The sequence below is a fragment of the Equus asinus genome, chromosome 24, assembly GCF_041296235.1.
Source record: "Equus asinus isolate D_3611 breed Donkey chromosome 24, EquAss-T2T_v2, whole genome shotgun sequence".
NCBI lineage: Eukaryota > Metazoa > Chordata > Mammalia > Perissodactyla > Equidae > Equus > Equus asinus.
The window spans coordinates 5765396-5909574 of record NC_091813.1 but is presented as its reverse complement, the minus strand read 5'-3'; positions in this window follow the sequence as shown (position 1 = coordinate 5909574).

The following is a 144179-nucleotide window of genomic DNA, read 5'->3' as shown; positions in this document are numbered from 1 at the left end:
CTGGAGAGTGGAATTCATCCGATTTGTCTAAGTTGTCTTGGAAACATTGTGTCCGTGAAGGGGGTTGCCAGGACCACCTCGAATTTGGAGTTTCTGATCTCAGGATGTCAAACCAACCCACATGACCACGTGTTCTCAGTGCTTAGTTTGACCTAGGCTAGGGTAGCCAAGAGTCCTACAAGTGACCGGTGCAAATTCAAGGACAACAACCAAGAGTCACGAAAGCACTCACACCTCACCCTAGAGAACATACAGCGATTAACGAAATACAAACTAATCCCTTGGAATGAAGGAGAACGGACTGATAAGCATGTCTAAGGGAGATAGCTGAGAAAGACCATGACGAGTATACTATGGAAAAGAAAAAGAGGACCCAGAAAATGGAAGGTGAACAGAAATCACACCTGAATTATCCACAATGAAAGATGATGTCCGTCTTTAGACAGACTCTGCTGGAACGTTTGAAAGTCAGAGAAATTCACAAGCCAAAAAACGGCAGCGAAGGTCAAGCATGGGCTAACTGGGAAGGGTGAGTTATGAGACTGCTCCAAGCAGGCTCTGAAACCTGTATCCAGGAAGCATGCTGGACCTCAGAGACACAATTATGACAAATCCTCTGACATCACAATGGACCCGAAAAACAACCTAGCCTCATCTACACAGTGCTAGAGTTGGGCTCACTAGTATATTTAACTCCCGTTGCACTCAACTGCACGTTGCCACTGAACATGTAAGTGGCCGGCCGGTGGTGCAGTGGTGAGGTCCGCACCTTCTGGGTCTGTGGCCCAGTATGGGCTGGGTGGAATCCTCGGTTTGGGCCTCCTCACCACTGCTTCAGTTGTTCTGGTGCAGGCGTCCGAGGTAGAGTAGAGGCAGATGGGAAGGGACGTTGGACAGGGCCAGACTTCCACAGCAAATACAGGAGCATTGCCAGCAGATGTGAGCACAGCAAGGCACTTGTGCCAAAACAAAACCAATTAAAAGTTGCAAAGAATAGAAAAACTGAAGCTAAGGAAAAAAAAAACAAAAAAAACAGGAGCTTGCCATTACGAAGAATAGGATCTCTGTGAATAACCTTAGCAAAACAGGTGAATTCTATGTTAATTCAAAAACTAGCAAACCTTTGGGGAAAGAAACTCAAGAAGACACAAGAAAAAAAAAGATATCGAGGGATCTAGGAATGGAAGGATTAACACACTTGAAAGGTTCATACCGCAGTAAGGGATCTCTGGATTCCATGCAATCCCAGTCAAAGTTGCAGCAGTATTTGCCACAGAGAAGAAGAGAGAATCCTAAAGTTTCTAGCCAGCAACACGAGACCCTGACTAGGCAAAGGAATCCTCAGGAAAACGAACAAAGCAGCACGTGTCACAATTTCTGATTTCAACATAGAGGACGAAGCGCGAGGTACCGAAACGGCACAGTCTGGGCCCCAAAACAGGCATGAAGACCCATGCAAAACAATTGAGAGCCCAGAGCCCAACTCAAACTTACATGGACAGCCCATTTTGGACCAGGGAGCCAAGTGGAGACAGCGGAGAAAGGAGAGTCTCTACAATAAACGGTGCTGGGAAGCCTGCACAGCCACATGGAACACAACGAGAGTACACCATGATGTTACACCTGGCACACACACCACCTGAAATGGATTAAAGCCTTGAATGGCAGACTTGAAACCGTGAACCTTGTAGGAGAAGACCTAGGCAGAGTGCTCTTTGCCATCTGTCTGAGCCGCCTATTTGGAAGAAGCATGTCTGACTGGGCAAGGGCAACAAAGGAAACAAGAAACAAACGGGACCACATCAAATGCACACACTTCTGCCCACTCAAGGAAACCATCAACTGAATACTAAGACACCACAACAATTGGGAGAGGATGTTTGCAAACCACACATCGGACAAGGGGTGAAAAGCCCAAAGATACACTCAACTCTCACGTCTCCACAAGAAAAAAAACAAGCCAATGAAAACCTGGTCAAAAGATGGAAGCAGAGATTTCTCCGAAGAAGACAGAAAGAGGGCCAGTAGGTGCATGAAAACTTGTTCACCATCATGAAGTCTCAGGAAAATGCAAATCCAAACTGCAAGGCCATGGCAGCTCACTGTGGTCAGCATGGCTAGAAGGAAGCAGACAGGAAATAACAAGTGTCAGAGAGGAGGTGGAGAGAAGGGAAGCCTCCTGCACTGCTGGTGGGAGTGTAACCCGGTGCAGCCACGATGCCAAAGGTGTGGAACTGCCTCAGAAGTTTAAGTATCCATGTCCCGTATGACCCAGCTATTAATCTGCCGCTTGCTTATCCAAAACAGTCAGAAAGACTACCGCATAAAGACATGTGCATGGCTGTGTTCACCACAGTCTTACTCCTGATATCCAAGACTTGGAAAGCACCCTGGTGTCCAGCAAGGGATGATTGGAGAAGGAAGATGGGCTATAGCCACACAATGGTATACCACTCAGCCGGAACAAATGATGCAATCCAGCCGTTTGTGACCACCAGAATGGCTGTGAGGGTTTTAGGGGAAGTGTAACAAGCCCCAGTGAGAAATTCAAATACCATAGAATCTCACTTACAAGGAGAAGAAAAAGCAAGCACTAACCAACAGGTGGCACTGAACATTTGTATGCGGGCTCCCAGAGGCAAAGAGGGGCGGTGACGGAGGGTGAAAGAGAAGATTAGGCACAAGTGTGTGGTGAGGGCCTGTGATTAGTCTTACACTGGTGAAGATGATGTAAGCTACACAGAAGTCTAAAGCAATGAGGACGTGAATCTGGAAGTTATAGTACGTTCTAATGCAGGGTCATGGCTATAAATTCACCTCAAATCAAAAATCCAAAAAGGGGTCCAGAATGATGTCATAAAGCTTTGGGGGCGGAAAGAGTTTACAGAAGGTGAACTTCCAAGGATGGAAAATCACCTCCAAATGCTTACAGATGCTACAGAAAGGCAGACCATTCCAAATAGGTGAAGAGGAATACTACGAAGAGAACATGATCAGTCCTAAACCCATGAACGAACGGAAAATGTTACCGTCCATGATGTTATTACTAATCACCTTCACGAATAATCCAAACAGGCCCACGTCTTCCCAAGTTCAGGCAAAAGGTTGGTCCAAAAGTACAATTCAGGGCCGGCCCTGTGGTGGAGCAGGTAAGTGCCCACATTCCGCTTGGGCGGCCCGGGCCTCACTGTTTCACATTACGAGTGCATATCACATTAGTAGTGTTAGGAAATATAGATTTCATGGTATGGTGCGGGCAGAGATCATAAATAAGCAGCAATTGTGAGGATACGTTATCAATACGCACAAGAAAAGGAACCATAAGAATATTACAATCTATGGAAGTATCTGGTACACTTCCCAAAGGCAGAAGGAAGGAAAACTTGTGACCTGCCAAGGTGGAATTGGCAGAGTGCCACGAGATGACACCATCATTGTGCATCAGAACATTCCCTGGGCAACTTCAACTTGTGAGGGAGTCCAGGACTTTTTCTGGGTAAGGTCCACCCATTTTGCCATCTACCCAAGATATAAGAGATAAAACCCAGGATAATCTTACAGGAGTGACACCAGTGTCTAGAGAGAATGTAGGAGCCCTTTCGAAGTTCAAGGAGAAAGATAGAAACTGACAACAATTGCAGAAAAAGGAAAACTATCCTACCTAGACAGGGTGAGGAGTCAGACTGGTCTGAGATGGCTGTGAAACTCTGTGTGCACGGAGGTTGTCAGGACAACTTCGAATTTTGAGGTCGCTTATGACATCACGGTGAACATGTCCCCCAGGGTGGCCGCATGGTTACAGTCTGAGGATTGGCCTAGGCTAGGCTATTAAAGGGACAGATACCCAGAAACAGGTTTGGCAAACAGAAAGCAGGCACAGAAACTAGAAGAGATAAAACAGAGTCTGATGCAAGGGATAAGAAAGGAACCCTAGGCCACAAGTGAGAATAGAGGGACAGGCACGGAGAGGAGAACATTGTCATCTATTCAAGTCTATGGGGAGGTCATGCTGATTCAAGCTTGCAACTTCATTGGAAACAAATGGCCGGACTTGGCGTTCATCACACCTACAGTGCCCTTGTGCCTTAAGCATAATGCAAAGTCAAGAAAGATGTCTTGAGGACATTGAAGAGAAGAATCGATGCCTCCTTTCCAAGGCCCATAGCATTCTTTGAAGGTCAGTCTCTTTTTCCGAAGCTCTGGTGTCACGTGGGCCCACTGGGCACATGGTAATGTGTCCCAAGAGATGTCTTGGAAGCCTTGAAGGAATGGAGCCCTGTCAAGCTTGGGGTATGTCTCTTTGTTTGGAAGTGCTCTACAAGGGTGCTGAAAAGCACCCTCTTCCACAGGGCTTCGTTCCTTCGTGAAGGCTGCCCTCCCAGGCTAGTGTGCTCTGTTTGCCTCCATCGAAATTCTCTCCCCCTACCTCTTGCCGTAGAAGGATTATTGATTATGTGTTTTGACACCATATGTAAGGAAGTTGCACGAAAATTAGAACTTTACAGTTGTGTTTCAAGAAAAATAAACAGGCCAGGGTAGAGGATGTAGGGCAAACAAATGGCACACCCTATAAAAATTAAGTAAGCCCGTATCTGGACGGAATCTAGGGGAACGTTCAAGGATCAGGGGTCAAGTTCGAAACTTCCCAAATCCGGAAAAGAGACAGAAAAATATCTTTCCTGGAGAGTGGAATTCATCCGATTTGTCTAAGTTGTCTTGGAAACATTGTGTCCGTGAAGGGGGTTGCCAGGACCACCTCGAATTTGGAGTTTCTGATCTCAGGATGTCAAACCAACCCACATGACCACGTGTTCTCAGTGCTTAGTTTGACCTTGGCTAGGGTAGCCAAGAGTCCTACAAGTGACCGGTGCAAATTCAAGGACAACAACCAAGAGTCACGAAAGCACTCACACCTCACCCTAGAGAACATACAGCGATTAAAGAAATACAAACTAATCCCTTGGAATGAAGGAGAACGGACTGATAAGCATGTCTAAGGGAGATAGCTGAGAAAGACCATGACGAGTATACTATGGAAAAGAAAAAGAGGACCCAGAAAATGGAAGGTGAACAGAAATCACACCTGAATTATCCACAATGAAAGATGATGTCCGTCTTTAGACAGACTCTGCTGGAACGTTTGAAAGTCAGAGAAATTCACAAGCCAAAAAACGGCAGCGAAGGTCAAGCATGGGCTAACTGGGAAGGGTGAGTTATGAGACTGCTCCAAGCAGGCTCTGAAACCTGTATCCAGGAAGCATGCTGGACCTCAGAGACACAATTATGACAAATCCTCTGACATCACAATGGACCCGAAAAACAACCTAGCCTCATCTACACAGTGCTAGAGTTGGGCTCACTAGTATATTTAACTCCCATTGCACTCAACTGCACGTTGCCACTGAACATGTAAGTGGCCGGCCGGTGGTGCAGTGGTGAGGTCCGCACCTTCTGGGTCTGTGGCCCAGTATGGGCTGGGTGGAATCCTCGGTTTGGGCCTCCTCACCACTGCTTCAGTTGTTCTGGTGCAGGCGTCCGAGGTAGAGTAGAGGCAGATGGGAAGGGACGTTGGACAGGGCCAGACTTCCACAGCAAATACAGGAGCATTGCCAGCAGATGTGAGCACAGCAATGCACTTGTGCCAAAACAAAACCAATTAAAAGTTGCAAAGAATAGAAAAACTGAAGCTAAGGAAAAAAAAAACAAAAAAACAGGAGCTTGCCATTACGAAGAATAGGATCTCTGTGAATAACCTTAGCAAAACAGGTGAATTCTATGTTAATTCAAAAACTAGCAAACCTTTGGGGAAAGAAACTCAAGAAGACACAAGAAAAAAAAAGATATCGAGGGATCTAGGAATGGAAGGATTAACACACTTGAAAGGTTCATACCGCAGTAAGGGATCTCTGGATTCCATGCAATCCCAGTCAAAGTTGCAGCAGTATTTGCCACAGAGAAGAAGAGAGAATCCTAAAGTTTCTAGCCAGCAACACGAGACCCTGACTAGGCAAAGGAATCCTCAGGAAAACGAACAAAGCAGCACGTGTCACAATTTCTGATTTCAACATAGAGGACGAAGCGCTAGGTACCGAAACGGCACAGTCTGGGCCCCAAAACAGGCATGAAGACCCATGCAAAACAATTGAGAGCCCAGAGCCCAACTCAAACTTACATGGACAGCCCATTTTGGACCAGGGAGCCAAGTGGAGACAGCGGAGAAAGGAGAGTCTCTACAATAAACGGTGCTGGGAAGCCTGCACAGCCACATGGAACACAACGAGAGTACGCCATGATGTTACACCTGGCACACACACCACCTGAAATGGATTAAAGCCTTGAATGGCAGACTTGAAACCGTGAACCTTGTAGGAGAAGACCTAGGCAGAGTGCTCTTTGCCATCTGTCTGAGCCGCCTATTTGGAAGAAGCATGTCTGACTGGGCAAGGGCAACAAAGGAAACAAGAAACAAACGGGACCACATCAAATGCACACACTTCTGCCCACTCAAGGAAACCATCAACTGAATACTAAGACACCACAACAATTGGGAGAGGATGTTTGCAAACCACACATCGGACAAGGGGTGAAAATCCCAAAGATACAATCAACTCGCACGTCTCCACAAGAAAAAAAACAAGCCAATGAAAACCTGGTCAAAAGATGGAAGCAGAGATTTCTCCGAAGAAGACAGAAAGAGGGCGAGTAGGTGCATGAAAACTTGTTCACCATCATGAAGTCTCAGGAAAATGCAAATCCAAACTGCAAGGCCATGGCAGCTCACTGTGGTCAGCATGGCTAGAAGGAAGCAGACAGGAAATAACAAGTGTCAGAGAGGAGGTGGAGAGAAGGGAAGCCTCCTGCACTGCTGGTGGGAGTGTAACCCGGTGCAGCCACGATGCCAAAGGTGTGGAACTGCCTCAGAAGTTTAAGTATCCATGTCCCGTATGACCCAGCTATTAATCTGCCGCTTGCTTATCCAAAACAGTCAGAAAGACTACCGCATAAAGACATGTGCATGGCTGTGTTCACCACAGTCTTACTCCTGATATCCAAGACTTGGAAAGCACCCTGGTGTCCAGCAAGGGATGATTGGAGAAGGAAGATGGGCTATAGCCACACAATGGTATACCACTCAGCCGGAACAAATGATGCAATCCAGCCATTTGTGACCACCAGAATGGCTGTGAGGGTTTTAGGGGAAGTGTAACAAGCCCCAGTGAGAAATTCAAATACCATAGAATCTCACTTACAAGGAGAAGAAAAAGCAAGCACTAACCAACAGGTGGCACTGAACATTTGTATGCGGGCTCCCAGAGGCAAAGAGGGGCGGTGACGGAGGGTGAAAGAGAAGATTAGGCACAAGTGTGTGGTGAGGGCCTGTGATTAGTCTTACACTGGTGAAGATGATGTAAGCTACACAGAAGTCTAAAGCAATGAGGACGTGAATCTGGAAGTTATAGTACGTTCTAATGCAGGGTCATGGCTATAAATTCACCTCAAATCAAAAATCCAAAAAGGGGTCCAGAATGATGTCATAAAGCTTTGGGGGCGGAAAGAGTTTACAGAAGGTGAACTTCCAAGGATGGAAAATCACCTCCAAATGCTTACAGATGCTACAGAAAGGCAGACCATTCCAAATAGGTGAAGAGGAATACTACGAAGAGAACATGATCAGTCCTAAACCCATGAACGAACGGAAAATGTTACCGTCCATGATGTTATTACTAATCACCTTCACGAATAATCCAAACAGGCCCACGTCTTCCCAAGTTCAGGCAAAAGGTTGGTCCAAAAGTACAATTCAGGGCCGGCCCTGTGGTGGAGCAGGTAAGTGCCCACATTCCGCTTGGGCGGCCCGGGCCTCACTGTTTCACATTACGAGTGCATATCACATTAGTAGTGTTAGGAAATATAGATTTCATGGTATGGTGCGGGCAGAGATCATAAATAAGCAGCAATTGTGAGGATACGTTATCAATACGCACAAGAAAAGGAACCATAAGAATATTACAATCTATGGAAGTATCTGGTACACTTCCCAAAGGCAGAAGGAAGGAAAACTTGTGACCTGCCAAGGTGGAATTGGCAGAGTGCCACGAGATGACACCATCATTGTGCATCAGAACATTCCCTGGGCAACTTCAACTTGTGAGGGAGTCCAGGACTTTTTCTGGGTAAGGTCCACCCATTTTGCCATCTACCCAAGATATAAGAGATAAAACCCAGGATAATCTTACAGGAGTGAAACCAGTGTCTAGAGAGAATGTAGGAGCCCTTTCGAAGTTCAAGGAGAAAGATAGAAACTGACAACAATTGCAGAAAAAGGAAAACTATCCTACCTAGACAGGGTGAGGAGTCAGACTGGTCTGAGATGGCTGTGAAACTCTGTGTGCACGGAGGTTGTCAGGACAACTTCGAATTTTGAGGTCGCTTATGACATCACGGTGAACATGTCCCCCAGGGTGGCCGCATGGTTACAGTCTGAGGATTGGCCTAGGCTAGGCTATTAAAGGGACAGATACCCAGAAACAGGTTTGGCAAACAGAAAGCAGGCACAGAAACTAGAAGAGATAAAACAGAGTCTGATGCAAGGGATAAGAAAGGAACCCTAGGCCACAAGTGAGAATAGAGGGACAGGCACGGAGAGGAGAACATTGTCATCTATTCAAGTCTATGGGGAGGTCATGCTGATTCAAGCTTGCAACTTCATTGGAAACAAATGGCCGGACTTGGCGTTCATCACACCTACAGTGCCCTTGTGCCTTAAGCATAATGCAAAGTCAAGAAAGATGTCTTGAGGACATTGAAGAGAAGAATCGATGCCTCCTTTCCAAGGCCCATAGCATTCTTTGAAGGTCAGTCTCTTTTTCCGAAGCTCTGGTGTCACGTGGGCCCACTGGGCACATGGTAATGTGTCCCAAGAGATGTCTTGGAAGCCTTGAAGGAATGGAGCCCTGTCAAGCTTGGGGTATGTCTCTTTGTTTGGAAGTGCTCTACAAGGGTGCTGAAAAGCACCCTCTTCCACAGGGCTTCGTTCCTTCGTGAAGGCTGCCCTCCCAGGCTAGTGTGCTCTGTTTGCCTCCATCGAAATTCTCTCCCCCTACCTCTTGCCGTAGAAGGATTATTGATTATGTGTTTTGACACCATATGTAAGGAAGTTGCACGAAAATTAGAACTTTACAGTTGTGTTTCAAGAAAAATAAACAGGCCAGGGTAGAGGATGTAGGGCAAACAAATGGCACACCCTATAAAAATTAAGTAAGCCCGTATCTGGACGGAATCTAGGGGAACGTTCAAGGATCAGGGGTCAAGTTCGAAACTTCCCAAATCCGGAAAAGAGACAGAAAAATATCTTTCCTGGAGAGTGGAATTCATCCGATTTGTCTAAGTTGTCTTGGAAACATTGTGTCCGTGAAGGGGGTTGCCAGGACCACCTCGAATTTGGAGTTTCTGATCTCAGGATGTCAAACCAACCCACATGACCACGTGTTCTCAGTGCTTAGTTTGACCTAGGCTAGGGTAGCCAAGAGTCCTACAAGTGACCGGTGCAAATTCAAGGACAACAACCAAGAGTCACGAAAGCACTCACACCTCACCCTAGAGAACATACAGCGATTAAAGAAATACAAACTAATCCCTTGGAATGAAGGAGAACGGACTGATAAGCATGTCTAAGGGAGATAGCTGAGAAAGACCATGACGAGTATACTATGGAAAAGAAAAAGAGGACCCAGAAAATGGAAGGTGAACAGAAATCACACCTGAATTATCCACAATGAAAGATGATGTCCGTCTTTAGACAGACTCTGCTGGAACGTTTGAAAGTCAGAGAAATTCACAAGCCAAAAAACGGCAGCGAAGGTCAAGCATGGGCTAACTGGGAAGGGTGAGTTATGAGACTGCTCCAAGCAGGCTCTGAAACCTGTATCCAGGAAGCATGCTGGACCTCAGAGACACAATTATGACAAATCCTCTGACATCACAATGGACCCGAAAAACAACCTAGCCTCATCTACACAGTGCTAGAGTTGGGCTCACTAGTATATTTAACTCCCATTGCACTCAACTGCACGTTGCCACTGAACATGTAAGTGGCCGGCCGGTGGTGCAGTGGTGAGGTCCGCACCTTCTGGGTCTGTGGCCCAGTATGGGCTGGGTGGAATCCTCGGTTTGGGCCTCCTCACCACTGCTTCAGTTGTTCTGGTGCAGGCGTCCGAGGTAGAGTAGAGGCAGATGGGAAGGGACGTTGGACAGGGCCAGACTTCCACAGCAAATACAGGAGCATTGCCAGCAGATGTGAGCACAGCAATGCACTTGTGCCAAAACAAAACCAATTAAAAGTTGCAAAGAATAGAAAAACTGAAGCTAAGGAAAAAAAAAACAAAAAAACAGGAGCTTGCCATTACGAAGAATAGGATCTCTGTGAATAACCTTAGCAAAACAGGTGAATTCTATGTTAATTCAAAAACTAGCAAACCTTTGGGGAAAGAAACTCAAGAAGACACAAGAAAAAAAAAGATATCGAGGGATCTAGGAATGGAAGGATTAACACACTTGAAAGGTTCATACCGCAGTAAGGAATCTCTGGATTCCATGCAATCCCAGTCAAAGTTGCAGCAGTATTTGCCACAGAGAAGAAGAGAGAATCCTAAAGTTTCTAGCCAGCAACACGAGACCCTGACTAGGCAAAGGAATCCTCAGGAAAACGAACAAAGCAGCACGTGTCACAATTTCTGATTTCAACATAGAGGACGAAGCGCGAGGTACCGAAACGGCACAGTCTGGGCCCCAAAACAGGCATGAAGACCCATGCAAAACAATTGAGAGCCCAGAGCCCAACTCAAACTTACATGGACAGCCCATTTTGGACCAGGGAGCCAAGTGGAGACAGCGGAGAAAGGAGAGTCTCTACAATAAACGGTGCTGGGAAGCCTGCACAGCCACATGGAACACAACGAGAGTACGCCATGATGTTACACCTGGCACACACACCACCTGAAATGGATTAAAGCCTTGAATGGCAGACTTGAAACCGTGAACCTTGTAGGAGAAGACCTAGGCAGAGTGCTCTTTGCCATCTGTCTGAGCCGCCTATTTGGAAGAAGCATGTCTGACTGGGCAAGGGCAACAAAGGAAACAAGAAACAAACGGGACCACATCAAATGCACACACTTCTGCCCACTCAAGGAAACCATCAACTGAATACTAAGACACCACAACAATTGGGAGAGGATGTTTGCAAACCACACATCGGACAAGGGGTGAAAAGCCCAAAGATACAATCAACTCGCACGTCTCCACAAGAAAAAAAACAAGCCAATGAAAACCTGGTCAAAAGATGGAAGCAGAGATTTCTCCGAAGAAGACAGAAAGAGGGCGAGTAGGTGCATGAAAACTTGTTCACCATCATGAAGTCTCAGGAAAATGCAAATCCAAACTGCAAGGCCATGGCAGCTCACTGTGGTCAGCATGGCTAGAAGGAAGCAGACAGGAAATAACAAGTGTCAGAGAGGAGGTGGAGAGAAGGGAAGCCTCCTGCACTGCTGGTGGGAGTGTAACCCGGTGCAGCCACGATGCCAAAGGTGTGGAACTGCCTCAGAAGTTTAAGTATCCATGTCCCGTATGACCCAGCTATTAATCTGCCGCTTGCTTATCCAAAACAGTCAGAAAGACTACCGCATAAAGACATGTGCATGGCTGTGTTCACCACAGTCTTACTCCGGATATCCAAGACTTGGAAAGCACCCTGGTGTCCAGCAAGGGATGATTGGAGAAGGAAGATGGGCTATAGCCACACAATGGTATACCACTCAGCCGGAACAAATGATGCAATCCAGCCATTTGTGACCACCAGAATGGCTGTGAGGGTTTTAGGGGAAGTGTAACAAGCCCCAGTGAGAAATTCAAATACCATAGAATCTCACTTACAAGGCGAAGAAAAAGCAAGCACTAACCAACAGGTGGCACTGAACATTTGTATGCGGGCTCCCAGAGGCAAAGAGGGGCGGTGACGGAGGGTGAAAGAGAAGATTAGGCACAAGTGTGTGGTGAGGGCCTGTGATTAGTCTTACACTGGTGAAGATGATGTAAGCTACACAGAAGTCTAAAGCAATGAGGACGTGAATCTGGAAGTTATAGTACGTTCTAATGCAGGGTCATGGCTATAAATTCACCTCAAATCAAAAATCCAAAAAGGGGTCCAGAATGATGTCATAAAGCTTTGGGGGCGGAAAGAGTTTACAGAAGGTGAACTTCCAAGGATGGAAAATCACCTCCAAATGCTTACAGATGCTACAGAAAGGCAGACCATTCCAAATAGGTGAAGAGGAATACTACGAAGAGAACATGATCAGTCCTAAACCCATGAACGAACGGAAAATGTTACCGTCCATGATGTTATTACTAATCACCTTCACGAATAATCCAAACAGGCCCACGTCTTCCCAAGTTCAGGCAAAAGGTTGGTCCAAAAGTACAATTCAGGGCCGGCCCTGTGGTGGAGCAGGTAAGTGCCCACATTCCGCTTGGGCGGCCCGGGCCTCACTGTTTCACATTACGACTGCATATCACATTAGTAGTGTTAGGAAATATAGATTTCATGGTATGGTGCGGGCAGAGATCATAAATAAGCAGCAATTGTGAGGATACGTTATCAATACGCACAAGAAAAGGAACCATAAGAATATTACAATCTATGGAAGTATCTGGTACACTTCCCAAAGGCAGAAGGAAGGAAAACTTGTGACCTGCCAAGGTGGAATTGGCAGAGTGCCACGAGATGACACCATCATTGTGCATCAGAACATTCCCTGGGCAACTTCAACTTGTGAGGGAGTCCAGGACTTTTTCTGGGTAAGGTCCACCCATTTTGCCATCTACCCAAGATATAAGAGATAAAACCCAGGATAATCTTACAGGAGTGAAACCAGTGTCTAGAGAGAATGTAGGAGCCCTTTCGAAGTTCAAGGAGAAAGATAGAAACTGACAACAATTGCAGAAAAAGGAAAACTATCCTACCTAGACAGGGTGAGGAGTCAGACTGGTCTGAGATGGCTGTGAAACTCTGTGTGCACGGAGGTTGTCAGGACAACTTCGAATTTTGAGGTCGCTTATGACATCACGGTGAACATGTCCCCCAGGGTGGCCGCATGGTTACAGTCTGAGGATTGGCCTAGGCTAGGCTATTAAAGGGACAGATACCCAGAAACAGGTTTGGCAAACAGAAAGCAGGCACAGAAACTAGAAGAGATAAAACAGAGTCTGATGCAAGGGATAAGAAAGGAACCCTAGGCCACAAGTGAGAATAGAGGGACAGGCACGGAGAGGAGAACATTGTCATCTATTCAAGTCTATGGGGAGGTCATGCTGATTCAAGCTTGCAACTTCATTGGAAACAAGTGGCCGGACTTGGCGTTCATCACACCTACAGTGCCCTTGTGCCTTAAGCATAATGCAAAGTCAAGAAAGATGTCTTGAGGACATTGAAGAGAAGAATCGATGCCTCCTTTCCAAGGCCCATAGCATTCTTTGCAGGTCAGTCTCTTTTTCCGAAGCTCTGGTGTCACGTGGGCCCACTGGGCACATGGTAATGTGTCCCAAGAGATGTCTTGGAAGCCTTGAAGGAATGGAGCCCTGTCACGCTTGGGGTATGTCTCTTTGTTTGGAAGTGCTCTACAAGGGTGCTGAAAAGCACCCTCTTCCACAGGGCTTCGTTCCTTCGTGAAGGCTGCCCTCCCAGGCTAGTGTGCTCTGTTTGCCTCCATCGAAATTCTCTCCCCCTACCTCTTGCCGTAGAAGGATTATTGATTATGTGTTTTGACACCATATGTAAGGAAGTTGCACGAAAATTAGAACTTTACAGTTGTGTTTCAAGAAAAATAAACAGGCCAGGGTAGAGGATGTAGGGCAAACAAATGGCACACCCTATAAAAATTAAGTAAGCCCGTATCTGGACGGAATCTAGGGGAACGTTCAAGGATCAGGGGTCAAGTTCGAAACTTCCCAAATCCGGAAAAGAGACAGAAAAATATCTTTCCTGGAGAGTGGAATTCATCCGATTTGTCTAAGTTGTCTTGGAAACATTGTGTCCGTGAAGGGGGTTGCCAGGACCACCTCGAATTTGGAGTTTCTGATCTCAGGATGTCAAACCAACCCACATGACCACGTGTTCTCAGTGCTAAGTTTGACCTAGGCTAGGGTAGCCAAGAGTCCTACAAGTGACCGGTGCAAATTCAAGGACAACAACCAAGAGTCACGAAAGCACTCACACCTCACCCTAGAGAACATACAGCGATTAAAGAAATACAAACTAATCCCTCGGAATGAAGGAGAACGGACTGATAAGCATGTCTAAGGGAGATAGCTGAGAAAGACCATGACGAGTATACTATGGAAAAGAAAAAGAGGACCCAGAAAATGGAAGGTGAACAGAAATCACACCTGAATTATCCACAATGAAAGATGATGTCCGTCTTTAGACAGACTCTGCTGGAACGTTTGAAAGTCAGAGAAATTCACAAGGCAAAAAACGGCAGCGAAGGTCAAGCATGGGCTAACTGGGAAGGGTGAGTTATGAGACTGCTCCAAGCAGGCTCTGAAACCTGTATCCAGGAAGCATGCTGGACCTCAGAGACACAATTATGACAAATCCTCTGACATCACAATGGACCCGAAAAACAACCTAGCCTCATCTACACAGTGCTAGAGTTGGGCTCACTAGTATATTTAACTCCCATTGCACTCAACTGCACGTTGCCACTGAACATGTAAGTGGCCGGCCGGTGGTGCAGTGGTGAGGTCCGCACCTTCTGGGTCTGTGGCCCAGTATGGGCTGGGTGGAATCCTCGGTTTGGGCCTCCTCACCACTGCTTCAGTTGTTCTGGTGCAGGCGTCCGAGGTAGAGTAGAGGCAGATGGGAAGGGACGTTGGACAGGGCCAGACTTCCACAGCAAATACAGGAGCATTGCCAGCAGATGTGAGCACAGCAATGCACTTGTGCCAAAACAAAACCAATTAAAAGTTGCAAAGAATAGAAAAACTGAAGCTAAGGAAAAAAAAAACAAAAAAACAGGAGCTTGCCATTACGAAGAATAGGATCTCTGTGAATAACCTTAGCAAAACAGGTGAATTCTATGTTAATTCTAAAACTAGCAAACCTTTGGGGAAAGAAACTCAAGAAGACACAAGAAAAAAAAAGATATCGAGGGATCTAGGAATGGAAGGATTAACACACTTGAAAGGTTCATACCGCAGTAAGGGATCTCTGGATTCCATGCAATCCCAGTCAAAGTTGCAGCAGTATTTGCCACAGAGAAGAAGAGAGAATCCTAAAGTTTCTAGCCAGCAACGCGAGAGCCTGACTAGGCAAAGGAATCCTCAGGAAAACGAACAAAGCAGCACGTGTCACAATTTCTGATTTCAACATAGAGGACGAAGCGCTAGGTACCGAAACGGCACAGTCTGGGCCCCAAAACAGGCATGAAGACCCATGCAAAACAATTGAGAGCCCAGAGCCCAACTCAAACTTGCATGGACAGCCCATTTTGGACCAGGGAGCCAAGTGGAGACAGCGGAGAAAGGAGAGTCTCTACAATAAACGGTGCTGGGAAGCCTGCACAGCCACATGGAACAAAACGAGAGTACGCCATGATGTTACACCTGGCACACACACCACCTGAAGTGGATTAAAGCCTTGAATGGCAGACTTGAAACCGTGAACCTTGTAGGAGAAGACCTAGGCAGAGTGCTCTTTGCCATCTGTCTGAGCCGCCTATTTGGAAGAAGCATGTCTGACTGGGCAAGGGCAACAAAGGAAACAAGAAACAAACGGGACCACATCAAATGCACACACTTCTGCCCACTCAAGGAAACCATCAACTGAATACTAAGACACCACAACAATTGGGAGAGGATGTTTGCAAACCACACATCGGACAAGGGGTGAAAAGCCCAAAGATACAATCAACTCGCACGTCTCCACAAGAAAAGAAACAAGCCAATGAAAACCTGGTCAAAAGATGGAAGCAGAGATTTCTCCGAAGAAGACAGAAAGAGGGCCAGTAGGTGCATGAAAACTTGTTCACCATCATGAAGTCTCAGGAAAATGCAAATCCAAACTGCAAGGCCATGGCAGCTCACTGTGGTCAGCATGGCTAGAAGGAAGCAGACAGGAAATAACAAGTGTCAGAGAGGAGGTGGAGAGAAGGGAAGCCTCCTGCACTGCTGGTGGGAGTGTAACCCGGTGCAGCCACGATGCCAAAGGTGTGGAACTGCCTCAGAAGTTTAAGTATCCATGTCCCGTATGACCCAGCTATTAATCTGCCGCTTGCTTATCCAAAAAAGTCAGAAAGACTACCGCATAAAGACATGTGCATGGCTGTGTTCACCACAGTCTTACTCCTGATATCCAAGACTTGGAAAGCACCCTGGTGTCCAGCAAGGGATGATTGGAGAAGGAAGATGGGCTATAGCCACACAATGGTATACCACTCAGCCGGAACAAATGATGCAATCCAGCCGTTTGTGACCACCAGAATGGCTGTGAGGGTTTTAGGGGAAGTGTAACAAGCCCCAGTGAGAAATTCAAATACCATAGAATCTCACTTACAAGGCGAAGAAAAAGCAAGCACTAACCAACAGGTGGCACTGAACATTTGTATGCGGGCTCCCAGAGGCAAAGAGGGGCGGTGACGGAGGGTGAAAGAGAAGATTAGGCACAAGTGTGTGGTGAGGGCCTGTGATTAGTCTTACACTGGTGAAGATGATGTAAGCTACACAGAAGTCTAAAGCAATGAGGACGTGAATCTGGAAGTTATAGTACGTTCTAATGCAGGGTCATGGCTATAAATTCACCTCAAATCAAAAATCCAAAAAGGGGTCCAGAATGATGTCATAAAGCTTTGGGGGCGGAAAGAGTTTACAGAAGGTGAACTTCCAAGGATGGAAAATCACCTCCAAATGCTTACAGATGCTACAGAAAGGCAGACCATTCCAAATAGGTGAAGAGGAATACTACGAAGAGAACATGATCAGTCCTAAACCCATGAACGAACGGAAAATGTTACCGTCCATGATGTTATTACTAATCACCTTCACGAATAATCCAAACAGGCCCACGTCTTCCCAAGTTCAGGCAAAAGGTTGGTCCAAAAGTACAATTCAGGGCCGGCCCTGTGGTGGAGCAGGTAAGTGCCCACATTCCGCTTGGGCGGCCCGGGCCTCACTGTTTCACATTACGAGTGCATATCACATTAGTAGTGTTAGGAAATATAGATTTCATGGTATGGTGCGGGCAGAGATCATAAATAAGCAGCAATTGTGAGGATACGTTATCAATACGCACAAGAAAAGGAACCATAAGAATATTACAATCTATGGAAGTATCTGGTACACTTCCCAAAGGCAGAAGGAAGGAAAACTTGTGACCTGCCAAGGTGGAATTGGCAGAGTGCCACGAGATGACACCATCATTGTGCATCAGAACATTCCCTGGGCAACTTCAACTTGTGAGGGAGTCCAGGACTTTTTCTGGGTAAGGTCCACCCATTTTGCCATCTACCCAAGATATAAGAGATAAAACCCAGGATAATCTTACAGGAGTGAAACCAGTGTCTAGAGAGAATGTAGGAGCCCTTTCGAAGTTCAAGGAGAAAGATAGAAACTGACAACAATTGCAGAAAAAGGAAAACTATCCTACCTAGACAGGGTGAGGAGTCAGACTGGTCTGAGATGGCTGTGAAACTCTGTGTGCACGGAGGTTGTCAGGACAACTTCGAATTTTGAGGTCGCTTATGACATCACGGTGAACATGTCCCCCAGGGTGGCCGCATGGTTACAGTCTGAGGATTGGCCTAGGCTAGGCTATTAAAGGGACAGATACCCAGAAACAGGTTTGGCAAACAGAAAGCAGGCACAGAAACTAGAAGAGATAAAACAGAGTCTGATGCAAGGGATAAGAAAGGAACCCTAGGCCACAAGTGAGAATAGAGGGACAGGCACGGAGAGGAGAACATTGTCATCTATTCAAGTCTATGGGGAGGTCATGCTGATTCAAGCTTGCAACTTCATTGGAAACAAATGGCCGGACTTGGCGTTCATCACACCTACAGTGCCCTTGTGCCTTAAGCATAATGCAAAGTCAAGAAAGATGTCTTGAGGACATTGAAGAGAAGAATCGATGCCTCCTTTCCAAGGCCCATAGCATTCTTTGAAGGTCAGTCTCTTTTTCCGAAGCTCTGGTGTCACGTGGGCCCACTGGGCACATGGTAATGTGTCCCAAGAGATGTCTTGGAAGCCTTGAAGGAATGGAGCCCTGTCAAGCTTGGGGTATGTCTCTTTGTTTGGAAGTGCTCTACAAGGGTGCTGAAAAGCACCCTCTTCCACAGGGCTTCGTTCCTTCGTGAAGGCTGCCCTCCCAGGCTAGTGTGCTCTGTTTGCCTCCATCGAAATTCTCTCCCCCTACCTCTTGCCGTAGAAGGATTATTGATTATGTGTTTTGACACCATATGTAAGGAAGTTGCACGAAAATTAGAACTTTACAGTTGTGTTTCAAGAAAAATAAACAGGCCAGGGTAGAGGATGTAGGGCAAACAAATGGCACACCCTATAAAAATTAAGTAAGCCCGTATCTGGACGGAATCTAGGGGAACGTTCAAGGATCAGGGGTCAAGTTCGAAACTTCCCAAATCCGGAAAAGAGACAGAAAAATATCTTTCCTGGAGAGTGGAATTCATCCGATTTGTCTAAGTTGTCTTGGAAACATTGTGTCCGTGAAGGGGGTTGCCAGGACCACCTCGAATTTGGAGTTTCTGATCTCAGGATGTCAAACCAACCCACATGACCACGTGTTCTCAGTGCTTAGTTTGACCTTGGCTAGGGTAGCCAAGAGTCCTACAAGTGACCGGTGCAAATTCAAGGACAACAACCAAGAGTCACGAAAGCACTCACACCTCACCCTAGAGAACATACAGCGATTAAAGAAATACAAACTAATCCCTTGGAATGAAGGAGAACGGACTGATAAGCATGTCTAAGGGAGATAGCTGAGAAAGACCATGACGAGTATACTATGGAAAAGAAAAAGAGGACCCAGAAAATGGAAGGTGAACAGAAATCACACCTGAATTATCCACAATGAAAGATGATGTCCGTCTTTAGACAGACTCTGCTGGAACGTTTGAAAGTCAGAGAAATTCACAAGCCAAAAAACGGCAGCGAAGGTCAAGCATGGGCTAACTGGGAAGGGTGAGTTATGAGACTGCTCCAAGCAGGCTCTGAAACCTGTATCCAGGAAGCATGCTGGACCTCAGAGACACAATTATGACAAATCCTCTGACATCACAATGGACCCGAAAAACAACCTAGCCTCATCTACACAGTGCTAGAGTTGGGCTCACTAGTATATTTAACTCCCATTGCACTCAACTGCACGTTGCCACTGAACATGTAAGTGGCCGGCCGGTGGTGCAGTGGTGAGGTCCGCACCTTCTGGGTCTGTGGCCCAGTATGGGCTGGGTGGAATCCTCGGTTTGGGCCTCCTCACCACTGCTTCAGTTGTTCTGGTGCAGGCGTCCGAGGTAGAGTAGAGGCAGATGGGAAGGGACGTTGGACAGGGCCAGACTTCCACAGCAAATACAGGAGCATTGCCAGCAGATGTGAGCACAGCAATGCACTTGTGCCAAAACAAAACCAATTAAAAGTTGCAAAGAATAGAAAAACTGAAGCTAAGGAAAAAAAAAACAAAAAAAACAGGAGCTTGCCATTACGAAGAATAGGATCTCTGTGAATAACCTTAGCAAAACAGGTGAATTCTATGTTAATTCAAAAACTAGCAAACCTTTGGGGAAAGAAACTCAAGAAGACACAAGAAAAAAAAAGATATCGAGGGATCTAGGAATGGAAGGATTAACACACTTGAAAGGTTCATACCGCAGTAAGGGATCTCTGGATTCCATGCAATCCCAGTCAAAGTTGCAGCAGTATTTGCCACAGAGAAGAAGAGAGAATCCTAAAGTTTCTAGCCAGCAACACGAGACCCTGACTAGGCAAAGGAATCCTCAGGAAAACGAACAAAGCAGCACGTGTCACAATTTCTGATTTCAACATAGAGGACGAAGCGCGAGGTACCGAAACGGCACAGTCTGGGCCCCAAAACAGGCATGAAGACCCATGCAAAACAATTGAGAGCCCAGAGCCCAACTCAAACTTACATGGACAGCCCATTTTGGACCAGGGAGCCAAGTGGAGACAGCGGAGAAAGGAGAGTCTCTACAATAAACGGTGCTGGGAAGCCTGCACAGCCACATGGAACACAACGAGAGTACGCCATGATGTTACACCTGGCACACACACCACCTGAAATGGATTAAAGCCTTGAATGGCAGACTTGAAACCGTGAACCTTGTAGGAGAAGACCTAGGCAGAGTGCTCTTTGCCATCTGTCTGAGCCGCCTATTTGGAAGAAGCATGTCTGACTGGGCAAGGGCAACAAAGGAAACAAGAAACAAACGGGACCACATCAAATGCACACACTTCTGCCCACTCAAGGAAACCATCAACTGAATACTAAGACACCACAACAATTGGGAGAGGATGTTTGCAAACCACACATCGGACAAGGGGTGAAAAGCCCAAAGATACAATCAACTCGCACGTCTCCACAAGAAAAAAGACAAGCCAATGAAAACCTGGTCAAAAGATGGAAGCAGAGATTTCTCCGAAGAAGACAGAAAGAGGGCGAGTAGGTGCATGAAAACTTGTTCACCATCATGAAGTCTCAGGAAAATGCAAATCCAAACTGCAAGGCCATGGCAGCTCACTGTGGTCAGCATGGCTAGAAGGAAGCAGACAGGAAATAACAAGTGTCAGAGAGGAGGTGGAGAGAAGGGAAGCCTCCTGCACTGCTGGTGGGAGTGTAACCCGGTGCAGCCACGATGCCAAAGGTGTGGAACTGCCTCAGAAGTTTAAGTATCCATGTCCCGTATGACCCAGCTATTAATCTGCCGCTTGCTTATCCAAAACAGTCAGAAAGACTACCGCATAAAGACATGTGCATGGCTGTGTTCACCACAGTCTTACTCCTGATATCCAAGACTTGGAAAGCACCCTGGTGTCCAGCAAGGGATGATTGGAGAAGGAAGATGGGCTATAGCCACACAATGGTATACCACTCAGCCGGAACAAATGATGCAATGCAGCCATTTGTGACCACCAGAATGGCTGTGAGGGTTTTAGGGGAAGTGTAACAAGCCCCAGTGAGAAATTCAAATACCATAGAATCTCACTTACAAGGAGAAGAAAAAGCAAGCACTAACCAACAGGTGGCACTGAACATTTGTATGCGGGCTCCCAGAGGCAAAGAGGGGCGGTGACGGAGGGTGAAAGAGAAGATTAGGCACAAGTGTGTGGTGAGGGCCTGTGATTAGTCTTACACTGGTGAAGATGATGTAAGCTACACAGAAGTCTAAAGCAATGAGGACGTGAATCTGGAAGTTATAGTACGTTCTAATGCAGGGTCATGGCTATAAATTCACCTCAAATCAAAAATCCAAAAAGGGGTCCAGAATGATGTCATAAAGCTTTGGGGGCGGAAAGAGTTTACAGAAGGTGAACTTCCAAGGATGGAAAATCACCTCCAAATGCTTACAGATGCTACAGAAAGGCAGACCATTCCAAATAGGTGAAGAGGAATACTACGAAGAGAACATGATCAGTCCTAAACCCATGAACGAACGGAAAATGTTACCGTCCATGATGTTATTACTAATCACCTTCACGAATAATCCAAACAGGCCCACGTCTTCCCAAGTTCAGGCAAAAGGTTGGTCCAAAAGTACAATTCAGGGCCGGCCCTGTGGTGGAGCAGGTAAGTGCCCACATTCCGCTTGGGCGGCCCGGGCCTCACTGTTTCACATTACGAGTGCATATCACATTAGTAGTGTTAGGAAATATAGATTTCATGGTATGGTGCGGGCAGAGATCATAAATAAGCAGCAATTGTGAGGATACGTTATCAATACGCACAAGAAAAGGAACCATAAGAATATTACAATCTATGGAAGTATCTGGTACACTTCCCAAAGGCAGAAGGAAGGAAAACTTGTGACCTGCCAAGGTGGAATTGGCAGAGTGCCACGAGATGACACCATCATTGTGCATCAGAACATTCCCTGGGCAACTTCAACTTGTGAGGGAGTCCAGGACTTTTTCTGGGTAAGGTCCACCCATTTTGCCATCTACCCAAGATATAAGAGATAAAACCCAGGATAATCTTACAGGAGTGAAACCAGTGTCTAGAGAGAATGTAGGAGCCCTTTCGAAGTTCAAGGAGAAAGATAGAAACTGACAACAATTGCAGAAAAAGGAAAACTATCCTACCTAGACAGGGTGAGGAGTCAGACTGGTCTGAGATGGCTGTGAAACTCTGTGTGCACGGAGGTTGTCAGGACAACTTCGAATTTTGAGGTCGCTTATGACATCACGGTGAACATGTCCCCCAGGGTGGCCGCATGGTTACAGTCTGAGGATTGGCCTAGGCTAGGCTATTAAAGGGACAGATACCCAGAAACAGGTTTGGCAAACAGAAAGCAGGCACAGAAACTAGAAGAGATAAAACAGAGTCTGATGCAAGGGATAAGAAAGGAACCCTAGGCCACAAGTGAGAATAGAGGGACAGGCACGGAGAGGAGAACATTGTCATCTATTCAAGTCTATGGGGAGGTCATGCTGATTCAAGCTTGCAACTTCATTGGAAACAAATGGCCGGACTTGGCGTTCATCACACCTACAGTGCCCTTGTGCCTTAAGCATAATGCAAAGTCAAGAAAGATGTCTTGAGGACATTGAAGAGAAGAATCGATGCCTCCTTTCCAAGGCCCATAGCATTCTTTGCAGGTCAGTCTCTTTTTCCGAAGCTCTGGTGTCACGTGGGCCCACTGGGCACATGGTAATGTGTCCCAAGAGATGTCTTGGAAGCCTTGAAGGAATGGAGCCCTGTCAAGCTTGGGGTATGTCTCTTTGTTTGGAAGTGCTCTACAAGGGTGCTGAAAAGCACCCTCTTCCACAGGGCTTCGTTCCTTCGTGAAGGCTGCCCTCCCAGGCTAGTGTGCTCTGTTTGCCTCCATCGAAATTCTCTCCCCCTACCTCTTGCCGTAGAAGGATTATTGATTATGTGTTTTGACACCATATGTAAGGAAGTTGCACGAAAATTAGAACTTTACAGTTGTGTTTCAAGAAAAATAAACAGGCCAGGGTAGAGGATGTAGGGCAAACAAATGGCACACCCTATAAAAATTAAGTAAGCCCGTATCTGGACGGAATCTAGGGGAACGTTCAAGGATCAGGGGTCAAGTTCGAAACTTCCCAAATCCGGAAAAGAGACAGAAAAATATCTTTCCTGGAGAGTGGAATTCATCCGATTTGTCTAAGTTGTCTTGGAAACATTGTGTCCGTGAAGGGGGTTGCCAGGACCACCTCGAATTTGGAGTTTCTGATCTCAGGATGTCAAACCAACCCACATGACCACGTGTTCTCAGTGCTTAGTTTGACCTTGGCTAGGGTAGCCAAGAGTCCTACAAGTGACCGGTGCAAATTCAAGGACAACAACCAAGAGTCACGAAAGCACTCACACCTCACCCTAGAGAACATACAGCGATTAAAGAAATACAAACTAATCCCTTGGAATGAAGGAGAACGGACTGATAAGCATGTCTAAGGGAGATAGCTGAGAAAGACCATGACGAGTATACTATGGAAAAGAAAAAGAGGACCCAGAAAATGGAAGGTGAACAGAAATCACACCTGAATTATCCACAATGAAAGATGATGTCCGTCTTTAGACAGACTCTGCTGGAACGTTTGAAAGTCAGAGAAATTCACAAGCCAAAAAACGGCAGCGAAGGTCAAGCATGGGCTAACTGGGAAGGGTGAGTTATGAGACTGCTCCAAGCAGGCTCTGAAACCTGTATCCAGGAAGCATGCTGGACCTCAGAGACACAATTATGACAAATCCTCTGACATCACAATGGACCCGAAAAACAACCTAGCCTCATCTACACAGTGCTAGAGTTGGGCTCACTAGTATATTTAACTCCCATTGCACTCAACTGCACGTTGCCACTGAACATGTAAGTGGCCGGCCGGTGGTGCAGTGGTGAGGTCCGCACCTTCTGGGTCTGTGGCCCAGTATGGGCTGGGTGGAATCCTCGGTTTGGGCCTCCTCACCACTGCTTCAGTTGTTCTGGTGCAGGCGTCCGAGGTAGAGTAGAGGCAGATGGGAAGGGACGTTGGACAGGGCCAGACTTCCACAGCAAATACAGGAGCATTGCCAGCAGATGTGAGCACAGCAATGCACTTGTGCCAAAACAAAACCAATTAAAAGTTGCAAAGAATAGAAAAACTGAAGCTAAGGAAAAAAAAAAAAAAAACAGGAGCTTGCCATTACGAAGAATAGGATCTCTGTGAATAACCTTAGCAAAACAGGTGAATTCTATGTTAATTCAAAAACTAGCAAACCTTTGGGGAAAGAAACTCAAGAAGACACAAGAAAAAAAAAGATATCGAGGGATCTAGGAATGGAAGGATTAACACACTTGAAAGGTTCATACCGCAGTAAGGAATCTCTGGATTCCATGCAATCCCAGTCAAAGTTGCAGCAGTATTTGCCACAGAGAAGAAGAGAGAATCCTAAAGTTTCTAGCCAGCAACACGAGACCCTGACTAGGCAAAGGAATCCTCAGGAAAACGAACAAAGCAGCACGTGTCACAATTTCTGATTTCAACATAGAGGACGAAGCGCGAGGTACCGAAACGGCACAGTCTGGGCCCCAAAACAGGCATGAAGACCCATGCAAAACAATTGAGAGCCCAGAGCCCAACTCAAACTTACATGGACAGCCCATTTTGGACCAGGGAGCCAAGTGGAGACAGCGGAGAAAGGAGAGTCTCTACAATAAACGGTGCTGGGAAGCCTGCACAGCCACATGGAACACAACGAGAGTACGCCATGATGTTACACCTGGCACACACACCACCTGAAATGGATTAAAGCCTTGAATGGCAGACTTGAAACCGTGAACCTTGTAGGAGAAGACCTAGGCAGAGTGCTCTTTGCCATCTGTCTGAGCCGCCTATTTGGAAGAAGCATGTCTGACTGGGCAAGGGCAACAAAGGAAACAAGAAACAAACGGGACCACATCAAATGCACACACTTCTGCCCACTCAAGGAAACCATCAACTGAATACTAAGACACCACAACAATTGGGAGAGGATGTTTGCAAACCACACATCGGACAAGGGGTGAAAAGCCCAAAGATACAATCAACTCGCACGTCTCCACAAGAAAAAAAACAAGCCAATGAAAACCTGGTCAAAAGATGGAAGCAGAGATTTCTCCGAAGAAGACAGAAAGAGGGCGAGTAGGTGCATGAAAACTTGTTCACCATCATGAAGTCTCAGGAAAATGCAAATCCAAACTGCAAGGCCATGGCAGCTCACTGTGGTCAGCATGGCTAGAAGGAAGCAGACAGGAAATAACAAGTGTCAGAGAGGAGGTGGAGAGAAGGGAAGCCTCCTGCACTGCTGGTGGGAGTGTAACCCGGTGCAGCCACGATGCCAAAGGTGTGGAACTGCCTCAGAAATTTAAGTATCCATGTCCCGTATGACCCAGCTATTAATCTGCCGCTTGCTTATCCAAAACAGTCAGAAAGACTACCGCATAAAGACATGTGCATGGCTGTGTTCACCACAGTCTTACTCCTGATATCCAAGACTTGGAAAGAACCCTGGTGTCCAGCAAGGGATGATTGGAGAAGGAAGATGGGCTATAGCCACACAATGGTATACCACTCAGCCGGAACAAATGATGCAATCCAGCCATTTGTGACCACCAGAATGGCTGTGAGGGTTTTAGGGGAAGTGTAACAAGCCCCAGTGAGAAATTCAAATACCATAGAATCTCACTTACAAGGCGAAGAAAAAGCAAGCACTAACCAACAGGTGGCACTGAACATTTGTATGCGGGCTCCCAGAGGCAAAGAGGGGCGGTGACGGAGGGTGAAAGAGAAGATTAGGCACAAGTGTGTGGTGAGGGCCTGTGATTAGTCTTACACTGGTGAAGATGATGTAAGCTACACAGAAGTCTAAAGCAATGAGGACGTGAATCTGGAAGTTATAGTACGTTCTAATGCAGGGTCATGGCTATAAATTCACCTCAAATCAAAAATCCAAAAAGGGGTCCAGAATGATGTCATAAAGCTTTGGGGGCGGAAAGAGTTTACAGAAGGTGAACTTCCAAGGATGGAAAATCACCTCCAAATGCTTACAGATGCTACAGAAAGGCAGACCATTCCAAATAGGTGAAGAGGAATACTACGAAGAGAACATGATCAGTCCTAAACCCATGAACGAACGGAAAATGTTACCGTCCATGATGTTATTACTAATCACCTTCACGAATAATCCAAACAGGCCCACGTCTTCCCAAGTTCAGGCAAAAGGTTGGTCCAAAAGTACAATTCAGGGCCGGCCCTGTGGTGGAGCAGGTAAGTGCCCACATTCCGCTTGGGCGGCCCGGGCCTCACTGTTTCACATTACGACTGCATATCACATTAGTAGTGTTAGGAAATATAGATTTCATGGTATGGTGCGGGCAGAGATCATAAATAAGCAGCAATTGTGAGGATACGTTATCAATACGCACAAGAAAAGGAACCATAAGAATATTACAATCTATGGAAGTATCTGGTACACTTCCCAAAGGCAGAAGGAAGGAAAACTTGTGACCTGCCAAGGTGGAATTGGCAGAGTGCCACGAGATGACACCATCATTGTGCATCAGAACATTCCCTGGGCAACTTCAACTTGTGAGGGAGTCCAGGACTTTTTCTGGGTAAGGTCCACCCATTTTGCCATCTACCCAAGATATAAGAGATAAAACCCAGGATAATCTTACAGGAGTGAAACCAGTGTCTAGAGAGAATGTAGGAGCCCTTTCGAAGTTCAAGGAGAAAGATAGAAACTGACAACAATTGCAGAAAAAGGAAAACTATCCTACCTAGACAGGGTGAGGAGTCAGACTGGTCTGAGATGGCTGTGAAACTCTGTGTGCACGGAGGTTGTCAGGACAACTTCGAATTTTGAGGTCGCTTATGACATCACGGTGAACATGTCCCCCAGGGTGGCCGCATGGTTACAGTCTGAGGATTGGCCTAGGCTAGGCTATTAAAGGGACAGATACCCAGAAACAGGTTTGGCAAACAGAAAGCAGGCACAGAAACTAGAAGAGATAAAACAGAGTCTGATGCAAGGGATAAGAAAGGAACCCTAGGCCACAAGTGAGAATAGAGGGACAGGCACGGAGAGGAGAACATTGTCATCTATTCAAGTCTATGGGGAGGTCATGCTGATTCAAGCTTGCAACTTCATTGGAAACAAGTGGCCGGACTTGGCGTTCATCACACCTACAGTGCCCTTGTGCCTTAAGCATAATGCAAAGTCAAGAAAGATGTCTTGAGGACATTGAAGAGAAGAATCGATGCCTCCTTTCCAAGGCCCATAGCATTCTTTGCAGGTCAGTCTCTTTTTCCGAAGCTCTGGTGTCACGTGGGCCCACTGGGCACATGGTAATGTGTCCCAAGAGATGTCTTGGAAGCCTTGAAGGAATGGAGCCCTGTCACGCTTGGGGTATGTCTCTTTGTTTGGAAGTGCTCTACAAGGGTGCTGAAAAGCACCCTCTTCCACAGGGCTTCGTTCCTTCGTGAAGGCTGCCCTCCCAGGCTAGTGTGCTCTGTTTGCCTCCATCGAAATTCTCTCCCCCTACCTCTTGCCGTAGAAGGATTATTGATTATGTGTTTTGACACCATATGTAAGGAAGTTGCACGAAAATTAGAACTTTACAGTTGTGTTTCAAGAAAAATAAACAGGCCAGGGTAGAGGATGTAGGGCAAACAAATGGCACACCCTATAAAAATTAAGTAAGCCCGTATCTGGACGGAATCTAGGGGAACGTTCAAGGATCAGGGGTCAAGTTCGAAACTTCCCAAATCCGGAAAAGAGACAGAAAAATATCTTTCCTGGAGAGTGGAATTCATCCGATTTGTCTAAGTTGTCTTGGAAACATTGTGTCCGTGAAGGGGGTTGCCAGGACCACCTCGAATTTGGAGTTTCTGATCTCAGGATGTCAAACCAACCCACATGACCACGTGTTCTCAGTGCTTAGTTTGACCTAGGCTAGGGTAGCCAAGAGTCCTACAAGTGACCGGTGCAAATTCAAGGACAACAACCAAGAGTCACGAAAGCACTCACACCTCACCCTAGAGAACATACAGCGATTAACGAAATACAAACTAATCCCTCGGAATGAAGGAGAACGGACTGATAAGCATGTCTAAGGGAGATAGCTGAGAAAGACCATGACGAGTATACTATGGAAAAGAAAAAGAGGACCCAGAAAATGGAAGGTGAACAGAAATCACACCTGAATTATCCACAATGAAAGATGATGTCCGTCTTTAGACAGACTCTGCTGGAACGTTTGAAAGTCAGAGAAATTCACAAGCCAAAAAACGGCAGCGAAGGTCAAGCATGGGCTAACTGGGAAGGGTGAGTTATGAGACTGCTCCAAGCAGGCTCTGAAACCTGTATCCAGGAAGCATGCTGGACCTCAGAGACACAATTATGACAAATCCTCTGACATCACAATGGACCCGACAAACAACCTAGCCTCATCTACACAGTGCTAGAGTTGGGCTCACTAGTATATTTAACTCCCATTGCACTCAACTGCACGTTGCCACTGAACATGTAAGTGGCCGGCCGGTGGTGCAGTGGTGAGGTCCGCACCTTCTGGGTCTGTGGCCCAGTATGGGCTGGGTGGAATCCTCGGTTTGGGCCTCCTCACCACTGCTTCAGTTGTTCTGGTGCAGGCGTCCGAGGTAGAGTAGAGGCAGATGGGAAGGGACGTTGGACAGGGCCAGACTTCCACAGCAAATACAGGAGCATTGCCAGCAGATGTGAGCACAGCAATGCACTTGTGCCAAAACAAAACCAATTAAAAGTTGCAAAGAATAGAAAAACTGAAGCTAAGGAAAAAAAAAAACAAAAAAACAGGAGCTTGCCATTACGAAGAATAGGATCTCTGTGAATAACCTTAGCAAAACAGGTGAATTCTATGTTAATTCAAAAACTAGCAAACCTTTTGGGAAAGAAACTCAAGAAGACACAAGAAAAAAAAAGATATCGAGGGATCTAGGAATGGAAGGATTAACACACTTGAAAGGTTCATACCGCAGTAAGGAATCTCTGGATTCCATGCAATCCCAGTCAAAGTTGCAGCAGTATTTGCCACAGAGAAGAAGAGAGAATCCTGAAGTTTCTAGCCAGCAACACGAGACCCTGACTAGGCAAAGGAATCCTCAGGAAAACGAACAAAGCAGCACGTGTCACAATTTCTGATTTCAACATAGAGGACGAAGCGCTAGGTACCGAAACGGCACAGTCTGGGCCCCAAAACAGGCATGAAGACCCATGCAAAACAATTGAGAGCCCAGAGCCCAACTCAAACTTACATGGACAGCCCATTTTGGACCAGGGAGCCAAGTGGAGACAGCGGAGAAAGGAGAGTCTCTACAATAAACGGTGCTGGGAAGCCTGCACAGCCACATGGAACACAACGAGAGTACGCCATGATGTTACACCTGGCACACACACCACCTGAAATGGATTAAAGCCTTGAATGGCAGACTTGAAACCGTGAACCTTGTAGGAGAAGACCTAGGCAGAGTGCTCTTTGCCATCTGTCTGAGCCGCCTATTTGGAAGAAGCATGTCTGACTGGGCAAGGGCAACAAAGGAAACAAGAAACAAACGGGACCACATCAAATGCACACACTTCTGCCCACTCAAGGAAACCATCAACTGAATACTAAGACACCACAACAATTGGGAGAGGATGTTTGCAAACCACACATCGGACAAGGGGTGAAAAGCCCAAAGATACAATCAACTCGCACGTCTCCACAAGAAAAAAAACAAGCCAATGAAAACCTGGTCAAAAGATGGAAGCAGAGATTTCTCCGAAGAAGACAGAAAGAGGGCGAGTAGGTGCATGAAAACTTGTTCACCATCATGAAGTCTCAGGAAAATGCAAATCCAAACTGCAAGGCCATGGCAGCTCACTGTGGTCAGCATGGCTAGAAGGAAGCAGACAGGAAATAACAAGTGTCAGAGAGGAGGTGGAGAGAAGGGAAGCCTCCTGCACTGCTGGTGGGAGTGTAACCCGGTGCAGCCACGATGCCAAAGGTGTGGAACTGCCTCAGAAGTTTAAGTATCCATGTCCCGTATGACCCAGCTATTAATCTGCCGCTTGCTTATCCAAAACAGTCAGAAAGACTACCGCATAAAGACATGTGCATGGCTGTGTTCACCACAGTCTTACTCCTGATATCCAAGACTTGGAAAGCACCCTGGTGTCCAGCAAGGGATGATTGGAGAAGGAAGATAGGCTATAGCCACACAATGGTATACCACTCAGCCGGAACAAATGATGCAATCCAGCCATTTGTGACCACCAGAATGGCTGTGAGGGTTTTAGGGGAAGTGTAACAAGCCCCAGTGAGAAATTCAAATACCATAGAATCTCACTTACAAGGAGAAGAAAAAGCAAGCACTAACCAACAGGTGGCACTGAACATTTGTATGCGGGCTCCCAGAGGCAAAGAGGGGCGGTGACGGAGGGTGAAAGAGAAGATTAGGCACAAGTGTGTGGTGAGGGCCTGTGATTAGTCTTACACTGGTGAAGATGATGTAAGCTACACAGAAGTCTAAAGCAATGAGGACGTGAATCTGGAAGTTATAGTACGTTCTAATGCAGGGTCATGGCTATAAATTCACCTCAAATCAAAAATCCAAAAAGGGGTCCAGAATGATGTCATAAAGCTTTGGGGGCGGAAAGAGTTTACAGAAGGTGAACTTCCAAGGATGGAAAATCACCTCCAAATGCTTACAGATGCTACAGAAAGGCAGACCATTCCAAATAGGTGAAGAGGAATACTACGAAGAGAACATGATCAGTCCTAAACCCATGAACGAACGGAAAATGTTACCGTCCATGATGTTATTACTAATCACCTTCACGAATAATCCAAACAGGCCCACGTCTTCCCAAGTTCAGGCAAAAGGTTGGTCCAAAAGTACAATTCAGGGCCGGCCCTGTGGTGGAGCAGGTAAGTGCCCACATTCCGCTTGGGCGGCCCGGGCCTCACTGTTTCACATTACGACTGCATATCACATTAGTAGTGTTAGGAAATATAGATTTCATGGTATGGTGCGGGCAGAGATCATAAATAAGCAGCAATTGTGAGGATACGTTATCAATACGCACAAGAAAAGGAACCATAAGAATATTACAATCTATGGAAGTATCTGGTACACTTCCCAAAGGCAGAAGGAAGGAAAACTTGTGACCTGCCAAGGTGGAATTGGCAGAGTGCCACGAGATGACACCATCATTGTGCATCAGAACATTCCCTGGGCAACTTCAACTTGTGAGGGAGTCCAGGACTTTTTCTGGGTAAGGTCCACCCATTTTGCCATCTACCCAAGATATAAGAGATAAAACCCAGGATAATCTTACAGGAGTGAAACCAGTGTCTAGAGAGAATGTAGGAGCCCTTTCGAAGTTCAAGGAGAAAGATAGAAACTGACAACAATTGCAGAAAAAGGAAAACTATCCTACCTAGACAGGGTGAGGAGTCAGACTGGTCTGAGATGGCTGTGAAACTCTGTGTGCACGGAGGTTGTCAGGACAACTTCGAATTTTGAGGTCGCTTATGACATCACGGTGAACATGTCCCCCAGGGTGGCCGCATGGTTACAGTCTGAGGATTGGCCTAGGCTAGGCTATTAAAGGGACAGATACCCAGAAACAGGTTTGGCAAACAGAAAGCAGGCACAGAAACTAGAAGAGATAAAACAGAGTCTGATGCAAGGGATAAGAAAGGAACCCTAGGCCACAAGTGAGAATAGAGGGACAGGCACGGAGAGGAGAACATTGTCATCTATTCAAGTCTATGGGGAGGTCATGCTGATTCAAGCTTGCAACTTCATTGGAAACAAGTGGCCGGACTTGGGGTTCATCACACCTACAGTGCCCTTGTGCCTTAAGCATAATGCAAAGTCAAGAAAGATGTCTTGAGGACATTGAAGAGAAGAATCGATGCCTCCTTTCCAAGGCCCATAGCATTCTTTGCAGGTCAGTCTCTTTTTCCGAAGCTCTGGTGTCACGTGGGCCCACTGGGCACATGGTAATGTGTCCCAAGAGATGTCTTGGAAGCCTTGAAGGAATGGAGCCCTGTCACGCTTGGGGTATGTCTCTTTGTTTGGAAGTGCTCTACAAGGGTGCTGAAAAGCACCCTCTTCCACAGGGCTTCGTTCCTTCGTGAAGGCTGCCCTCCCAGGCTAGTGTGCTCTGTTTGCCTCCATCGAAATTCTCTCCCCCTACCTCTTGCCGTAGAAGGATTATTGATTATGTGTTTTGACACCATATGTAAGGAAGTTGCACGAAAATTAGAACTTTACAGTTGTGTTTCAAGAAAAATAAACAGGCCAGGGTAGAGGATGTAGGGCAAACAAATGGCACACCCTATAAAAATTAAGTAAGCCCGTATCTGGACGGAATCTAGGGGAACGTTCAAGGATCAGGGGTCAAGTTCGAAACTTCCCAAATCCGGAAAAGAGACAGAAAAATATCTTTCCTGGAGAGTGGAATTCATCCGATTTGTCTAAGTTGTCTTGGAAACATTGTGTCCGTGAAGGGGGTTGCCAGGACCACCTCGAATTTGGAGTTTCTGATCTCAGGATGTCAAACCAACCCACATGACCACGTGTTCTCAGTGCTTAGTTTGACCTAGGCTAGGGTAGCCAAGAGTCCTACAAGTGACCGGTGCAAATTCAAGGACAACAACCAAGAGTCACGAAAGCACTCACACCTCACCCTAGAGAACATACAGCGATTAACGAAATACAAACTAATCCCTTGGAATGAAGGAGAACGGACTGATAAGCATGTCTAAGGGAGATAGCTGAGAAAGACCATGACGAGTATACTATGGAAAAGAAAAAGAGGACCCAGAAAATGGAAGGTGAACAGAAATCACACCTGAATTATCCACAATGAAAGATGATGTCCGTCTTTAGACAGACTCTGCTGGAACGTTTGAAAGTCAGAGAAATTCACAAGCCAAAAAACGGCAGCGAAGGTCAAGCATGGGCTAACTGGGAAGGGTGAGTTATGAGACTGCTCCAAGCAGGCTCTGAAACCTGTATCCAGGAAGCATGCTGGACCTCAGAGACACAATTATGACAAATCCTCTGACATCACAATGGACCCGAAAAACAACCTAGCCTCATCTACACAGTGCTAGAGTTGGGCTCACTAGTATATTTAACTCCCATTGCACTCAACTGCACGTTGCCACTGAACATGTAAGTGGCCGGCCGGTGGTGCAGTGGTGAGGTCCGCACCTTCTGGGTCTGTGGCCCAGTATGGGCTGGGTGGAATCCTCGGTTTGGGCCTCCTCACCACTGCTTCAGTTGTTCTGGTGCAGGCGTCCGAGGTAGAGTAGAGGCAGATGGGAAGGGACGTTGGACAGGGCCAGACTTCCACAGCAAATACAGGAGCATTGCCAGCAGATGTGAGCACAGCAATGCACTTGTGCCAAAACAAAACCAATTAAAAGTTGCAAAGAATAGAAAAACTGAAGCTAAGGAAAAAAAAAAAAAAAAAACAGGAGCTTGCCATTACGAAGAATAGGATCTCTGTGAATAACCTTAGCAAAACAGGTGAATTCTATGTTAATTCAAAAACTAGCAAACCTTTGGGGAAAGAAACTCAAGAAGACACAAGAAAAAAAAAGATATCGAGGGATCTAGGAATGGAAGGATTAACACACTTGAAAGGTTCATACCGCAGTAAGGAATCTCTGGATTCCATGCAATCCCAGTCAAAGTTGCAGCAGTATTTGCCACAGAGAAGAAGAGAGAATCCTAAAGTTTCTAGCCAGCAACACGAGACCCTGACTAGGCAAAGGAATCCTCAGGAAAACGAACAAAGCAGCACGTGTCACAATTTCTGATTTCAACATAGAGGACGAAGCGCTAGGTACCGAAACGGCACAGTCTGGGCCCCAAAACAGGCATGAAGACCCATGCAAAACAATTGAGAGCCCAGAGCCCAACTCAAACTTACATGGACAGCCCATTTTGGACCAGGGAGCCAAGTGGAGACAGCGGAGAAAGGAGAGTCTCTACAATAAACGGTGCTGGGAAGCCTGCACAGCCACATGGAACACAACGAGAGTACGCCATGATGTTACACCTGGCACACACACCACCTGAAATGGATTAAAGCCTTGAATGGCAGACTTGAAACCGTGAACCTTGTAGGAGAAGACCTAGGCAGAGTGCTCTTTGCCATCTGTCTGAGCCGCCTATTTGGAAGAAGCATGTCTGACTGGGCAAGGGCAACAAAGGAAACAAGAAACAAACGGGACCACATCAAATGCACACACTTCTGCCCACTCAAGGAAACCATCAACTGAATACTAAGACACCACAACAATTGGGAGAGGATGTTTGCAAACCACACATCGGACAAGGGGTGAAAAGCCCAAAGATACAATCAACTCGCACGTCTCCACAAGAAAAAAAACAAGCCAATGAAAACCTGGTCAAAAGATGGAAGCAGAGATTTCTCCGAAGAAGACAGAAAGAGGGCGAGTAGGTGCATGAAAACTTGTTCACCATCATGAAGTCTCAGGAAAATGCAAATCCAAACTGCAAGGCCATGGCAGCTCACTGTGGTCAGCATGGCTAGAAGGAAGCAGACAGGAAATAACAAGTGTCAGAGAGGAGGTGGAGAGAAGGGAAGCCTCCTGCACTGCTGGTGGGAGTGTAACCCGGTGCAGCCACGATGCCAAAGGTGTGGAACTGCCTCAGAAGTTTAAGTATCCATGTCCCGTATGACCCAGCTATTAATCTGCCGCTTGCTTATCCAAAACAGTCAGAAAGACTACCGCATAAAGACATGTGCATGGCTGTGTTCACCACAGTCTTACTCCTGATATCCAAGACTTGGAAAGCACCCTGGTGTCCAGCAAGGGATGATTGGAGAAGGAAGATGGGCTATAGCCACACAATGGTATACCACTCAGCCGGAACAAATGATGCAATCCAGCCATTTGTGACCACCAGAATGGCTGTGAGGGTTTTAGGGGAAGTGTAACAAGCCCCAGTGAGAAATTCAAATACCATAGAATCTCACTTACAAGGCGAAGAAAAAGCAAGCACTAACCAACAGGTGGCACTGAACATTTGTATGCGGGCTCCCAGAGGCAAAGAGGGGCGGTGACGGAGGGTGAAAGAGAAGATTAGGCACAAGTGTGTGGTGAGGGCCTGTGATTAGTCTTACACTGGTGAAGATGATGTGAGCTACACAGAAGTCTAAAGCAATGAGGACGTGAATCTGGAAGTTATAGTACGTTCTAATGCAGGGTCATGGCTATAAATTCACCTCAAATCAAAAATCCAAAAAGGGGTCCAGAATGATGTCATAAAGCTTTGGGGGCGGAAAGAGTTTACAGAAGGTGAACTTCCAAGGATGGAAAATCACCTCCAAATGCTTACAGATGCTACAGAAAGGCAGACCATTCCAAATAGGTGAAGAGGAATACTACGAAGAGAACATGATCAGTCCTAAACCCATGAACGAACGGAAAATGTTACCGTCCATGATGTTATTACTAATCACCTTCACGAATAATCCAAACAGGCCCACGTCTTCCCAAGTTCAGGCAAAAGGTTGGTCCAAAAGTACAATTCAGGGCCGGCCCTGTGGTGGAGCAGGTAAGTGCCCACATTCCGCTTGGGCGGCCCGGGCCTCACTGTTTCACATTACGAGTGCATATCACATTAGTAGTGTTAGGAAATATAGATTTCATGGTATGGTGCGGGCAGAGATCATAAATAAGCAGCAATTGTGAGGATACGTTATCAATACGCACAAGAAAAGGAACCATAAGAATATTACAATCTATGGAAGTATCTGGTACACTTCCCAAAGGCAGAAGGAAGGAAAACTTGTGACCTGCCAAGGTGGAATTGGCAGAGTGCCACGAGATGACACCATCATTGTGCATCAGAACATTCCCTGGGCAACTTCAACTTGTGAGGGAGTCCAGGACTTTTTCTGGGTAAGGTCCACCCATTTTGCCATCTACCCAAGATATAAGAGATAAAACCCAGGATAATCTTACAGGAGTGAAACCAGTGTCTAGAGAGAATGTAGGAGCCCTTTCGAAGTTCAAGGAGAAAGATAGAAACTGACAACAATTGCAGAAAAAGGAAAACTATCCTACCTAGACAGGGTGAGGAGTCAGACTGGTCTGAGATGGCTGTGAAACTCTGTGTGCACGGAGGTTGTCAGGACAACTTCGAATTTTGAGGTCGCTTATGACATCACGGTGAACATGTCCCCCAGGGTGGCCGCATGGTTACAGTCTGAGGATTGGCCTAGGCTAGGCTATTAAAGGGACAGATACCCAGAAACAGGTTTGGCAAACAGAAAGCAGGCACAGAAACTAGAAGAGATAAAACAGAGTCTGATGCAAGGGATAAGAAAGGAACCCTAGGCCACAAGTGAGAATAGAGGGACAGGCACGGAGAGGAGAACATTGTCATCTATTCAAGTCTATGGGGAGGTCATGCTGATTCAAGCTTGCAACTTCATTGGAAACAAGTGGCCGGACTTGGCGTTCATCACACCTACAGTGCCCTTGTGCCTTAAGCATAATGCAAAGTCAAGAAAGATGTCTTGAGGACATTGAAGAGAAGAATCGATGCCTCCTTTCCAAGGCCCATAGCATTCTTTGCAGGTCAGTCTCTTTTTCCGAAGCTCTGGTGTCACGTGGGCCCACTGGGCACATGGTAATGTGTCCCAAGAGATGTCTTGGAAGCCTTGAAGGAATGGAGCCCTGTCACGCTTGGGGTATGTCTCTTTGTTTGGAAGTGCTCTACAAGGGTGCTGAAAAGCACCCTCTTCCACAGGGCTTCGTTCCTTCGTGAAGGCTGCCCTCCCAGGCTAGTGTGCTCTGTTTGCCTCCATCGAAATTCTCTCCCCCTACCTCTTGCCGTAGAAGGATTATTGATTATGTGTTTTGACACCATATGTAAGGAAGTTGCACGAAAATTAGAACTTTACAGTTGTGTTTCAAGAAAAATAAACAGGCCAGGGTAGAGGATGTAGGGCAAACAAATGGCACACCCTATAAAAATTAAGTAAGCCCGTATCTGGACCGAATCTAGGGGAACGTTCAAGGATCAGGGGTCAAGTTCGAAACTTCCCAAATCCGGAAAAGAGACAGAAAAATATCTTTCCTGGAGAGTGGAATTCATCCGATTTGTCTAAGTTGTCTTGGAAACATTGTGTCCGTGAAGGGGGTTGCCAGGACCACCTCGAATTTGGAGTTTCTGATCTCAGGATGTCAAACCAACCCACATGACCACGTGTTCTCAGTGCTTAGTTTGACCTAGGCTAGGGTAGCCAAGAGTCCTACAAGTGACCGGTGCAAATTCAAGGACAACAACCAAGAGTCACGAAAGCACTCACACCTCACCCTAGAGAACATACAGCGATTAACGAAATACAAACTAATCCCTCGGAATGAAGGAGAACGGACTGATAAGCATGTCTAAGGGAGATAGCTGAGAAAGACCATGACGAGTATACTATGGAAAAGAAAAAGAGGACCCAGAAAATGGAAGGTGAACAGAAATCACACCTGAATTATCCACAATGAAAGATGATGTCCGTCTTTAGACAGACTCTGCTGGAACGTTTGAAAGTCAGAGAAATTCACAAGCCAAAAAACGGCAGCGAAGGTCAAGCATGGGCTAACTGGGAAGGGTGAGTTATGAGACTGCTCCAAGCAGGCTCTGAAACCTGTATCCAGGAAGCATGCTGGACCTCAGAGACACAATTATGACAAATCCTCTGACATCACAATGGACCCGAAAAACAACCTAGCCTCATCTACACAGTGCTAGAGTTGGGCTCACTAGTATATTTAACTCCCATTGCACTCAACTGCACGTTGCCACTGAACATGTAAGTGGCCGGCCGGTGGTGCAGTGGTGAGGTCCGCACCTTCTGGGTCTGTGGCCCAGTATGGGCTGGGTGGAATCCTCGGTTTGGGCCTCCTCACCACTGCTTCAGTTGTTCTGGTGCAGGCGTCCGAGGTAGAGTAGAGGCAGATGGGAAGGGACGTTGGACAGGGCCAGACTTCCACAGCAAATACAGGAGCATTGCCAGCAGATGTGAGCACAGCAATGCACTTGTGCCAAAACAAAACCAATTAAAAGTTGCAAAGAATAGAAAAACTGAAGCTAAGGAAAAAAAAAACAAAAAAACAGGAGCTTGCCATTACGAAGAATAGGATCTCTGTGAATAACCTTAGCAAAACAGGTGAATTCTATGTTAATTCAAAAACTAGCAAACCTTTGGGGAAAGAAACTCAAGAAGACACAAGAAAAAAAAAGATATCGAGGGATCTAGGAATGGAAGGATTAACACACTTGAAAGGTTCATACCGCAGTAAGGAATCTCTGGATTCCATGCAATCCCAGTCAAAGTTGCAGCAGTATTTGCCACAGAGAAGAAGAGAGAATCCTAAAGTTTCTAGCCAGCAACACGAGACCCTGACTAGGCAAAGGAATCCTCAGGAAAACGAACAAAGCAGCACGTGTCACAATTTCTGATTTCAACATAGAGGACGAAGCGCGAGGTACCGAAACGGCACAGTCTGGGCCCCAAAACAGGCATGAAGACCCATGCAAAACAATTGAGAGCCCAGAGCCCAACTCAAACTTACATGGACAGCCCATTTTGGACCAGGGAGCCAAGTGGAGACAGCGGAGAAAGGAGAGTCTCTACAATAAACGGTGCTGGGAAGCCTGCACAGCCACATGGAACACAACGAGAGTACACCATGATGTTACACCTGGCACACACACCACCTGAAGTGGATTAAAGCCTTGAATGGCAGACTTGAAACCGTGAACCTTGTAGGAGAAGACCTAGGCAGAGTGCTCTTTGCCATCTGTCTGAGCCGCCTATTTGGAAGAAGCATGTCTGACTGGGCAAGGGCAACAAAGGAAACAAGAAACAAACGGGACCACATCAAATGCACACACTTCTGCCCACTCAAGGAAACCATCAACTGAATACTAAGACACCACAACAATTGGGAGAGGATGTTTGCAAACCACACATCGGACAAGGGGTGAAAAGCCCAAAGATACAATCAACTCGCACGTCTCCACAAGAAAAAAAACAAGCCAATGAAAACCTGGTCAAAAGATGGAAGCAGAGATTTCTCCGAAGAAGACAGAAAGAGGGCGAGTAGGTGCATGAAAACTTGTTCACCATCATGAAGTCTCAGGAAAATGCAAATCCAAACTGCAAGGCCATGGCAGCTCACTGTGGTCAGCATGGCTAGGAGGAAGCAGACAGGAAATAACAAGTGTCAGAGAGGAGGTGGAGAGAAGGGAAGCCTCCTGCACTGCTGGTGGGAGTGTAACCCGGTGCAGCCACGATGCCAAAGGTGTGGAACTGCCTCAGAAATTTAAGTATCCATGTCCCGTATGACCCAGCTATTAATCTGCCGCTTGCTTATCCAAAACAGTCAGAAAGACTACCGCATAAAGACATGTGCATGGCTGTGTTCACCACAGTCTTACTCCTGATATCCAAGACTTGGAAAGCACCCTGGTGTCCAGCAAGGGATGATTGGAGAAGGAAGATGGGCTATAGCCACACAATGGTATACCACTCAGCCGGAACAAATGATGCAATCCAGCCATTTGTGACCACCAGAATGGCTGTGAGGGTTTTAGGGGAAGTGTAACAAGCCCCAGTGAGAAATTCAAATACCATAGAATCTCACTTACAAGGCGAAGAAAAAGCAAGCACTAACCAACAGGTGGCACTGAACATTTGTATGCGGGCTCCCAGAGGCAAAGAGGGGCGGTGACGGAGGGTGAAAGAGAAGATTAGGCACAAGTGTGTGGTGAGGGCCTGTGATTAGTCTTACACTGGTGAAGATGATGTAAGCTACACAGAAGTCTAAAGCAATGAGGACGTGAATCTGGAAGTTATAGTACGTTCTAATGCAGGGTCATGGCTATAAATTCACCTCAAATCAAAAATCCAAAAAGGGGTCCAGAATGATGTCATAAAGCTTTGGGGGCGGAAAGAGTTTACAGAAGGTGAACTTCCAAGGATGGAAAATCACCTCCAAATGCTTACAGATGCTACAGAAAGGCAGACCATTCCAAATAGGTGAAGAGGAATACTACGAAGAGAACATGATCAGTCCTAAACCCATGAACGAACGGAAAATGTTACCGTCCATGATGTTATTACTAATCACCTTCACGAATAATCCAAAGAGGCCCACGTCTTCCCAAGTTCAGGCAAAAGGTTGGTCCAAAAGTACAATTCAGGGCCGGCCCTGTGGTGGAGCAGGTAAGTGCCCACATTCCGCTTGGGCGGCCCGGGCCTCACTGTTTCACATTACGAGTGCATATCACATTAGTAGTGTTAGGAAATATAGATTTCATGGTATGGTGCGGGCAGAGATCATAAATAAGCAGCAATTGTGAGGATACGTTATCAATACGCACAAGAAAAGGAACCATAAGAATATTACAATCTATGGAAGTATCTGGTACACTTCCCAAAGGCAGAAGGAAGGAAAACTTGTGACCTGCCAAGGTGGAATTGGCAGAGTGCCACGAGATGACACCATCATTGTGCATCAGAACATTCCCTGGGCAACTTCAACTTGTGAGGGAGTCCAGGACTTTTTCTGGGTAAGGTCCACCCATTTTGCCATCTACCCAAGATATAAGAGATAAAACCCAGGATAATCTTACAGGAGTGAAACCAGTGTCTAGAGAGAATGTAGGAGCCCTTTCGAAGTTCAAGGAGAAAGATAGAAACTGACAACAATTGCAGAAAAAGGAAAACTATCCTACCTAGACAGGGTGAGGAGTCAGACTGGTCTGAGATGGCTGTGAAACTCTGTGTGCACGGAGGTTGTCAGGACAACTTCGAATTTTGAGGTCGCTTATGACATCACGGTGAACATGTCCCCCAGGGTGGCCGCATGGTTACAGTCTGAGGATTGGCCTAGGCTAGGCTATTAAAGGGACAGATACCCAGAAACAGGTTTGGCAAACAGAAAGCAGGCACAGAAACTAGAAGAGATAAAACAGAGTCTGATGCAAGGGATAAGAAAGGAACCCTAGGCCACAAGTGAGAATAGAGGGACAGGCACGGAGAGGAGAACATTGTCATCTATTCAAGTCTATGGGGAGGTCATGCTGATTCAAGCTTGCAACTTCATTGGAAACAAGTGGCCGGACTTGGCGTTCATCACACCTACAGTGCCCTTGTGCCTTAAGCATAATGCAAAGTCAAGAAAGATGTCTTGAGGACATTGAAGAGAAGAATCGATGCCTCCTTTCCAAGGCCCATAGCATTCTTTGAAGGTCAGTCTCTTTTTCCGAAGCTCTGGTGTCACGTGGGCCCACTGGGCACATGGTAATGTGTCCCAAGAGATGTCTTGGAAGCCTTGAAGGAATGGAGCCCTGTCACGCTTGGGGTATGTCTCTTTGTTTGGAAGTGCTCTACAAGGGTGCTGAAAAGCACCCTCTTCCACAGGGCTTCGTTCCTTCGTGAAGGCTGCCCTCCCAGGCTAGTGTGCTCTGTTTGCCTCCATCGAAATTCTCTCCCCCTACCTCTTGCCGTAGAAGGATTATTGATTATGTGTTTTGACACCATATGTAAGGAAGTTGCACGAAAATTAGAACTTTACAGTTGTGTTTCAAGAAAAATAAACAGGCCAGGGTAGAGGATGTAGGGCAAACAAATGGCACACCCTATAAAAATTAAGTAAGCCCGTATCTGGACGGAATCTAGGGGAACGTTCAAGGATCAGGGGTCAAGTTCGAAACTTCCCAAATCCGGAAAAGAGACAGAAAAATATCTTTCCTGGAGAGTGGAATTCATCCGATTTGTCTAAGTTGTCTTGGAAACATTGTGTCCGTGAAGGGGGTTGCCAGGACCACCTCGAATTTGGAGTTTCTGATCTCAGGATGTCAAACCAACCCACATGACCACGTGTTCTCAGTGCTTAGTTTGACCTAGGCTAGGGTAGCCAAGAGTCCTACAAGTGACCGGTGCAAATTCAAGGACAACAACCAAGAGTCACGAAAGCACTCACACCTCACCCTAGAGAACATACAGCGATTAACGAAATACAAACTAATCCCTCGGAATGAAGGAGAACGGACTGATAAGCATGTCTAAGGGAGATAGCTGAGAAAGACCATGACGAGTATACTATGGAAAAGAAAAAGAGGACCCAGAAAATGGAAGGTGAACAGAAATCACACCTGAATTATCCACAATGAAAGATGATGTCCGTCTTTAGACAGACTCTGCTGGAACGTTTGAAAGTCAGAGAAATTCACAAGCCAAAAAACGGCAGCGAAGGTCAAGCATGGGCTAACTGGGAAGGGTGAGTTATGAGACTGCTCCAAGCAGGCTCTGAAACCTGTATCCAGGAAGCATGCTGGACCTCAGAGACACAATTATGACAAATCCTCTGACATCACAATGGACCCGAAAAACAACCTAGCCTCATCTACACAGTGCTAGAGTTGGGCTCACTAGTATATTTAACTCCCATTGCACTCAACTGCACGTTGCCACTGAACATGTAAGTGGCCGGCCGGTGGTGCAGTGGTGAGGTCCGCACCTTCTGGGTCTGTGGCCCAGTATGGGCTGGGTGGAATCCTCGGTTTGGGCCTCCTCACCACTGCTTCAGTTGTTCTGGTGCAGGCGTCCGAGGTAGAGTAGAGGCAGATGGGAAGGGACGTTGGACAGGGCCAGACTTCCACAGCAAATACAGGAGCATTGCCAGCAGATGTGAGCACAGCAATGCACTTGTGCCAAAACAAAACCAATTAAAAGTTGCAAAGAATAGAAAAACTGAAGCTAAGGAAAAAAAAAAACAAAAAAACAGGAGCTTGCCATTACGAAGAATAGGATCTCTGTGAATAACCTTAGCAAAACAGGTGAATTCTATGTTAATTCAAAAACTAGCAAACCTTTGGGGAAAGAAACTCAAGAAGACACAAGAAAAAAAAAGATATCGAGGGATCTAGGAATGGAAGGATTAACACACTTGAAAGGTTCATACCGCAGTAAGGAATCTCTGGATTCCATGCAATCCCAGTCAAAGTTGCAGCAGTATTTGCCACAGAGAAGAAGAGAGAATCCTGAAGTTTCTAGCCAGCAACACGAGACCCTGACTAGGCAAAGGAATCCTCAGGAAAACGAACAAAGCAGCACGTGTCACAATTTCTGATTTCAACATAGAGGACGAAGCGCTAGGTACCGAAACGGCACAGTCTGGGCCCCAAAACAGGCATGAAGACCCATGCAAATCAATTGAGAGCCCAGAGCCCAACTCAAACTTACATGGACAGCCCATTTTGGACCAGGGAGCCAAGTGGAGACAGCGGAGAAAGGAGAGTCTCTACAATAAACGGTGCTGGGAAGCCTGCACAGCCACATGGAACACAACGAGAGTACGCCATGATGTTACACCTGGCACACACACCACCTGAAATGGATTAAAGCCTTGAATGGCAGACTTGAAACCGTGAACCTTGTAGGAGAAGACCTAGGCAGAGTGCTCTTTGCCATCTGTCTGAGCCGCCTATTTGGAAGAAGCATGTCTGACTGGGCAAGGGCAACAAAGGAAACAAGAAACAAACGGGACCACATCAAATGCACACACTTCTGCCCACTCAAGGAAACCATCAACTGAATACTAAGACACCACAACAATTGGGAGAGGATGTTTGCAAACCACACATCGGACAAGGGGTGAAAAGCCCAAAGATACAATCAACTCGCACGTCTCCACAAGAAAAAAAACAAGCCAATGAAAACCTGGTCAAAAGATGGAAGCAGAGATTTCTCCGAAGAAGACAGAAAGAGGGCCAGTAGGTGCATGAAAACTTGTTCACCATCATGAAGTCTCAGGAAAATGCAAATCCAAACTGCAAGGCCATGGCAGCTCACTGTGGTCAGCATGGCTAGAAGGAAGCAGACAGGAAATAACAAGTGTCAGAGAGGAGGTGGAGAGAAGGGAAGCCTCCTGCACTGCTGGTGGGAGTGTAACCCGGTGCAGCCACGATGCCAAAGGTGTGGAACTGCCTCAGAAGTTTAAGTATCCATGTCCCGTATGACCCAGCTATTAATCTGCCGCTTGCTTATCCAAAACAGTCAGAAAGACTACCGCATAAAGACATGTGCATGGCTGTGTTCACCACAGTCTTACTCCTGATATCCAAGACTTGGAAAGCACCCTGGTGTCCAGCAAGGGATGATTGGAGAAGGAAGATGGGCTATAGCCACACAATGGTATACCACTCAGCCGGAACAAATGATGCAATCCAGCCATTTGTGACCACCAGAATGGCTGTGAGGGTTTTAGGGGAAGTGTAACAAGCCCCAGTGAGAAATTCAAATACCATAGAATCTCACTTACAAGGAGAAGAAAAAGCAAGCACTAACCAACAGGTGGCACTGAACATTTGTATGCGGGCTCCCAGAGGCAAAGAGGGGCGGTGACGGAGGGTGAAAGAGAAGATTAGGCACAAGTGTGTGGTGAGGGCCTGTGATTAGTCTTACACTGGTGAAGATGATGTAAGCTACACAGAAGTCTAAAGCAATGAGGACGTGAATCTGGAAGTTATAGTACGTTCTAATGCAGGGTCATGGCTATAAATTCACCTCAAATCAAAAATCCAAAAAGGGGTCCAGAATGATGTCATAAAGCTTTGGGGGCGGAAAGAGTTTACAGAAGGTGAACTTCCAAGGATGGAAAATCACCTCCAAATGCTTACAGATGCTACAGAAAGGCAGACCATTCCAAATAGGTGAAGAGGAATACTACGAAGAGAACATGATCAGTCCTAAACCCATGAACGAACGGAAAATGTTACCGTCCATGATGTTATTACTAATCACCTTCACGAATAATCCAAACAGGCCCACGTCTTCCCAAGTTCAGGCAAAAGGTTGGTCCAAAAGTACAATTCAGGGCCGGCCCTGTGGTGGAGCAGGTAAGTGCCCACATTCCGCTTGGGTGGCCTGGGCCTCACTGTTTCACATTACGAGTGCATATCACATTAGTAGTGTTAGGAAATATAGATTTCATGGTATGGTGCGGGCAGAGATCATAAATAAGCAGCAATTGTGAGGATACGTTATCAATACGCACAAGAAAAGGAACCATAAGAATATTACAATCTATGGAAGTATCTGGTACACTTCCCAAAGGCAGAAGGAAGGAAAACTTGTGACCTGCCAAGGTGGAATTGGCAGAGTGCCACGAGATGACACCATCATTGTGCATCAGAACATTCCCTGGGCAACTTCAACTTGTGAGGGAGTCCAGGACTTTTTCTGGGTAAGGTCCACCCATTTTGCCATCTACCCAAGATATAAGAGATAAAACCCAGGATAATCTTACAGGAGTGACACCAGTGTCTAGAGAGAATGTAGGAGCCCTTTCGAAGTTCAAGGAGAAAGATAGAAACTGACAACAATTGCAGAAAAAGGAAAACTATCCTACCTAGACAGGGTGAGGAGTCAGACTGGTCTGAGATGGCTGTGAAACTCTGTGTGCACGGAGGTTGTCAGGACAACTTCGAATTTTGAGGTCGCTTATGACATCACGGTGAACATGTCCCCCAGGGTGGCCGCATGGTTACAGTCTGAGGATTGGCCTAGGCTAGGCTATTAAAGGGACAGATACCCAGAAACAGGTTTGGCAAACAGAAAGCAGGCACAGAAACTAGAAGAGATAAAACAGAGTCTGATGCAAGGGATAAGAAAGGAACCCTAGGCCACAAGTGAGAATAGAGGGACAGGCACGGAGAGGAGAACATTGTCATCTATTCAAGTCTATGGGGAGGTCATGCTGATTCAAGCTTGCAACTTCATTGGAAACAAGTGGCCGGACTTGGCGTTCATCACACCTACAGTGCCCTTGTGCCTTAAGCATAATGCAAAGTCAAGAAAGATGTCTTGAGGACATTGAAGAGAAGAATCGATGCCTCCTTTCCAAGGCCCATAGCATTCTTTGCAGGTCAGTCTCTTTTTCCGAAGCTCTGGTGTCACGTGGGCCCACTGGGCACATGGTAATGTGTCCCAAGAGATGTCTTGGAAGCCTTGAAGGAATGGAGCCCTGTCACGCTTGGGGTATGTCTCTTTGTTTGGAAGTGCTCTACAAGGGTGCTGAAAAGCACCCTCTTCCACAGGGCTTCGTTCCTTCGTGAAGGCTGCCCTCCCAGGCTAGTGTGCTCTGTTTGCCTCCATCGAAATTCTCTCCCCCTACCTCTTGCCGTAGAAGGATTATTGATTATGTGTTTTGACACCATATGTAAGGAAGTTGCACGAAAATTAGAACTTTACAGTTGTGTTTCAAGAAAAATAAACAGGCCAGGGTAGAGGATGTAGGGCAAACAAATGGCACACCCTATAAAAATTAAGTAAGCCCGTATCTGGACGGAATCTAGGGGAACGTTCAAGGATCAGGGGTCAAGTTCGAAACTTCCCAAATCCGGAAAAGAGACAGAAAAATATCTTTCCTGGAGAGTGGAATTCATCCGATTTGTCTAAGTTGTCTTGGAAACATTGTGTCCGTGAAGGGGGTTGCCAGGACCACCTCGAATTTGGAGTTTCTGATCTCAGGATGTCAAACCAACCCACATGACCACGTGTTCTCAGTGCTTAGTTTGACCTAGGCTAGGGTAGCCAAGAGTCCTACAAGTGACCGGTGCAAATTCAAGGACAACAACCAAGAGTCACGAAAGCACTCACACCTCACCCTAGAGAACATACAGCGATTAACGAAATACAAACTAATCCCTCGGAATGAAGGAGAACGGACTGATAAGCATGTCTAAGGGAGATAGCTGAGAAAGACCATGACGAGTATACTATGGAAAAGAAAAAGAGGACCCAGAAAATGGAAGGTGAACAGAAATCACACCTGAATTATCCACAATGAAAGATGATGTCCGTCTTTAGACAGACTCTGCTGGAACGTTTGAAAGTCAGAGAAATTCACAAGCCAAAAAACGGCAGCGAAGGTCAAGCATGGGCTAACTGGGAAGGGTGAGTTATGAGACTGCTCCAAGCAGGCTCTGAAACCTGTATCCAGGAAGCATGCTGGACCTCAGAGACACAATTATGACAAATCCTCTGACATCACAATGGACCCGAAAAACAACCTAGCCTCATCTACACAGTGCTAGAGTTGGGCTCACTAGTATATTTAACTCCCATTGCACTCAACTGCACGTTGCCACTGAACATGTAAGTGGCCGGCCGGTGGTGCAGTGGTGAGGTCCGCACCTTCTGGGTCTGTGGCCCAGTATGGGCTGGGTGGAATCCTCGGTTTGGGCCTCCTCACCACTGCTTCAGTTGTTCTGGTGCAGGCGTCCGAGGTAGAGTAGAGGCAGATGGGAAGGGACGTTGGACAGGGCCAGACTTCCACAGCAAATACAGGAGCATTGCCAGCAGATGTGAGCACAGCAATGCACTTGTGCCAAAACAAAACCAATTAAAAGTTGCAAAGAATAGAAAAACTGAAGCTAAGGAAAAAAAAAAACAAAAAAACAGGAGCTTGCCATTACGAAGAATAGGATCTCTGTGAATAACCTTAGCAAAACAGGTGAATTCTATGTTAATTCAAAAACTAGCAAACCTTTGGGGAAAGAAACTCAAGAAGACACAAGAAAAAAAAAGATATCGAGGGATCTAGGAATGGAAGGATTAACACACTTGAAAGGTTCATACCGCAGTAAGGAATCTCTGGATTCCATGCAATCCCAGTCAAAGTTGCAGCAGTATTTGCCACAGAGAAGAAGAGAGAATCCTGAAGTTTCTAGCCAGCAACACGAGACCCTGACTAGGCAAAGGAATCCTCAGGAAAACGAACAAAGCAGCACGTGTCACAATTTCTGATTTCAACATAGAGGACGAAGCGCTAGGTACCGAAACGGCACAGTCTGGGCCCCAAAACAGGCATGAAGACCCATGCAAATCAATTGAGAGCCCAGAGCCCAACTCAAACTTACATGGACAGCCCATTTTGGACCAGGGAGCCAAGTGGAGACAGCGGAGAAAGGAGAGTCTCTACAATAAACGGTGCTGGGAAGCCTGCACAGCCACATGGAACACAACGAGAGTACGCCATGATGTTACACCTGGCACACACACCACCTGAAATGGATTAAAGCCTTGAATGGCAGACTTGAAACCGTGAACCTTGTAGGAGAAGACCTAGGCAGAGTGCTCTTTGCCATCTGTCTGAGCCGCCTATTTGGAAGAAGCATGTCTGACTGGGCAAGGGCAACAAAGGAAACAAGAAACAAACGGGACCACATCAAATGCACACATTTCTGCCCACTCAAGGAAACCATCAACTGAATACTAAGACACCACAACAATTGGGAGAGGATGTTTGCAAACCACACATCGGACAAGGGGTGAAAAGCCCAAAGATACAATCAACTCGCACGTCTCCACAAGAAAAAAAACAAGCCAATGAAAACCTGGTCAAAAGATGGAAGCAGAGATTTCTCCGAAGAAGACAGAAAGAGGGCCAGTAGGTGCATGAAAACTTGTTCACCATCATGAAGTCTCAGGAAAATGCAAATCCAAACTGCAAGGCCATGGCAGCTCACTGTGGTCAGCATGGCTAGAAGGAAGCAGACAGGAAATAACAAGTGTCAGAGAGGAGGTGCAGAGAAGGGAAGCCTCCTGCACTGCTGGTGGGAGTGTAACCCGGTGCAGCCACGATGCCAAAGGTGTGGAACTGCCTCAGAAGTTTAAGTATCCATGTCCCGTATGACCCAGCTATTAATCTGCCGCTTGCTTATCCAAAACAGTCAGAAAGACTACCGCATAAAGACATGTGCATGGCTGTGTTCACCACAGTCTTACTCCGGATATCCAAGACTTGGAAAGCACCCTGGTGTCCAGCAAGGGATGATTGGAGAAGGAAGATGGGCTATAGCCACACAATGGTATACCACTCAGCCGGAACAAATGATGCAATCCAGCCATTTGTGACCACCAGAATGGCTGTGAGGGTTTTAGGGGAAGTGTAACAAGCCCCAGTGAGAAATTCAAATACCATAGAATCTCACTTACAAGGCGAAGAAAAAGCAAGCACTAACCAACAGGTGGCACTGAACATTTGTATGCGGGCTCCCAGAGGCAAAGAGGGGCGGTGACGGAGGGTGAAAGAGAAGATTAGGCACAAGTGTGTGGTGAGGGCCTGTGATTAGTCTTACACTGGTGAAGATGATGTAAGCTACACAGAAGTCTAAAGCAATGAGGACGTGAATCTGGAAGTTATAGTACGTTCTAATGCAGGGTCATGGCTATAAATTCACCTCAAATCAAAAATCCAAAAAGGGGTCCAGAATGATGTCATAAAGCTTTGGGGGCGGAAAGAGTTTACAGAAGGTGAACTTCCAAGGATGGAAAATCACCTCCAAATGCTTACAGATGCTACAGAAAGGCAGACCATTCCAAATAGGTGAAGAGGAATACTACGAAGAGAACATGATCAGTCCTAAACCCATGAACGAACGGAAAATGTTACTGTCCATGATGTTATTACTAATCACCTTCACGAATAATCCAAACAGGCCCACGTCTTCCCAAGTTCAGGCAAAAGGTTGGTCCAAAAGTACAATTCAGGGCCGGCCCTGTGGTGGAGCAGGTAAGTGCCCACATTCCGCTTGGGCGGCCCGGGCCTCACTGTTTCACATTACGACTGCATATCACATTAGTAGTGTTAGGAAATATAGATTTCATGGTATGGTGCGGGCAGAGATCATAAATAAGCAGCAATTGTGAGGATACGTTATCAATACGCACAAGAAAAGGAACCATAAGAATATTACAATCTATGGAAGTATCTGGTACACTTCCCAAAGGCAGAAGGAAGGAAAACTTGTGACCTGCCAAGGTGGAATTGGCAGAGTGCCACGAGATGACACCATCATTGTGCATCAGAACATTCCCTGGGCAACTTCAACTTGTGAGGGAGTCCAGGACTTTTTCTGGGTAAGGTCCACCCATTTTGCCATCTACCCAAGATATAAGAGATAAAACCCAGGATAATCTTACAGGAGTGAAACCAGTGTCTAGAGAGAATGTAGGAGCCCTTTCGAAGTTCAAGGAGAAAGATAGAAACTGACAACAATTGCAGAAAAAGGAAAACTATCCTACCTAGACAGGGTGAGGAGTCAGACTGGTCTGAGATGGCTGTGAAACTCTGTGTGCACGGAGGTTGTCAGGACAACTTCGAATTTTGAGGTCGCTTATGACATCACGGTGAACATGTCCCCCAGGGTGGCCGCATGGTTACAGTCTGAGGATTGGCCTAGGCTAGGCTATTAAAGGGACAGATACCCAGAAACAGGTTTGGCAAACAGAAAGCAGGCACAGAAACTAGAAGAGATAAAACAGAGTCTGATGCAAGGGATAAGAAAGGAACCCTAGGCCACAAGTGAGAATAGAGGGACAGGCACGGAGAGGAGAACATTGTCATCTATTCAAGTCTATGGGGAGGTCATGCTGATTCAAGCTTGCAACTTCATTGGAAACAAGTGGCCGGACTTGGCGTTCATCACACCTACAGTGCCCTTGTGCCTTAAGCATAATGCAAAGTCAAGAAAGATGTCTTGAGGACATTGAAGAGAAGAATCGATGCCTCCTTTCCAAGGCCCATAGCATTCTTTGCAGGTCAGTCTCTTTTTCCGAAGCTCTGGTGTCACGTGGGCCCACTGGGCACATGGTAATGTGTCCCAAGAGATGTCTTGGAAGCCTTGAAGGAATGGAGCCCTGTCACGCTTGGGGTATGTCTCTTTGTTTGGAAGTGCTCTACAAGGGTGCTGAAAAGCACCCTCTTCCACAGGGCTTCGTTCCTTCGTGAAGGCTGCCCTCCCAGGCTAGTGTGCTCTGTTTGCCTCCATCGAAATTCTCTCCCCCTACCTCTTGCCGTAGAAGGATTATTGATTATGTGTTTTGACACCATATGTAAGGAAGTTGCACGAAAATTAGAACTTTACAGTTGTGTTTCAAGAAAAATAAACAGGCCAGGGTAGAGGATGTAGGGCAAACAAATGGCACACCCTATAAAAATTAAGTAAGCCCGTATCTGGACGGAATCTAGGGGAACGTTCAAGGATCAGGGGTCAAGTTCGAAACTTCCCAAATCCGGAAAAGAGACAGAAAAATATCTTTCCTGGAGAGTGGAATTCATCCGATTTGTCTAAGTTGTCTTGGAAACATTGTGTCCGTGAAGGGGGTTGCCAGGACCACCTCGAATTTGGAGTTTCTGATCTCAGGATGTCAAACCAACCCACATGACCACGTGTTCTCAGTGCTTAGTTTGACCTAGGCTAGGATAGCCAAGAGTCCTACAAGTGACCGGTGCAAATTCAAGGACAACAACCAAGAGTCACGAAAGCACTCACACCTCACCCTAGAGAACATACAGCGATTAACGAAATACAAACTAATCCCTTGGAATGAAGGAGAACGGACTGATAAGCATGTCTAAGGGAGATAGCTGAGAAAGACCATGACGAGTATACTATGGAAAAGAAAAAGAGGACCCAGAAAATGGAAGGTGAACAGAAATCACACCTGAATTATCCACAATGAAAGATGATGTCCGTCTTTAGACAGACTCTGCTGGAACGTTTGAAAGTCAGAGAAATTCACAAGCCAAAAAACGGCAGCGAAGGTCAAGCATGGGCTAACTGGGAAGGGTGAGTTATGAGACTGCTCCAAGCAGGCTCTGAAACCTGTATCCAGGAAGCATGCTGGACCTCAGAGACACAATTATGACAAATCCTCTGACATCACAATGGACCCGAAAAACAACCTAGCCTCATCTACACAGTGCTAGAGTTGGGCTCACTAGTATATTTAACTCCCATTGCACTCAACTGCACGTTGCCACTGAACATGTAAGTGGCCGGCCGGTGGTGCAGTGGTGAGGTCCGCACCTTCTGGGTCTGTGGCCCAGTATGGGCTGGGTGGAATCCTCGGTTTGGGCCTCCTCACCACTGCTTCAGTTGTTCTGGTGCAGGCGTCCGAGGTAGAGTAGAGGCAGATGGGAAGGGACGTTGGACAGGGCCAGACTTCCACAGCAAATACAGGAGCATTGCCAGCAGATGTGAGCACAGCAATGCACTTGTGCCAAAACAAAACCAATTAAAAGTTGCAAAGAATAGAAAAACTGAAGCTAAGGAAAAAAAAAAACAAAAAAACAGGAGCTTGCCATTACGAAGAATAGGATCTCTGTGAATAACCTTAGCAAAACAGGTGAATTCTATGTTAATTCAAAAACTAGCAAACCTTTGGGGAAAGAAACTCAAGAAGACACAAGAAAAAAAAAGATATCGAGGGATCTAGGAATGGAAGGATTAACACACTTGAAAGGTTCATACCGCAGTAAGGAATCTCTGGATTCCATGCAATCCCAGTCAAAGTTGCAGCAGTATTTGCCACAGAGAAGAAGAGAGAATCCTGAAGTTTCTAGCCAGCAACACGAGACCCTGACTAGGCAAAGGAATCCTCAGGAAAACGAACAAAGCAGCACGTGTCACAATTTCTGATTTCAACATAGAGGACGAAGCGCTAGGTACCGAAACGGCACAGTCTGGGCCCCAAAACAGGCATGAAGACCCATGCAAAACAATTGAGAGCCCAGAGCCCAACTCAAACTTACATGGACAGCCCATTTTGGACCAGGGAGCCAAGTGGAGACAGCGGAGAAAGGAGAGTCTCTACAATAAACGGTGCTGGGAAGCCTGCACAGCCACAGGGAACACAACGAGAGTACGCCATGATGTTACACCTGGCACACACACCACCTGAAATGGATTAAAGCCTTGAATGGCAGACTTGAAACCGTGAACCTTGTAGGAGAAGACCTAGGCAGAGTGCTCTTTGCCATCTGTCTGAGCCGCCTATTTGGAAGAAGCATGTCTGACTGGGCAAGGGCAACAAAGGAAACAAGAAACAAACGGGACCACATCAAATGCACACACTTCTGCCCACTCAAGGAAACCATCAACTGAATACTAAGACACCACAACAATTGGGAGAGGATGTTTGCAAACCACACATCGGACAAGGGGTGAAAAGCCCAAAGATACAATCAACTCGCACGTCTCCACAAGAAAAAAAACAAGCCAATGAAAACCTGGTCAAAAGATGGAAGCAGAGATTTCTCCGAAGAAGACAGAAAGAGGGCCAGTAGGTGCATGAAAACTTGTTCACCATCATGAAGTCTCAGGAAAATGCAAATCCAAACTGCAAGGCCATGGCAGCTCACTGTGGTCAGCATGGCTAGAAGGAAGCAGACAGGAAATAACAAGTGTCAGAGAGGAGGTGCAGAGAAGGGAAGCCTCCTGCACTGCTGGTGGGAGTGTAACCCGGTGCAGCCACGATGCCAAAGGTGTGGAACTGCCTCAGAAGTTTAAGTATCCATGTCCCGTATGACCCAGCTATTAATCTGCCGCTTGCTTATCCAAAACAGTCAGAAAGACTACCGCATAAAGACATGTGCATGGCTGTGTTCACCACAGTCTTACTCCGGATATCCAAGACTTGGAAAGCACCCTGGTGTCCAGCAAGGGATGATTGGAGAAGGAAGATGGGCTATAGCCACACAATGGTATACCACTCAGCCGGAACAAATGATGCAATCCAGCCATTTGTGACCACCAGAATGGCTGTGAGGGTTTTAGGGGAAGTGTAACAAGCCCCAGTGAGAAATTCAAATACCATAGAATCTCACTTACAAGGCGAAGAAAAAGCAAGCACTAACCAACAGGTGGCACTGAACATTTGTATGCGGGCTCCCAGAGGCAAAGAGGGGCGGTGACGGAGGGTGAAAGAGAAGATTAGGCACAAGTGTGTGGTGAGGGCCTGTGATTAGTCTTACACTGGTGAAGATGATGTAAGCTACACAGAAGTCTAAAGCAATGAGGACGTGAATCTGGAAGTTATAGTACGTTCTAATGCAGGGTCATGGCTATAAATTCACCTCAAATCAAAAATCCAAAAAGGGGTCCAGAATGATGTCATAAAGCTTTGGGGGCGGAAAGAGTTTACAGAAGGTGAACTTCCAAGGATGGAAAATCACCTCCAAATGCTTACAGATGCTACAGAAAGGCAGACCATTCCAAATAGGTGAAGAGGAATACTACGAAGAGAACATGATCAGTCCTAAACCCATGAACGAACGGAAAATGTTACCGTCCATGATGTTATTACTAATCACCTTCACGAATAATCCAAACAGGCCCACGTCTTCCCAAGTTCAGGCAAAAGGTTGGTCCAAAAGTACAATTCAGGGCCGGCCCTGTGGTGGAGCAGGTAAGTGCCCACATTCCGCTTGGGCGGCCCGGGCCTCACTGTTTCACATTACGAGTGCATATCACATTAGTAGTGTTAGGAAATATAGATTTCATGGTATGGTGCGGGCAGAGATCATAAATAAGCAGCAATTGTGAGGATACGTTATCAATACGCACAAGAAAAGGAACCATAAGAATATTACAATCTATGGAAGTATCTGGTACACTTCCCAAAGGCAGAAGGAAGGAAAACTTGTGACCTGCCAAGGTGGAATTGGCAGAGTGCCACGAGATGACACCATCATTGTGCATCAGAACATTCCCTGGGCAACTTCAACTTGTGAGGGAGTCCAGGACTTTTTCTGGGTAAGGTCCACCCATTTTGCCATCTACCCAAGATATAAGAGATAAAACCCAGGATAATCTTACAGGAGTGAAACCAGTGTCTAGAGAGAATGTAGGAGCCCTTTCGAAGTTCAAGGAGAAAGATAGAAACTGACAACAATTGCAGAAAAAGGAAAACTATCCTACCTAGACAGGGTGAGGAGTCAGACTGGTCTGAGATGGCTGTGAAACTCTGTGTGCACGGAGGTTGTCAGGACAACTTCGAATTTTGAGGTCGCTTATGACATCACGGTGAACATGTCCCCCAGGGTGGCCGCATGGTTACAGTCTGAGGATTGGCCTAGGCTAGGCTATTAAAGGGACAGATACCCAGAAACAGGTTTGGCAAACAGAAAGCAGGCACAGAAACTAGAAGAGATAAAACAGAGTCTGATGCAAGGGATAAGAAAGGAACCCTAGGCCACAAGTGAGAATAGAGGGACAGGCACGGAGAGGAGAACATTGTCATCTATTCAAGTCTATGGGGAGGTCATGCTGATTCAAGCTTGCAACTTCATTGGAAACAAGTGGCCGGACTTGGCGTTCATCACACCTACAGTGCCCTTGTGCCTTAAGCATAATGCAAAGTCAAGAAAGATGTCTTGAGGACATTGAAGAGAAGAATCGATGCCTCCTTTCCAAGGCCCATAGCATTCTTTGCAGGTCAGTCTCTTTTTCCGAAGCTCTGGTGTCACGTGGGCCCACTGGGCACATGGTAATGTGTCCCAAGAGATGTCTTGGAAGCCTTGAAGGAATGGAGCCCTGTCACGCTTGGGGTATGTCTCTTTGTTTGGAAGTGCTCTACAAGGGTGCTGAAAAGCACCCTCTTCCACAGGGCTTCGTTCCTTCGTGAAGGCTGCCCTCCCAGGCTAGTGTGCTCTGTTTGCCTCCATCGAAATTCTCTCCCCCTACCTCTTGCCGTAGAAGGATTATTGATTATGTGTTTTGACACCATATGTAAGGAAGTTGCACGAAAATTAGAACTTTACAGTTGTGTTTCAAGAAAAATAAACAGGCCAGGGTAGAGGATGTAGGGCAAACAAATGGCACACCCTATAAAAATTAAGTAAGCCCGTATCTGGACGGAATCTAGGGGAACGTTCAAGGATCAGGGGTCAAGTTCGAAACTTCCCAAATCCGGAAAAGAGACAGAAAAATATCTTTCCTGGAGAGTGGAATTCATCCGATTTGTCTAAGTTGTCTTGGAAACATTGTGTCCGTGAAGGGGGTTGCCAGGACCACCTCGAATTTGGAGTTTCTGATCTCAGGATGTCAAACCAACCCACATGACCACGTGTTCTCAGTGCTTAGTTTGACCTAGGCTAGGGTAGCCAAGAGTCCTACAAGTGACCGGTGCAAATTCAAGGACAACAACCAAGAGTCACGAAAGCACTCACACCTCACCCTAGAGAACATACAGCGATTAAAGAAATACAAACTAATCCCTTGGAATGAAGGAGAACGGACTGATAAGCATGTCTAAGGGAGATAGCTGAGAAAGACCATGACGAGTATACTATGGAAAAGAAAAAGAGGACCCAGAAAATGGAAGGTGAACAGAAATCACACCTGAATTATCCACAATGAAAGATGATGTCCGTCTTTAGACAGACTCTGCTGGAACGTTTGAAAGTCAGAGAAATTCACAAGCCAAAAAACGGCAGCGAAGGTCAAGCATGGGCTAACTGGGAAGGGTGAGTTATGAGACTGCTCCAAGCAGGCTCTGAAACCTGTATCCAGGAAGCATGCTGGACCTCAGAGACACAATTATGACAAATCCTCTGACATCACAATGGACCCGAAAAACAACCTAGCCTCATCTACACAGTGCTAGAGTTGGGCTCACTAGTATATTTAACTCCCATTGCACTCAACTGCACGTTGCCACTGAACATGTAAGTGGCCGGCCGGTGGTGCAGTGGTGAGGTCCGCACCTTCTGGGTCTGTGGCCCAGTATGGGCTGGGTGGAATCCTCGGTTTGGGCCTCCTCACCACTGCTTCAGTTGTTCTGGTGCAGGCGTCCGAGGTAGAGTAGAGGCAGATGGGAAGGGACGTTGGACAGGGCCAGACTTCCACAGCAAATACAGGAGCATTGCCAGCAGATGTGAGCACAGCAATGCACTTGTGCCAAAACAAAACCAATTAAAAGTTGCAAAGAATAGAAAAACTGAAGCTAAGGAAAAAAAAAACAAAAAAACAGGAGCTTGCCATTACGAAGAATAGGATCTCTGTGAATAACCTTAGCAAAACAGGTGAATTCTATGTTAATTCAAAAACTAGCAAACCTTTGGGGAAAGAAACTCAAGAAGACACAAGAAAAAAAAAGATATCGAGGGATCTAGGAATGGAAGGATTAACACACTTGAAAGGTTCATACCGCAGTAAGGAATCTCTGGATTCCATGCAATCCCAGTCAAAGTTGCAGCAGTATTTGCCACAGAGAAGAAGAGAGAATCCTAAAGTTTCTAGCCAGCAACACGAGACCCTGACTAGGCAAAGGAATCCTCAGGAAAACGAACAAAGCAGCACGTGTCACAATTTCTGATTTCAACATAGAGGACGAAGCGCGAGGTACCGAAACGGCACAGTCTGGGCCCCAAAACAGGCATGAAGACCCATGCAAAACAATTGAGAGCCCAGAGCCCAACTCAAACTTACATGGACAGCCCATTTTGGACCAGGGAGCCAAGTGGAGACAGCGGAGAAAGGAGAGTCTCTACAATAAACGGTGCTGGGAAGCCTGCACAGCCACATGGAACACAACGAGAGTACGCCATGATGTTACACCTGGCACACACACCACCTGAAATGGATTAAAGCCTTGAATGGCAGACTTGAAACCGTGAACCTTGTAGGAGAAGACCTAGGCAGAGTGCTCTTTGCCATCTGTCTGAGCCGCCTATTTGGAAGAAGCATGTCTGACTGGGCAAGGGCAACAAAGGAAACAAGAAACAAACGGGACCACATCAAATGCACACACTTCTGCCCACTCAAGGAAACCATCAACTGAATACTAAGACACCACAACAATTGGGAGAGGATGTTTGCAAACCACACATCGGACAAGGGGTGAAAAGCCCAAAGATACAATCAACTCGCACGTCTCCACAAGAAAAAAAACAAGCCAATGAAAACCTGGTCAAAAGATGGAAGCAGAGATTTCTCCGAAGAAGACAGAAAGAGGGCCAGTAGGTGCATGAAAACTTGTTCACCATCATGAAGTCTCAGGAAAATGCAAATCCAAACTGCAAGGCCATGGCAGCTCACTGTGGTCAGCATGGCTAGAAGGAAGCAGACAGGAAATAACAAGTGTCAGAGAGGAGGTGGAGAGAAGGGAAGCCTCCTGCACTGCTGGTGGGAGTGTAACCCGGTGCAGCCACGATGCCAAAGGTGTGGAACTGCCTCAGAAATTTAAGTATCCATGTCCCGTATGACCCAGCTATTAATCTGCCGCTTGCTTATCCAAAAAAGTCAGAAAGACTACCGCATAAAGACATGTGCATGGCTGTGTTCACCACAGTCTTACTCCTGATATCCAAGACTTGGAAAGCAGCCTGGTGTCCAGCAAGGGATGATTGGAGAAGGAAGATGGGCTATAGCCACACAATGGTATACCACTCAGCCGGAACAAATGATGCAATCCAGCCATTTGTGACCACCAGAATGGCTGTGAGGGTTTTAGGGGAAGTGTAACAAGCCCCAGTGAGAAATTCAAATACCATAGAATCTCACTTACAAGGCGAAGAAAAAGCAAGCACTAACCAACAGGTGGCACTGAACATTTGTATGCGGGCTCCCAGAGGCAAAGAGGGGCGGTGACGGAGGGTGAAAGAGAAGATTAGGCACAAGTGTGTGGTGAGGGCCTGTGATTAGTCTTACACTGGTGAAGATGATGTAAGCTACACAGAAGTCTAAAGCAATGAGGACGTGAATCTGGAAGTTATAGTACGTTCTAATGCAGGGTCATGGCTATAAATTCACCTCAAATCAAAAATCCAAAAAGGGGTCCAGAATGATGTCATAAAGCTTTGGGGGCGGAAAGAGTTTACAGAAGGTGAACTTCCAAGGATGGAAAATCACCTCCAAATGCTTACAGATGCTACAGAAAGGCAGACCATTCCAAATAGGTGAAGAGGAATACTACGAAGAGAACATGATCAGTCCTAAACCCATGAACGAACGGAAAATGTTACCGTCCATGATGTTATTACTAATCACCTTCACGAATAATCCAAACAGGCCCACGTCTTCCCAAGTTCAGGCAAAAGGTTGGTCCAAAAGTACAATTCAGGGCCGGCCCTGTGGTGGAGCAGGTAAGTGCCCACATTCCGCTTGGGCGGCCCGGGCCTCACTGTTTCACATTACGAGTGCATATCACATTAGTAGTGTTAGGAAATATAGATTTCATGGTATGGTGCGGGCAGAGATCATAAATAAGCAGCAATTGTGAGGATACGTTATCAATACGCACAAGAAAAGGAACCATAAGAATATTACAATCTATGGAAGTATCTGGTACACTTCCCAAAGGCAGAAGGAAGGAAAACTTGTGACCTGCCAAGGTGGAATTGGCAGAGTGCCACGAGATGACACCATCATTGTGCATCAGAACATTCCCTGGGCAACTTCAACTTGTGAGGGAGTCCAGGACTTTTTCTGGGTAAGGTCCACCCATTTTGCCATCTACCCAAGATATAAGAGATAAAACCCAGGATAATCTTACAGGAGTGAAACCAGTGTCTAGAGAGAATGTAGGAGCCCTTTCGAAGTTCAAGGAGAAAGATAGAAACTGACAACAATTGCAGAAAAAGGAAAACTATCCTACCTAGACAGGGTGAGGAGTCAGACTGGTCTGAGATGGCTGTGAAACTCTGTGTGCACGGAGGTTGTCAGGACAACTTCGAATTTTGAGGTCGCTTATGACATCACGGTGAACATGTCCCCCAGGGTGGCCGCATGGTTACAGTCTGAGGATTGGCCTAGGCTAGGCTATTAAAGGGACAGATACCCAGAAACAGGTTTGGCAAACAGAAAGCAGGCACAGAAACTAGAAGAGATAAAACAGAGTCTGATGCAAGGGATAAGAAAGGAACCCTAGGCCACAAGTGAGAATAGAGGGACAGGCACGGAGAGGAGAACATTGTCATCTATTCAAGTCTATGGGGAGGTCATGCTGATTCAAGCTTGCAACTTCATTGGAAACAAGTGGCCGGACTTGGCGTTCATCACACCTACAGTGCCCTTGTGCCTTAAGCATAATGCAAAGTCAAGAAAGATGTCTTGAGGACATTGAAGAGAAGAATCGATGCCTCCTTTCCAAGGCCCATAGCATTCTTTGCAGGTCAGTCTCTTTTTCCGAAGCTCTGGTGTCACGTGGGCCCACTGGGCACATGGTAATGTGTCCCAAGAGATGTCTTGGAAGCCTTGAAGGAATGGAGCCCTGTCACGCTTGGGGTATGTCTCTTTGTTTGGAAGTGCTCTACAAGGGTGCTGAAAAGCACCCTCTTCCACAGGGCTTCGTTCCTTCGTGAAGGCTGCCCTCCCAGGCTAGTGTGCTCTGTTTGCCTCCATCGAAATTCTCTCCCCCTACCTCTTGCCGTAGAAGGATTATTGATTATGTGTTTTGACACCATATGTAAGGAAGTTGCACGAAAATTAGAACTTTACAGTTGTGTTTCAAGAAAAATAAACAGGCCAGGGTAGAGGATGTAGGGCAAACAAATGGCACACCCTATAAAAATTAAGTAAGCCCGTATCTGGACGGAATCTAGGGGAACGTTCAAGGATCAGGGGTCAAGTTCGAAACTTCCCAAATCCGGAAAAGAGACAGAAAAATATCTTTCCTGGAGAGTGGAATTCATCCGATTTGTCTAAGTTGTCTTGGAAACATTGTGTCCGTGAAGGGGGTTGCCAGGACCACCTCGAATTTGGAGTTTCTGATCTCAGGATGTCAAACCAACCCACATGACCACGTGTTCTCAGTGCTTAGTTTGACCTAGGCTAGGATAGCCAAGAGTCCTACAAGTGACCGGTGCAAATTCAAGGACAACAACCAAGAGTCACGAAAGCACTCACACCTCACCCTAGAGAACATACAGCGATTAACGAAATACAAACTAATCCCTTGGAATGAAGGAGAACGGACTGATAAGCATGTCTAAGGGAGATAGCTGAGAAAGACCATGACGAGTATACTATGGAAAAGAAAAAGAGGACCCAGAAAATGGAAGGTGAACAGAAATCACACCTGAATTATCCACAATGAAAGATGATGTCCGTCTTTAGACAGACTCTGCTGGAACGTTTGAAAGTCAGAGAAATTCACAAGCCAAAAAACGGCAGCGAAGGTCAAGCATGGGCTAACTGGGAAGGGTGAGTTATGAGACTGCTCCAAGCAGGCTCTGAAACCTGTATCCAGGAAGCATGCTGGACCTCAGAGACACAATTATGACAAATCCTCTGACATCACAATGGACCCGAAAAACAACCTAGCCTCATCTACACAGTGCTAGAGTTGGGCTCACTAGTATATTTAACTCCCATTGCACTCAACTGCACGTTGCCACTGAACATGTAAGTGGCCGGCCGGTGGTGCAGTGGTGAGGTCCGCACCTTCTGGGTCTGTGGCCCAGTATGGGCTGGGTGGAATCCTCGGTTTGGGCCTCCTCACCACTGCTTCAGTTGTTCTGGTGCAGGCGTCCGAGGTAGAGTAGAGGCAGATGGGAAGGGACGTTGGACAGGGCCAGACTTCCACAGCAAATACAGGAGCATTGCCAGCAGATGTGAGCACAGCAATGCACTTGTGCCAAAACAAAACCAATTAAAAGTTGCAAAGAATAGAAAAACTGAAGCTAAGGAAAAAAAAAAACAAAAAAACAGGAGCTTGCCATTACGAAGAATAGGATCTCTGTGAATAACCTTAGCAAAACAGGTGAATTCTATGTTAATTCAAAAACTAGCAAACCTTTGGGGAAAGAAACTCAAGAAGACACAAGAAAAAAAAAGATATCGAGGGATCTAGGAATGGAAGGATTAACACACTTGAAAGGTTCATACCGCAGTAAGGAATCTCTGGATTCCATGCAATCCCAGTCAAAGTTGCAGCAGTATTTGCCACAGAGAAGAAGAGAGAATCCTAAAGTTTCTAGCCAGCAACACGAGACCCTGACTAGGCAAAGGAATCCTCAGGAAAACGAACAAAGCAGCACGTGTCACAATTTCTGATTTCAACATAGAGGACGAAGCGCTAGGTACCGAAACGGCACAGTCTGGGCCCCAAAACAGGCATGAAGACCCATGCAAAACAATTGAGAGCCCAGAGCCCAACTCAAACTTACATGGACAGCCCATTTTGGACCAGGGAGCCAAGTGGAGACAGCGGAGAAAGGAGAGTCTCTACAATAAACGGTGCTGGGAAGCCTGCACAGCCACAGGGAACACAACGAGAGTACGCCATGATGTTACACCTGGCACACACACCACCTGAAATGGATTAAAGCCTTGAATGGCAGACTTGAAACCGTGAACCTTGTAGGAGAAGACCTAGGCAGAGTGCTCTTTGCCATCTGTCTGAGCCGCCTATTTGGAAGAAGCATGTCTGACTGGGCAAGGGCAACAAAGGAAACAAGAAACAAACGGGACCACATCAAATGCACACACTTCTGCCCACTCAAGGAAACCATCAACTGAATACTAAGACACCACAACAATTGGGAGAGGATGTTTGCAAACCACACATCGGACAAGGGGTGAAAAGCCCAAAGATACAATCAACTCGCACGTCTCCACAAGAAAAAAAACAAGCCAATGAAAACCTGGTCAAAAGATGGAAGCAGAGATTTCTCCGAAGAAGACAGAAAGAGGGCCAGTAGGTGCATGAAAACTTGTTCACCATCATGAAGTCTCAGGAAAATGCAAATCCAAACTGCAAGGCCATGGCAGCTCACTGTGGTCAGCATGGCTAGAAGGAAGCAGACAGGAAATAACAAGTGTCAGAGAGGAGGTGCAGAGAAGGGAAGCCTCCTGCACTGCTGGTGGGAGTGTAACCCGGTGCAGCCACGATGCCAAAGGTGTGGAACTGCCTCAGAAGTTTAAGTATCCATGTCCCGTATGACCCAGCTATTAATCTGCCGCTTGCTTATCCAAAACAGTCAGAAAGACTACCGCATAAAGACATGTGCATGGCTGTGTTCACCACAGTCTTACTCCGGATATCCAAGACTTGGAAAGCACCCTGGTGTCCAGCAAGGGATGATTGGAGAAGGAAGATGGGCTATAGCCACACAATGGTATACCACTCAGCCGGAACAAATGATGCAATCCAGCCATTTGTGACCACCAGAATGGCTGTGAGGGTTTTAGGGGAAGTGTAACAAGCCCCAGTGAGAAATTCAAATACCATAGAATCTCACTTACAAGGCGAAGAAAAAGCAAGCACTAACCAACAGGTGGCACTGAACATTTGTATGCGGGCTCCCAGAGGCAAAGAGGGGCGGTGACGGAGGGTGAAAGAGAAGATTAGGCACAAGTGTGTGGTGAGGGCCTGTGATTAGTCTTACACTGGTGAAGATGATGTAAGCTACACAGAAGTCTAAAGCAATGAGGACGTGAATCTGGAAGTTATAGTACGTTCTAATGCAGGGTCATGGCTATAAATTCACCTCAAATCAAAAATCCAAAAAGGGGTCCAGAATGATGTCATAAAGCTTTGGGGGCGGAAAGAGTTTACAGAAGGTGAACTTCCAAGGATGGAAAATCACCTCCAAATGCTTACAGATGCTACAGAAAGGCAGACCATTCCAAATAGGTGAAGAGGAATACTACGAAGAGAACATGATCAGTCCTAAACCCATGAACGAACGGAAAATGTTACCGTCCATGATGTTATTACTAATCACCTTCACGAATAATCCAAACAGGCCCACGTCTTCCCAAGTTCAGGCAAAAGGTTGGTCCAAAAGTACAATTCAGGGCCGGCCCTGTGGTGGAGCAGGTAAGTGCCCACATTCCGCTTGGGCGGCCCGGGCCTCACTGTTTCACATTACGAGTGCATATCACATTAGTAGTGTTAGGAAATATAGATTTCATGGTATGGTGCGGGCAGAGATCATAAATAAGCAGCAATTGTGAGGATACGTTATCAATACGCACAAGAAAAGGAACCATAAGAATATTACAATCTATGGAAGTATCTGGTACACTTCCCAAAGGCAGAAGGAAGGAAAACTTGTGACCTGCCAAGGTGGAATTGGCAGAGTGCCACGAGATGACACCATCATTGTGCATCAGAACATTCCCTGGGCAACTTCAACTTGTGAGGGAGTCCAGGACTTTTTCTGGGTAAGGTCCACCCATTTTGCCATCTACCCAAGATATAAGAGATAAAACCCAGGATAATCTTACAGGAGTGAAACCAGTGTCTAGAGAGAATGTAGGAGCCCTTTCGAAGTTCAAGGAGAAAGATAGAAACTGACAACAATTGCAGAAAAAGGAAAACTATCCTACCTAGACAGGGTGAGGAGTCAGACTGGTCTGAGATGGCTGTGAAACTCTGTGTGCACGGAGGTTGTCAGGACAACTTCGAATTTTGAGGTCGCTTATGACATCACGGTGAACATGTCCCCCAGGGTGGCCGCATGGTTACAGTCTGAGGATTGGCCTAGGCTAGGCTATTAAAGGGACAGATACCCAGAAACAGGTTTGGCAAACAGAAAGCAGGCACAGAAACTAGAAGAGATAAAACAGAGTCTGATGCAAGGGATAAGAAAGGAACCCTAGGCCACAAGTGAGAATAGAGGGACAGGCACGGAGAGGAGAACATTGTCATCTATTCAAGTCTATGGGGAGGTCATGCTGATTCAAGCTTGCAACTTCATTGGAAACAAGTGGCCGGACTTGGCGTTCATCACACCTACAGTGCCCTTGTGCCTTAAGCATAATGCAAAGTCAAGAAAGATGTCTTGAGGACATTGAAGAGAAGAATCGATGCCTCCTTTCCAAGGCCCATAGCATTCTTTGCAGGTCAGTCTCTTTTTCCGAAGCTCTGGTGTCACGTGGGCCCACTGGGCACATGGTAATGTGTCCCAAGAGATGTCTTGGAAGCCTTGAAGGAATGGAGCCCTGTCACGCTTGGGGTATGTCTCTTTGTTTGGAAGTGCTCTACAAGGGTGCTGAAAAGCACCCTCTTCCACAGGGCTTCGTTCCTTCGTGAAGGCTGCCCTCCCAGGCTAGTGTGCTCTGTTTGCCTCCATCGAAATTCTCTCCCCCTACCTCTTGCCGTAGAAGGATTATTGATTATGTGTTTTGACACCATATGTAAGGAAGTTGCACGAAAATTAGAACTTTACAGTTGTGTTTCAAGAAAAATAAACAGGCCAGGGTAGAGGATGTAGGGCAAACAAATGGCACACCCTATAAAAATTAAGTAAGCCCGTATCTGGACGGAATCTAGGGGAACGTTCAAGGATCAGGGGTCAAGTTCGAAACTTCCCAAATCCGGAAAAGAGACAGAAAAATATCTTTCCTGGAGAGTGGAATTCATCCGATTTGTCTAAGTTGTCTTGGAAACATTGTGTCCGTGAAGGGGGTTGCCAGGACCACCTCGAATTTGGAGTTTCTGATCTCAGGATGTCAAACCAACCCACATGACCACGTGTTCTCAGTGCTTAGTTTGACCTAGGCTAGGGTAGCCAAGAGTCCTACAAGTGACCGGTGCAAATTCAAGGACAACAACCAAGAGTCACGAAAGCACTCACACCTCACCCTAGAGAACATACAGCGATTAACGAAATACAAACTAATCCCTTGGAATGAAGGAGAACGGACTGATAAGCATGTCTAAGGGAGATAGCTGAGAAAGACCATGACGAGTATACTATGGAAAAGAAAAAGAGGACCCAGAAAATGGAAGGTGAACAGAAATCACACCTGAATTATCCACAATGAAAGATGATGTCCGTCTTTAGACAGACTCTGCTGGAACGTTTGAAAGTCAGAGAAATTCACAAGCCAAAAAACGGCAGCGAAGGTCAAGCATGGGCTAACTGGGAAGGGTGAGTTATGAGACTGCTCCAAGCAGGCTCTGAAACCTGTATCCAGGAAGCATGCTGGACCTCAGAGACACAATTATGACAAATCCTCTGACATCACAATGGACCCGAAAAACAACCTAGCCTCATCTACACAGTGCTAGAGTTGGGCTCACTAGTATATTTAACTCCCATTGCACTCAACTGCACGTTGCCACTGAACATGTAAGTGGCCGGCCGGTGGTGCAGTGGTGAGGTCCGCACCTTCTGGGTCTGTGGCCCAGTATGGGCTGGGTGGAATCCTCGGTTTGGGCCTCCTCACCACTGCTTCAGTTGTTCTGGTGCAGGCGTCCGAGGTAGAGTAGAGGCAGATGGGAAGGGACGTTGGACAGGGCCAGACTTCCACAGCAAATACAGGAGCATTGCCAGCAGATGTGAGCACAGCAATGCACTTGTGCCAAAACAAAACCAATTAAAAGTTGCAAAGAATAGAAAAACTGAAGCTAAGGAAAAAAAAAACAAAAAAACAGGAGCTTGCCATTACGAAGAATAGGATCTCTGTGAATAACCTTAGCAAAACAGGTGAATTCTATGTTAATTCAAAAACTAGCAAACCTTTGGGGAAAGAAACTCAAGAAGACACAAGAAAAAAAAAGATATCGAGGGATCTAGGAATGGAAGGATTAACACACTTGAAAGGTTCATACCGCAGTAAGGAATCTCTGGATTCCATGCAATCCCAGTCAAAGTTGCAGCAGTATTTGCCACAGAGAAGAAGAGAGAATCCTAAAGTTTCTAGCCAGCAACGCGAGACCCTGACTAGGCAAAGGAATCCTCAGGAAAACGAACAAAGCAGCACGTGTCACAATTTCTGATTTCAACATAGAGGACGAAGCGCTAGGTACCGAAACGGCACAGTCTGGGCCCCAAAACAGGCATGAAGACCCATGCAAAACAATTGAGAGCCCAGAGCCCAACTCAAACTTGCATGGACAGCCCATTTTGGACCAGGGAGCCAAGTGGAGACAGCGGAGAAAGGAGAGTCTCTACAATAAACGGTGCTGGGAAGCCTGCACAGCCACATGGAACACAACGAGAGTACGCCATGATGTTACACCTGGCACACACACCACCTGAAGTGGATTAAAGCCTTGAATGGCAGACTTGAAACCGTGAACCTTGTAGGAGAAGACCTAGGCAGAGTGCTCTTTGCCATCTGTCTGAGCCGCCTATTTGGAAGAAGCATGTCTGACTGGGCAAGGGCAACAAAGGAAACAAGAAACAAACGGGACCACATCAAATGCACACACTTCTGCCCACTCAAGGAAACCATCAACTGAATACTAAGACACCACAACAATTGGGAGAGGATGTTTGCAAACCACACATCGGACAAGGGGTGAAAAGCCCAAAGATACAATCAACTCGCACGTCTCCACAAGAAAAAAAACAAGCCAATGAAAACCTGGTCAAAAGATGGAAGCAGAGATTTCTCCGAAGAAGACAGAAAGAGGGCCAGTAGGTGCATGAAAACTTGTTCACCATCATTAAGTCTAAGGAAAATGCAAATCCAAACTGCAAGGCCATGGCAGCTCACTGTGGTCAGCATGGCTAGAAGGAAGCAGACAGGAAATAACAAGTGTCAGAGAGGAGGTGGAGAGAAGGGAAGCCTCCTGCACTGCTGGTGGGAGTGTAACCCGGTGCAGCCACGATGCCAAAGGTGTGGAACTGCCTCAGAAGTTTAAGTATCCATGTCCCGTATGACCCAGCTATTAATCTGCCGCTTGCTTATCCAAAAAAGTCAGAAAGACTACCGCATAAAGACATGTGCATGGCTGTGTTCACCACAGTCTTACTCCTGATATCCAAGACTTGGAAAGCACCCTGGTGTCCAGCAAGGGATGATTGGAGAAGGAAGATGGGCTATAGCCACACAATGGTATACCACTCAGCCGGAACAAATGATGCAATCCAGCCGTTTGTGACCACCAGAATGGCTGTGAGGGTTTTAGGGGAAGTGTAACAAGCCCCAGTGAGAAATTCAAATACCATAGAATCTCACTTACAAGGAGAAGAAAAAGCAAGCACTAACCAACAGGTGGCACTGAACATTTGTATGCGGGCTCCCAGAGGCAAAGAGGGGCGGTGACGGAGGGTGAAAGAGAAGATTAGGCACAAGTGTGTGGTGAGGGCCTGTGATTAGTCTTACACTGGTGAAGATGATGTAAGCTACACAGAAGTCTAAAGCAATGAGGACGTGAATCTGGAAGTTATAGTACGTTCTAATGCAGGGTCATGGCTATAAATTCACCTCAAATCAAAAATCCAAAAAGGGGTCCAGAATGATGTCATAAAGCTTTGGGGGCGGAAAGAGTTTACAGAAGGTGAACTTCCAAGGATGGAAAATCACCTCCAAATGCTTACAGATGCTACAGAAAGGCAGACCATTCCAAATAGGTGAAGAGGAATACTACGAAGAGAACATGATCAGTCCTAAACCCATGAACGAACGGAAAATGTTACCGTCCATGATGTTATTACTAATCACCTTCACGAATAATCCAAACAGGCCCACGTCTTCCCAAGTTCAGGCAAAAGGTTGGTCCAAAAGTACAATTCAGGGCCGGCCCTGTGGTGGAGCAGGTAAGTGCCCACATTCCGCTTGGGCGGCCCGGGCCTCACTGTTTCACATTACGAGTGCATATCACATTAGTAGTGTTAGGAAATATAGATTTCATGGTATGGTGCGGGCAGAGATCACAAATAAGCAGCAATTGTGAGGATACGTTATCAATACGCACAAGAAAAGGAACCATAAGAATATTACAATCTATGGAAGTATCTGGTACACTTCCCAAAGGCAGAAGGAAGGAAAACTTGTGACCTGCCAAGGTGGAATTGGCAGAGTGCCACGAGATGACACCATCATTGTGCATCAGAACATTCCCTGGGCAACTTCAACTTGTGAGGGAGTCCAGGACTTTTTCTGGGTAAGGTCCACCCATTTTGCCATCTACCCAAGATATAAGAGATAAAACCCAGGATAATCTTACAGGAGTGAAACCAGTGTCTAGAGAGAATGTAGGAGCCCTTTCGAAGTTCAAGGAGAAAGATAGAAACTGACAACAATTGCAGAAAAAGGAAAACTATCCTACCTAGACAGGGTGAGGAGTCAGACTGGTCTGAGATGGCTGTGAAACTCTGTGTGCACGGAGGTTGTCAGGACAACTTCGAATTTTGAGGTCGCTTATGACATCACGGTGAACATGTCCCCCAGGGTGGCCGCATGGTTACAGTCTGAGGATTGGCCTAGGCTAGGCTATTAAAGGGACAGATACCCAGAAACAGGTTTGGCAAACAGAAAGCAGGCACAGAAACTAGAAGAGATAAAACAGAGTCTGATGCAAGGGATAAGAAAGGAACCCTAGGCCACAAGTGAGAATAGAGGGACAGGCACGGAGAGGAGAACATTGTCATCTATTCAAGTCTATGGGGAGGTCATGCTGATTCAAGCTTGCAACTTCATTGGAAACAAGTGGCCGGACTTGGCGTTCATCACACCTACAGTGCCCTTGTGCCTTAAGCATAATGCAAAGTCAAGAAAGATGTCTTGAGGACATTGAAGAGAAGAATCGATGCCTCCTTTCCAAGGCCCATAGCATTCTTTGCAGGTCAGTCTCTTTTTCCGAAGCTCTGGTGTCACGTGGGCCCACTGGGCACATGGTAATGTGTCCCAAGAGATGTCTTGGAAGCCTTGAAGGAATGGAGCCCTGTCACGCTTGGGGTATGTCTCTTTGTTTGGAAGTGCTCTACAAGGGTGCTGAAAAGCACCCTCTTCCACAGGGCTTCGTTCCTTCGTGAAGGCTGCCCTCCCAGGCTAGTGTGCTCTGTTTGCCTCCATCGAAATTCTCTCCCCCTACCTCTTGCCGTAGAAGGATTATTGATTATGTGTTTTGACACCATATGTAAGGAAGTTGCACGAAAATTAGAACTTTACAGTTGTGTTTCAAGAAAAATAAACAGGCCAGGGTAGAGGATGTAGGGCAAACAAATGGCACACCCTATAAAAATTAAGTAAGCCCGTATCTGGACGGAATCTAGGGGAACGTTCAAGGATCAGGGGTCAAGTTCGAAACTTCCCAAATCCGGAAAAGAGACAGAAAAATATCTTTCCTGGAGAGTGGAATTCATCCGATTTGTCTAAGTTGTCTTGGAAACATTGTGTCCGTGAAGGGGGTTGCCAGGACCACCTCGAATTTGGAGTTTCTGATCTCAGGATGTCAAACCAACCCACATGACCACGTGTTCTCAGTGCTAAGTTTGACCTAGGCTAGGGTAGCCAAGAGTCCTACAAGTGACCGGTGCAAATTCAAGGACAACAACCAAGAGTCACGAAAGCACTCACACCTCACCCTAGAGAACATACAGCGATTAAAGAAATACAAACTAATCCCTTGGAATGAAGGAGAACGGACTGATAAGCATGTCTAAGGGAGATAGCTGAGAAAGACCATGACGAGTATACTATGGAAAAGAAAAAGAGGACCCAGAAAATGGAAGGTGAACAGAAATCACACCTGAATTATCCACAATGAAAGATGATGTCCGTCTTTAGACAGACTCTGCTGGAACGTTTGAAAGTCAGAGAAATTCACAAGCCGAAAAACGGCAGCGAAGGTCAAGCATGGGCTAACTGGGAAGGGTGAGTTATGAGACTGCTCCAAGCAGGCTCTGAAACCTGTATCCAGGAAGCATGCTGGACCTCAGAGACACAATTATGACAAATCCTCTGACATCACAATGGACCCGAAAAACAACCTAGCCTCATCTACACAGTGCTAGAGATGGGCTCACTAGTATATTTAACTCCCATTGCACTCAACTGCACGTTGCCACTGAACATGTAAGTGGCCGGCCGGTGGTGCAGTGGTGAGGTCCGCACCTTCTGGGTCTGTGGCCCAGTATGGGCTGGGTGGAATCCTCGGTTTGGGCCTCCTCACCACTGCTTCAGTTGTTCTGGTGCAGGCGTCCGAGGTAGAGTAGAGGCAGATGGGAAGGGACGTTGGACAGGGCCAGACTTCCACAGCAAATACAGGAGCATTGCCAGCAGATGTGAGCACAGCAATGCACTTGTGCCAAAACAAAACCAATTAAAAGTTGCAAAGAATAGAAAAACTGAAGCTAAGGAAAAAAAAAACAAAAAAACAGGAGCTTGCCATTACGAAGAATAGGATCTCTGTGAATAACCTTAGCAAAACAGGTGAATTCTATGTTAATTCAAAAACTAGCAAACCTTTGGGGAAAGAAACTCAAGAAGACACAAGGAAAAAAAAGATATCGAGGGATCTAGGAATGGAAGGATTAACACACTTGAAAGGTTCATACCGCAGTAAGGAATCTCTGGATTCCATGCAATCCCAGTCAAAGTTGCAGCAGTATTTGCCACAGAGAAGAAGAGAGAATCCTAAAGTTTCTAGCCAGCAACGCGAGACCCTGACTAGGCAAAGGAATCCTCAGGAAAACGAACAAAGCAGCACGTGTCACAATTTCTGATTTCAACATAGAGGACGAAGCGCTAGGTACCGAAACGGCACAGTCTGGGCCCCAAAACAGGCATGAAGACCCATGCAAAACAATTGAGAGCCCAGAGCCCAACTCAAACTTACATGGACAGCCCATTTTGGACCAGGGAGCCAAGTGGAGACAGCGGAGAAAGGAGAGTCTCTACAATAAACGGTGCTGGGAAGCCTGCACAGCCACATGGAACACAACGAGAGTACGCCATGATGTTACACCTGGCACACACACCACCTGAAGTGGATTAAAGCCTTGAATGGCAGACTTGAAACCGTGAACCTTGTAGGAGAAGACCTAGGCAGAGTGCTCTTTGCCATCTGTCTGAGCCGCCTATTTGGAAGAAGCATGTCTGACTGGGCAAGGGCAACAAAGGAAACAAGAAACAAACGGGACCACATCAAATGCACACACTTCTGCCCACTCAAGGAAACCATCAACTGAATACTAAGACACCACAACAATTGGGAGAGGATGTTTGCAAACCACACATCGGACAAGGGGTGAAAAGCCCAAAGATACAATCAACTCGCACGTCTCCACAAGAAAAAAAACAAGCCAATGAAAACCTGGTCAAAAGATGGAAGCAGAGATTTCTCCGAAGAAGACAGAAAGAGGGCCAGTAGGTGCATGAAAACTTGTTCACCATCATGAAGTCTCAGGAAAATGCAAATCCAAACTGCAAGGCCATGGCAGCTCACTGTGGTCAGCATGGCTAGAAGGAAGCAGACAGGAAATAACAAGTGTCAGAGAGGAGGTGGAGAGAAGGGAAGCCTCCTGCACTGCTGGTGGGAGTGTAACCCGGTGCAGCCACGATGCCAAAGGTGTGGAACTGCCTCAGAAATTTAAGTATCCATGTCCCGTATGACCCAGCTATTAATCTGCCGCTTGCTTATCCAAAAAAGTCAGAAAGACTACCGCATAAAGACATGTGCATGGCTGTGTTCACCACAGTCTTACTCCTGATATCCAAGACTTGGAAAGCAGCCTGGTGCCCAGCAAGGGATGATTGGAGAAGGAAGATGGGCTATAGCCACACAATGGTATACCACTCAGCCGGAACAAATGATGCAATCCAGCCATTTGTGACCACCAGAATGGCTGTGAGGGTTTTAGGGGAAGTGTAACAAGCCCCAGTGAGAAATTCAAATACCATAGAATCTCACTTACAAGGAGAAGAAAAAGCAAGCACTAACCAACAGGTGGCACTGAACATTTGTATGCGGGCTCCCAGAGGCAAAGAGGGGCGGTGACGGAGGGTGAAAGAGAAGATTAGGCACAAGTGTGTGGTGAGGGCCTGTGATTAGTCTTACACTGGTGAAGATGATGTAAGCTACACAGAAGTCTAAAGCAATGAGGATGTGAATCTGGAAGTTATAGTACGTTCTAATGCAGGGTCATGGCTATAAATTCACCTCAAATCAAAAATCCAAAAAGGGGTCCAGAATGATGTCATAAAGCTTTGGGGGCGGAAAGAGTTTACAGAAGGTGAACTTCCAAGGATGGAAAATCACCTCCAAATGCTTACAGATGCTACAGAAAGGCAGACCATTCCAAATAGGTGAAGAGGAATACTACGAAGAGAACATGATCAGTCCTAAACCCATGAACGAACGGAAAATGTTACCGTCCATGATGTTATTACTAATCACCTTCACGAATAATCCAAACAGGCCCACGTCTTCCCAAGTTCAGGCAAAAGGTTGGTCCAAAAGTACAATTCAGGGCCGGCCCTGTGGTGGAGCAGGTAAGTGCCCACATTCCGCTTGGGCGGCCCGGGCCTCACTGTTTCACATTACGAGTGCATATCACATTAGTAGTGTTAGGAAATATAGATTTCATGGTATGGTGCGGGCAGAGATCATAAATAAGCAGCAATTGTGAGGATACGTTATCAATACGCACAAGAAAAGGAACCATAAGAATATTACAATCTATGGAAGTATCTGGTACACTTCCCAAAGGCAGAAGGAAGGAAAACTTGTGACCTGCCAAGGTGGAATTGGCAGAGTGCCACGAGATGACACCATCATTGTGCATCAGAACATTCCCTGGGCAACTTCAACTTGTGAGGGAGTCCAGGACTTTTTCTGGGTAAGGTCCACCCATTTTGCCATCTACCCAAGATATAAGAGATAAAACCCAGGATAATCTTACAGGAGTGACACCAGTGTCTAGAGAGAATGTAGGAGCCCTTTCGAAGTTCAAGGAGAAAGATAGAAACTGACAACAATTGCAGAAAAAGGAAAACTATCCTACCTAGACAGGGTGAGGAGTCAGACTGGTCTGAGATGGCTGTGAAACTCTGTGTGCACGGAGGTTGTCAGGACAACTTCGAATTTTGAGGTCGCTTATGACATCACGGTGAACATGTCCCCCAGGGTGGCCGCATGGTTACAGTCTGAGGATTGGCCTAGGCTAGGCTATTAAAGGGACAGACACCCAGAAACAGGTTTGGCAAACAGAAAGCAGGCACAGAAACTAGAAGAGATAAAACAGAGTCTGATGCAAGGGATAAGAAAGGAACCCTAGGCCACAAGTGAGAATAGAGGGACAGGCACGGAGAGGAGAACATTGTCATCTATTCAAGTCTATGGGGAGGTCATGCTGATTCAAGCTTGCAACTTCATTGGAAACAAGTGGCCGGACTTGGCGTTCATCACACCTACAGTGCCCTTGTGCCTTAAGCATAATGCAAAGTCAAGAAAGATGTCTTGAGGACATTGAAGAGAAGAATCGATGCCTCCTTTCCAAGGCCCATAGCATTCTTTGCAGGTCAGTCTCTTTTTCCGAAGCTCTGGTGTCACGTGGGCCCACTGGGCACATGGTAATGTGTCCCAAGAGATGTCTTGGAAGCCTTGAAGGAATGGAGCCCTGTCACGCTTGGGGTATGTCTCTTTGTTTGGAAGTGCTCTACAAGGGTGCTGAAAAGCACCCTCTTCCACAGGGCTTCGTTCCTTCGTGAAGGCTGCCCTCCCAGGCTAGTGTGCTCTGTTTGCCTCCATCGAAATTCTCTCCCCCTACCTCTTGCCGTAGAAGGATTATTGATTATGTGTTTTGACACCATATGTAAGGAAGTTGCACGAAAATTAGAACTTTACAGTTGTGTTTCAAGAAAAATAAACAGGCCAGGGTAGAGGATGTAGGGCAAACAAATGGCACACCCTATAAAAATTAAGTAAGCCCGTATCTGGACGGAATCTAGGGGAACGTTCAAGGATCAGGGGTCAAGTTCGAAACTTCCCAAATCCGGAAAAGAGACAGAAAAATATCTTTCCTGGAGAGTGGAATTCATCCGATTTGTCTAAGTTGTCTTGGAAACATTGTGTCCGTGAAGGGGGTTGCCAGGACCACCTCGAATTTGGAGTTTCTGATCTCAGGATGTCAAACCAACCCACATGACCACGTGTTCTCAGTGCTTAGTTTGACCTTGGCTAGGGTAGCCAAGAGTCCTACAAGTGACCGGTGCAAATTCAAGGACAACAACCAAGAGTCACGAAAGCACTCACACCTCACCCTAGAGAACATACAGCGATTAAAGAAATACAAACTAATCCCTCGGAATGAAGGAGAACGGACTGATAAGCATGTCTAAGGGAGATAGCTGAGAAAGACCATGACGAATATACTATGGAAAAGAAAAAGAGGACCCAGAAAATGGAAGGTGAACAGAAATCACACCTGAATTATCCACAATGAAAGATGATGTCCGTCTTTAGACAGACTCTGCTGGAACGTTTGAAAGTCAGAGAAATTCACAAGCCAAAAAACGGCAGCGAAGGTCAAGCATGGGCTAACTGGGAAGGGTGAGTTATGAGACTGCTCCAAGCAGGCTCTGAAACCTGTATCCAGGAAGCATGCTGGACCTCAGAGACACAATTATGACAAATCCTCTGACATCACAATGGACCCGAAAAACAACCTAGCCTCATCTACACAGTGCTAGAGTTGGGCTCACTAGTATATTTAACTCCCGTTGCACTCAACTGCACGTTGCCACTGAACATGTAAGTGGCCGGCCGGTGGTGCAGTGGTGAGGTCCGCACCTTCTGGGTCTGTGGCCCAGTATGGGCTGGGTGGAATCCTCGGTTTGGGCCTCCTCACCACTGCTTCAGTTGTTCTGGTGCAGGCGTCCGAGGTAGAGTAGAGGCAGATGGGAAGGGACGTTGGACAGGGCCAGACTTCCACAGCAAATACAGGAGCATTGCCAGCAGATGTGAGCACAGCAATGCACTTGTGCCAAAACAAAACCAATTAAAAGTTGCAAAGAATAGAAAAACTGAAGCTAAGGAAAAAAAAAACAAAAAAACAGGAGCTTGCCATTACGAAGAATAGGATCTCTGTGAATAACCTTAGCAAAACAGGTGAATTCTATGTTAATTCAAAAACTAGCAAACCTTTGGGGAAAGAAACTCAAGAAGACACAAGGAAAAAAAAGATATCGAGGGATCTAGGAATGGAAGGATTAACACACTTGAAAGGTTCATACCGCAGTAAGGAATCTCTGGATTCCATGCAATCCCAGTCAAAGTTGCAGCAGTATTTGCCACAGAGAAGAAGAGAGAATCCTAAAGTTTCTAGCCAGCAACGCGAGACCCTGACTAGGCAAAGGAATCCTCAGGAAAACGAACAAAGCAGCACGTGTCACAATTTCTGATTTCAACATAGAGGACGAAGCGCTAGGTACCGAAACGGCACAGTCTGGGCCCCAAAACAGGCATGAAGACCCATGCAAAACAATTGAGAGCCCAGAGCCCAACTCAAACTTACATGGACAGCCCATTTTGGACCAGGGAGCCAAGTGGAGACAGCGGAGAAAGGAGAGTCTCTACAATAAACGGTGCTGGGAAGCCTGCACAGCCACATGGAACACAACGAGAGTACGCCATGATGTTACACTTGGCACACACACCACCTGAAGTGGATTAAAGCCTTGAATGGCAGACTTGAAACCGTGAACCTTGTAGGAGAAGACCTAGGCAGAGTGCTCTTTGCCATCTGTCTGAGCCGCCTATTTGGAAGAAGCATGTCTGACTGGGCAAGGGCAACAAAGGAAACAAGAAACAAACGGGACCACATCAAATGCACACACTTCTGCCCACTCAAGGAAACCATCAACTGAATACTAAGACACCACAACAATTGTGAGAGGATGTTTGCAAACCACACATCGGACAAGGGGTGAAAAGCCCAAAGATACAATCAACTCGCACGTCTCCACAAGAAAAAAAACAAGCCAATGAAAACCTGGTCAAAAGATGGAAGCAGAGATTTCTCCGAAGAAGACAGAAAGAGGGCCAGTAGGTGCATGAAAACTTGTTCACCATCATGAAGTCTCAGGAAAATGCAAATCCAAACTGCAAGGCCGTGGCAGCTCACTGTGGTCAGCATGGCTAGAAGGAAGCAGACAGGAAATAACAAGTGTCAGAGAGGAGGTGGAGAGAAGGGAAGCCTCCTGCACTGCTGGTGGGAGTGTAACCCGGTGCAGCCACGATGCCAAAGGTGTGGAACTGCCTCAGAAATTTAAGTATCCATGTCCCGTATGACCCAGCTATTAATCTGCCGCTTGCTTATCCAAAAAAGTCAGAAAGACTACCGCATAAAGACATGTGCATGGCTGTGTTCACCACAGTCTTACTCCTGATATCCAAGACTTGGAAAGCAGCCTGGTGTCCAGCAAGGGATGATTGGAGAAGGAAGATGGGCTATAGCCACACAATGGTATACCACTCAGCCGGAACAAATGATGCAATCCAGCCATTTGTGACCACCAGAATGGCTGTGAGGGTTTTAGGGGAAGTGTAACAAGCCCCAGTGAGAAATTCAAATACCATAGAATCTCACTTACAAGGAGAAGAAAAAGCAAGCACTAACCAACAGGTGGCACTGAACATTTGTATGCGGGCTCCCAGAGGCAAAGAGGGGCGGTGACGGAGGGTGAAAGAGAAGATTAGGCACAAGTGTGTGGTGAGGGCCTGTGATTAGTCTTACACTGGTGAAGATGATGTAAGCTACACAGAAGTCTAAAGCAATGAGGACGTGAATCTGGAAGTTATAGTACGTTCTAATGCAGGGTCATGGCTATAAATTCACCTCAAATCAAAAATCCAAAAAGGGGTCCAGAATGATGTCATAAAGCTTTGGGGGCGGAAAGAGTTTACAGAAGTTGAACTTCCAAGGATGGAAAATCACCTCCAAATGCTTACAGATGCTACAGAAAGGCAGACCATTCCAAATAGGTGAAGAGGAATACTACGAAGAGAACATGATCAGTCCTAAACCCATGAACGAACGGAAAATGTTACCGTCCATGATGTTATTACTAATCACCTTCACGAATAATCCAAACAGGCCCACGTCTTCCCAAGTTCAGGCAAAAGGTTGGTCCAAAAGTACAATTCAGGGCCGGCCCTGTGGTGGAGCAGGTAAGTGCCCACATTCCGCTTGGGCGGCCCGGGCCTCACTGTTTCACATTACGAGTGCATATCACATTAGTAGTGTTAGGAAATATAGATTTCATGGTATGGTGCGGGCAGAGATCATAAATAAGCAGCAATTGTGAGGATACGTTATCAATACGCACAAGAAAAGGAACCATAAGAATATTACAATCTATGGAAGTATCTGGTACACTTCCCAAAGGCAGAAGGAAGGAAAACTTGTGACCTGCCAAGGTGGAATTGGCAGAGTGCCACGAGATGACACCATCATTGTGCATCAGAACATTCCCTGGGCAACTTCAACTTGTGAGGGAGTCCAGGACTTTTTCTGGGTAAGGTCCACCCATTTTGCCATCTACCCAAGATATAAGAGATAAAACCCAGGATAATCTTACAGGAGTGACACCAGTGTCTAGAGAGAATGTAGGAGCCCTTTCGAAGTTCAAGGAGAAAGATAGAAACTGACAACAATTGCAGAAAAAGGAAAACTATCCTACCTAGACAGGGTGAGGAGTCAGACTGGTCTGAGATGGCTGTGAAACTCTGTGTGCACGGAGGTTGTCAGGACAACTTCGAATTTTGAGGTCGCTTATGACATCACGGTGAACATGTCCCCCAGGGTGGCCGCATGGTTACAGTCTGAGGATTGGCCTAGGCTAGGCTATTAAAGGGACAGACACCCAGAAACAGGTTTGGCAAACAGAAAGCAGGCACAGAAACTAGAAGAGATAAAACAGAGTCTGATGCAAGGGATAAGAAAGGAACCCTAGGCCACAAGTGAGAATAGAGGGACAGGCACGGAGAGGAGAACATTGTCATCTATTCAAGTCTATGGGGAGGTCATGCTGATTCAAGCTTGCAACTTCATTGGAAACAAGTGGCCGGACTTGGCGTTCATCACACCTACAGTGCCCTTGTGCCTTAAGCATAATGCAAAGTCAAGAAAGATGTCTTGAGGACATTGAAGAGAAGAATCGATGCCTCCTTTCCAAGGCCCATAGCATTCTTTGCAGGTCAGTCTCTTTTTCCGAAGCTCTGGTGTCACGTGGGCCCACTGGGCACATGGTAATGTGTCCCAAGAGATGTCTTGGAAGCCTTGAAGGAATGGAGCCCTGTCACGCTTGGGGTATGTCTCTTTGTTTGGAAGTGCTCTACAAGGGTGCTGAAAAGCACCCTCTTCCACAGGGCTTCGTTCCTTCGTGAAGGCTGCCCTCCCAGGCTAGTGTGCTCTGTTTGCCTCCATCGAAATTCTCTCCCCCTACCTCTTGCCGTAGAAGGATTATTGATTATGTGTTTTGACACCATATGTAAGGAAGTTGCACGAAAATTAGAACTTTACAGTTGTGTTTCAAGAAAAATAAACAGGCCAGGGTAGAGGATGTAGGGCAAACAAATGGCACACCCTATAAAAATTAAGTAAGCCCGTATCTGGACGGAATCTAGGGGAACGTTCAAGGATCAGGGGTCAAGTTCGAAACTTCCCAAATCCGGAAAAGAGACAGAAAAATATCTTTCCTGGAGAGTGGAATTCATCCGATTTGTCTAAGTTGTCTTGGAAACATTGTGTCCGTGAAGGGGGTTGCCAGGACCACCTCGAATTTGGAGTTTCTGATCTCAGGATGTCAAACCAACCCACATGACCACGTGTTCTCAGTGCTTAGTTTGACCTTGGCTAGGGTAGCCAAGAGTCCTACAAGTGACCGGTGCAAATTCAAGGACAACAACCAAGAGTCACGAAAGCACTCACACCTCACCCTAGAGAACATACAGCGATTAAAGAAATACAAACTAATCCCTCGGAATGAAGGAGAACGGACTGATAAGCATGTCTAAGGGAGATAGCTGAGAAAGACCATGACGAGTATACTATGGAAAAGAAAAAGAGGACCCAGAAAATGGAAGGTGAACAGAAATCACACCTGAATTATCCACAATGAAAGATGATGTCCGTCTTTAGACAGACTCTGCTGGAACGTTTGAAAGTCAGAGAAATTCACAAGCCAAAAAACGGCAGCGAAGGTCAAGCATGGGCTAACTGGGAAGGGTGAGTTATGAGACTGCTCCAAGCAGGCTCTGAAACCTGTATCCAGGAAGCATGCTGGACCTCAGAGACACAATTATGACAAATCCTCTGACATCACAATGGACCCGAAAAACAACCTAGCCTCATCTACACAGTGCTAGAGTTGGGCTCACTAGTATATTTAACTCCCGTTGCACTCAACTGCACGTTGCCACTGAACATGTAAGTGGCCGGCCGGTGGTGCAGTGGTGAGGTCCGCACCTTCTGGGTCTGTGGCCCAGTATGGGCTGGGTGGAATCCTCGGTTTGGGCCTCCTCACCACTGCTTCAGTTGTTCTGGTGCAGGCGTCCGAGGTAGAGTAGAGGCAGATGGGAAGGGACGTTGGACAGGGCCAGACTTCCACAGCAAATACAGGAGCATTGCCAGCAGATGTGAGCACAGCAATGCACTTGTGCCAAAACAAAACCAATTAAAAGTTGCAAAGAATAGAAAAACTGAAGCTAAGGAAAAAAAAAACAAAAAAACAGGAGCTTGCCATTACGAAGAATAGGATCTCTGTGAATAACCTTAGCAAAACAGGTGAATTCTATGTTAATTCAAAAACTAGCAAACCTTTGGGGAAAGAAACTCAAGAAGACACAAGGAAAAAAAAGATATCGAGGGATCTAGGAATGGAAGGATTAACACACTTGAAAGGTTCATACCGCAGTAAGGAATCTCTGGATTCCATGCAATCCCAGTCAAAGTTGCAGCAGTATTTGCCACAGAGAAGAAGAGAGAATCCTAAAGTTTCTAGCCAGCAACGCGAGACCCTGACTAGGCAAAGGAATCCTCAGGAAAACGAACAAAGCAGCACGTGTCACAATTTCTGATTTCAACATAGAGGACGAAGCGCTAGGTACCGAAACGGCACAGTCTGGGCCCCAAAACAGGCATGAAGACCCATGCAAAACAATTGAGAGCCCAGAGCCCAACTCAAACTTACATGGACAGCCCATTTTGGACCAGGGAGCCAAGTGGAGACAGCGGAGAAAGGAGAGTCTCTACAATAAACGGTGCTGGGAAGCCTGCACAGCCACATGGAACACAACGAGAGTACGCCATGATGTTACACTTGGCACACACACCACCTGAAGTGGATTAAAGCCTTGAATGGCAGACTTGAAACCGTGAACCTTGTAGGAGAAGACCTAGGCAGAGTGCTCTTTGCCATCTGTCTGAGCCGCCTATTTGGAAGAAGCATGTCTGACTGGGCAAGGGCAACAAAGGAAACAAGAAACAAACGGGACCACATCAAATGCACACACTTCTGCCCACTCAAGGAAACCATCAACTGAATACTAAGACACCACAACAATTGGGAGAGGATGTTTGCAAACCACACATCGGACAAGGGGTGAAAAGCCCAAAGATACAATCAACTCGCACGTCTCCACAAGAAAAAAAACAAGCCAATGAAAACCTGGTCAAAAGATGGAAGCAGAGATTTCTCCGAAGAAGACAGAAAGAGGGCCAGTAGGTGCATGAAAACTTGTTCACCATCATGAAGTCTCAGGAAAATGCAAATCCAAACTGCAAGGCCGTGGCAGCTCACTGTGGTCAGCATGGCTAGAAGGAAGCAGACAGGAAATAACAAGTGTCAGAGAGGAGGTGGAGAGAAGGGAAGCCTCCTGCACTGCTGGTGGGAGTGTAACCCGGTGCAGCCACGATGCCAAAGGTGTGGAACTGCCTCAGAAATTTAAGTATCCATGTCCCGTATGACCCAGCTATTAATCTGCCGCTTGCTTATCCAAAAAAGTCAGAAAGACTACCGCATAAAGACATGTGCATGGCTGTGTTCACCACAGTCTTACTCCTGATATCCAAGACTTGGAAAGCAGCCTGGTGTCCAGCAAGGGATGATTGGAGAAGGAAGATGGGCTATAGCCACACAATGGTATACCACTCAGCCGGAACAAATGATGCAATCCAGCCATTTGTGACCACCAGAATGGCTGTGAGGGTTTTAGGGGAAGTGTAACAAGCCCCAGTGAGAAATTCAAATACCATAGAATCTCACTTACAAGGAGAAGAAAAAGCAAGCACTAACCAACAGGTGGCACTGAACATTTGTATGCGGGCTCCCAGAGGCAAAGAGGGGCGGTGACGGAGGGTGAAAGAGAAGATTAGGCACAAGTGTGTGGTGAGGGCCTGTGATTAGTCTTACACTGGTGAAGATGATGTAAGCTACACAGAAGTCTAAAGCAATGAGGATGTGAATCTGGAAGTTATAGTACGTTCTAATGCAGGGTCATGGCTATAAATTCACCTCAAATCAAAAATCCAAAAAGGGGTCCAGAATGATGTCATAAAGCTTTGGGGGCGGAAAGAGTTTACAGAAGGTGAACTTCCAAGGATGGAAAATCACCTCCAAATGCTTACAGATGCTACAGAAAGGCAGACCATTCCAAATAGGTGAAGAGGAATACTACGAAGAGAACATGATCAGTCCTAAACCCATGAACGAACGGAAAATGTTACCGTCCATGATGTTATTACTAATCACCTTCACGAATAATCCAAACAGGCCCACGTCTTCCCAAGTTCAGGCAAAAGGTTGGTCCAAAAGTACAATTCAGGGCCGGCCCTGTGGTGGAGCAGGTAAGTGCCCACATTCCGCTTGGGCGGCCCGGGCCTCACTGTTTCACATTACGAGTGCATATCACATTAGTAGTGTTAGGAAATATAGATTTCATGGTATGGTGCGGGCAGAGATCATAAATAAGCAGCAATTGTGAGGATACGTTATCAATACGCACAAGAAAAGGAACCATAAGAATATTACAATCTATGGAAGTATCTGGTACACTTCCCAAAGGCAGAAGGAAGGAAAACTTGTGACCTGCCAAGGTGGAATTGGCAGAGTGCCACGAGATGACACCATCATTGTGCATCAGAACATTCCCTGGGCAACTTCAACTTGTGAGGGAGTCCAGGACTTTTTCTGGGTAAGGTCCACCCATTTTGCCATCTACCCAAGATATAAGAGATAAAACCCAGGATAATCTTACAGGAGTGACACCAGTGTCTAGAGAGAATGTAGGAGCCCTTTCGAAGTTCAAGGAGAAAGATAGAAACTGACAACAATTGCAGAAAAAGGAAAACTATCCTACCTAGACAGGGTGAGGAGTCAGACTGGTCTGAGATGGCTGTGAAACTCTGTGTGCACGGAGGTTGTCAGGACAACTTCGAATTTTGAGGTCGCTTATGACATCACGGTGAACATGTCCCCCAGGGTGGCCGCATGGTTACAGTCTGAGGATTGGCCTAGGCTAGGCTATTAAAGGGACAGATACCCAGAAACAGGTTTGGCAAACAGAAAGCAGGCACAGAAACTAGAAGAGATAAAACAGAGTCTGATGCAAGGGATAAGAAAGGAACCCTAGGCCACAAGTGAGAATAGAGGGACAGGCACGGAGAGGAGAACATTGTCATCTATTCAAGTCTATGGGGAGGTCATGCTGATTCAAGCTTGCAACTTCATTGGAAACAAGTGGCCGGACTTGGCGTTCATCACACCTACAGTGCCCTTGTGCCTTAAGCATAATGCAAAGTCAAGAAAGATGTCTTGAGGACATTGAAGAGAAGAATCGATGCCTCCTTTCCAAGGCCCATAGCATTCTTTGCAGGTCAGTCTCTTTTTCCGAAGCTCTGGTGTCACGTGGGCCCACTGGGCACATGGTAATGTGTCCCAAGAGATGTCTTGGAAGCCTTGAAGGAATGGAGCCCTGTCACGCTTGGGGTATGTCTCTTTGTTTGGAAGTGCTCTACAAGGGTGCTGAAAAGCACCCTCTTCCACAGGGCTTCGTTCCTTCGTGAAGGCTGCCCTCCCAGGCTAGTGTGCTCTGTTTGCCTCCATCGAAATTCTCTCCCCCTACCTCTTGCCGTAGAAGGATTATTGATTATGTGTTTTGACACCATATGTAAGGAAGTTGCACGAAAATTAGAACTTTACAGTTGTGTTTCAAGAAAAATAAACAGGCCAGGGTAGAGGATGTAGGGCAAACAAATGGCACACCCTATAAAAATTAAGTAAGCCCGTATCTGGACGGAATCTAGGGGAACGTTCAAGGATCAGGGGTCAAGTTCGAAACTTCCCAAATCCGGAAAAGAGACAGAAAAATATCTTTCCTGGAGAGTGGAATTCATCCGATTTGTCTAAGTTGTCTTGGAAACATTGTGTCCGTGAAGGGGGTTGCCAGGACCACCTCGAATTTGGAGTTTCTGATCTCAGGATGTCAAACCAACCCACATGACCACGTGTTCTCAGTGCTTAGTTTGACCTTGGCTAGGGTAGCCAAGAGTCCTACAAGTGACCGGTGCAAATTCAAGGACAACAACCAAGAGTCACGAAAGCACTCACACCTCACCCTAGAGAACATACAGCGATTAAAGAAATACAAACTAATCCCTCGGAATGAAGGAGAACGGACTGATAAGCATGTCTAAGGGAGATAGCTGAGAAAGACCATGACGAGTATACTATGGAAAAGAAAAAGAGGACCCAGAAAATGGAAGGTGAACAGAAATCACACCTGAATTATCCACAATGAAAGATGATGTCCGTCTTTAGACAGACTCTGCTGGAACGTTTGAAAGTCAGAGAAATTCACAAGCCGAAAAACGGCAGCGAAGGTCAAGCATGGGCTAACTGGGAAGGGTGAGTTATGAGACTGCTCCAAGCAGGCTCTGAAACCTGTATCCAGGAAGCATGCTGGACCTCAGAGACACAATTATGACAAATCCTCTGACATCACAATGGACCCGAAAAACAACCTAGCCTCATCTACACAGTGCTAGAGTTGGGCTCACTAGTATATTTAACTCCCATTGCACTCAACTGCACGTTGCCACTGAACATGTAAGTGGCCGGCCGGTGGTGCAGTGGTGAGGTCCGCACCTTCTGGGTCTGTGGCCCAGTATGGGCTGGGTGGAATCCTCGGTTTGGGCCTCCTCACCACTGCTTCAGTTGTTCTGGTGCAGGCGTCCGAGGTAGAGTAGAGGCAGATGGGAAGGGACGTTGGACAGGGCCAGACTTCCACAGCAAATACAGGAGCATTGCCAGCAGATGTGAGCACAGCAATGCACTTGTGCCAAAACAAAACCAATTAAAAGTTGCAAAGAATAGAAAAACTGAAGCTAAGGAAAAAAAAAACAAAAAAACAGGAGCTTGCCATTACGAAGAATAGGATCTCTGTGAATAACCTTAGCAAAACAGGTGAATTCTATGTTAATTCAAAAACTAGCAAACCTTTGGGGAAAGAAACTCAAGAAGACACAAGAAAAAAAAAGATATCGAGGGATCTAGGAATGGAAGGATTAACACACTTGAAAGGTTCATACCGCAGTAAGGGATCTCTGGATTCCATGCAATCCCAGTCAAAGTTGCAGCAGTATTTGCCACAGAGAAGAAGAGAGAATCCTAAAGTTTCTAGCCAGCAACGCGAGACCCTGACTAGGCAAAGGAATCCTCAGGAAAACGAACAAAGCAGCACGTGTCACAATTTCTGATTTCAACATAGAGGACGAAGCGCGAGGTACCGAAACGGCACAGTCTGGGCCCCAAAACAGGCATGAAGACCCATGCAAAACAATTGAGAGCCCAGAGCCCAACTCAAACTTACATGGACAGCCCATTTTGGACCAGGGAGCCAAGTGGAGACAGCGGAGAAAGGAGAGTCTCTACAATAAACGGTGCTGGGAAGCCTGCACAGCCACATGGAACACAACGAGAGTACACCATGATGTTACACCTGGCACACACACCACCTGAAGTGGATTAAAGCCTTGAATGGCAGACTTGAAACCGTGAACCTTGTAGGAGAAGACCTAGGCAGAGTGCTCTTTGCCATCTGTCTGAGCCGCCTATTTGGAAGAAGCATGTCTGACTGGGCAAGGGCAACAAAGGAAACAAGAAACAAACGGGACCACATCAAATGCACACACTTCTGCCCACTCAAGGAAACCATCAACTGAATACTAAGACACCACAACAATTGGGAGAGGATGTTTGCAAACCACACATCGGACAAGGGGTGAAAAGCCCAAAGATACAATCAACTCGCACGTCTCCACAAGAAAAAAAACAAGCCAATGAAAACCTGGTCAAAAGATGGAAGCAGAGATTTCTCCGAAGAAGACAGAAAGAGGGCCAGTAGGTGCATGAAAACTTGTTCACCATCATGAAGTCTCAGGAAAATGCAAATCCAAACTGCAAGGCCATGGCAGCTCACTGTGGTCAGCATGGCTAGAAGGAAGCAGACAGGAAATAACAAGTGTCAGAGAGGAGGTGGAGAGAAGGGAAGCCTCCTGCACTGCTGGTGGGAGTGTAACCCGGTGCAGCCACGATGCCAAAGGTGTGGAACTGCCTCAGAAGTTTAAGTATCCATGTCCCGTATGACCCAGCTATTAATCTGCCGCTTGCTTATCCAAAAAAGTCAGAAAGACTACCGCATAAAGACATGTGCATGGCTGTGTTCACCACAGTCTTACTCCTGATATCCAAGACTTGGAAAGCAGCCTGGTGTCCAGCAAGGGATGATTGGAGAAGGAAGATGGGCTATAGCCACACAATGGTATACCACTCAGCCGGAACAAATGATGCAATCCAGCCGTTTGTGACCACCAGAATGGCTGTGAGGGTTTTAGGGGAAGTGTAACAAGCCCCAGTGAGAAATTCAAATACCATAGAATCTCACTTACAAGGAGAAGAAAAAGCAAGCACTAACCAACAGGTGGCACTGAACATTTGTATGCGGGCTCCCAGAGGCAAAGAGGGGCGGTGACGGAGGGTGAAAGAGAAGATTAGGCACAAGTGTGTGGTGAGGGCCTGTGATTAGTCTTACACTGGTGAAGATGATGTAAGCTACACAGAAGTCTAAAGCAATGAGGATGTGAATCTGGAAGTTATAGTACGTTCTAATGCAGGGTCATGGCTATAAATTCACCTCAAATCAAAAATCCAAAAAGGGGTCCAGAATGATGTCATAAAGCTTTGGGGGCGGAAAGAGTTTACAGAAGGTGAACTTCCAAGGATGGAAAATCACCTCCAAATGCTTACAGATGCTACAGAAAGGCAGACCATTCCAAATAGGTGAAGAGGAATACTACGAAGAGAACATGATCAGTCCTAAACCCATGAACGAACGGAAAATGTTACCGTCCATGATGTTATTACTAATCACCTTCACGAATAATCCAAACAGGCCCACGTCTTCCCAAGTTCAGGCAAAAGGTTGGTCCAAAAGTACAATTCAGGGCCGGCCCTGTGGTGGAGCAGGTAAGTGCCCACATTCCGCTTGGGCGGCCCGGGCCTCACTGTTTCACATTACGAGTGCATATCACATTAGTAGTGTTAGGAAATATAGATTTCATGGTATGGTGCGGGCAGAGATCATAAATAAGCAGCAATTGTGAGGATACGTTATCAATACGCACAAGAAAAGGAACCATAAGAATATTACAATCTATGGAAGTATCTGGTACACTTCCCAAAGGCAGAAGGAAGGAAAACTTGTGACCTGCCAAGGTGGAATTGGCAGAGTGCCACGAGATGACACCATCATTGTGCATCAGAACATTCCCTGGGCAACTTCAACTTGTGAGGGAGTCCAGGACTTTTTCTGGGTAAGGTCCACCCATTTTGCCATCTACCCAAGATATAAGAGATAAAACCCAGGATAATCTTACAGGAGTGACACCAGTGTCTAGAGAGAATGTAGGAGCCCTTTCGAAGTTCAAGGAGAAAGATAGAAACTGACAACAATTGCAGAAAAAGGAAAACTATCCTACCTAGACAGGGTGAGGAGTCAGACTGGTCTGAGATGGCTGTGAAACTCTGTGTGCACGGAGGTTGTCAGGACAACTTCGAATTTTGAGGTCGCTTATGACATCACGGTGAACATGTCCCCCAGGGTGGCCGCATGGTTACAGTCTGAGGATTGGCCTAGGCTAGGCTATTAAAGGGACAGATACCCAGAAACAGGTTTGGCAAACAGAAAGCAGGCACAGAAACTAGAAGAGATAAAACAGAGTCTGATGCAAGGGATAAGAAAGGAACCCTAGGCCACAAGTGAGAATAGAGGGACAGGCACGGAGAGGAGAACATTGTCATCTATTCAAGTCTATGGGGAGGTCATGCTGATTCAAGCTTGCAACTTCATTGGAAACAAGTGGCCGGACTTGGCGTTCATCACACCTACAGTGCCCTTGTGCCTTAAGCATAATGCAAAGTCAAGAAAGATGTCTTGAGGACATTGAAGAGAAGAATCGATGCCTCCTTTCCAAGGCCCATAGCATTCTTTGCAGGTCAGTCTCTTTTTCCGAAGCTCTGGTGTCACGTGGGCCCACTGGGCACATGGTAATGTGTCCCAAGAGATGTCTTGGAAGCCTTGAAGGAATGGAGCCCTGTCACGCTTGGGGTATGTCTCTTTGTTTGGAAGTGCTCTACAAGGGTGCTGAAAAGCACCCTCTTCCACAGGGCTTCGTTCCTTCGTGAAGGCTGCCCTCCCAGGCTAGTGTGCTCTGTTTGCCTCCATCGAAATTCTCTCCCCCTACCTCTTGCCGTAGAAGGATTATTGATTATGTGTTTTGACACCATATGTAAGGAAGTTGCACGAAAATTAGAACTTTACAGTTGTGTTTCAAGAAAAATAAACAGGCCAGGGTAGAGGATGTAGGGCAAACAAATGGCACACCCTATAAAAATTAAGTAAGCCCGTATCTGGACGGAATCTAGGGGAACGTTCAAGGATCAGGGGTCAAGTTCGAAACTTCCCAAATCCGGAAAAGAGACAGAAAAATATCTTTCCTGGAGAGTGGAATTCATCCGATTTGTCTAAGTTGTCTTGGAAACATTGTGTCCGTGAAGGGGGTTGCCAGGACCACCTCGAATTTGGAGTTTCTGATCTCAGGATGTCAAACCAACCCACATGACCACGTGTTCTCAGTGCTTAGTTTGACCTAGGCTAGGGTAGCCAAGAGTCCTACAAGTGACCGGTGCAAATTCAAGGACAACAACCAAGAGTCACGAAAGCACTCACACCTCACCCTAGAGAACATACAGCGATTAACGAAATACAAACTAATCCCTTGGAATGAAGGAGAACGGACTGATAAGCATGTCTAAGGGAGATAGCTGAGAAAGACCATGACGAGTATACTATGGAAAAGAAAAAGAGGACCCAGAAAATGGAAGGTGAACAGAAATCACACCTGAATTATCCACAATGAAAGATGATGTCCGTCTTTAGACAGACTCTGCTGGAACGTTTGAAAGTCAGAGAAATTCACAAGCCAAAAAACGGCAGCGAAGGTCAAGCATGGGCTAACTGGGAAGGGTGAGTTATGAGACTGCTCCAAGCAGGCTCTGAAACCTGTATCCAGGAAGCATGCTGGACCTCAGAGACACAATTATGACAAATCCTCTGACATCACAATGGACCCGAAAAACAACCTAGCCTCATCTACACAGTGCTAGAGTTGGGCTCACTAGTATATTTAACTCCCGTTGCACTCAACTGCACGTTGCCACTGAACATGTAAGTGGCCGGCCGGTGGTGCAGTGGTGAGGTCCGCACCTTCTGGGTCTGTGGCCCAGTATGGGCTGGGTGGAATCCTCGGTTTGGGCCTCCTCACCACTGCTTCAGTTGTTCTGGTGCAGGCGTCCGAGGTAGAGTAGAGGCAGATGGGAAGGGACGTTGGACAGGGCCAGACTTCCACAGCAAATACAGGAGCATTGCCAGCAGATGTGAGCACAGCAATGCACTTGTGCCAAAACAAAACCAATTAAAAGTTGCAAAGAATAGAAAAACTGAAGCTAAGGAAAAAAAAAACAAAAAAAACAGGAGCTTGCCATTACGAAGAATAGGATCTCTGTGAATAACCTTAGCAAAACAGGTGAATTCTATGTTAATTCAAAAACTAGCAAACCTTTGGGGAAAGAAACTCAAGAAGACACAAGAAAAAAAAAGATATCGAGGGATCTAGGAATGGAAGGATTAACACACTTGAAAGGTTCATACCGCAGTAAGGGATCTCTGGATTCCATGCAATCCCAGTCAAAGTTGCAGCAGTATTTGCCACAGAGAAGAAGAGAGAATCCTAAAGTTTCTAGCCAGCAACGCGAGACCCTGACTAGGCAAAGGAATCCTCAGGAAAACGAACAAAGCAGCACGTGTCACAATTTCTGATTTCAACATAGAGGACGAAGCGCGAGGTACCGAAACGGCACAGTCTGGGCCCCAAAACAGGCATGAAGACCCATGCAAAACAATTGAGAGCCCAGAGCCCAACTCAAACTTACATGGACAGCCCATTTTGGACCAGGGAGCCAAGTGGAGACAGCGGAGAAAGGAGAGTCTCTACAATAAACGGTGCTGGGAAGCCTGCACAGCCACATGGAACACAACGAGAGTACACCATGATGTTACACCTGGCACACACACCACCTGAAATGGATTAAAGCCTTGAATGGCAGACTTGAAACCGTGAACCTTGTAGGAGAAGACCTAGGCAGAGTGCTCTTTGCCATCTGTCTGAGCCGCCTATTTGGAAGAAGCATGTCTGACTGGGCAAGGGCAACAAAGGAAACAAGAAACAAACGGGACCACATCAAATGCACACACTTCTGCCCACTCAAGGAAACCATCAACTGAATACTAAGACACCACAACAATTGGGAGAGGATGTTTGCAAACCACACATCGGACAAGGGGTGAAAAGCCCAAAGATACAATCAACTCTCACGTCTCCACAAGAAAAAAAAACAAGCCAATGAAAACCTGGTCAAAAGATGGAAGCAGAGATTTCTCCGAAGAAGACAGAAAGAGGGCCAGTAGGTGCATGAAAACTTGTTCACCATCATGAAGTCTCAGGAAAATGCAAATCCAAACTGCAAGGCCATGGCAGCTCACTGTGGTCAGCATGGCTAGAAGGAAGCAGACAGGAAATAACAAGTGTCAGAGAGGAGGTGGAGAGAAGGGAAGCCTCCTGCACTGCTGGTGGGAGTGTAACCCGGTGCAGCCACGATGCCAAAGGTGTGGAACTGCCTCAGAAGTTTAAGTATCCATGTCCCGTATGACCCAGCTATTAATCTGCCGCTTGCTTATCCAAAAAAGTCAGAAAGACTACCGCATAAAGACATGTGCATGGCTGTGTTCACCACAGTCTTACTCCGGATATCCAAGACTTGGAAAGCACCCTGGTGTCCAGCAAGGGATGATTGGAGAAGGAAGATGGGCTATAGCCACACAATGGTATACCACTCAGCCGGAACAAATGATGCAATCCAGCCGTTTGTGACCACCAGAATGGCTGTGAGGGTTTTAGGGGAAGTGTAACAAGCCCCAGTGAGAAATTCAAATACCATAGAATCTCACTTACAAGGAGAAGAAAAAGCAAGCACTAACCAACAGGTGGCACTGAACATTTGTATGCGGGCTCCCAGAGGCAAAGAGGGGCGGTGACGGAGGGTGAAAGAGAAGATTAGGCACAAGTGTGTGGTGAGGGCCTGTGATTAGTCTTACACTGGTGAAGATGATGTAAGCTACACAGAAGTCTAAAGCAATGAGGACGTGAATCTGGAAGTTATAGTACGTTCTAATGCAGGGTCATGGCTATAAATTCACCTCAAATCAAAAATCCAAAAAGGGGTCCAGAATGATGTCATAAAGCTTTGGGGGCGGAAAGAGTTTACAGAAGGTGAACTTCCAAGGATGGAAAATCACCTCCAAATGCTTACAGATGCTACAGAAAGGCAGACCATTCCAAATAGGTGAAGAGGAATACTACGAAGAGAACATGATCAGTCCTAAACCCATGAACGAACGGAAAATGTTACCGTCCATGATGTTATTACTAATCACCTTCACGAATAATCCAAACAGGCCCACGTCTTCCCAAGTTCAGGCAAAAGGTTGGTCCAAAAGTACAATTCAGGGCCGGCCCTGTGGTGGAGCAGGTAAGTGCCCACATTCCGCTTGGGCGGCCCGGGCCTCACTGTTTCACATTACGAGTGCATATCACATTAGTAGTGTTAGGAAATATAGATTTCATGGTATGGTGCGGGCAGAGATCATAAATAAGCAGCAATTGTGAGGATACGTTATCAATACGCACAAGAAAAGGAACCATAAGAATGTTACAATCTATGGAAGTATCTGGTACACTTCCCAAAGGCAGAAGGAAGGAAAACTTGTGACCTGCCAAGGTGGAATTGGCAGAGTGCCACGAGATGACACCATCATTGTGCATCAGAACATTCCCTGGGCAACTTCAACTTGTGAGGGAGTCCAGGACTTTTTCTGGGTAAGGTCCACCCATTTTGCCATCTACCCAAGATATAAGAGATAAAACCCAGGATAATCTTACAGGAGTGAAACCAGTGTCTAGAGAGAATGTAGGAACCCTTTCGAAGTTCAAGGAGAAAGATAGAAACTGACAACAATTGCAGAAAAAGGAAAACTATCCTACCTAGACAGGGTGAGGAGTCAGACTGGTCTGAGATGGCTGTGAAACTCTGTGTGCACGGAGGTTGTCAGGACAACTTCGAATTTTGAGGTCGCTTATGACATCACGGTGAACATGTCCCCCAGGGTGGCCGCATGGTTACAGTCTGAGGATTGGCCTAGGCTAGGCTATTAAAGGGACAGATACCCAGAAACAGGTTTGGCAAACAGAAAGCAGGCACAGAAACTAGAAGAGATAAAACAGAGTCTGATGCAAGGGATAAGAAAGGAACCCTAGGCCACAAGTGAGAATAGAGGGACAGGCACGGAGAGGAGAACATTGTCATCTATTCAAGTCTATGGGGAGGTCATGCTGATTCAAGCTTGCAACTTCATTGGAAACAAGTGGCCGGACTTGGCGTTCATCACACCTACAGTGCCCTTGTGCCTTAAGCATAATGCAAAGTCAAGAAAGATGTCTTGAGGACATTGAAGAGAAGAATCGATGCCTCCTTTCCAAGGCCCATAGCATTCTTTGCAGGTCAGTCTCTTTTTCCGAAGCTCTGGTGTCACGTGGGCCCACTGGGCACATGGTAATGTGTCCCAAGAGATGTCTTGGAAGCCTTGAAGGAATGGAGCCCTGTCACGCTTGGGGTATGTCTCTTTGTTTGGAAGTGCTCTACAAGGGTGCTGAAAAGCACCCTCTTCCACAGGGCTTCGTTCCTTCGTGAAGGCTGCCCTCCCAGGCTAGTGTGCTCTGTTTGCCTCCATCGAAATTCTCTCCCCCTACCTCTTGCCGTAGAAGGATTATTGATTATGTGTTTTGACACCATATGTAAGGAAGTTGCACGAAAATTAGAACTTTACAGTTGTGTTTCAAGAAAAATAAACAGGCCAGGGTAGAGGATGTAGGGCAAACAAATGGCACACCCTATAAAAATTAAGTAAGCCCGTATCTGGACGGAATCTAGGGGAACGTTCAAGGATCAGGGGTCAAGTTCGAAACTTCCCAAATCCGGAAAAGAGACAGAAAAATATCTTTCCTGGAGAGTGGAATTCATCCGATTTGTCTAAGTTGTCTTGGAAACATTGTGTCCGTGAAGGGGGTTGCCAGGACCACCTCGAATTTGGAGTTTCTGATCTCAGGATGTCAAACCAACCCACATGACCACGTGTTCTCAGTGCTTAGTTTGACCTAGGCTAGGGTAGCCAAGAGTCCTACAAGTGACCGGTGCAAATTCAAGGACAACAACCAAGAGTCACGAAAGCACTCACACCTCACCCTAGAGAACATACAGCGATTAACGAAATACAAACTAATCCCTTGGAATGAAGGAGAACGGACTGATAAGCATGTCTAAGGGAGATAGCTGAGAAAGACCATGACGAGTATACTATGGAAAAGAAAAAGAGGACCCAGAAAATGGAAGGTGAACAGAAATCACACCTGAATTATCCACAATGAAAGATGATGTCCGTCTTTAGACAGACTCTGCTGGAACGTTTGAAAGTCAGAGAAATTCACAAGCCAAAAAACGGCAGCGAAGGTCAAGCATGGGCTAACTGGGAAGGGTGAGTTATGAGACTGCTCCAAGCAGGCTCTGAAACCTGTATCCAGGAAGCATGCTGGACCTCAGAGACACAATTATGACAAATCCTCTGACATCACAATGGACCCGAAAAACAACCTAGCCTCATCTACACAGTGCTAGAGTTGGGCTCACTAGTATATTTAACTCCCGTTGCACTCAACTGCACGTTGCCACTGAACATGTAAGTGGCCGGCCGGTGGTGCAGTGGTGAGGTCCGCACCTTCTGGGTCTGTGGCCCAGTATGGGCTGGGTGGAATCCTCGGTTTGGGCCTCCTCACCACTGCTTCAGTTGTTCTGGTGCAGGCGTCCGAGGTAGAGTAGAGGCAGATGGGAAGGGACGTTGGACAGGGCCAGACTTCCACAGCAAATACAGGAGCATTGCCAGCAGATGTGAGCACAGCAATGCACTTGTGCCAAAACAAAACCAATTAAAAGTTGCAAAGAATAGAAAAACTGAAGCTAAGGAAAAAAAAAACAAAAAAAACAGGAGCTTGCCATTACGAAGAATAGGATCTCTGTGAATAACCTTAGCAAAACAGGTGAATTCTATGTTAATTCAAAAACTAGCAAACCTTTGGGGAAAGAAACTCAAGAAGACACAAGAAAAAAAAAGATATCGAGGGATCTAGGAATGGAAGGATTAACACACTTGAAAGGTTCATACCGCAGTAAGGGATCTCTGGATTCCATGCAATCCCAGTCAAAGTTGCAGCAGTATTTGCCACAGAGAAGAAGAGAGAATCCTAAAGTTTCTAGCCAGCAACACGAGACCCTGACTAGGCAAAGGAATCCTCAGGAAAACGAACAAAGCAGCACGTGTCACAATTTCTGATTTCAACATAGAGGACGAAGCGCGAGGTACCGAAACGGCACAGTCTGGGCCCCAAAACAGGCATGAAGACCCATGCAAAACAATTGAGAGCCCAGAGCCCAACTCAAACTTACATGGACAGCCCATTTTGGACCAGGGAGCCAAGTGGAGACAGCGGAGAAAGGAGAGTCTCTACAATAAACGGTGCTGGGAAGCCTGCACAGCCACATGGAACACAACGAGAGTACACCATGATGTTACACCTGGCACACACACCACCTGAAATGGATTAAAGCCTTGAATGGCAGACTTGAAACCGTGAACCTTGTAGGAGAAGACCTAGGCAGAGTGCTCTTTGCCATCTGTCTGAGCCGCCTATTTGGAAGAAGCATGTCTGACTGGGCAAGGGCAACAAAGGAAACAAGAAACAAACGGGACCACATCAAATGCACACACTTCTGCCCACTCAAGGAAACCATCAACTGAATACTAAGACACCACAACAATTGGGAGAGGATGTTTGCAAACCACACATCGGACAAGGGGTGAAAAGCCCAAAGATACAATCAACTCTCACGTCTCCACAAGAAAAAAAACAAGCCAATGAAAACCTGGTCAAAAGATGGAAGCAGAGATTTCTCCGAAGAAGACAGAAAGAGGGCCAGTAGGTGCATGAAAACTTGTTCACCATCATGAAGTCTCAGGAAAATGCAAATCCAAACTGCAAGGCCATGGCAGCTCACTGTGGTCAGCATGGCTAGAAGGAAGCAGACAGGAAATAACAAGTGTCAGAGAGGAGGTGGAGAGAAGGGAAGCCTCCTGCACTGCTGGTGGGAGTGTAACCCGGTGCAGCCACGATGCCAAAGGTGTGGAACTGCCTCAGAAGTTTAAGTATCCATGTCCCGTATGACCCAGCTATTAATCTGCCGCTTGCTTATCCAAAAAAGTCAGAAAGACTACCGCATAAAGACATGTGCATGGCTGTGTTCACCACAGTCTTACTCCTGATATCCAAGACTTGGAAAGCACCCTGGTGTCCAGCAAGGGATGATTGGAGAAGGAAGATGGGCTATAGCCACACAATGGTATACCACTCAGCCGGAACAAATGATGCAATCCAGCCGTTTGTGACCACCAGAATGGCTGTGAGGGTTTTAGGGGAAGTGTAACAAGCCCCAGTGAGAAATTCAAATACCATAGAATCTCACTTACAAGGAGAAGAAAAAGCAAGCACTAACCAACAGGTGGCACTGAACATTTGTATGCGGGCTCCCAGAGGCAAAGAGGGGCGGTGACGGAGGGTGAAAGAGAAGATTAGGCACAAGTGTGTGGTGAGGGCCTGTGATTAGTCTTACACTGGTGAAGATGATGTAAGCTACACAGAAGTCTAAAGCAATGAGGATGTGAATCTGGAAGTTATAGTACGTTCTAATGCAGGGTCATGGCTATAAATTCACCTCAAATCAAAAATCCAAAAAGGGGTCCAGAATGATGTCATAAAGCTTTGGGGGCGGAAAGAGTTTACAGAAGGTGAACTTCCAAGGATGGAAAATCACCTCCAAATGCTTACAGATGCTACAGAAAGGCAGACCATTCCAAATAGGTGAAGAGGAATACTACGAAGAGAACATGATCAGTCCTAAACCCATGAACGAACGGAAAATGTTACCGTCCATGATGTTATTACTAATCACCTTCACGAATAATCCAAACAGGCCCACGTCTTCCCAAGTTCAGGCAAAAGGTTGGTCCAAAAGTACAATTCAGGGCCGGCCCTGTGGTGGAGCAGGTAAGTGCCCACATTCCGCTTGGGCGGCCCGGGCCTCACTGTTTCACATTACGAGTGCATATCACATTAGTAGTGTTAGGAAATATAGATTTCATGGTATGGTGCGGGCAGAGATCATAAATAAGCAGCAATTGTGAGGATACGTTATCAATACGCACAAGAAAAGGAACCATAAGAATGTTACAATCTATGGAAGTATCTGGTACACTTCCCAAAGGCAGAAGGAAGGAAAACTTGTGACCTGCCAAGGTGGAATTGGCAGAGTGCCACGAGATGACACCATCATTGTGCATCAGAACATTCCCTGGGCAACTTCAACTTGTGAGGGAGTCCAGGACTTTTTCTGGGTAAGGTCCACCCATTTTGCCATCTACCCAAGATATAAGAGATAAAACCCAGGATAATCTTACAGGAGTGAAACCAGTGTCTAGAGAGAATGTAGGAACCCTTTCGAAGTTCAAGGAGAAAGATAGAAACTGACAACAATTGCAGAAAAAGGAAAACTATCCTACCTAGACAGGGTGAGGAGTCAGACTGGTCTGAGATGGCTGTGAAACTCTGTGTGCACGGAGGTTGTCAGGACAACTTCGAATTTTGAGGTCGCTTATGACATCACGGTGAACATGTCCCCCAGGGTGGCCGCATGGTTACAGTCTGAGGATTGGCCTAGGCTAGGCTATTAAAGGGACAGATACCCAGAAACAGGTTTGGCAAACAGAAAGCAGGCACAGAAACTAGAAGAGATAAAACAGAGTCTGATGCAAGGGATAAGAAAGGAACCCTAGGCCACAAGTGAGAATAGAGGGACAGGCACGGAGAGGAGAACATTGTCATCTATTCAAGTCTATGGGGAGGTCATGCTGATTCAAGCTTGCAACTTCATTGGAAACAAGTGGCCGGACTTGGCGTTCATCACACCTACAGTGCCCTTGTGCCTTAAGCATAATGCAAAGTCAAGAAAGATGTCTTGAGGACATTGAAGAGAAGAATCGATGCCTCCTTTCCAAGGCCCATAGCATTCTTTGCAGGTCAGTCTCTTTTTCCGAAGCTCTGGTGTCACGTGGGCCCACTGGGCACATGGTAATGTGTCCCAAGAGATGTCTTGGAAGCCTTGAAGGAATGGAGCCCTGTCACGCTTGGGGTATGTCTCTTTGTTTGGAAGTGCTCTACAAGGGTGCTGAAAAGCACCCTCTTCCACAGGGCTTCGTTCCTTCGTGAAGGCTGCCCTCCCAGGCTAGTGTGCTCTGTTTGCCTCCATCGAAATTCTCTCCCCCTACCTCTTGCCGTAGAAGGATTATTGATTATGTGTTTTGACACCATATGTAAGGAAGTTGCACGAAAATTAGAACTTTACAGTTGTGTTTCAAGAAAAATAAACAGGCCAGGGTAGAGGATGTAGGGCAAACAAATGGCACACCCTATAAAAATTAAGTAAGCCCGTATCTGGACGGAATCTAGGGGAACGTTCAAGGATCAGGGGTCAAGTTCGAAACTTCCCAAATCCGGAAAAGAGACAGAAAAATATCTTTCCTGGAGAGTGGAATTCATCCGATTTGTCTAAGTTGTCTTGGAAACATTGTGTCCGTGAAGGGGGTTGCCAGGACCACCTCGAATTTGGAGTTTCTGATCTCAGGATGTCAAACCAACCCACATGACCACGTGTTCTCAGTGCTTAGTTTGACCTTGGCTAGGGTAGCCAAGAGTCCTACAAGTGACCGGTGCAAATTCAAGGACAACAACCAAGAGTCACGAAAGCACTCACACCTCACCCTAGAGAACATACAGCGATTAACGAAATACAAACTAATCCCTTGGAATGAAGGAGAACGGACTGATAAGCATGTCTAAGGGAGATAGCTGAGAAAGACCATGACGAGTATACTATGGAAAAGAAAAAGAGGACCCAGAAAATGGAAGGTGAACAGAAATCACACCTGAATTATCCACAATGAAAGATGATGTCCGTCTTTAGACAGACTCTGCTGGAACGTTTGAAAGTCAGAGAAATTCACAAGCCAAAAAACGGCAGCGAAGGTCAAGCATGGGCTAACTGGGAAGGGTGAGTTATGAGACTGCTCCAAGCAGGCTCTGAAACCTGTATCCAGGAAGCATGCTGGACCTCAGAGACACAATTATGACAAATCCTCTGACATCACAATGGACCCGAAAAACAACCTAGCCTCATCTACACAGTGCTAGAGTTGGGCTCACTAGTATATTTAACTCCCGTTGCACTCAACTGCACGTTGCCACTGAACATGTAAGTGGCCGGCCGGTGGTGCAGTGGTGAGGTCCGCACCTTCTGGGTCTGTGGCCCAGTATGGGCTGGGTGGAATCCTCGGTTTGGGCCTCCTCACCACTGCTTCAGTTGTTCTGGTGCAGGCGTCCGAGGTAGAGTAGAGGCAGATGGGAAGGGACGTTGGACAGGGCCAGACTTCCACAGCAAATACAGGAGCATTGCCAGCAGATGTGAGCACAGCAATGCACTTGTGCCAAAACAAAACCAATTAAAAGTTGCAAAGAATAGAAAAACTGAAGCTAAGGAAAAAAAAAACAAAAAAAACAGGAGCTTGCCATTACGAAGAATAGGATCTCTGTGAATAACCTTAGCAAAACAGGTGAATTCTATGTTAATTCAAAAACTAGCAAACCTTTGGGGAAAGAAACTCAAGAAGACACAAGAAAAAAAAAGATATCGAGGGATCTAGGAATGGAAGGATTAACACACTTGAAAGGTTCATACCGCAGTAAGGGATCTCTGGATTCCATGCAATCCCAGTCAAAGTTGCAGCAGTATTTGCCACAGAGAAGAAGAGAGAATCCTAAAGTTTCTAGCCAGCAACACGAGACCCTGACTAGGCAAAGGAATCCTCAGGAAAACGAACAAAGCAGCACGTGTCACAATTTCTGATTTCAACATAGAGGACGAAGCGCGAGGTACCGAAACGGCACAGTCTGGGCCCCAAAACAGGCATGAAGACCCATGCAAAACAATTGAGAGCCCAGAGCCCAACTCAAACTTACATGGACAGCCCATTTTGGACCAGGGAGCCAAGTGGAGACAGCGGAGAAAGGAGAGTCTCTACAATAAACGGTGCTGGGAAGCCTGCACAGCCACATGGAACACAACGAGAGTACACCATGATGTTACACCTGGCACACACACCACCTGAAATGGATTAAAGCCTTGAATGGCAGACTTGAAACCGTGAACCTTGTAGGAGAAGACCTAGGCAGAGTGCTCTTTGCCATCTGTCTGAGCCGCCTATTTGGAAGAAGCATGTCTGACTGGGCAAGGGCAACAAAGGAAACAAGAAACAAACGGGACCACATCAAATGCACACACTTCTGCCCACTCAAGGAAACCATCAACTGAATACTAAGACACCACAACAATTGGGAGAGGATGTTTGCAAACCACACATCGGACAAGGGGTGAAAAGCCCAAAGATACAATCAACTCTCACGTCTCCACAAGAAAAAAAACAAGCCAATGAAAACCTGGTCAAAAGATGGAAGCAGAGATTTCTCCGAAGAAGACAGAAAGAGGGCCAGTAGGTGCATGAAAACTTGTTCACCATCATGAAGTCTCAGGAAAATGCAAATCCAAACTGCAAGGCCATGGCAGCTCACTGTGGTCAGCATGGCTAGAAGGAAGCAGACAGGAAATAACAAGTGTCAGAGAGGAGGTGGAGAGAAGGGAAGCCTCCTGCACTGCTGGTGGGAGTGTAACCCGGTGCAGCCACGATGCCAAAGGTGTGGAACTGCCTCAGAAGTTTAAGTATCCATGTCCCGTATGACCCAGCTATTAATCTGCCGCTTGCTTATCCAAAAAAGTCAGAAAGACTACCGCATAAAGACATGTGCATGGCTGTGTTCACCACAGTCTTACTCCTGATATCCAAGACTTGGAAAGCACCCTGGTGTCCAGCAAGGGATGATTGGAGAAGGAAGATGGGCTATAGCCACACAATGGTATACCACTCAGCCGGAACAAATGATGCAATCCAGCCGTTTGTGACCACCAGAATGGCTGTGAGGGTTTTAGGGGAAGTGTAACAAGCCCCAGTGAGAAATTCAAATACCATAGAATCTCACTTACAAGGAGAAGAAAAAGCAAGCACTAACCAACAGGTGGCACTGAACATTTGTATGCGGGCTCCCAGAGGCAAAGAGGGGCGGTGACGGAGGGTGAAAGAGAAGATTAGGCACAAGTGTGTGGTGAGGGCCTGTGATTAGTCTTACACTGGTGAAGATGATGTAAGCTACACAGAAGTCTAAAGCAATGAGGATGTGAATCTGGAAGTTATAGTACGTTCTAATGCAGGGTCATGGCTATAAATTCACCTCAAATCAAAAATCCAAAAAGGGGTCCAGAATGATGTCATAAAGCTTTGGGGGCGGAAAGAGTTTACAGAAGGTGAACTTCCAAGGATGGAAAATCACCTCCAAATGCTTACAGATGCTACAGAAAGGCAGACCATTCCAAATAGGTGAAGAGGAATACTACGAAGAGAACATGATCAGTCCTAAACCCATGAACGAACGGAAAATGTTACCGTCCATGATGTTATTACTAATCACCTTCACGAATAATCCAAACAGGCCCACGTCTTCCCAAGTTCAGGCAAAAGGTTGGTCCAAAAGTACAATTCAGGGCCGGCCCTGTGGTGGAGCAGGTAAGTGCCCACATTCCGCTTGGGCGGCCCGGGCCTCACTGTTTCACATTACGAGTGCATATCACATTAGTAGTGTTAGGAAATATAGATTTCATGGTATGGTGCGGGCAGAGATCATAAATAAGCAGCAATTGTGAGGATACGTTATCAATACGCACAAGAAAAGGAACCATAAGAATGTTACAATCTATGGAAGTATCTGGTACACTTCCCAAAGGCAGAAGGAAGGAAAACTTGTGACCTGCCAAGGTGGAATTGGCAGAGTGCCACGAGATGACACCATCATTGTGCATCAGAACATTCCCTGGGCAACTTCAACTTGTGAGGGAGTCCAGGACTTTTTCTGGGTAAGGTCCACCCATTTTGCCATCTACCCAAGATATAAGAGATAAAACCCAGGATAATCTTACAGGAGTGACACCAGTGTCTAGAGAGAATGTAGGAACCCTTTCGAAGTTCAAGGAGAAAGATAGAAACTGACAACAATTGCAGAAAAAGGAAAACTATCCTACCTAGACAGGGTGAGGAGTCAGACTGGTCTGAGATGGCTGTGAAACTCTGTGTGCACGGAGGTTGTCAGGACAACTTCGAATTTTGAGGTCGCTTATGACATCACGGTGAACATGTCCCCCAGGGTGGCCGCATGGTTACAGTCTGAGGATTGGCCTAGGCTAGGCTATTAAAGGGACAGATACCCAGAAACAGGTTTGGCAAACAGAAAGCAGGCACAGAAACTAGAAGAGATAAAACAGAGTCTGATGCAAGGGATAAGAAAGGAACCCTAGGCCACAAGTGAGAATAGAGGGACAGGCACGGAGAGGAGAACATTGTCATCTATTCAAGTCTATGGGGAGGTCATGCTGATTCAAGCTTGCAACTTCATTGGAAACAAGTGGCCGGACTTGGCGTTCATCACACCTACAGTGCCCTTGTGCCTTAAGCATAATGCAAAGTCAAGAAAGATGTCTTGAGGACATTGAAGAGAAGAATCGATGCCTCCTTTCCAAGGCCCATAGCATTCTTTGCAGGTCAGTCTCTTTTTCCGAAGCTCTGGTGTCACGTGGGCCCACTGGGCACATGGTAATGTGTCCCAAGAGATGTCTTGGAAGCCTTGAAGGAATGGAGCCCTGTCACGCTTGGGGTATGTCTCTTTGTTTGGAAGTGCTCTACAAGGGTGCTGAAAAGCACCCTCTTCCACAGGGCTTCGTTCCTTCGTGAAGGCTGCCCTCCCAGGCTAGTGTGCTCTGTTTGCCTCCATCGAAATTCTCTCCCCCTACCTCTTGCCGTAGAAGGATTATTGATTATGTGTTTTGACACCATATGTAAGGAAGTTGCACGAAAATTAGAACTTTACAGTTGTGTTTCAAGAAAAATAAACAGGCCAGGGTAGAGGATGTAGGGCAAACAAATGGCACACCCTATAAAAATTAAGTAAGCCCGTATCTGGACGGAATCTAGGGGAACGTTCAAGGATCAGGGGTCAAGTTCGAAACTTCCCAAATCCGGAAAAGAGACAGAAAAATATCTTTCCTGGAGAGTGGAATTCATCCGATTTGTCTAAGTTGTCTTGGAAACATTGTGTCCGTGAAGGGGGTTGCCAGGACCACCTCGAATTTGGAGTTTCTGATCTCAGGATGTCAAACCAACCCACATGACCACGTGTTCTCAGTGCTTAGTTTGACCTAGGCTAGGGTAGCCAAGAGTCCTACAAGTGACCGGTGCAAATTCAAGGACAACAACCAAGAGTCACGAAAGCACTCACACCTCACCCTAGAGAACATACAGCGATTAAAGAAATACAAACTAATCCCTTGGAATGAAGGAGAACGGACTGATAAGCATGTCTAAGGGAGATAGCTGAGAAAGACCATGACGAGTATACTATGGAAAAGAAAAAGAGGACCCAGAAAATGGAAGATGAACAGAAATCACACCTGAATTATCCACAATGAAAGATGATGTCCGTCTTTAGACAGACTCTGCTGGAACGTTTGAAATTCAGAGAAATTCACAAGCCAAAAAACGGCAGCGAAGGTCAAGCATGGGCTAACTGGGAAGGGTGAGTTATGAGACTGCTCCAAGCAGGCTCTGAAACCTGTATCCAGGAAGCATGCTGGACCTCAGAGACACAATTATGACAAATCCTCTGACATCACAATGGACCCGAAAAACAACCTAGCCTCATCTACACAGTGCTAGAGTTGGGCTCACTAGTATATTTAACTCCCGTTGCACTCAACTGCACGTTGCCACTGAACATGTAAGTGGCCGGCCGGTGGTGCAGTGGTGAGGTCCGCACCTTCTGGGTCTGTGGCCCAGTATGGGCTGGGTGGAATCCTCGGTTTGGGCCTCCTCACCACTGCTTCAGTTGTTCTGGTGCAGGCGTCCGAGGTAGAGTAGAGGCAGATGGGAAGGGACGTTGGACAGGGCCAGACTTCCACAGCAAATACAGGAGCATTGCCAGCAGATGTGAGCACAGCAATGCACTTGTGCCAAAACAAAACCAATTAAAAGTTGCAAAGAATAGAAAAACTGAAGCTAAGGAAAAAAAAAACAAAAAAAACAGGAGCTTGCCATTACGAAGAATAGGATCTCTGTGAATAACCTTAGCAAAACAGGTGAATTCTATGTTAATTCAAAAACTAGCAAACCTTTGGGGAAAGAAACTCAAGAAGACACAAGAAAAAAAAAGATATCGAGGGATCTAGGAATGGAAGGATTAACACACTTGAAAGGTTCATACCGCAGTAAGGGATCTCTGGATTCCATGCAATCCCAGTCAAAGTTGCAGCAGTATTTGCCACAGAGAAGAAGAGAGAATCCTAAAGTTTCTAGCCAGCAACACGAGACCCTGACTAGGCAAAGGAATCCTCAGGAAAACGAACAAAGCAGCACGTGTCACAATTTCTGATTTCAACATAGAGGACGAAGCGCGAGGTACCGAAACGGCACAGTCTGGGCCCCAAAACAGGCATGAAGACCCATGCAAAACAATTGAGAGCCCAGAGCCCAACTCAAACTTACATGGACAGCCCATTTTGGACCAGGGAGCCAAGTGGAGACAGCGGAGAAAGGAGAGTCTCTACAATAAACGGTGCTGGGAAGCCTGCACAGCCACATGGAACACAACGAGAGTACACCATGATGTTACACCTGGCACACACACCACCTGAAATGGATTAAAGCCTTGAATGGCAGACTTGAAACCGTGAACCTTGTAGGAGAAGACCTAGGCAGAGTGCTCTTTGCCATCTGTCTGAGCCGCCTATTTGGAAGAAGCATGTCTGACTGGGCAAGGGCAACAAAGGAAACAAGAAACAAACGGGACCACATCAAATGCACACACTTCTGCCCACTCAAGGAAACCATCAACTGAATACTAAGACACCACAACAATTGGGAGAGGATGTTTGCAAACCACAATCGGACAAGGGGTGAAAAGCCCAAAGATACAATCAACTCGCACGTCTCCACAAGAAAAAAAACAAGCCAATGAAAACCTGGTCAAAAGATGGAAGCAGAGATTTCTCCGAAGAAGACAGAAAGAGGGCCAGTAGGTGCATGAAAACTTGTTCACCATCATGAAGTCTCAGGAAAATGCAAATCCAAACTGCAAGGCCATGGCAGCTCACTGTGGTCAGCATGGCTAGAAGGAAGCAGACAGGAAATAACAAGTGTCAGAGAGGAGGTGGAGAGAAGGGAAGCCTCCTGCACTGCTGGTGGGAGTGTAACCCGGTGCAGCCACGATGCCAAAGGTGTGGAACTGCCTCAGAAGTTTAAGTATCCATGTCCCGTATGACCCAGCTATTAATCTGCCGCTTGCTTATCCAAAAAAGTCAGAAAGACTACCGCATAAAGACATGTGCATGGCTGTGTTCACCACAGTCTTACTCCTGATATCCAAGACTTGGAAAGCACCCTGGTGTCCAGCAAGGGATGATTGGAGAAGGAAGATGGGCTATAGCCACACAATGGTATACCACTCAGCCGGAACAAATGATGCAATCCAGCCGTTTGTGACCACCAGAATGGCTGTGAGGGTTTTAGGGGAAGTGTAACAAGCCCCAGTGAGAAATTCAAATACCATAGAATCTCACTTACAAGGAGAAGAAAAAGCAAGCACTAACCAACAGGTGGCACTGAACATTTGTATGCGGGCTCCCAGAGGCAAAGAGGGGCGGTGACGGAGGGTGAAAGAGAAGATTAGGCACAAGTGTGTGGTGAGGGCCTGTGATTAGTCTTACACTGGTGAAGATGATGTAAGCTACACAGAAGTCTAAAGCAATGAGGATGTGAATCTGGAAGTTATAGTACGTTCTAATGCAGGGTCATGGCTATAAATTCACCTCAAATCAAAAATCCAAAAAGGGGTCCAGAATGATGTCATAAAGCTTTGGGGGCGGAAAGAGTTTACAGAAGGTGAACTTCCAAGGATGGAAAATCACCTCCAAATGCTTACAGATGCTACAGAAAGGCAGACCATTCCAAATAGGTGAAGAGGAATACTACGAAGAGAACATGATCAGTCCTAAACCCATGAACGAACGGAAAATGTTACCGTCCATGATGTTATTACTAATCACCTTCACGAATAATCCAAACAGGCCCACGTCTTCCCAAGTTCAGGCAAAAGGTTGGTCCAAAAGTACAATTCAGGGCCGGCCCTGTGGTGGAGCAGGTAAGTGCCCACATTCCGCTTGGGCGGCCCGGGCCTCACTGTTTCACATTACGAGTGCATATCACATTAGTAGTGTTAGGAAATATAGATTTCATGGTATGGTGCGGGCAGAGATCATAAATAAGCAGCAATTGTGAGGATACGTTATCAATACGCACAAGAAAAGGAACCATAAGAATATTACAATCTATGGAAGTATCTGGTACACTTCCCAAAGGCAGAAGGAAGGAAAACTTGTGACCTGCCAAGGTGGAATTGGCAGAGTGCCACGAGATGACACCATCATTGTGCATCAGAACATTCCCTGGGCAACTTCAACTTGTGAGGGAGTCCAGGACTTTTTCTGGGTAAGGTCCACCCATTTTGCCATCTACCCAAGATATAAGAGATAAAACCCAGGATAATCTTACAGGAGTGAAACCAGTGTCTAGAGAGAATGTAGGAGCCCTTTCGAAGTTCAAGGAGAAAGATAGAAACTGACAACAATTGCAGAAAAAGGAAAACTATCCTACCTAGACAGGGTGAGGAGTCAGACTGGTCTGAGATGGCTGTGAAACTCTGTGTGCACGGAGGTTGTCAGGACAACTTCGAATTTTGAGGTCGCTTATGACATCACGGTGAACATGTCCCCCAGGGTGGCCGCATGGTTACAGTCTGAGGATTGGCCTAGGCTAGGCTATTAAAGGGACAGATACCCAGAAACAGGTTTGGCAAACAGAAAGCAGGCACAGAAACTAGAAGAGATAAAACAGAGTCTGATGCAAGGGATAAGAAAGGAACCCTAGGCCACAAGTGAGAATAGAGGGACAGGCACGGAGAGGAGAACATTGTCATCTATTCAAGTCTATGGGGAGGTCATGCTGATTCAAGCTTGCAACTTCATTGGAAACAAGTGGCCGGACTTGGCGTTCATCACACCTACAGTGCCCTTGTGCCTTAAGCATAATGCAAAGTCAAGAAAGATGTCTTGAGGACATTGAAGAGAAGAATCGATGCCTCCTTTCCAAGGCCCATAGCATTCTTTGCAGGTCAGTCTCTTTTTCCGAAGCTCTGGTGTCACGTGGGCCCACTGGGCACATGGTAATGTGTCCCAAGAGATGTCTTGGAAGCCTTGAAGGAATGGAGCCCTGTCACGCTTGGGGTATGTCTCTTTGTTTGGAAGTGCTCTACAAGGGTGCTGAAAAGCACCCTCTTCCACAGGGCTTCGTTCCTTCGTGAAGGCTGCCCTCCCAGGCTAGTGTGCTCTGTTTGCCTCCATCGAAATTCTCTCCCCCTACCTCTTGCCGTAGAAGGATTATTGATTATGTGTTTTGACACCATATGTAAGGAAGTTGCACGAAAATTAGAACTTTACAGTTGTGTTTCAAGAAAAATAAACAGGCCAGGGTAGAGGATGTAGGGCAAACAAATGGCACACCCTATAAAAATTAAGTAAGCCCGTATCTGGACGGAATCTAGGGGAACGTTCAAGGATCAGGGGTCAAGTTCGAAACTTCCCAAATCCGGAAAAGAGACAGAAAAATATCTTTCCTGGAGAGTGGAATTCATCCGATTTGTCTAAGTTGTCTTGGAAACATTGTGTCCGTGAAGGGGGTTGCCAGGACCACCTCGAATTTGGAGTTTCTGATCTCAGGATGTCAAACCAACCCACATGACCACGTGTTCTCAGTGCTTAGTTTGACCTAGGCTAGGGTAGCCAAGAGTCCTACAAGTGACCGGTGCAAATTCAAGGACAACAACCAAGAGTCACGAAAGCACTCACACCTCACCCTAGAGAACATACAGCGATTAACGAAATACAAACTAATCCCTCGGAATGAAGGAGAACGGACTGATAAGCATGTCTAAGGGAGATAGCTGAGAAAGACCATGACGAGTATACTATGGAAAAGAAAAAGAGGACCCAGAAAATGGAAGGTGAACAGAAATCACACCTGAATTATCCACAATGAAAGATGATGTCCGTCTTTAGACAGACTCTGCTGGAACGTTTGAAATTCAGAGAAATTCACAAGCCAAAAAACGGCAGCGAAGGTCAAGCATGGGCTAACTGGGAAGGGTGAGTTATGAGACTGCTCCAAGCAGGCTCTGAAACCTGTATCCAGGAAGCATGCTGGACCTCAGAGACACAATTATGACAAATCCTCTGACATCACAATGGACCCGAAAAACAACCTAGCCTCATCTACACAGTGCTAGAGTTGGGCTCACTAGTATATTTAACTCCCGTTGCACTCAACTGCACGTTGCCACTGAACATGTAAGTGGCCGGCCGGTGGTGCAGTGGTGAGGTCCGCACCTTCTGGGTCTGTGGCCCAGTATGGGCTGGGTGGAATCCTCGGTTTGGGCCTCCTCACCACTGCTTCAGTTGTTCTGGTGCAGGCGTCCGAGGTAGAGTAGAGGCAGATGGGAAGGGACGTTGGACAGGGCCAGACTTCCACAGCAAATACAGGAGCATTGCCAGCAGATGTGAGCACAGCAATGCACTTGTGCCAAAACAAAACCAATTAAAAGTTGCAAAGAATAGAAAAACTGAAGCTAAGGAAAAAAAAAACAAAAAAAACAGGAGCTTGCCATTACGAAGAATAGGATCTCTGTGAATAACCTTAGCAAAACAGGTGAATTCTATGTTAATTCAAAAACTAGCAAACCTTTGGGGAAAGAAACTCAAGAAGACACAAGAAAAAAAAAGATATCGAGGGATCTAGGAATGGAAGGATTAACACACTTGAAAGGTTCATACCGCAGTAAGGGATCTCTGGATTCCATGCAATCCCAGTCAAAGTTGCAGCAGTATTTGCCACAGAGAAGAAGAGAGAATCCTAAAGTTTCTAGCCAGCAACACGAGACCCTGACTAGGCAAAGGAATCCTCAGGAAAACGAACAAAGCAGCACGTGTCACAATTTCTGATTTCAACATAGAGGACGAAGCGCGAGGTACCGAAACGGCACAGTCTGGGCCCCAAAACAGGCATGAAGACCCATGCAAAACAATTGAGAGCCCAGAGCCCAACTCAAACTTACATGGACAGCCCATTTTGGACCAGGGAGCCAAGTGGAGACAGCGGAGAAAGGAGAGTCTCTACAATAAACGGTGCTGGGAAGCCTGCACAGCCACATGGAACACAACGAGAGTACACCATGATGTTACACCTGGCACACACACCACCTGAAGTGGATTAAAGCCTTGAATGGCAGACTTGAAACCGTGAACCTTGTAGGAGAAGACCTAGGCAGAGTGCTCTTTGCCATCTGTCTGAGCCGCCTATTTGGAAGAAGCATGTCTGACTGGGCAAGGGCAACAAAGGAAACAAGAAACAAACGGGACCACATCAAATGCACACACTTCTGCCCACTCAAGGAAACCATCAACTGAATACTAAGACACCACAACAATTGGGAGAGGATGTTTGCAAACCACACATCGGACAAGGGGTGAAAAGCCCAAAGATACAATCAACTCGCACGTCTCCACAAGAAAAAAAACAAGCCAATGAAAACCTGGTCAAAAGATGGAAGCAGAGATTTCTCCGAAGAAGACAGAAAGAGGGCCAGTAGGTGCATGAAAACTTGTTCACCATCATTAAGTCTCAGGAAAATGCAAATCCAAACTGCAAGGCCATGGCAGCTCACTGTGGTCAGCATGGCTAGAAGGAAGCAGACAGGGAATAACAAGTGTCAGAGAGGAGGTGGAGAGAAGGGAAGCCTCCTGCACTGCTGGTGGGAGTGTAACCCGGTGCAGCCACGATGCCAAAGGTGTGGAACTGCCTCAGAAGTTTAAGTATCCATGTCCCGTATGACCCAGCTATTAATCTGCCGCTTGCTTATCCAAAAAAGTCAGAAAGACTACCGCATAAAGACATGTGCATGGCTGTGTTCACCACAGTCTTACTCCTGATATCCAAGACTTGGAAAGCACCCTGGTGTCCAGCAAGGGATGATTGGAGAAGGAAGATGGGCTATAGCCACACAATGGTATACCACTCAGCCGGAACAAATGATGCAATCCAGCCGTTTGTGACCACCAGAATGGCTGTGAGGGTTTTAGGGGAAGTGTAACAAGCCCCAGTGAGAAATTCAAATACCATAGAATCTCACTTACAAGGAGAAGAAAAAGCAAGCACTAACCAACAGGTGGCACTGAACATTTGTATGCGGGGCTCCCAGAGGCAAAGAGGGGCGGTGACGGAGGGTGAAAGAGAAGATTAGGCACAAGTGTGTGGTGAGGGCCTGTGATTAGTCTTACACTGGTGAAGATGATGTAAGCTACACAGAAGTCTAAAGCAATGAGGATGTGAATCTGGAAGTTATAGTACGTTCTAATGCAGGGTCATGGCTATAAATTCACCTCAAATCAAAAATCCAAAAAGGGGTCCAGAATGATGTCATAAAGCTTTGGGGGCGGAAAGAGTTTACAGAAGGTGAACTTCCAAGGATGGAAAATCACCTCCAAATGCTTACAGATGCTACAGAAAGGCAGACCATTCCAAATAGGTGAAGAGGAATACTACGAAGAGAACATGATCAGTCCTAAACCCATGAACGAACGGAAAATGTTACCGTCCATGATGTTATTACTAATCACCTTCACGAATAATCCAAACAGGCCCACGTCTTCCCAAGTTCAGGCAAAAGGTTGGTCCAAAAGTACAATTCAGGGCCGGCCCTGTGGTGGAGCAGGTAAGTGCCCACATTCCGCTTGGGCGGCCCGGGCCTCACTGTTTCACATTACGAGTGCATATCACATTAGTAGTGTTAGGAAATATAGATTTCATGGTATGGTGCGGGCAGAGATCATAAATAAGCAGCAATTGTGAGGATACGTTATCAATACGCACAAGAAAAGGAACCATAAGAATATTACAATCTATGGAAGTATCTGGTACACTTCCCAAAGGCAGAAGGAAGGAAAACTTGTGACCTGCCAAGGTGGAATTGGCAGAGTGCCACGAGATGACACCATCATTGTGCATCAGAACATTCCCTGGGCAACTTCAACTTGTGAGGGAGTCCAGGACTTTTTCTGGGTAAGGTCCACCCATTTTGCCATCTACCCAAGATATAAGAGATAAAACCCAGGATAATCTTACAGGAGTGAAACCAGTGTCTAGAGAGAATGTAGGAGCCCTTTCGAAGTTCAAGGAGAAAGATAGAAACTGACAACAATTGCAGAAAAAGGAAAACTATCCTACCTAGACAGGGTGAGGAGTCAGACTGGTCTGAGATGGCTGTGAAACTCTGTGTGCACGGAGGTTGTCAGGACAACTTCGAATTTTGAGGTCGCTTATGACATCACGGTGAACATGTCCCCCAGGGTGGCCGCATGGTTACAGTCTGAGGATTGGCCTAGGCTAGGCTATTAAAGGGACAGATACCCAGAAACAGGTTTGGCAAACAGAAAGCAGGCACAGAAACTAGAAGAGATAAAACAGAGTCTGATGCAAGGGATAAGAAAGGAACCCTAGGCCACAAGTGAGAATAGAGGGACAGGCACGGAGAGGAGAACATTGTCATCTATTCAAGTCTATGGGGAGGTCATGCTGATTCAAGCTTGCAACTTCATTGGAAACAAGTGGCCGGACTTGGCGTTCATCACACCTACAGTGCCCTTGTGCCTTAAGCATAATGCAAAGTCAAGAAAGATGTCTTGAGGACATTGAAGAGAAGAATCGATGCCTCCTTTCCAAGGCCCATAGCATTCTTTGAAGGTCAGTCTCTTTTTCCGAAGCTCTGGTGTCACGTGGGCCCACTGGGCACATGGTAATGTGTCCCAAGAGATGTCTTGGAAGCCTTGAAGGAATGGAGCCCTGTCACGCTTGGGGTATGTCTCTTTGTTTGGAAGTGCTCTACAAGGGTGCTGAAAAGCACCCTCTTCCACAGGGCTTCGTTCCTTCGTGAAGGCTGCCCTCCCAGGCTAGTGTGCTCTGTTTGCCTCCATCGAAATTCTCTCCCCCTACCTCTTGCCGTAGAAGGATTATTGATTATGTGTTTTGACACCATATGTAAGGAAGTTGCACGAAAATTAGAACTTTACAGTTGTGTTTCAAGAAAAATAAACAGGCCAGGGTAGAGGATGTAGGGCAAACAAATGGCACACCCTATAAAAATTAAGTAAGCCCGTATCTGGACGGAATCTAGGGGAACGTTCAAGGATCAGGGGTCAAGTTCGAAACTTCCCAAATCCGGAAAAGAGACAGAAAAATATCTTTCCTGGAGAGTGGAATTCATCCGATTTGTCTAAGTTGTCTTGGAAACATTGTGTCCGTGAAGGGGGTTGCCAGGACCACCTCGAATTTGGAGTTTCTGATCTCAGGATGTCAAACCAACCCACATGACCACGTGTTCTCAGTGCTTAGTTTGACCTAGGCTAGGGTAGCCAAGAGTCCTACAAGTGACCGGTGCAAATTCAAGGACAACAACCAAGAGTCACGAAAGCACTCACACCTCACCCTAGAGAACATACAGCGATTAACGAAATACAAACTAATCCCTCGGAATGAAGGAGAACGGACTGATAAGCATGTCTAAGGGAGATAGCTGAGAAAGACCATGACGAGTATACTATGGAAAAGAAAAAGAGGACCCAGAAAATGGAAGGTGAACAGAAATCACACCTGAATTATCCACAATGAAAGATGATGTCCGTCTTTAGACAGACTCTGCTGGAACGTTTGAAATTCAGAGAAATTCACAAGCCAAAAAACGGCAGCGAAGGTCAAGCATGGGCTAACTGGGAAGGGTGAGTTATGAGACTGCTCCAAGCAGGCTCTGAAACCTGTATCCAGGAAGCATGCTGGACCTCAGAGACACAATTATGACAAATCCTCTGACATCACAATGGACCCGAAAAACAACCTAGCCTCATCTACACAGTGCTAGAGTTGGGCTCACTAGTATATTTAACTCCCGTTGCACTCAACTGCACGTTGCCACTGAACATGTAAGTGGCCGGCCGGTGGTGCAGTGGTGAGGTCCGCACCTTCTGGGTCTGTGGCCCAGTATGGGCTGGGTGGAATCCTCGGTTTGGGCCTCCTCACCACTGCTTCAGTTGTTCTGGTGCAGGCGTCCGAGGTAGAGTAGAGGCAGATGGGAAGGGACGTTGGACAGGGCCAGACTTCCACAGCAAATACAGGAGCATTGCCAGCAGATGTGAGCACAGCAATGCACTTGTGCCAAAACAAAACCAATTAAAAGTTGCAAAGAATAGAAAAACTGAAGCTAAGGAAAAAAAAAACAAAAAAAACAGGAGCTTGCCATTACGAAGAATAGGATCTCTGTGAATAACCTTAGCAAAACAGGTGAATTCTATGTTAATTCAAAAACTAGCAAACCTTTGGGGAAAGAAACTCAAGAAGACACAAGAAAAAAAAAGATATCGAGGGATCTAGGAATGGAAGGATTAACACACTTGAAAGGTTCATACCGCAGTAAGGGATCTCTGGATTCCATGCAATCCCAGTCAAAGTTGCAGCAGTATTTGCCACAGAGAAGAAGAGAGAATCCTAAAGTTTCTAGCCAGCAACACGAGACCCTGACTAGGCAAAGGAATCCTCAGGAAAACGAACAAAGCAGCACGTGTCACAATTTCTGATTTCAACATAGAGGACGAAGCGCGAGGTACCGAAACGGCACAGTCTGGGCCCCAAAACAGGCATGAAGACCCATGCAAAACAATTGAGAGCCCAGAGCCCAACTCAAACTTACATGGACAGCCCATTTTGGACCAGGGAGCCAAGTGGAGACAGCGGAGAAAGGAGAGTCTCTACAATAAACGGTGCTGGGAAGCCTGCACAGCCACATGGAACACAACGAGAGTACACCATGATGTTACACCTGGCACACACACCACCTGAAGTGGATTAAAGCCTTGAATGGCAGACTTGAAACCGTGAACCTTGTAGGAGAAGACCTAGGCAGAGTGCTCTTTGCCATCTGTCTGAGCCGCCTATTTGGAAGAAGCATGTCTGACTGGGCAAGGGCAACAAAGGAAACAAGAAACAAACGGGACCACATCAAATGCACACACTTCTGCCCACTCAAGGAAACCATCAACTGAATACTAAGACACCACAACAATTGGGAGAGGATGTTTGCAAACCACACATCGGACAAGGGGTGAAAAGCCCAAAGATACAATCAACTCGCACGTCTCCACAAGAAAAAAAACAAGCCAATGAAAACCTGGTCAAAAGATGGAAGCAGAGATTTCTCCGAAGAAGACAGAAAGAGGGCCAGTAGGTGCATGAAAACTTGTTCACCATCATTAAGTCTCAGGAAAATGCAAATCCAAACTGCAAGGCCATGGCAGCTCACTGTGGTCAGCATGGCTAGAAGGAAGCAGACAGGGAATAACAAGTGTCAGAGAGGAGGTGGAGAGAAGGGAAGCCTCCTGCACTGCTGGTGGGAGTGTAACCCGGTGCAGCCACGATGCCAAAGGTGTGGAACTGCCTCAGAAGTTTAAGTATCCATGTCCCGTATGACCCAGCTATTAATCTGCCGCTTGCTTATCCAAAAAAGTCAGAAAGACTACCGCATAAAGACATGTGCATGGCTGTGTTCACCACAGTCTTACTCCTGATATCCAAGACTTGGAAAGCACCCTGGTGTCCAGCAAGGGATGATTGGAGAAGGAAGATGGGCTATAGCCACACAATGGTATACCACTCAGCCGGAACAAATGATGCAATCCAGCCGTTTGTGACCACCAGAATGGCTGTGAGGGTTTTAGGGGAAGTGTAACAAGCCCCAGTGAGAAATTCAAATACCATAGAATCTCACTTACAAGGAGAAGAAAAAGCAAGCACTAACCAACAGGTGGCACTGAACATTTGTATGCGGGCTCCCAGAGGCAAAGAGGGGCGGTGACGGAGGGTGAAAGAGAAGATTAGGCACAAGTGTGTGGTGAGGGCCTGTGATTAGTCTTACACTGGTGAAGATGATGTAAGCTACACAGAAGTCTAAAGCAATGAGGACGTGAATCTGGAAGTTATAGTACGTTCTAATGCAGGGTCATGGCTATAAATTCACCTCAAATCAAAAATCCAAAAAGGGGTCCAGAATGATGTCATAAAGCTTTGGGGGCGGAAAGAGTTTACAGAAGGTGAACTTCCAAGGATGGAAAATCACCTCCAAATGCTTACAGATGCTACAGAAAGGCAGACCATTCCAAATAGGTGAAGAGGAATACTACGAAGAGAACATGATCAGTCCTAAACCCATGAACGAACGGAAAATGTTACCGTCCATGATGTTATTACTAATCACCTTCACGAATAATCCAAACAGGCCCACGTCTTCCCAAGTTCAGGCAAAAGGTTGGTCCAAAAGTACAATTCAGGGCCGGCCCTGTGGTGGAGCAGGTAAGTGCCCACATTCCGCTTGGGCGGCCCGGGCCTCACTGTTTCACATTACGAGTGCATATCACATTAGTAGTGTTAGGAAATATAGATTTCATGGTATGGTGCGGGCAGAGATCATAAATAAGCAGCAATTGTGAGGATACGTTATCAATACGCACAAGAAAAGGAACCATAAGAATGTTACAATCTATGGAAGTATCTGGTACACTTCCCAAAGGCAGAAGGAAGGAAAACTTGTGACCTGCCAAGGTGGAATTGGCAGAGTGCCACGAGATGACACCATCATTGTGCATCAGAACATTCCCTGGGCAACTTCAACTTGTGAGGGAGTCCAGGACTTTTTCTGGGTAAGGTCCACCCATTTTGCCATCTACCCAAGATATAAGAGATAAAACCCAGGATAATCTTACAGGAGTGAAACCAGTGTCTAGAGAGAATGTAGGAACCCTTTCGAAGTTCAAGGAGAAAGATAGAAACTGACAACAATTGCAGAAAAAGGAAAACTATCCTACCTAGACAGGGTGAGGAGTCAGACTGGTCTGAGATGGCTGTGAAACTCTGTGTGCACGGAGGTTGTCAGGACAACTTCGAATTTTGAGGTCGCTTATGACATCACGGTGAACATGTCCCCCAGGGTGGCCGCATGGTTACAGTCTGAGGATTGGCCTAGGCTAGGCTATTAAAGGGACAGATACCCAGAAACAGGTTTGGCAAACAGAAAGCAGGCACAGAAACTAGAAGAGATAAAACAGAGTCTGATGCAAGGGATAAGAAAGGAACCCTAGGCCACAAGTGAGAATAGAGGGACAGGCACGGAGAGGAGAACATTGTCATCTATTCAAGTCTATGGGGAGGTCATGCTGATTCAAGCTTGCAACTTCATTGGAAACAAGTGGCCGGACTTGGCGTTCATCACACCTACAGTGCCCTTGTGCCTTAAGCATAATGCAAAGTCAAGAAAGATGTCTTGAGGACATTGAAGAGAAGAATCGATGCCTCCTTTCCAAGGCCCATAGCATTCTTTGCAGGTCAGTCTCTTTTTCCGAAGCTCTGGTGTCACGTGGGCCCACTGGGCACATGGTAATGTGTCCCAAGAGATGTCTTGGAAGCCTTGAAGGAATGGAGCCCTGTCACGCTTGGGGTATGTCTCTTTGTTTGGAAGTGCTCTACAAGGGTGCTGAAAAGCACCCTCTTCCACAGGGCTTCGTTCCTTCGTGAAGGCTGCCCTCCCAGGCTAGTGTGCTCTGTTTGCCTCCATCGAAATTCTCTCCCCCTACCTCTTGCCGTAGAAGGATTATTGATTATGTGTTTTGACACCATATGTAAGGAAGTTGCACGAAAATTAGAACTTTACAGTTGTGTTTCAAGAAAAATAAACAGGCCAGGGTAGAGGATGTAGGGCAAACAAATGGCACACCCTATAAAAATTAAGTAAGCCCGTATCTGGACGGAATCTAGGGGAACGTTCAAGGATCAGGGGTCAAGTTCGAAACTTCCCAAATCCGGAAAAGAGACAGAAAAATATCTTTCCTGGAGAGTGGAATTCATCCGATTTGTCTAAGTTGTCTTGGAAACATTGTGTCCGTGAAGGGGGTTGCCAGGACCACCTCGAATTTGGAGTTTCTGATCTCAGGATGTCAAACCAACCCACATGACCACGTGTTCTCAGTGCTTAGTTTGACCTAGGCTAGGGTAGCCAAGAGTCCTACAAGTGACCGGTGCAAATTCAAGGACAACAACCAAGAGTCACGAAAGCACTCACACCTCACCCTAGAGAACATACAGCGATTAACGAAATACAAACTAATCCCTCGGAATGAAGGAGAACGGACTGATAAGCATGTCTAAGGGAGATAGCTGAGAAAGACCATGACGAGTATACTATGGAAAAGAAAAAGAGGACCCAGAAAATGGAAGGTGAACAGAAATCACACCTGAATTATCCACAATGAAAGATGATGTCCGTCTTTAGACAGACTCTGCTGGAACGTTTGAAAGTCAGAGAAATTCACAAGCCAAAAAACGGCAGCGAAGGTCAAGCATGGGCTAACTGGGAAGGGTGAGTTATGAGACTGCTCCAAGCAGGCTCTGAAACCTGTATCCAGGAAGCATGCTGGACCTCAGAGACACAATTATGACAAATCCTCTGACATCACAATGGACCCGAAAAACAACCTAGCCTCATCTACACAGTGCTAGAGTTGGGCTCACTAGTATATTTAACTCCCGTTGCACTCAACTGCACGTTGCCACTGAACATGTAAGTGGCCGGCCGGTGGTGCAGTGGTGAGGTCCGCACCTTCTGGGTCTGTGGCCCAGTATGGGCTGGGTGGAATCCTCGGTTTGGGCCTCCTCACCACTGCTTCAGTTGTTCTGGTGCAGGCGTCCGAGGTAGAGTAGAGGCAGATGGGAAGGGACGTTGGACAGGGCCAGACTTCCACAGCAAATACAGGAGCATTGCCAGCAGATGTGAGCACAGCAATGCACTTGTGCCAAAACAAAACCAATTAAAAGTTGCAAAGAATAGAAAAACTGAAGCTAAGGAAAAAAAAAACAAAAAAAACAGGAGCTTGCCATTACGAAGAATAGGATCTCTGTGAATAACCTTAGCAAAACAGGTGAATTCTATGTTAATTCAAAAACTAGCAAACCTTTGGGGAAAGAAACTCAAGAAGACACAAGAAAAAAAAAGATATCGAGGGATCTAGGAATGGAAGGATTAACACACTTGAAAGGTTCATACCGCAGTAAGGGATCTCTGGATTCCATGCAATCCCAGTCAAAGTTGCAGCAGTATTTGCCACAGAGAAGAAGAGAGAATCCTAAAGTTTCTAGCCAGCAACACGAGACCCTGACTAGGCAAAGGAATCCTCAGGAAAACGAACAAAGCAGCACGTGTCACAATTTCTGATTTCAACATAGAGGACGAAGCGCGAGGTACCGAAACGGCACAGTCTGGGCCCCAAAACAGGCATGAAGACCCATGCAAAACAATTGAGAGCCCAGAGCCCAACTCAAACTTACATGGACAGCCCATTTTGGACCAGGGAGCCAAGTGGAGACAGCGGAGAAAGGAGAGTCTCTACAATAAACGGTGCTGGGAAGCCTGCACAGCCACATGGAACACAACGAGAGTACACCATGATGTTACACCTGGCACACACACCACCTGAAGTGGATTAAAGCCTTGAATGGCAGACTTGAAACCGTGAACCTTGTAGGAGAAGACCTAGGCAGAGTGCTCTTTGCCATCTGTCTGAGCCGCCTATTTGGAAGAAGCATGTCTGACTGGGCAAGGGCAACAAAGGAAACAAGAAACAAACGGGACCACATCAAATGCACACACTTCTGCCCACTCAAGGAAACCATCAACTGAATACTAAGACACCACAACAATTGGGAGAGGATGTTTGCAAACCACACATCGGACAAGGGGTGAAAAGCCCAAAGATACAATCAACTCGCACGTCTCCACAAGAAAAAAAACAAGCCAATGAAAACCTGGTCAAAAGATGGAAGCAGAGATTTCTCCGAAGAAGACAGAAAGAGGGCCAGTAGGTGCATGAAAACTTGTTCACCATCATGAAGTCTCAGGAAAATGCAAATCCAAACTGCAAGGCCATGGCAGCTCACTGTGGTCAGCATGGCTAGAAGGAAGCAGACAGGGAATAACAAGTGTCAGAGAGGAGGTGGAGAGAAGGGAAGCCTCCTGCACTGCTGGTGGGAGTGTAACCCGGTGCAGCCACGATGCCAAAGGTGTGGAACTGCCTCAGAAGTTTAAGTATCCATGTCCCGTATGACCCAGCTATTAATCTGCCGCTTGCTTATCCAAAAAAGTCAGAAAGACTACCGCATAAAGACATGTGCATGGCTGTGTTCACCACAGTCTTACTCCTGATATCCAAGACTTGGAAAGCACCCTGGTGTCCAGCAAGGGATGATTGGAGAAGGAAGATGGGCTATAGCCACACAATGGTATACCACTCAGCCGGAACAAATGATGCAATCCAGCCGTTTGTGACCACCAGAATGGCTGTGAGGGTTTTAGGGGAAGTGTAACAAGCCCCAGTGAGAAATTCAAATACCATAGAATCTCACTTACAAGGAGAAGAAAAAGCAAGCACTAACCAACAGGTGGCACTGAACATTTGTATGCGGGCTCCCAGAGGCAAAGAGGGGCGGTGACGGAGGGTGAAAGAGAAGATTAGGCACAAGTGTGTGGTGAGGGCCTGTGATTAGTCTTACACTGGTGAAGATGATGTAAGCTACACAGAAGTCTAAAGCAATGAGGATGTGAATCTGGAAGTTATAGTACGTTCTAATGCAGGGTCATGGCTATAAATTCACCTCAAATCAAAAATCCAAAAAGGGGTCCAGAATGATGTCATAAAGCTTTGGGGGCGGAAAGAGTTTACAGAAGGTGAACTTCCAAGGATGGAAAATCACCTCCAAATGCTTACAGATGCTACAGAAAGGCAGACCATTCCAAATAGGTGAAGAGGAATACTACGAAGAGAACATGATCAGTCCTAAACCCATGAACGAACGGAAAATGTTACCGTCCATGATGTTATTACTAATCACCTTCACGAATAATCCAAACAGGCCCACGTCTTCCCAAGTTCAGGCAAAAGGTTGGTCCAAAAGTACAATTCAGGGCCGGCCCTGTGGTGGAGCAGGTAAGTGCCCACATTCCGCTTGGGCGGCCCGGGCCTCACTGTTTCACATTACGAGTGCATATCACATTAGTAGTGTTAGGAAATATAGATTTCATGGTATGGTGCGGGCAGAGATCATAAATAAGCAGCAATTGTGAGGATACGTTATCAATACGCACAAGAAAAGGAACCATAAGAATATTACAATCTATGGAAGTATCTGGTACACTTCCCAAAGGCAGAAGGAAGGAAAACTTGTGACCTGCCAAGGTGGAATTGGCAGAGTGCCACGAGATGACACCATCATTGTGCATCAGAACATTCCCTGGGCAACTTCAACTTGTGAGGGAGTCCAGGACTTTTTCTGGGTAAGGTCCACCCATTTTGCCATCTACCCAAGATATAAGAGATAAAACCCAGGATAATCTTACAGGAGTGAAACCAGTGTCTAGAGAGAATGTAGGAGCCCTTTCGAAGTTCAAGGAGAAAGATAGAAACTGACAACAATTGCAGAAAAAGGAAAACTATCCTACCTAGACAGGGTGAGGAGTCAGACTGGTCTGAGATGGCTGTGAAACTCTGTGTGCACGGAGGTTGTCAGGACAACTTCGAATTTTGAGGTCGCTTATGACATCACGGTGAACATGTCCCCCAGGGTGGCCGCATGGTTACAGTCTGAGGATTGGCCTAGGCTAGGCTATTAAAGGGACAGATACCCAGAAACAGGTTTGGCAAACAGAAAGCAGGCACAGAAACTAGAAGAGATAAAACAGAGTCTGATGCAAGGGATAAGAAAGGAACCCTAGGCCACAAGTGAGAATAGAGGGACAGGCACGGAGAGGAGAACATTGTCATCTATTCAAGTCTATGGGGAGGTCATGCTGATTCAAGCTTGCAACTTCATTGGAAACAAGTGGCCGGACTTGGCGTTCATCACACCTACAGTGCCCTTGTGCCTTAAGCATAATGCAAAGTCAAGAAAGATGTCTTGAGGACATTGAAGAGAAGAATCGATGCCTCCTTTCCAAGGCCCATAGCATTCTTTGCAGGTCAGTCTCTTTTTCCGAAGCTCTGGTGTCACGTGGGCCCACTGGGCACATGGTAATGTGTCCCAAGAGATGTCTTGGAAGCCTTGAAGGAATGGAGCCCTGTCACGCTTGGGGTATGTCTCTTTGTTTGGAAGTGCTCTACAAGGGTGCTGAAAAGCACCCTCTTCCACAGGGCTTCGTTCCTTCGTGAAGGCTGCCCTCCCAGGCTAGTGTGCTCTGTTTGCCTCCATCGAAATTCTCTCCCCCTACCTCTTGCCGTAGAAGGATTATTGATTATGTGTTTTGACACCATATGTAAGGAAGTTGCACGAAAATTAGAACTTTACAGTTGTGTTTCAAGAAAAATAAACAGGCCAGGGTAGAGGATGTAGGGCAAACAAATGGCACACCCTATAAAAATTAAGTAAGCCCGTATCTGGACGGAATCTAGGGGAACGTTCAAGGATCAGGGGTCAAGTTCGAAACTTCCCAAATCCGGAAAAGAGACAGAAAAATATCTTTCCTGGAGAGTGGAATTCATCCGATTTGTCTAAGTTGTCTTGGAAACATTGTGTCCGTGAAGGGGGTTGCCAGGACCACCTCGAATTTGGAGTTTCTGATCTCAGGATGTCAAACCAACCCACATGACCACGTGTTCTCAGTGCTTAGTTTGACCTTGGCTAGGGTAGCCAAGAGTCCTACAAGTGACCGGTGCAAATTCAAGGACAACAACCAAGAGTCACGAAAGCACTCACACCTCACCCTAGAGAACATACAGCGATTAAAGAAATACAAACTAATCCCTTGGAATGAAGGAGAACGGACTGATAAGCATGTCTAAGGGAGATAGCTGAGAAAGACCATGACGAGTATACTATGGAAAAGAAAAAGAGGACCCAGAAAATGGAAGGTGAACAGAAATCACACCTGAATTATCCACAATGAAAGATGATGTCCGTCTTTAGACAGACTCTGCTGGAACGTTTGAAAGTCAGAGAAATTCACAAGCCAAAAAACGGCAGCGAAGGTCAAGCATGGGCTAACTGGGAAGGGTGAGTTATGAGACTGCTCCAAGCAGGCTCTGAAACCTGTATCCAGGAAGCATGCTGGACCTCAGAGACACAATTATGACAAATCCTCTGACATCACAATGGACCCGAAAAACAACCTAGCCTCATCTACACAGTGCTAGAGTTGGGCTCACTAGTATATTTAACTCCCGTTGCACTCAACTGCACGTTGCCACTGAACATGTAAGTGGCCGGCCGGTGGTGCAGTGGTGAGGTCCGCACCTTCTGGGTCTGTGGCCCAGTATGGGCTGGGTGGAATCCTCGGTTTGGGCCTCCTCACCACTGCTTCAGTTGTTCTGGTGCAGGCGTCCGAGGTAGAGTAGAGGCAGATGGGAAGGGACGTTGGACAGGGCCAGACTTCCACAGCAAATACAGGAGCATTGCCAGCAGATGTGAGCACAGCAATGCACTTGTGCCAAAACAAAACCAATTAAAAGTTGCAAAGAATAGAAAAACTGAAGCTAAGGAAAAAAAAAACAAAAAAACAGGAGCTTGCCATTACGAAGAATAGGATCTCTGTGAATAACCTTAGCAAAACAGGTGAATTCTATGTTAATTCAAAAACTAGCAAACCTTTGGCGAAAGAAACTCAAGAAGACACAAGAAAAAAAAAGATATCGAGGGATCTAGGAATGGAAGGATTAACACACTTGAAAGGTTCATACCGCAGTAAGGAATCTCTGGATTCCATGCAATCCCAGTCAAAGTTGCAGCAGTATTTGCCACAGAGAAGAAGAGAGAATCCTGAAGTTTCTAGCCAGCAACACGAGACCCTGACTAGGCAAAGGAATCCTCAGGAAAACGAACAAAGCAGCACGTGTCACAATTTCTGATTTCAACATAGAGGACGAAGCGCTAGGTACCGAAACGGCACAGTCTGGGCCCCAAAACAGGCATGAAGACCCATGCAAAACAATTGAGAGCCCAGAGCCCAACTCAAACTTACATGGACAGCCCATTTTGGACCAGGGAGCCAAGTGGAGACAGCGGAGAAAGGAGAGTCTCTACAATAAACGGTGCTGGGAAGCCTGCACAGCCACATGGAACACAACGAGAGTACGCCATGATGTTACACCTGGCACACACACCACCTGAAATGGATTAAAGCCTTGAATGGCAGACTTGAAACCGTGAACCTTGTAGGAGAAGACCTAGGCAGAGTGCTCTTTGCCATCTGTCTGAGCCGCCTATTTGGAAGAAGCATGTCTGACTGGGCAAGGGCAACAAAGGAAACAAGAAACAAACGGGACCACATCAAATGCACACACTTCTGCCCACTCAAGGAAACCATCAACTGAATACTAAGACACCACAACAATTGGGAGAGGATGTTTGCAAACCACACATCGGACAAGGGGTGAAAAGCCCAAAGATACAATCAACTCGCACGTCTCCACAAGAAAAAAAACAAGCCAATGAAAACCTGGTCAAAAGATGGAAGCAGAGATTTCTCCGAAGAAGACAGAAAGAGGGCCAGTAGGTGCATGAAAACTTGTTCACCATCATGAAGTCTCAGGAAAATGCAAATCCAAACTGCAAGGCCATGGCAGCTCACTGTGGTCAGCATGGCTAGAAGGAAGCAGACAGGAAATAACAAGTGTCAGAGAGGAGGTGCAGAGAAGGGAAGCCTCCTGCACTGCTGGTGGGAGTGTAACCCGGTGCAGCCACGATGCCAAAGGTGTGGAACTGCCTCAGAAGTTTAAGTATCCATGTCCCGTATGACCCAGCTATTAATCTGCCGCTTGCTTATCCAAAACAGTCAGAAAGACTACCGCATAAAGACATGTGCATGGCTGTGTTCACCACAGTCTTACTCCTGATATCCAAGACTTGGAAAGCACCCTGGTGTCCAGCAAGGGATGATTGGAGAAGGAAGATGGGCTATAGCCACACAATGGTATACCACTCAGCCGGAACAAATGATGCAATCCAGCCGTTTGTGACCACCAGAATGGCTGTGAGGGTTTTAGGGGAAGTGTAACAAGCCCCAGTGAGAAATTCAAATACCATAGAATCTCACTTACAAGGAGAAGAAAAAGCAAGCACTAACCAACAGGTGGCACTGAACATTTGTATGCGGGCTCCCAGAGGCAAAGAGGGGCGGTGACGGAGGGTGAAAGAGAAGATTAGGCACAAGTGTGTGGTGAGGGCCTGTGATTAGTCTTACACTGGTGAAGATGATGTAAGCTACACAGAAGTCTAAAGCAATGAGGATGTGAATCTGGAAGTTATAGTACGTTCTAATGCAGGGTCATGGCTATAAATTCACCTCAAATCAAAAATCCAAAAAGGGGTCCAGAATGATGTCATAAAGCTTTGGGGGCGGAAAGAGTTTACAGAAGGTGAACTTCCAAGGATGGAAAATCACCTCCAAATGCTTACAGATGCTACAGAAAGGCAGACCATTCCAAATAGGTGAAGAGGAATACTACGAAGAGAACATGATCAGTCCTAAACCCATGAACGAACGGAAAATGTTACCGTCCATGATGTTATTACTAATCACCTTCACGAATAATCCAAACAGGCCCACGTCTTCCCAAGTTCAGGCAAAAGGTTGGTCCAAAAGTACAATTCAGGGCCGGCCCTGTGGTGGAGCAGGTAAGTGCCCACATTCCGCTTGGGCGGCCCGGGCCTCACTGTTTCACATTACGAGTGCATATCACATTAGTAGTGTTAGGAAATATAGATTTCATGGTATGGTGCGGGCAGAGATCATAAATAAGCAGCAATTGTGAGGATACGTTATCAATACGCACAAGAAAAGGAACCATAAGAATATTACAATCTATGGAAGTATCTGGTACACTTCCCAAAGGCAGAAGGAAGGAAAACTTGTGACCTGCCAAGGTGGAATTGGCAGAGTGCCACGAGATGACACCATCATTGTGCATCAGAACATTCCCTGGGCAACTTCAACTTGTGAGGGAGTCCAGGACTTTTTCTGGGTAAGGTCCACCCATTTTGCCATCTACCCAAGATATAAGAGATAAAACCCAGGATAATCTTACAGGAGTGACACCAGTGTCTAGAGAGAATGTAGGAGCCCTTTCGAAGTTCAAGGAGAAAGATAGAAACTGACAACAATTGCAGAAAAAGGAAAACTATCCTACCTAGACAGGGTGAGGAGTCAGACTGGTCTGAGATGGCTGTGAAACTCTGTGTGCACGGAGGTTGTCAGGACAACTTCGAATTTTGAGGTCGCTTATGACATCACGGTGAACATGTCCCCCAGGGTGGCCGCATGGTTACAGTCTGAGGATTGGCCTAGGCTAGGCTATTAAAGGGACAGATACCCAGAAACAGGTTTGGCAAACAGAAAGCAGGCACAGAAACTAGAAGAGATAAAACAGAGTCTGATGCAAGGGATAAGAAAGGAACCCTAGGCCACAAGTGAGAATAGAGGGACAGGCACGGAGAGGAGAACATTGTCATCTATTCAAGTCTATGGGGAGGTCATGCTGATTCAAGCTTGCAACTTCATTGGAAACAAGTGGCCGGACTTGGGGTTCATCACACCTACAGTGCCCTTGTGCCTTAAGCATAATGCAAAGTCAAGAAAGATGTCTTGAGGACATTGAAGAGAAGAATCGATGCCTCCTTTCCAAGGCCCATAGCATTCTTTGCAGGTCAGTCTCTTTTTCCGAAGCTCTGGTGTCACGTGGGCCCACTGGGCACATGGTAATGTGTCCCAAGAGATGTCTTGGAAGCCTTGAAGGAATGGAGCCCTGTCACGCTTGGGGTATGTCTCTTTGTTTGGAAGTGCTCTACAAGGGTGCTGAAAAGCACCCTCTTCCACAGGGCTTCGTTCCTTCGTGAAGGCTGCCCTCCCAGGCTAGTGTGCTCTGTTTGCCTCCATCGAAATTCTCTCCCCCTACCTCTTGCCGTAGAAGGATTATTGATTATGTGTTTTGACACCATATGTAAGGAAGTTGCACGAAAATTAGAACTTTACAGTTGTGTTTCAAGAAAAATAAACAGGCCAGGGTAGAGGATGTAGGGCAAACAAATGGCACACCCTATAAAAATTAAGTAAGCCCGTATCTGGACGGAATCTAGGGGAACGTTCAAGGATCAGGGGTCAAGTTCGAAACTTCCCAAATCCGGAAAAGAGACAGAAAAATATCTTTCCTGGAGAGTGGAATTCATCCGATTTGTCTAAGTTGTCTTGGAAACATTGTGTCCGTGAAGGGGGTTGCCAGGACCACCTCGAATTTGGAGTTTCTGATCTCAGGATGTCAAACCAACCCACATGACCACGTGTTCTCAGTGCTTAGTTTGACCTAGGCTAGGGTAGCCAAGAGTCCTACAAGTGACCGGTGCAAATTCAAGGACAACAACCAAGAGTCACGAAAGCACTCACACCTCACCCTAGAGAACATACAGCGATTAAAGAAATACAAACTAATCCCTTGGAATGAAGGAGAACGGACTGATAAGCATGTCTAAGGGAGATAGCTGAGAAAGACCATGACGAGTATACTATGGAAAAGAAAAAGAGGACCCAGAAAATGGAAGGTGAACAGAAATCACACCTGAATTATCCACAATGAAAGATGATGTCCGTCTTTAGACAGACTCTGCTGGAACGTTTGAAAGTCAGAGAAATTCACAAGCCAAAAAACGGCAGCGAAGGTCAAGCATGGGCTAACTGGGAAGGGTGAGTTATGAGACTGCTCCAAGCAGGCTCTGAAACCTGTATCCAGGAAGCATGCTGGACCTCAGAGACACAATTATGACAAATCCTCTGACATCACAATGGACCCGAAAAACAACCTAGCCTCATCTACACAGTGCTAGAGTTGGGCTCACTAGTATATTTAACTCCCGTTGCACTCAACTGCACGTTGCCACTGAACATGTAAGTGGCCGGCCGGTGGTGCAGTGGTGAGGTCCGCACCTTCTGGGTCTGTGGCCCAGTATGGGCTGGGTGGAATCCTCGGTTTGGGCCTCCTCACCACTGCTTCAGTTGTTCTGGTGCAGGCGTCCGAGGTAGAGTAGAGGCAGATGGGAAGGGACGTTGGACAGGGCCAGACTTCCACAGCAAATACAGGAGCATTGCCAGCAGATGTGAGCACAGCAATGCACTTGTGCCAAAACAAAACCAATTAAAAGTTGCAAAGAATAGAAAAACTGAAGCTAAGGAAAAAAAAAACAAAAAAACAGGAGCTTGCCATTACGAAGAATAGGATCTCTGTGAATAACCTTAGCAAAACAGGTGAATTCTATGTTAATTCAAAAACTAGCAAACCCTTGGGGAAAGAAACTCAAGAAGACACAAGAAAAAAAAAAGATATCGAGGGATCTAGGAATGGAAGGATTAACACACTTGAAAGGTTCATACCGCAGTAAGGAATCTCTGGATTCCATGCAATCCCAGTCAAAGTTGCAGCAGTATTTGCCACAGAGAAGAAGAGAGAATCCTAAAGTTTCTAGCCAGCAACACGAGACCCTGACTAGGCAAAGGAATCCTCAGGAAAACGAACAAAGCAGCACGTGTCACAATTTCTGATTTCAACATAGAGGACGAAGCGCGAGGTACCGAAACGGCACAGTCTGGGCCCCAAAACAGGCATGAAGACCCATGCAAAACAATTGAGAGCCCAGAGCCCAACTCAAACTTACATGGACAGCCCATTTTGGACCAGGGAGCCAAGTGGAGACAGCGGAGAAAGGAGAGTCTCTACAATAAACGGTGCTGGGAAGCCTGCACAGCCACATGGAACACAACGAGAGTACACCATGATGTTACACCTGGCACACACACCACCTGAAGTGGATTAAAGCCTTGAATGGCAGACTTGAAACCGTGAACCTTGTAGGAGAAGACCTAGGCAGAGTGCTCTTTGCCATCTGTCTGAGCCGCCTATTTGGAAGAAGCATGTCTGACTGGGCAAGGGCAACAAAGGAAACAAGAAACAAACGGGACCACATCAAATGCACACACTTCTGCCCACTCAAGGAAACCATCAACTGAATACTAAGACACCACAACAATTGGGAGAGGATGTTTGCAAACCACACATCGGACAAGGGGTGAAAAGCCCAAAGATACACTCAACTCGCACGTCTCCACAAGAAAAAAAACAAGCCAATGAAAACCTGGTCAAAAGATGGAAGCAGAGATTTCTCCGAAGAAGACAGAAAGAGGGCGAGTAGGTGCATGAAAACTTGTTCACCATCATGAAGTCTCAGGAAAATGCAAATCCAAACTGCAAGGCCATGGCAGCTCACTGTGGTCAGCATGGCTAGAAGGAAGCAGACAGGAAATAACAAGTGTCAGAGAGGAGGTGCAGAGAAGGGAAGCCTCCTGCACTGCTGGTGGGAGTGTAACCCGGTGCAGCCACGATGCCAAAGGTGTGGAACTGCCTCAGAAATTTAAGTATCCATGTCCCGTATGACCCAGCTATTAATCTGCCGCTTGCTTATCCAAAAAAGTCAGAAAGACTACCGCATAAAGACATGTGCATGGCTGTGTTCACCACAGTCTTACTCCTGATATCCAAGACTTGGAAAGCACCCTGGTGTCCAGCAAGGGATGATTGGAGAAGGAAGATGGGCTATAGCCACACAATGGTATACCACTCAGCCGGAACAAATGATGCAATCCAGCCGTTTGTGACCACCAGAATGGCTGTGAGGGTTTTAGGGGAAGTGTAACAAGCCCCAGTGAGAAATTCAAATACCATAGAATCTCACTTACAAGGAGAAGAAAAAGCAAGCACTAACCAACAGGTGGCACTGAACATTTGTATGCGGGCTCCCAGAGGCAAAGAGGGGCGGTGACGGAGGGTGAAAGAGAAGATTAGGCACAAGTGTGTGGTGAGGGCCTGTGATTAGTCTTACACTGGTGAAGATGATGTAAGCTACACAGAAGTCTAAAGCAATGAGGATGTGAATCTGGAAGTTATAGTACGTTCTAATGCAGGGTCATGGCTATAAATTCACCTCAAATCAAAAATCCAAAAAGGGGTCCAGAATGATGTCATAAAGCTTTGGGGGCGGAAAGAGTTTACAGAAGGTGAACTTCCAAGGATGGAAAATCACCTCCAAATGCTTACAGATGCTACAGAAAGGCAGACCATTCCAAATAGGTGAAGAGGAATACTACGAAGAGAACATGATCAGTCCTAAACCCATGAACGAACGGAAAATGTTACCGTCCATGATGTTATTACTAATCACCTTCACGAATAATCCAAACAGGCCCACGTCTTCCCAAGTTCAGGCAAAAGGTTGGTCCAAAAGTACAATTCAGGGCCGGCCCTGTGGTGGAGCAGGTAAGTGCCCACATTCCGCTTGGGCGGCCCGGGCCTCACTGTTTCACATTACGAGTGCATATCACATTAGTAGTGTTAGGAAATATAGATTTCATGGTATGGTGCGGGCAGAGATCATAAATAAGCAGCAATTGTGAGGATACGTTATCAATACGCACAAGAAAAGGAACCATAAGAATATTACAATCTATGGAAGTATCTGGTACACTTCCCAAAGGCAGAAGGAAGGAAAACTTGTGACCTGCCAAGGTGGAATTGGCAGAGTGCCACGAGATGACACCATCATTGTGCATCAGAACATTCCCTGGGCAACTTCAACTTGTGAGGGAGTCCAGGACTTTTTCTGGGTAAGGTCCACCCATTTTGCCATCTACCCAAGATATAAGAGATAAAACCCAGGATAATCTTACAGGAGTGAAACCAGTGTCTAGAGAGAATGTAGGAGCCCTTTCGAAGTTCAAGGAGAAAGATAGAAACTGACAACAATTGCAGAAAAAGGAAAACTATCCTACCTAGACAGGGTGAGGAGTCAGACTGGTCTGAGATGGCTGTGAAACTCTGTGTGCACGGAGGTTGTCAGGACAACTTCGAATTTTGAGGTCGCTTATGACATCACGGTGAACATGTCCCCCAGGGTGGCCGCATGGTTACAGTCTGAGGATTGGCCTAGGCTAGGCTATTAAAGGGACAGATACCCAGAAACAGGTTTGGCAAACAGAAAGCAGGCACAGAAACTAGAAGAGATAAAACAGAGTCTGATGCAAGGGATAAGAAAGGAACCCTAGGCCACAAGTGAGAATAGAGGGACAGGCACGGAGAGGAGAACATTGTCATCTATTCAAGTCTATGGGGAGGTCATGCTGATTCAAGCTTGCAACTTCATTGGAAACAAGTGGCCGGACTTGGCGTTCATCACACCTACAGTGCCCTTGTGCCTTAAGCATAATGCAAAGTCAAGAAAGATGTCTTGAGGACATTGAAGAGAAGAATCGATGCCTCCTTTCCAAGGCCCATAGCATTCTTTGCAGGTCAGTCTCTTTTTCCGAAGCTCTGGTGTCACGTGGGCCCACTGGGCACATGGTAATGTGTCCCAAGAGATGTCTTGGAAGCCTTGAAGGAATGGAGCCCTGTCACGCTTGGGGTATGTCTCTTTGTTTGGAAGTGCTCTACAAGGGTGCTGAAAAGCACCCTCTTCCACAGGGCTTCGTTCCTTCGTGAAGGCTGCCCTCCCAGGCTAGTGTGCTCTGTTTGCCTCCATCGAAATTCTCTCCCCCTACCTCTTGCCGTAGAAGGATTATTGATTATGTGTTTTGACACCATATGTAAGGAAGTTGCACGAAAATTAGAACTTTACAGTTGTGTTTCAAGAAAAATAAACAGGCCAGGGTAGAGGATGTAGGGCAAACAAATGGCACACCCTATAAAAATTAAGTAAGCCCGTATCTGGACGGAATCTAGGGGAACGTTCAAGGATCAGGGGTCAAGTTCGAAACTTCCCAAATCCGGAAAAGAGACAGAAAAATATCTTTCCTGGAGAGTGGAATTCATCCGATTTGTCTAAGTTGTCTTGGAAACATTGTGTCCGTGAAGGGGGTTGCCAGGACCACCTCGAATTTGGAGTTTCTGATCTCAGGATGTCAAACCAACCCACATGACCACGTGTTCTCAGTGCTTAGTTTGACCTAGGCTAGGGTAGCCAAGAGTCCTACAAGTGACCGGTGCAAATTCAAGGACAACAACCAAGAGTCACGAAAGCACTCACACCTCACCCTAGAGAACATACAGCGATTAAAGAAATACAAACTAATCCCTTGGAATGAAGGAGAACGGACTGATAAGCATGTCTAAGGGAGATAGCTGAGAAAGACCATGACGAGTATACTATGGAAAAGAAAAAGAGGACCCAGAAAATGGAAGGTGAACAGAAATCACACCTGAATTATCCACAATGAAAGATGATGTCCGTCTTTAGACAGACTCTGCTGGAACGTTTGAAAGTCAGAGAAATTCACAAGCCAAAAAACGGCAGCGAAGGTCAAGCATGGGCTAACTGGGAAGGGTGAGTTATGAGACTGCTCCAAGCAGGCTCTGAAACCTGTATCCAGGAAGCATGCTGGACCTCAGAGACACAATTATGACAAATCCTCTGACATCACAATGGACCCGAAAAACAACCTAGCCTCATCTACACAGTGCTAGAGTTGGGCTCACTAGTATATTTAACTCCCGTTGCACTCAACTGCACGTTGCCACTGAACATGTAAGTGGCCGGCCGGTGGTGCAGTGGTGAGGTCCGCACCTTCTGGGTCTGTGGCCCAGTATGGGCTGGGTGGAATCCTCGGTTTGGGCCTCCTCACCACTGCTTCAGTTGTTCTGGTGCAGGCGTCCGAGGTAGAGTAGAGGCAGATGGGAAGGGACGTTGGACAGGGCCAGACTTCCACAGCAAATACAGGAGCATTGCCAGCAGATGTGAGCACAGCAATGCACTTGTGCCAAAACAAAACCAATTAAAAGTTGCAAAGAATAGAAAAACTGAAGCTAAGGAAAAAAAAAACAAAAAAACAGGAGCTTGCCATTACGAAGAATAGGATCTCTGTGAATAACCTTAGCAAAACAGGTGAATTCTATGTTAATTCAAAAACTAGCAAACCCTTGGGGAAAGAAACTCAAGAAGACACAAGAAAAAAAAAAGATATCGAGGGATCTAGGAATGGAAGGATTAACACACTTGAAAGGTTCATACCGCAGTAAGGAATCTCTGGATTCCATGCAATCCCAGTCAAAGTTGCAGCAGTATTTGCCACAGAGAAGAAGAGAGAATCCTAAAGTTTCTAGCCAGCAACACGAGACCCTGACTAGGCAAAGGAATCCTCAGGAAAACGAACAAAGCAGCACGTGTCACAATTTCTGATTTCAACATAGAGGACGAAGCGCGAGGTACCGAAACGGCACAGTCTGGGCCCCAAAACAGGCATGAAGACCCATGCAAAACAATTGAGAGCCCAGAGCCCAACTCAAACTTACATGGACAGCCCATTTTGGACCAGGGAGCCAAGTGGAGACAGCGGAGAAAGGAGAGTCTCTACAATAAACGGTGCTGGGAAGCCTGCACAGCCACATGGAACACAACGAGAGTACACCATGATGTTACACCTGGCACACACACCACCTGAAGTGGATTAAAGCCTTGAATGGCAGACTTGAAACCGTGAACCTTGTAGGAGAAGACCTAGGCAGAGTGCTCTTTGCCATCTGTCTGAGCCGCCTATTTGGAAGAAGCATGTCTGACTGGGCAAGGGCAACAAAGGAAACAAGAAACAAACGGGACCACATCAAATGCACACACTTCTGCCCACTCAAGGAAACCATCAACTGAATACTAAGACACCACAACAATTGGGAGAGGATGTTTGCAAACCACACATCGGACAAGGGGTGAAAAGCCCAAAGATACACTCAACTCGCACGTCTCCACAAGAAAAAAAACAAGCCAATGAAAACCTGGTCAAAAGATGGAAGCAGAGATTTCTCCGAAGAAGACAGAAAGAGGGCGAGTAGGTGCATGAAAACTTGTTCACCATCATGAAGTCTCAGGAAAATGCAAATCCAAACTGCAAGGCCATGGCAGCTCACTGTGGTCAGCATGGCTAGAAGGAAGCAGACAGGAAATAACAAGTGTCAGAGAGGAGGTGCAGAGAAGGGAAGCCTCCTGCACTGCTGGTGGGAGTGTAACCCGGTGCAGCCACGATGCCAAAGGTGTGGAACTGCCTCAGAAATTTAAGTATCCATGTCCCGTATGACCCAGCTATTAATCTGCCGCTTGCTTATCCAAAAAAGTCAGAAAGACTACCGCATAAAGACATGTGCATGGCTGTGTTCACCACAGTCTTACTCCTGATATCCAAGACTTGGAAAGCACCCTGGTGTCCAGCAAGGGATGATTGGAGAAGGAAGATGGGCTATAGCCACACAATGGTATACCACTCAGCCGGAACAAATGATGCAATCCAGCCGTTTGTGACCACCAGAATGGCTGTGAGGGTTTTAGGGGAAGTGTAACAAGCCCCAGTGAGAAATTCAAATACCATAGAATCTCACTTACAAGGAGAAGAAAAAGCAAGCACTAACCAACAGGTGGCACTGAACATTTGTATGCGGGCTCCCAGAGGCAAAGAGGGGCGGTGACGGAGGGTGAAAGAGAAGATTAGGCACAAGTGTGTGGTGAGGGCCTGTGATTAGTCTTACACTGGTGAAGATGATGTAAGCTACACAGAAGTCTAAAGCAATGAGGATGTGAATCTGGAAGTTATAGTACGTTCTAATGCAGGGTCATGGCTATAAATTCACCTCAAATCAAAAATCCAAAAAGGGGTCCAGAATGATGTCATAAAGCTTTGGGGGCGGAAAGAGTTTACAGAAGGTGAACTTCCAAGGATGGAAAATCACCTCCAAATGCTTACAGATGCTACAGAAAGGCAGACCATTCCAAATAGGTGAAGAGGAATACTACGAAGAGAACATGATCAGTCCTAAACCCATGAACGAACGGAAAATGTTACCGTCCATGATGTTATTACTAATCACCTTCACGAATAATCCAAACAGGCCCACGTCTTCCCAAGTTCAGGCAAAAGGTTGGTCCAAAAGTACAATTCAGGGCCGGCCCTGTGGTGGAGCAGGTAAGTGCCCACATTCCGCTTGGGCGGCCCGGGCCTCACTGTTTCACATTACGAGTGCATATCACATTAGTAGTGTTAGGAAATATAGATTTCATGGTATGGTGCGGGCAGAGATCATAAATAAGCAGCAATTGTGAGGATACGTTATCAATACGCACAAGAAAAGGAACCATAAGAATATTACAATCTATGGAAGTATCTGGTACACTTCCCAAAGGCAGAAGGAAGGAAAACTTGTGACCTGCCAAGGTGGAATTGGCAGAGTGCCACGAGATGACACCATCATTGTGCATCAGAACATTCCCTGGGCAACTTCAACTTGTGAGGGAGTCCAGGACTTTTTCTGGGTAAGGTCCACCCATTTTGCCATCTACCCAAGATATAAGAGATAAAACCCAGGATAATCTTACAGGAGTGAAACCAGTGTCTAGAGAGAATGTAGGAGCCCTTTCGAAGTTCAAGGAGAAAGATAGAAACTGACAACAATTGCAGAAAAAGGAAAACTATCCTACCTAGACAGGGTGAGGAGTCAGACTGGTCTGAGATGGCTGTGAAACTCTGTGTGCACGGAGGTTGTCAGGACAACTTCGAATTTTGAGGTCGCTTATGACATCACGGTGAACATGTCCCCCAGGGTGGCCGCATGGTTACAGTCTGAGGATTGGCCTAGGCTAGGCTATTAAAGGGACAGATACCCAGAAACAGGTTTGGCAAACAGAAAGCAGGCACAGAAACTAGAAGAGATAAAACAGAGTCTGATGCAAGGGATAAGAAAGGAACCCTAGGCCACAAGTGAGAATAGAGGGACAGGCACGGAGAGGAGAACATTGTCATCTATTCAAGTCTATGGGGAGGTCATGCTGATTCAAGCTTGCAACTTCATTGGAAACAAGTGGCCGGACTTGGCGTTCATCACACCTACAGTGCCCTTGTGCCTTAAGCATAATGCAAAGTCAAGAAAGATGTCTTGAGGACATTGAAGAGAAGAATCGATGCCTCCTTTCCAAGGCCCATAGCATTCTTTGCAGGTCAGTCTCTTTTTCCGAAGCTCTGGTGTCACGTGGGCCCACTGGGCACATGGTAATGTGTCCCAAGAGATGTCTTGGAAGCCTTGAAGGAATGGAGCCCTGTCACGCTTGGGGTATGTCTCTTTGTTTGGAAGTGCTCTACAAGGGTGCTGAAAAGCACCCTCTTCCACAGGGCTTCGTTCCTTCGTGAAGGCTGCCCTCCCAGGCTAGTGTGCTCTGTTTGCCTCCATCGAAATTCTCTCCCCCTACCTCTTGCCGTAGAAGGATTATTGATTATGTGTTTTGACACCATATGTAAGGAAGTTGCACGAAAATTAGAACTTTACAGTTGTGTTTCAAGAAAAATAAACAGGCCAGGGTAGAGGATGTAGGGCAAACAAATGGCACACCCTATAAAAATTAAGTAAGCCCGTATCTGGACGGAATCTAGGGGAACGTTCAAGGATCAGGGGTCAAGTTCGAAACTTCCCAAATCCGGAAAAGAGACAGAAAAATATCTTTCCTGGAGAGTGGAATTCATCCGATTTGTCTAAGTTGTCTTGGAAACATTGTGTCCGTGAAGGGGGTTGCCAGGACCACCTCGAATTTGGAGTTTCTGATCTCAGGATGTCAAACCAACCCACATGACCACGTGTTCTCAGTGCTTAGTTTGACCTAGGCTAGGGTAGCCAAGAGTCCTACAAGTGACCGGTGCAAATTCAAGGACAACAACCAAGAGTCACGAAAGCACTCACACCTCACCCTAGAGAACATACAGCGATTAAAGAAATACAAACTAATCCCTTGGAATGAAGGAGAACGGACTGATAAGCATGTCTAAGGGAGATAGCTGAGAAAGACCATGACGAGTATACTATGGAAAAGAAAAAGAGGACCCAGAAAATGGAAGGTGAACAGAAATCACACCTGAATTATCCACAATGAAAGATGATGTCCGTCTTTAGACAGACTCTGCTGGAACGTTTGAAAGTCAGAGAAATTCACAAGCCAAAAAACGGCAGCGAAGGTCAAGCATGGGCTAACTGGGAAGGGTGAGTTATGAGACTGCTCCAAGCAGGCTCTGAAACCTGTATCCAGGAAGCATGCTGGACCTCAGAGACACAATTATGACAAATCCTCTGACATCACAATGGACCCGAAAAACAACCTAGCCTCATCTACACAGTGCTAGAGTTGGGCTCACTAGTATATTTAACTCCCGTTGCACTCAACTGCACGTTGCCACTGAACATGTAAGTGGCCGGCCGGTGGTGCAGTGGTGAGGTCCGCACCTTCTGGGTCTGTGGCCCAGTATGGGCTGGGTGGAATCCTCGGTTTGGGCCTCCTCACCACTGCTTCAGTTGTTCTGGTGCAGGCGTCCGAGGTAGAGTAGAGGCAGATGGGAAGGGACGTTGGACAGGGCCAGACTTCCACAGCAAATACAGGAGCATTGCCAGCAGATGTGAGCACAGCAATGCACTTGTGCCAAAACAAAACCAATTAAAAGTTGCAAAGAATAGAAAAACTGAAGCTAAGGAAAAAAAAAACAAAAAAACAGGAGCTTGCCATTACGAAGAATAGGATCTCTGTGAATAACCTTAGCAAAACAGGTGAATTCTATGTTAATTCAAAAACTAGCAAACCCTTGGGGAAAGAAACTCAAGAAGACACAAGAAAAAAAAAGATATCGAGGGATCTAGGAATGGAAGGATTAACACACTTGAAAGGTTCATACCGCAGTAAGGAATCTCTGGATTCCATGCAATCCCAGTCAAAGTTGCAGCAGTATTTGCCACAGAGAAGAAGAGAGAATCCTAAAGTTTCTAGCCAGCAACACGAGACCCTGACTAGGCAAAGGAATCCTCAGGAAAACGAACAAAGCAGCACGTGTCACAATTTCTGATTTCAACATAGAGGACGAAGCGCGAGGTACCGAAACGGCACAGTCTGGGCCCCAAAACAGGCATGAAGACCCATGCAAAACAATTGAGAGCCCAGAGCCCAACTCAAACTTACATGGACAGCCCATTTTGGACCAGGGAGCCAAGTGGAGACAGCGGAGAAAGGAGAGTCTCTACAATAAACGGTGCTGGGAAGCCTGCACAGCCACATGGAACACAACGAGAGTACACCATGATGTTACACCTGGCACACACACCACCTGAAGTGGATTAAAGCCTTGAATGGCAGACTTGAAACCGTGAACCTTGTAGGAGAAGACCTAGGCAGAGTGCTCTTTGCCATCTGTCTGAGCCGCCTATTTGGAAGAAGCATGTCTGACTGGGCAAGGGCAACAAAGGAAACAAGAAACAAACGGGACCACATCAAATGCACACACTTCTGCCCACTCAAGGAAACCATCAACTGAATACTAAGACACCACAACAATTGGGAGAGGATGTTTGCAAACCACACATCGGACAAGGGGTGAAAAGCCCAAAGATACACTCAACTCGCACGTCTCCACAAGAAAAAAAACAAGCCAATGAAAACCTGGTCAAAAGATGGAAGCAGAGATTTCTCCGAAGAAGACAGAAAGAGGGCGAGTAGGTGCATGAAAACTTGTTCACCATCATGAAGTCTCAGGAAAATGCAAATCCAAACTGCAAGGCCATGGCAGCTCACTGTGGTCAGCATGGCTAGAAGGAAGCAGACAGGAAATAACAAGTGTCAGAGAGGAGGTGCAGAGAAGGGAAGCCTCCTGCACTGCTGGTGGGAGTGTAACCCGGTGCAGCCACGATGCCAAAGGTGTGGAACTGCCTCAGAAATTTAAGTATCCATGTCCCGTATGACCCAGCTATTAATCTGCCGCTTGCTTATCCAAAAAAGTCAGAAAGACTACCGCATAAAGACATGTGCATGGCTGTGTTCACCACAGTCTTACTCCTGATATCCAAGACTTGGAAAGCACCCTGGTGTCCAGCAAGGGATGATTGGAGAAGGAAGATGGGCTATAGCCACACAATGGTATACCACTCAGCCGGAACAAATGATGCAATCCAGCCGTTTGTGACCACCAGAATGGCTGTGAGGGTTTTAGGGGAAGTGTAACAAGCCCCAGTGAGAAATTCAAATACCATAGAATCTCACTTACAAGGAGAAGAAAAAGCAAGCACTAACCAACAGGTGGCACTGAACATTTGTATGCGGGCTCCCAGAGGCAAAGAGGGGCGGTGACGGAGGGTGAAAGAGAAGATTAGGCACAAGTGTGTGGTGAGGGCCTGTGATTAGTCTTACACTGGTGAAGATGATGTAAGCTACACAGAAGTCTAAAGCAATGAGGATGTGAATCTGGAAGTTATAGTACGTTCTAATGCAGGGTCATGGCTATAAATTCACCTCAAATCAAAAATCCAAAAAGGGGTCCAGAATGATGTCATAAAGCTTTGGGGGCGGAAAGAGTTTACAGAAGGTGAACTTCCAAGGATGGAAAATCACCTCCAAATGCTTACAGATGCTACAGAAAGGCAGACCATTCCAAATAGGTGAAGAGGAATACTACGAAGAGAACATGATCAGTCCTAAACCCATGAACGAACGGAAAATGTTACCGTCCATGATGTTATTACTAATCACCTTCACGAATAATCCAAACAGGCCCACGTCTTCCCAAGTTCAGGCAAAAGGTTGGTCCAAAAGTACAATTCAGGGCCGGCCCTGTGGTGGAGCAGGTAAGTGCCCACATTCCGCTTGGGCGGCCCGGGCCTCACTGTTTCACATTACGAGTGCATATCACATTAGTAGTGTTAGGAAATATAGATTTCATGGTATGGTGCGGGCAGAGATCATAAATAAGCAGCAATTGTGAGGATACGTTATCAATACGCACAAGAAAAGGAACCATAAGAATATTACAATCTATGGAAGTATCTGGTACACTTCCCAAAGGCAGAAGGAAGGAAAACTTGTGACCTGCCAAGGTGGAATTGGCAGAGTGCCACGAGATGACACCATCATTGTGCATCAGAACATTCCCTGGGCAACTTCAACTTGTGAGGGAGTCCAGGACTTTTTCTGGGTAAGGTCCACCCATTTTGCCATCTACCCAAGATATAAGAGATAAAACCCAGGATAATCTTACAGGAGTGAAACCAGTGTCTAGAGAGAATGTAGGAGCCCTTTCGAAGTTCAAGGAGAAAGATAGAAACTGACAACAATTGCAGAAAAAGGAAAACTATCCTACCTAGACAGGGTGAGGAGTCAGACTGGTCTGAGATGGCTGTGAAACTCTGTGTGCACGGAGGTTGTCAGGACAACTTCGAATTTTGAGGTCGCTTATGACATCACGGTGAACATGTCCCCCAGGGTGGCCGCATGGTTACAGTCTGAGGATTGGCCTAGGCTAGGCTATTAAAGGGACAGATACCCAGAAACAGGTTTGGCAAACAGAAAGCAGGCACAGAAACTAGAAGAGATAAAACAGAGTCTGATGCAAGGGATAAGAAAGGAACCCTAGGCCACAAGTGAGAATAGAGGGACAGGCACGGAGAGGAGAACATTGTCATCTATTCAAGTCTATGGGGAGGTCATGCTGATTCAAGCTTGCAACTTCATTGGAAACAAGTGGCCGGACTTGGCGTTCATCACACCTACAGTGCCCTTGTGCCTTAAGCATAATGCAAAGTCAAGAAAGATGTCTTGAGGACATTGAAGAGAAGAATCGATGCCTCCTTTCCAAGGCCCATAGCATTCTTTGCAGGTCAGTCTCTTTTTCCGAAGCTCTGGTGTCACGTGGGCCCACTGGGCACATGGTAATGTGTCCCAAGAGATGTCTTGGAAGCCTTGAAGGAATGGAGCCCTGTCACGCTTGGGGTATGTCTCTTTGTTTGGAAGTGCTCTACAAGGGTGCTGAAAAGCACCCTCTTCCACAGGGCTTCGTTCCTTCGTGAAGGCTGCCCTCCCAGGCTAGTGTGCTCTGTTTGCCTCCATCGAAATTCTCTCCCCCTACCTCTTGCCGTAGAAGGATTATTGATTATGTGTTTTGACACCATATGTAAGGAAGTTGCACGAAAATTAGAACTTTACAGTTGTGTTTCAAGAAAAATAAACAGGCCAGGGTAGAGGATGTAGGGCAAACAAATGGCACACCCTATAAAAATTAAGTAAGCCCGTATCTGGACGGAATCTAGGGGAACGTTCAAGGATCAGGGGTCAAGTTCGAAACTTCCCAAATCCGGAAAAGAGACAGAAAAATATCTTTCCTGGAGAGTGGAATTCATCCGATTTGTCTAAGTTGTCTTGGAAACATTGTGTCCGTGAAGGGGGTTGCCAGGACCACCTCGAATTTGGAGTTTCTGATCTCAGGATGTCAAACCAACCCACATGACCACGTGTTCTCAGTGCTTAGTTTGACCTAGGCTAGGGTAGCCAAGAGTCCTACAAGTGACCGGTGCAAATTCAAGGACAACAACCAAGAGTCACGAAAGCACTCACACCTCACCCTAGAGAACATACAGCGATTAAAGAAATACAAACTAATCCCTTGGAATGAAGGAGAACGGACTGATAAGCATGTCTAAGGGAGATAGCTGAGAAAGACCATGACGAGTATACTATGGAAAAGAAAAAGAGGACCCAGAAAATGGAAGGTGAACAGAAATCACACCTGAATTATCCACAATGAAAGATGATGTCCGTCTTTAGACAGACTCTGCTGGAACGTTTGAAAGTCAGAGAAATTCACAAGCCAAAAAACGGCAGCGAAGGTCAAGCATGGGCTAACTGGGAAGGGTGAGTTATGAGACTGCTCCAAGCAGGCTCTGAAACCTGTATCCAGGAAGCATGCTGGACCTCAGAGACACAATTATGACAAATCCTCTGACATCACAATGGACCCGAAAAACAACCTAGCCTCATCTACACAGTGCTAGAGTTGGGCTCACTAGTATATTTAACTCCCGTTGCACTCAACTGCACGTTGCCACTGAACATGTAAGTGGCCGGCCGGTGGTGCAGTGGTGAGGTCCGCACCTTCTGGGTCTGTGGCCCAGTATGGGCTGGGTGGAATCCTCGGTTTGGGCCTCCTCACCACTGCTTCAGTTGTTCTGGTGCAGGCGTCCGAGGTAGAGTAGAGGCAGATGGGAAGGGACGTTGGACAGGGCCAGACTTCCACAGCAAATACAGGAGCATTGCCAGCAGATGTGAGCACAGCAATGCACTTGTGCCAAAACAAAACCAATTAAAAGTTGCAAAGAATAGAAAAACTGAAGCTAAGGAAAAAAAAAACAAAAAAACAGGAGCTTGCCATTACGAAGAATAGGATCTCTGTGAATAACCTTAGCAAAACAGGTGAATTCTATGTTAATTCAAAAACTAGCAAACCCTTGGGGAAAGAAACTCAAGAAGACACAAGAAAAAAAAAAGATATCGAGGGATCTAGGAATGGAAGGATTAACACACTTGAAAGGTTCATACCGCAGTAAGGAATCTCTGGATTCCATGCAATCCCAGTCAAAGTTGCAGCAGTATTTGCCACAGAGAAGAAGAGAGAATCCTAAAGTTTCTAGCCAGCAACACGAGACCCTGACTAGGCAAAGGAATCCTCAGGAAAACGAACAAAGCAGCACGTGTCACAATTTCTGATTTCAACATAGAGGACGAAGCGCGAGGTACCGAAACGGCACAGTCTGGGCCCCAAAACAGGCATGAAGACCCATGCAAAACAATTGAGAGCCCAGAGCCCAACTCAAACTTACATGGACAGCCCATTTTGGACCAGGGAGCCAAGTGGAGACAGCGGAGAAAGGAGAGTCTCTACAATAAACGGTGCTGGGAAGCCTGCACAGCCACATGGAACACAACGAGAGTACACCATGATGTTACACCTGGCACACACACCACCTGAAGTGGATTAAAGCCTTGAATGGCAGACTTGAAACCGTGAACCTTGTAGGAGAAGACCTAGGCAGAGTGCTCTTTGCCATCTGTCTGAGCCGCCTATTTGGAAGAAGCATGTCTGACTGGGCAAGGGCAACAAAGGAAACAAGAAACAAACGGGACCACATCAAATGCACACACTTCTGCCCACTCAAGGAAACCATCAACTGAATACTAAGACACCACAACAATTGGGAGAGGATGTTTGCAAACCACACATCGGACAAGGGGTGAAAAGCCCAAAGATACACTCAACTCGCACGTCTCCACAAGAAAAAAAACAAGCCAATGAAAACCTGGTCAAAAGATGGAAGCAGAGATTTCTCCGAAGAAGACAGAAAGAGGGCGAGTAGGTGCATGAAAACTTGTTCACCATCATGAAGTCTCAGGAAAATGCAAATCCAAACTGCAAGGCCATGGCAGCTCACTGTGGTCAGCATGGCTAGAAGGAAGCAGACAGGAAATAACAAGTGTCAGAGAGGAGGTGCAGAGAAGGGAAGCCTCCTGCACTGCTGGTGGGAGTGTAACCCGGTGCAGCCACGATGCCAAAGGTGTGGAACTGCCTCAGAAATTTAAGTATCCATGTCCCGTATGACCCAGCTATTAATCTGCCGCTTGCTTATCCAAAAAAGTCAGAAAGACTACCGCATAAAGACATGTGCATGGCTGTGTTCACCACAGTCTTACTCCTGATATCCAAGACTTGGAAAGCACCCTGGTGTCCAGCAAGGGATGATTGGAGAAGGAAGATGGGCTATAGCCACACAATGGTATACCACTCAGCCGGAACAAATGATGCAATCCAGCCGTTTGTGACCACCAGAATGGCTGTGAGGGTTTTAGGGGAAGTGTAACAAGCCCCAGTGAGAAATTCAAATACCATAGAATCTCACTTACAAGGCGAAGAAAAAGCAAGCACTAACCAACAGGTGGCACTGAACATTTGTATGCGGGCTCCCAGAGGCAAAGAGGGGCGGTGACGGAGGGTGAAAGAGAAGATTAGGCACAAGTGTGTGGTGAGGGCCTGTGATTAGTCTTACACTGGTGAAGATGATGTAAGCTACACAGAAGTCTAAAGCAATGAGGATGTGAATCTGGAAGTTATAGTACGTTCTAATGCAGGGTCATGGCTATAAATTCACCTCAAATCAAAAATCCAAAAAGGGGTCCAGAATGATGTCATAAAGCTTTGGGGGCGGAAAGAGTTTACAGAAGGTGAACTTCCAAGGATGGAAAATCACCTCCAAATGCTTACAGATGCTACAGAAAGGCAGACCATTCCAAATAGGTGAAGAGGAATACTACGAAGAGAACATGATCAGTCCTAAACCCATGAACGAACGGAAAATGTTACCGTCCATGATGTTATTACTAATCACCTTCACGAATAATCCAAACAGGCCCACGTCTTCCCAAGTTCAGGCAAAAGGTTGGTCCAAAAGTACAATTCAGGGCCGGCCCTGTGGTGGAGCAGGTAAGTGCCCACATTCCGCTTGGGCGGCCCGGGCCTCACTGTTTCACATTACGAGTGCATATCACATTAGTAGTGTTAGGAAATATAGATTTCATGGTATGGTGCGGGCAGAGATCATAAATAAGCAGCAATTGTGAGGATACGTTATCAATACGCACAAGAAAAGGAACCATAAGAATATTACAATCTATGGAAGTATCTGGTACACTTCCCAAAGGCAGAAGGAAGGAAAACTTGTGACCTGCCAAGGTGGAATTGGCAGAGTGCCACGAGATGACACCATCATTGTGCATCAGAACATTCCCTGGGCAACTTCAACTTGTGAGGGAGTCCAGGACTTTTTCTGGGTAAGGTCCACCCATTTTGCCATCTACCCAAGATATAAGAGATAAAACCCAGGATAATCTTACAGGAGTGAAACCAGTGTCTAGAGAGAATGTAGGAGCCCTTTCGAAGTTCAAGGAGAAAGATAGAAACTGACAACAATTGCAGAAAAAGGAAAACTATCCTACCTAGACAGGGTGAGGAGTCAGACTGGTCTGAGATGGCTGTGAAACTCTGTGTGCACGGAGGTTGTCAGGACAACTTCGAATTTTGAGGTCGCTTATGACATCACGGTGAACATGTCCCCCAGGGTGGCCGCATGGTTACAGTCTGAGGATTGGCCTAGGCTAG